This window comes from Dinoponera quadriceps, unplaced genomic scaffold (assembly GCF_001313825.1).
Source record: "Dinoponera quadriceps isolate SergipeBrazil2010 unplaced genomic scaffold, ASM131382v1 scaffold316, whole genome shotgun sequence".
Lineage (NCBI taxonomy): Eukaryota > Metazoa > Arthropoda > Insecta > Hymenoptera > Formicidae > Dinoponera > Dinoponera quadriceps.
The window spans coordinates 1,025,411-1,157,857 of NW_014554530.1; the positions used below are offsets into that span (position 1 = coordinate 1,025,411).

A 132,447-nucleotide genomic window follows, 5' to 3' on the forward strand; every position below is an offset into this window, starting at 1 on the left:
CGCCTGCGCGAATTCTTCAGGAGCAATTATTACGAGAAATCATCGATCATTTTGTTGTTAAAATTCATCGATGATAACGGCGACGGAAGCGTTAAATATTGACGTTGATACAATGAAATTTTATTTTTACACGTCCACTTCCGCGAAATTGTTTGCGCATTCATTATCTCATGCACGGGGGAAGCAAATTTTTCTGGAACGGCAAATTGTTAATGTAGCGACAGCAACAAAATTTGTTTGGATGACGAAAAGATTTCTTTAGACAGCGGAAAGATTTGTTAGGAGCGTTAACTGCTATTTGCCGGACATATATGGACAGCAAAATAATTCGGTTGTGCCGATTAAATTTTATTGCTGTCGCAACGATGTTTGCCGCTACGACAAAATTACTTTTCTAAGTGACATTTTTTTTCTGTTACTATATTAACGAACAATTTGCTGTTTCAGCAAAACCTGTCCGTCTGTTTATGAGTAGTTTAAAGTTGGGAACGTCTTTTCATTTTTTTGCTATCGTCGAAAATTAATTACAAAGTGAGATTTCGCTTTTTCATATTTTTTTATCTTTAAATTAAAACCTCCGAGAAAGTTGGGAAAAATTAAAGTTCTCATGTAGAATTAAACACAACCTAATTTGTATTTGCAATCACACGTTTGTAACTTTTCATTACTATAGTCACGTCAGATTACTATGATTAAATTAACTCTCTCTCTCTCTCTCTCTCTCTCTCTCTCTCTCTCTCTCTCTCTCTCTCTCTACCGTAAAGAGATAAATGTAAATAACAAAACGGTAGTTTTGCCATTGACATCTCATATTTTATCCGTATAAAGATAAGACAGTACAAACAAAGGTTTGCCCGGCGGCGCTCCGCTACGATTCGCACAAACTCCATTTCGTTGGTATGCGGGTGATTATGAATAATGCATGTAACATGTACTTTCTGTATACAAGAGAGCATACCGGTCGATAAATAATTTCAAGCACGAGGGGGATAATGCGTTAAACAAGCTCTGCCTGTTCAAGGATCCGAAACACAATGATGCGATCCCAGAAAGGAATCGCGACAAACTTTGAGCGGATTTGTCAAGAATTGGACACGATCCAACGATTGGAGAAACGATAGAAAGCTGTTTAGCTTCGATTGCGTTGCTTGACAAGATTCCAGTAACAGTGAGCAAAATAAACTTTGTTAAGTTACTTTTGGGTGAGGGAGGCCGCGCGGATTTCGCATTAAACCAAAACTTGGCACGCCACATCTTTATCATACCAACGAATTAAGCTTCATAAGTCATAAGTTACTTGTCGATTTTTGTAAAAATACTGAGCTTTTCGCGGCTTCCGTATATCGTGCGCTTCTTCTTTTTTTTTATTATAAATACCCGCAAATGTTCAAAAGATTAATTCTAGAGACATCCCAGGGGATATTCAAATGTCCTGGAACGTATCTAGGATTTTTTTTGAATGTTTGTGCTTGTACATCGGCACCACAGTGACGCATTCTCCAGCGCGAATTGATCATCTGTATTCCTGCGAGCCAGGATGCATCGCTTAAAATGAAGGTTCATCTCTACATGGTGAGCCATAAACATACAATGGCCAATACCGCGGCTAACGAGGAAATTGATTTAAATAATGCAGTCGCGGTCGCGGCGCCATTCTTGCATAACGATCACTCTAATTACGATGCACAACTCGACTGACGATCCAACGAGATGGTTTCTGCATTCTCGCTGAGGCAGCATTCCAAATTAAACATCATCGCATCATAGGCAGATTTATTCAAGTATATATATAAAAATAGAAATCGAAGTTATCTGAAATGTTCAATTATTATGTCAGAAAATTGCCTTCTTTAATCTTCACGGATAACGTGAATTATAATAATTAATTAATGGACGATCGAACGATAATTCCCCATGTGATACGCTCAGACCAGCACGAGATTTTTTTCTTACAAAATTCTTTACGTCTCACTGATTGAAGGAGAGAAAGAGATTTGAATTCGATCAACTTAATTTATATCCGCCTAATGTAACTTCTCAATTGTCATCTTAGAAAATTATGATTATCGGAACTTTCTTAATTAGACCTCTGTTGGACTAAAACGTCATTCGTTTTACACGAAGTTCTCGGATAACCGTGAGACTCGAATTTCGTGACATTCGGGGAAATCCCAGAGGACGCTCCGCGCTTGGATACCGACCTAGGGAGAGTCGGGCGATCGGCATTACAGTTACAGCAAATCCCACCTAACTCGCTTGATTCTTGCCGGTGGCCAATTTGCTCGAGAGGTAGCCTCTCTCTGCGGGTCTAACTTTAGAAGTATTCTCGAAATAACCACTGAGTGCGTCGGCAGCTCCCTTTCCGCCAGCACGCCGTACAGAGGAAGGACGCGGTGACATTTTTTTCCCCGAATTACATCGCAAGTCTACCGTATACTCGCAGGTAAGTATTTCGATCACCCTCCCCCCGTTACGGCGTAACAGCGCCTCGCCCTCCTCTTTTCCGCGGTGTCTCTCTCGATCGCGATCGACGACACCCGAATAATCAGACGCAAAATCCTCGCGTACGCGGATCTATCGCCTTTCACGGTTATCGTGACGATTTTCGCGAAATAATGATCTACGTTCGCGTGGCTTTCATATTATCTCGGAGATTGAAAGTTTTCCACCGTCGATTTCTGCAGTTGCGATATATTCAAGGGAAGTACTTTTAGTACAGAACGCATAAAAAAGTCATGATTTCTCCAATGTTTCTCATGTGTAATTAGTCGGTTATAAGAAAAATGTATTAAATAAAAATCTCGAGTTGTTTTATTAATCGTTTAATTAGAGTATTCTCGTTATGAATGCATTTCCAATTAAAAGAGTTCTAATAACAATGAGACTTGTTGTGCATTTAAAACAGAAATTTTATTTTACGTCGTAAAAAATAAAGTGATCTTACTTTAATTTATTCGACCTGTTATTATTTTTCTTATGGCTTTGGTATCGAGGTAAAAAATAATAGCGAAAAAAAGATCTACAAGCAGTGTTGTGTGCCTAATAAGAACGGTGGGGGGAGAGAGAGAGAAAGAGAGAGAGAGAGAGAGAGAGAGAGAGAGAGAGAGAGAGAGAGAGAAACGCAGGTGTAAAAATAAATTTGGTGTCCGTGTATAGATAGAACGGTGAACAGATAAATAGATAAATAGATAGACGGTTTATATATATATATATATAGCTTGTTTCACGACGATTTACCGATTCGCGATAAATTGAAAAAATTAAGCAGGAATTGGATCGCATATAACAGCATAAAAGTGCTTAATTTTCACACATGTAGTAAAATATTTGACAAAATTAACTTATCGGTTAAGATCTGATAGTTAATACAATTAATCTTTAAAATTGGTATTTGAAAATTGATTTGATATTCGATAAATATGACTACTAGTGATTACTAACCAGCAAAGTGATTACTAACCATCGATAATGACTTATTTTCCATTAAAATCAAATAATCTTTACATAAATATGTTGCATAACTGAAGAAAACTATTAAATAATTATTCAATATTTTTAGAAACGTTTTAATCTATTATGAGAAATGTGTGATTGTTTAACATCAAAGATTGATTACGCATGAGTAGAGGACGCGTCGATATTATATCGGTCGAGTGTCTTATAAGTAGAACTCTACAAGCATCAAAAGTGTAAATATGTTATTGAAGAAGATTGATTGTGACTTGACACGATTTTGTTTGAACGTTACATCGATCACTCGACAATCATTTTAATTTCATGAAAAACAGAAGACATGACTTGAAAATCGAAGGAAATTTCGTACAATATGACTCATTTAATAAAAATAGAAAATATGTTATATTGTTAACGTTCCATAAAAATATACCTATAATATTTGCGAGATTGTTACATATTCGATATAAACTCTGATAGTTAATTAAAGTTATGATAAATTTTTTATCGTCAAAACAAATGTAGAGTTAGTTTATTAGAATTATTATATAACATTTATTAATTAATGTTAAAAAATGTTTAAAAATCGTTTTCCGTAGAATGCAATAGATTTGTTTTTATCGAAATCGTGAAGTAATTCGTTCTGTAATTAATCGTTGCCTTGCGCATATGCAATAATCTTATATTCAATTAATGTTATTCCCAAAGCGTAATCTCCTAGCGTAATTAATGACAAGCGTGCGTGTACTTATTTTTAATCCCACGTGCCACTTCTAAATGTGGTTACATATATGAGATGCATATTTATCATTAGCTTGTTTAAATTGATCTCGAATCTACGCGAATATGTAGATTAACGCACTGCATTTGAGTTTAAACCGGGGTCGTTTCAAGTGACGATATCGATAGTCGATGCCGGTGTTGTCATTGCGACATGTTTGTTTTCAGTAGCGGTCGAGCCGTTGCATCGGTCGTGTTTAACTATTAAGATACACAGAAGGCACTCGCTGTTAGGGGCTCCCTGTTGTCCTCACATGCCACAATAATGAATGAGAAGAACAACGACAACGTTAAGGTCGAAGGACCTGAAATGGAGAGGAAAGAGAACGAGGTGAGCGTAAGTTTTCTCGTGCACCGGGCCACCATAACCTCTACTTGAATCGTCAACAGGGTCGTCCGATTCATGATCAAGTTCGACTGATAACGCGTCGAAAAATTGATATCACCGCATATTCAATAATCATGACCGTAAAATTATTTCTCTTCCGAACGCTAAACATCTAACCTCTGTGTAAAATCAATCGCTTTGTCCCAGGCTGATTTCCCCTCCTGCTGTAAGAAAAATCTAATAGGATAAATGTGGATAACTATTTGAGATCTCTATGACTTTCAGGGGGAGTGTAGCACCAGGAAACGTACAAAAGAAGATAGATCGAAGAAGAAGGATGACAAGAGACCAGCGGAACAGTATTCGAAAATCCTCAGTCACGTCTCGAGTCCAGAGGACAAGTTAGATGTAATGTGTAAGAAGTATTCACAGGCGGTTGACGAGAATCGAAGGCTGTCACTGGCGCTGAAACATTCGGAAAAGAAAGTGGAGCTGCTCCTGCGCGAGAGGGAACAGCTTCAGATCGAGCGTAGCAAAAGTATCATGACTAGGAAAAGACTGGAGAACCTATGTCGTGAATTACAGAAGCAGAATAAGATAGTGAAGAACGAGAGTCTGCAGAGGGTCAAGGAGCAGGAGGAGATCAGGAAAGACCTGTCGGAGAAGTTTCAAGGCGGCCTGGCGCAGATAACCACTCTGATGAACCAGAACATCGAGAAGAACGCCAAGATGTACGAGGAGAATCTCGAGATAAATAAAAAGTTCAAGGCGGTCTACGAGCAGGTGGAGCAGAAGGAGCAGCAGTTGCTGAAGGTGCATCAGCAGATGAAGTTGGACCTGCAGGTGGCGGACGCCAAGCTGGCCAAGGTGAAGATGGAGGCCACCGCTGAGAAGGAGGCGCTGCTGAAGGAGAAGCAGCAGCTTCTGCTGAAAATGACGGAGTATCAGACCCAGATCAGAGAGCTCCAAGCCACCGAGGTGGGACTGCGCAGCGAGATCAGCATGTACACCGACAAGTACGACGAATTCCAGAACGCGCTCAATCGCAGCAACAAGATCTACGGTGAGTTCAACGTGGAGATGGAGAAGATGACGAAGAAGTTGTACGCGCTGGAGAAGGAGACCAGTCTGTGGAAGCAGCGCTGGGCCAACAGTCACGACGCGTTGTTGGCGATGGCGGCCGACAAGCAGTCGAGAGACGGAGAGATCGCGATGCTCAGCAAGAAGTTGACCCTGCTTCAGGACCTGTGCAAGATGTTCCAGTGCGAGAGGACGAAACTTCTGGCGCAGCTTAAGACGCAGAGCGCCAAGGTGCCGGAGCAGCCGGCCAGCACGCCGGCGCTGGAATCTCAGGAGGTTGTCAAGTACATGAAGCAGATGGACGAGTTACCGAGCCTGGAGAACACTTTCGAGCAGCTGCAGGCCTCGCTTTCCGAAGCGATGAGGAAGAGTTCCGACGGCACGCCGGGAGCAGCCGAGCAGTCGGACGATAAGAGATTGCAAACCGCGCCCGTCGAAAACGCCGCCGGAGACTCGAGCGACGCCTCGAAACTTAACGGGGATACGATCAAGCCGATCTTCTACGACGATTTCGTCGATTACGCGTTAGAGACGCAGGATGCGAATGAAAAGGAATCGTCAACGATAACTGTCAACGAGGAAGCAGAGGGGTCCTCCGGCCGATCGGCCGAGTCCTCGAAACTTGAAGATGCGAACGAAGACAAATTAACGAGCGAAGAGGCTGGCGAAATCACGAACGACAAATCGGACGAAACCCAAAAGGAAACCAACGACGAGGCGGAGGAAATTGGGAAGCTGAACGAAGTTCCCGAGCGAGACCCTGAATTCTCGGGATTGGAATTTGAAGTTCTCGATATTGTGGAGAATATAATTTTACAGGCGGCGGATTTAACGCAAGAAGAGGAAATGGATTTATCACGAGATAGCGCGAATAATCATTTAAACGAGCAACTGGAACGTCAAACCGTCGATAACGCGAGCAGCGGGACTGCAGAGGAGGACGAGAGTATAGAGGTTGCGCGTGAGAATTCAACTGTCGTTTTTAAAGAAACCTTATCGGAGGATTGCGTGCAAAATATTCAGCAAGCTGCAATAGCCGAGAGCAATATTGAGTCCGCCGCGGCCGGAACTACGAGTGGTGGCGAATCCACGACTGAGCCTGCCAGCATGCTAACTGCGAGCAAAACTTCCGAGGTCTCCGAGACTTCTGATGCAGCCGCGGCTGAAGATGCGACTCTGCTGGTCCAAGGAAAGTCCGAAATCGTAGCTGAAACTGCCAGTGAAGTAGTTCAAAGTAGTTCCGAGCCAGCCGACGATACTGTCGACAATCGTCTGACTAAAGATGCACCGTCAGCGGAAGAAGATATTTCGAAACTCGCAACAGAGGCTACTTGTATACCTGCGATCGAGAGCGTCGCTTCGCCGAAGGAAGCGCCGGCGAAAACGTCGGAGAGCGATTGCGTGGAGGAGAAGCTCAGCAAACCGGCACCGATAAAGGTAACGATTCTAAGCTTAAACTGAACGTGAAGAGACAGAGAAAGGAACAGGCGAAGAAAAGATAAAATTGTTCCAATTAACGTTCTTCGACTTTGAGCATGGTGCGACCTAAAATGGATCTACCAATTCTTTATTCGTTCACACACATCATTAAAATAAGCCATAATTCAGCTCGAGTATTGACCTTCCTTTCGTGCACTAAACTTTCAATCTTTATGTTTTCCTTCGTATTTTCCATCTTTGAAAAAAAAAATGCTTCAATAAATTATGCTATTATTTATAAACTTGAAATATTTGTCGATGGATAACCGAATTGGACTCTCGCTTATTGGACGTTTTTCTACTTCACTTTACATCAGGAAGCAATGCTCGCTTTTAATTTGTCGTGTAACAACCTGTGTGTATATTTACGAGTGACAATTTCTTTTTGTTTCAGAAGAGAAGAAGGAAATGAAGACAGGCATCGGCGCAATTTCGTTCCTTGCCACACAATCAGGATGTGACATAGAGACACGAAGAATGTGTATAGCTGAAAATCAATCAAACTAGATCTTTTCTTGTTTCGTAATAGAACATCCAGCGATGAGTAGTGAGAGACGACGCAAAGATACGGAAACATTTAAAGACTTTATTAGGAATTTTTCACGCTTTGCACATGTGCGTAAATATTTAAAGATTCCTACATTAAATCGATGTCATTTACACACCCACTAGTCCTCTAGTACATACACATTGAACACCTAATCTTATTCCTATTAGGAATGAAGTTATTGGAATTGTTTCATTCGCTCCTTCATTCATTGTTTCACTGTTCCTCCCACCTGTATTAGTTTACCCGAATGTATTTCGACATACAAATTTCTGTATATTTTATCAGTCATATAGATATCACGCATATGCTAATGTTACAAGATGGAGAAAGGAAGGAATTTCAACTATTACCAAAACGATAAATTGCTAAATCACTCGCCCAGATTATATATTAATACGCGCGCGAAAGAATTAATGAAATAAAATATAAGAGATTTGATTTTCTTGCGTATACGCGCGGATGTAATAATATTATTTTATTTATATACAATCATACAGAGCTGCGCATGAAGATTTATATGAGATTAACTCTTTTGGATACGTTAATGTAGATATTTGATATGTATAAACACGTGAATACAAAGGAAAAGCGCAACATAATTATATCTTTTGTGAGTAATTGAAGAGAAATAAAGAAACGCGAGTTCGTACGAAACTTAAACCTAACAGAAAACTCGATCATATTTTCTTTGTACAAGCGACCTGTATATTCATTTTTATAAAATATATCCGAAAATTTTTGAAGAGTCATTTCTCTTACTTCACAGGCATCACGAATTACACGAATTATGGAACAAATATATTCTTTCGTTCTTTTTTTAACGCTTTACGAAACATATTTTATCAGATCGATATTCAATAAATGACGATTTTACGGACTCACATCCAGCGAAGATTGATGAACTAATCAAAATCTTACGGGAAATCTCTTATAGGGAAGGTTATTTTATGTGTTTCCATAAATAACTAAGCGTTTAAATCTTGAACCCACTGTTGACCTTCGTGTGGTCAAGTGTTGCGTTATGCGTAGTTGCAAGAATCGAAATAACGCCGAATACACTCTCCGATCTCTTTTTATATTAATTTTTTTTTTTATTTACAATCGGAAGGAATACATTCTTTTAAAGATGTGTTGTGTTGACTATTGTGTGATTATCATATGTTTGAGATGTTTCTTGTGATCTTTTTTAGATGTATTGAGATATATAATATTAACAAAATTTTTATGTCCTAATAGGATACGATTAATGCTCAAACAACAAGGTTTCATTCGATTTCCCGAAGGAAAATCTGAGCATTTCGCGATCGATTTGGCCGTGTTTAAGTGGATGCACGTCGGTCCCGTTATCGTTTCGTCCGAGTGGGTCACCGGCACTTTGCCAGGATTTAACTCCGTGCTGCGCGTACGTCGGACCTGTTCCGTGAACGGGCCGTTCTCGGTGAGACCCCAGGTGGGGTATGCAGGGACGGCTCGTTCTTACGGCGGATTTTCCTCCCTTTCTCTCTTTCTATTTATCATGCACGATATTTTAATTAAAAGTTAGTTGACGAAAATTCACGATACTTTTCATACAACACAAATGTTCAAAAGACATCCAAGAGATGTCCCAGAATATTCGAATATCCCTACGATGTCTCCACGATATCCTTCGAACAGTATGAATTAGCAGATAAACCTACATTTCTTTCCTCATATTCAATTAAAAATACATAAATTTAATGATCGAGTAATCTTTTTTTCACGAAGAAGCGTTATCTAATTAGTTTCTCCGAGTCTCTGCAGCGATATGACTTTTCGAAGCGACAAATCAAGAAATTATCACAGAAGATCCGAGACGAATCTGAGAGAAGTCACATTATATCACGTTGTCGAGTGCATAAAATTCATACGTTTTACCTCGGTATTATTAAGTTAATCGGCAAAATATCAAGTAAATAACGCGTAGCGACGTGCTATGAAATGGAAACAGGTGCGTAAGGCCCTGACCTGTAACCAGCCCTGGAGAGCCAGATGAAGTCTGAAAGTGCCCCGCGTGCTCGCCTTCGTCGAGCATGTCCGTGCTCACTATTAGTATCCGCGGGATCGTGTAACTTGCCGCACGTTTCCCATCGACGATTGTCGATCACTCGCGATCAGGACTCAATCGGTGCGGACAAGTCCGATAGTCGCTCCGATTCATTGCGTTCGCCGCACGATCCGTCGCTTCTGCGGCAACCGGCGAGGATCATCGAGTATATCTCTTTTCTCGAGTCCTTCGTGACAATTAAAACTGGATCGACAAAGATGAAGATCGCCATCACATTGTTCCTCTTCGTGGTTGTCGGTGAGTGACTCGTCTCGTGGCCAAAAGTGACTGACGTGGCTGACGGTTCATCCTGTGTAGAAATTTGCAATTCAAGAACACTCCGGTGTTGATATTTCAGTGAATAATACACATTCGGACGAAATATGTGCAAAGTAGAATCTTTTCGCGAGATTATTCTGTCGAATCTTGAATCGTCAAATCTTGAGAAACTTCAAGTCGATGTTCCTCAGAAACGCGAACTTTTTTATGCTGCTTATTTATATATCTATATTATGATATATAAACTATGTCTTTTATTATAATTTTAACAATATAATTCTGAATTAGCTTCAAACGCTACGCAAAAATTTAGGTTTCGTCTTTGTCGCTGTAAGTTTCATCGACGTGAAAAAATTCTTCATTCAGCTACGTCGCCACTTTTACCGCGAAGGGATGTTAAACGCACAGCTGACGATAGATATCGATGTATGAAATGCATAAAAATGATCAATATGTCGCACTGATATCTATATGTCGGCAAAACGTTTTAACATTGATTACAATTTTGGGTATGCAATTCGCGTCTATCGAGTGATCGCAACGAAATTTACTCAAATATTTATATTTATTTATCAAATTAAAACACAAGGTGTATTCAGTGAGTGTACATCTGTATTATATAATTTCATACGAAAATTAGACCTTGCATCTTTGCACGACAGTTGCGATAAGCGTTGCTTAATCGCTCGATACACAGGAGAATGTAGATCTTCATTAAATATTCCCTTGAATATAAATCGGTTTTCAAACGTGCGCGCATGATTGCGTCTCAACGACTGTAATTGCATTCTTTTATTTAAACGGATCAAAAATGGAATAAATTAAAAATGCATCAGTGGATTTCTGTCTTGATCGTACCGTTTATAATTACAACTTTACCAAAAGATCGCTAAGAAATTGCGCAAAATTTAACGCACAAATATACTAAGAATTACTCAATCCTCGTTTAATTACTTCATTCTACATCGTTGAACAAGTTTTGTCGAAAGAGACCGCGATTCGTGCCGTAAGATCGTATTTGGAAACCGACCGCCGTTCGAAAAAACCGTCGACGTTTTCACCGGGCGGTTGTGGGTTGCTGGGCCTTTCTCTCGTTTTTTATTCTTCCTTTTGTTTTTTTTTTATACTGCGCCTTGTATGAATCGCATAATTTTATTCTGTGCTATCGACTCCGACGTCTTTCTACATCCTCGACTGACTATGCACTTACTCACTGCTGCTCTTCGACGGGATTAATCGGCGATACTTCTTTCTTACTGTACTAATAGCCTCGTTCCCCAGGAGCCGGGCGAGGAAATCTCTCGCTCGGACGACAGTGTCGTCTGCGTTTGTGTAAATATGTGGGTCTTCGTGTCTCCCGACCGGGCGGACATACCCCGCGGAAAATTCGCGTCATACTTACGTTACGACGTGTGCCATGTAAAAAAAAAAGTCATTTTCTGTAATTTCACGGTGCTGTTCGGAATGATCTGAGCGTGACCACGATATAGCGCGGTTACGCATCGTGAAGAGCACAGCCGCGCTTTCTTAAAGGTCGATACTGCAGTACGTTGCACTCTCGATCATCGCGCCACGGGCGAGATCGCGTCGAACGGATCTTAATGATATTAATTCACCGTTGCAAGGATATTTTCTTGAATTGACTTTTGGAGAAACGCGGTAAATTAAGTTGCGACTGAAGAGAAAAAGGAAAAAGGAAAAAGAACACTTCCGGACAACGCGTAGTTAAGTCGCGCGAACGAAAGAATAGGGACCAAATTTTCTGTGAATATTGTATAGCGAGGATTCGGCTTGTTCATAACGCAATTGACTGATTTAAAATATTTGTAAATAATAACGTTAACAATGCGGTAGTTTTTGTACAATATCTTCGGGAAATCTTGTAAGGTACAGATATGTGAGATAACATATATAACCCTTCGTATATATATCTATCTTCCCAGAGATAAGTTCGATACATTCTCTGGCTAAATGCGTGACGTCGCGAAAATTGTGCATCCGCCCAAGCCGTAAAGTAGAACGAGAATGATGGGGATCAGTCGATGTACATATTATATATCTAACAAGTGTACATAATGTAAATAATGATAACGAATCTATAATCATCCGTATCGGACACTCCTTTTTCGTCCCGATTAACTTATTAAGTTTCACCCTTTTTCACATATACATCGCAGAGAGGAGCTTAACACGTTCATTGCCAAGCTGAAAAATGGAATTTCGTGTGGTGGCCGAATGTTTGATTTAGTTTTTATTGTGCTAAAAATAAGTTAATATATTATTTATATGCTTTTATTATTACGTACATAGGATTTATGTACTCTAAATATCTATTACGCGATAACGCGTGATCGGCCGTTTGGTGAGAACTCGCATCATGCGATATCGCGTGATTGGCAATGAACGTGTTAATAACATCGCGCCAGTGTGTAAAGTTCGTTTTGCTGACCGATTATGCCGTCGTTCAAAGAAAAATGCGACAAATTATAATTCGACGAGTTTTCGCGCCAGCTCGTTACCAGCGAGAAAAAAATTTCAGGGAGACGAAATATTCAATTCAAACAATCTCCGAATATTGCGCGAGATTTCATTTGCGCAGCTCTTTGATTTTTCCGTTGATTTTATTCGCGTGAATATAGTTATCTTGCTTATCGGCTTTAATTATTGTTAAAATTATCCGGGAAAGTTGGTGAGTTCTTTAAGGAAATCGACGAAGAAAATACTCAATCACCGTGCAACATAATATCCCATTGGTATCGCAGTATCAAATGTTTCGAAAGAAGTTCACGTAACAGAACGTTCCTTACGCGATGTACGCGCGTAACAAAACACATAACGCGCGGTCGGCCGGTTGTCGGAAATTGCTGAGTTGTATGAAAATATTGTCATTGATTCGCTCAGTGATGCAGGATAGAAAGTGCGAAAATATCGTGCACGCGCGCCGCGGAATGTAAAATGGCAAAGAAAAAGATGTAGGGCGTCCGCGTCGAGACGAAAGTACGCAATTTCGATCGCTGTACGGGGATTATCGCGATTGAAAGCGATCTCAGAGAAAGGGGTCGACTTCGCTCTTTTACTAACTGTAATATATCATTGATATATCGTTCTTGAAAAAGTAAAAAGAAGACGGAGGAAGAGAAAGAGAGAGCAAAAGAGACCGGTAGATCCGTCTGTCGAGACATTTGTGCGAAAGACCGAGCTGCATGTACATTTTTTTTTTTCACGTGACGCAAAGTTGACTTAGACTAGATATAACGCATCGCAAAATTAAAAGCGCGCGAACTTTCACCGTAATTATCGGATGAAGTTATTTTATATTATGTTTATATATATATATATATACTTATTTATTTATTTCTTTATTTATGCACGTACTATGTGATATCGGGACGAATCGTCGAAAGAAGACTACAGGTTCCTCACTCGTAAAATTTTGACGCAGAAGCGATATGTTGTACGAAAAAAGGAAAGTTGGGTTAAATTTATCAGACGGTAACAAAAACCAAACACGTTCTAATTGAAGGAAGGAGAATTTCTGGTTCTTATGATCTAAATTCGGTTCTTATAATCAAAAATTCTGTTTTCTTCCGACCGAAACACATTTGATTTGTTCATCGTCTGGTAAATTCAACCAAACTTTTTTTTTCCGTATGGTTTCTTCGATAATTAGATTATATCGGTCAATTATTTATGTGCTATCGATTCACTGTCGCTTTCTGGAATATAGTGCCGCTGACTGGATAAATAGTGAAGAAACATCTATTTAAAACGACACCGAGTTCCAAACTGCCACTGTTGCGAGTGAAGCGACAATGATGTACGATCGACGCGAGATACAGTCAATGCCTGTTCGAGCACATAAACTTCTTGATAAGATGAATAGAAATAATTTACTCGTATGATGTAACACTTCGCATCGTGAGAGTTTCAGGATACGTGAAAACAGTGTGATTGTCCGACGATTTTCATTTATCGCAAATGTCCATCATTGGCGTTTCTAACGAATTAAGTACAAATTATCTAAGATGTTCGAGCTATTTATATAAGCGACGTTCCATTTCAATCTATAGTCCCGTTCAAAATCGATCGATCACTGTCCATTTCCCATCCGGTTTTACGCAGCCGATCTCCCGTTTAGAATTCATTAAGTGGCGCGTGACACAAAAATAGGGGAATGTACCGTTTCGCGGATGCAATTTCGACGGACGACGTGGTATCGCGTCGAATTCAGGTTTCCTCGAAAGAATAACCCGTCGTTTCGGCCGATAATTCTTTTTGCAAGATTCGTTAAATGTGTATTTAGGAAATTAGGCCATGGGGTCTGTAAATGTTTCATCTACACGCATACTTTCTATTTAACGACGTCTAACAATGTCGTACGCGCCGATTGCGTTTCAGACACTCGTTATATTCACGTACGCATTCGTTAGAGACATTTATATAATTTGCAAGAAGTACATGTTTCTCATCGCTCTCAGGGAAAGATATCACAAGAAAGAAGTTACGCATCGAGGCAGTGGTAAAGGCAACGAAAAAATAAAGCTTTCCGAAGGATGAATCGTTCCACTTTCCTTCGGTAAATCAACAATTCCAGCTTGATTAACGGCCGCGAGCGGTAAATTACCATATACGTTTTAATGAAATCGAGGACTCCGAGGACGTTCCACAGCCCGGGAACGATCGGTGTTCAAGTGCGCGTGGAAAAGTTAGTGTTACTTTCTATACGTTGATCGCCGGTGAATTTCCTCTCGCTCCGTTATCCGTAAACGGGCCGTTTTGATAACGGAGTAAGGATAATGGAGCGACAATGTCAGCCAACGATGGCAGTCAAGGTGAAGGTCAGTTGTGGGAAAGTAGTGGCGCACGATTCGCTCGTCTACGACCATTGTTACGTTGCGTCGGCCGCGAGGACCTTGTCTAAAGTGAGAAAAGTGAATTTCGCTCGTAGGACCCTCGGTAACTGCGGAGGACCGCGTCTGGGTTACATCAGTCGAGAAGAGCGGACAGTGAAAGTACATCGATCGAGATTTTTCTGTATCGTCCAAAAGTCGTTTCCATTTTGACAATTTAATTAAAATTTACGTTAAATGACGCTTCCGCCTTGGCCTAACGAACGATCTACCGAAAGTACCGATCGCTTAATTGGGAGATTCTTTATCTGTGGGATAAATAATTTATCCGTCTGATGTTTCTTCATCCGATAGATCGCTGATGAAAACATGATCGATATGAAAATTACCATATTACGCGAAAGACCCCGCACACATTTTATAGAAAAAAAGTGGCCTTGGTCAAACGGGCTGAAATTGATTTAACATTATACTTTGAGTGGTGCTGATGAAAAAGTCACCTGTAACAAAAATGTCTGAAATCAATCGTTTAAAAGATATGGTGATTTAAAGTTAGTGTTTTTGGAGTGCTCAACTCTTGAACCGTACATTTTATTTTTCGATGGAATTTCTTGAAATGTGGTATCTAAGTATTTTCAAGATTACGAATCTAAAGTCAGAACTTTATATCCATCGAATCAGCCACTCGCATTAATATCTTGAACAAGAAGTTCGTAGTGTATAAAATTAATATATAAAAATATTTCTCCTCACATATTTCGAGGGGGTTGGGAGAATTATTTTTTATATATTCCATTATATATCTCGCGACACGAATACACAAGTTGAATAATTACAAATGCTTTTGATCGCCCGAACGTTACGGCGGATAGTGCGAGCAATGCGATCGGATATTTATATACACAGCGACCAATTGACGTGACACAGTGAAATTCTGCCGGTTCGATTTCTTTCACATTTCACCGTCATGAGTGACGCACACGCGATGCGTTATTACCGGCGGCATTTCGAAAAAGGAATAAAAAGAAAAAAACAGTTCGCCTCGTCATCGAACCAGAACGACGAAATTTCTACTCGGAGATAATTTCGTACATTACGAAACGTCCGCTCGTTTCGCGAGGTTTTGTGTGTCACACAGTACGGCACGATTGTATAATGAATCTGGAACGGGGAGAGAACCGATCGTTTCGGTTTCTATCCGCCTCTCTTTCTCTTTTTTGACCACGAAATATTCACGGTAATAACAAAGTTCGTCAGCGGAGAACGAAACAGTATTAATAATCCGTTCCCGCCGTAATTATTAATCTCATTTGCGCGCTATACGGCAATTTGTGCCCTCCGCCGTACGCCGTCTGCATAATCCCTCTTTCACGGAGTTTTATTAATCCCCGTCCGGGGCTGCCGCTAATTGAGAAGGGAGAAAAACGATCTCGACTGTCGACCCTCTGTTTCGCGCGAATATACGATTTACGGACGGTTAATTATTATTTCCGCGGTATCCCTTTTTCACAATTGGTCGATAGCCCGGTTGTGTTTGGACGGCGCGACGTATCGCAGCTTTCACAACGGCGCCGAAGTGGCCAGAATCAATCGTTATTGGATATTTCACTCGACCTACCGGTTAAATGTCACAGGGTGAATTAAAGGGAATTCTCGCGTGATTCCGGCAAGAAAGCTGTCCGGGAGCGACGTCGCGCGCTCGACAGGGCGTTTAGTCAGGTTTCAAGTGGGTCACTAGGCTGTGGCCCATTGGCACGCCTCTGATCCGGCGAATCCGTGTTCCTCACGACAAATTCCAGAAGTCCCGGTTCATGAAGTTTGGAACAACCGTACGTACGGGCAGGTCCAATCCGCGCAATTAATACTTATTGATTGTTTCGTCTTAATCCATCGATGCACAAGCACGAATATAAAAATTAGATATCCGTATAAAATATAGAATGCGATATAAAATCAATAAGAGAGGTGAGCGCACACTGAGAAAAAATGTCCGATCATATCGGATAATCCAATTAAAAAGTAACAAACGGATATATCCGATCGGGTCGTATCTTTAATGCGATGAAAATTACATTAAAGGATATACGAGAGCCGACTAATTTTCATCGGTGATTTTATCAGTGATTCATTTCATTTCATCGGACATTTCATCGGATAAGGGTGTCCATTACTTGATCGGATAATAAAAAGAACAATCGAATACGTCATTTAATCGATTTATCCGATGGACATTTTTCTCAGTGCACAGATAAAAAGTACAAACGAGTGGATAAGTATAAATGAGAATGAACTTGTATCTTTTTTATGTGTTTGCGACACGACACAAGATTGCTGAAGATTTTACTACCGATACGCGACTGGAAAGAATATTGACGTCGTGGAAATCGTCGCTGGCAAGGTGTAGTAGAGCTACACAGCAGGAGACCTATTTGATAGACGATTTAGCGACATTTGGCCTACAACCACTTATTGCCATGTTGCTTAGACAAAGAGAAAACGCTTAGACATAAATCGCTATTATTTTCTCGTCGTTACGGCCTTATTGCAACTATTCATCTTTTAACTCTCATTTTCGAGCAAACTTCTCGAAAGGAGGTTGAAAAGTTTTCATTAATATAAATACTCTGATTTGTGCCTTTTATTTAAGGTTTACGTCGCTAATAATCAGCCGTCAAACAAACGATCGTCTAATGATTGCGATATATCTCCGATAATTGATAATTCATTTATAATACATATATTAAATTCTTAATAATATATAAATAAAACATAATGTGAAAACATCTTTTAGTGCCGTGATCATTAAAATAAGTATCATAAGTTAATGAAGAGTAAATCGACTTAGGTATATTGAATTTCGACGGTGAAAATATTAATAAAAGAAAAGGAAACGATTAAAAGAAGAATTTTGGAATTAGAAAGAAATTATACTTAACATCTCATCACATAAATCTCTTTCTACAAGGATTGATATTAATCTTGCATCTTCGGTATTATGTTTCTCCGCACAAAGATACAAACTCGTGAAAGTACAGTTCTTAGAAACGTGACGTCAAAAGACGACGAAAGATCAATAGCACAGAATACTAATTGCTCACGAGTGCCTTGACTGTTCAAGTCTACTGATTTCCAATGAGTTTATGAGCGCGCGCGAGTGCAATTTCAGTTATTTAACATTACATATATATCCATACTTAATCGACATAGATCCTTGGTATCTTTTATTTTTTTACTCACGGCCAACTGGCGAAAAAAAAAAGCGGCGAGTCAAAGGCCGTACGCCGTCTCAGCTGAAAATGCATGTGAGAAAAATCGGAGCTTCCTTGACAGTCATCATTAATGTAACACACACACACACACCACACACACACACACACACACAGAGCTTGAGACGAGTCCGATAGATGTCTGATCGGGCTCACAAGGTGTCGCAACCTCTCGACGTACGCATGACACGAGCATCATCATCCAAATCGCGGATCACGTTGTCCATTTCGGTGGATTCAGTGGATCAAAGGAACGATCCATGGCTCTGTTTCTTCCGGTTCTGCTTGCAGGATGCACGTGGCGGGAGGCGCTAGGCACATGCGTGTTTCAGTCGGATTTCGGATTTATGCTAAACTGCGCTTTCAAAAAGTCGGGCCTCTTCCGAGTGCGAAACCTCGGTGGTGTAAAGGGCTACGTCGGCCTGGGTGAGTTGAATTACGGGCGCGATCGCGCGTTCACAGGTCGACCGATTTCACATCGAAGATCCAGGAGCGAACTGGCGACCGAGGAGTTACAACGAGGATTTACAGCGATTTCGCGCGTGGACCGATCGTGGTGGATAAATCGCTCGCCTTTTTAGACTGGTTCAAGTTATCACGTAAATGTATGTCTCTGGTTAAAATCGTATTTAGGAAACTGTGATGTATCAAAGACAAGTCACGACGTTTTAATTGAAACCGTGTAGAAAATGAAGAAGTGTAAAAGAGTGCGGCCAAAATGTTCCCCGAATCCATTCAGTGAAATAGATGGTTGAAATGGGTGTCAAATGAAAGATCTCGGTGAGCCGAATGGATTTGGGGATCATAGCGCGTACACAATTGGCCGCAGTCTTTGAGGTACTAAATAGTTGAGTTGATTTAATTAAATTTATTAATACACACGGCTTCCTTTATAATTCAGCACATAATTCTCGTAATTAATAGTAAATTAATGACTCTCTCTCTTGGTCGAAATGTTTTCACCTTCACACGTGCTCTCCATTAATACGTTCTTCTCTAGAAATATTAATTATACCTGATTGTTTGTACACATTGTCTGTGGGATTGAACACATTGGACGAATTGTCCGAGTGATTTGCTATAAGAAAATTACATTGTGTGCTTAGTAACGTACTGACCCATTTCTCTTGTACAACTTGTTTATTCGCGATGAAGATTTCCCAAGAGGTCTGTTTTGTCTCGAGAAGAGATCAAGATTACTATCATTTAGTAATGAGTTAATTGAACCGATGCTCTCTCGTTCTTATATATTATATCATATGGGCTTTGCTCGAATATGTACACACACACACACACACACACGCACACGCACTTTTCACAGAATTACAGAACGCTCTGTATATAGTCAGTGCCAGTAGCGATTTCTAAATTATTCGTAACCCGCTTTGTACATAACTTTATGCGCAACTTTTAACATTTGCGCGAGTAATATTTCACGCTTCCACCGATGCGTCCTCGAGAATGCGTGAGCGCGTATGTTCGGTGAAAATTGAGAAATAAGACGATTTGAATAATCTAGAAAGAAATACTAAAGAAAGAAAGAGAGAGAAAGAGGAGAAGACACGCGATGCTGTTCTGCTGCGTTTCTCTCGACAAACGATCAAAATTCACTGCTTTAAGGGAGAACGGAAATATCCTTGTCTGTTAATTTTCATACACAGAAAAATATATACCGCGTTTATGTAAATTATTATTGTATATATACGTACATATTATGTATATATATAGTATGTAATATAGTGTATTACTTTTGTTTCAAATATCTTATATAGTTTATATATCCGCAAATGTATCATAAGTTCATCATAAGCATCAAATTTATTTTAAATATATCTTGAGTGCAACTAAATTTAGCTTCTTGACCGTGAGAATATTAAATTAAAACAAATTTTGGTTTGCTTATTAAAATTAATTGAATCTAACTTTTTTTTCGATAAAATTTATAATATTCTGGAAAAGGAAATCAATTCTTTTTTTCGAATATGTGATAGTGAGATTTCCTTAAATTTGTGATGAGTATATTTTAAGATTATTATAAAAAAAAAGAAAATAATGTTTGTTGAAGACAACTATTATTTAAAAGAAGGGAAGTAACCTGAGAAATCGCTTTTCTTAGCGGTGGAATAATATTTTTCTCTGTGTATATTCTTACATTTCTTTAATATTGCATATTTTTCTCAATTAGTTGTGCATTGTTAAATTAATAAAAAAGTCGGAATTACGTAATCTAAACAATTATTAGCACATGAGCATATACATTGCCTCGACAAGAGGATACGATGATGACGATACGTGTTCGTTTGACCTGTGCTTTGCTTGTAACGTAGCTCTCTTTGATTTCAGTCACGTTAATTTTTTTGTTTCACGCGTTTAAGTGTGCAGTGACGAGACGTTAATGATTTATTTATCACCTTCACCTGGCTCTGTCGTTCATCGGACGTTCATCCAGCATCACATCATAAAACCCCTTCAACGAGGACACAATTTACATTTCACGTGTGCAACGAAAGAGCAAAGATATTGGTGTTGTAAAAACACATAAAGGGGCGTTCGAGTGACGCAACGTCTTTTGCACAATACCTGTTGACTTTAAGGCGGTTCGACGTGTAGTTGCTGTTTTATCGCCTTCTTTTCAAGGAAACAATCATGTTTATACACTATTATGTGTGTATCTGTCAGGAAATTCTATTGACTCATAAAAGCAAGCCAACAGAGTTGATTGAGAGACAAATTTCGTACAAGTGCAAAGAGAGTAGATTTTATACAAAAAAAATCAAGATAGAAGATATAAGAAGAAATGCGTGTGTATGTATATAGATGTTAGAAAAACTGTAAAAAAAACGTGAAACATAAAGACAAAAATAAAACGAGATAGAGTGGAAGTGCAGAGAAGAAAGTCGGTACAACAGGAATGATTCTAAAGCTTGCAATTTCTGTGGACTAACTGGCCCTGTTCGCATTTATACTTCGTACCGCACGTCTCCCGACAAATTTCTAGAAAGCTTCTCCGTTTAAGCTGCCTTCTTCTCTTTGTAGATTAATAGAAACTTAATAGAATTCGCAACTTGTTTCTCCCGCGTTGTATTCACAACAACTCGTCCCCGTAAAGGTGATACAACCAATTAAGACCATATGATTTAAAAGTTTCCTGATTTCCACAGGATTCTCCGTTGGTGACGAGCTGGGCTTCAGCCAGTCGATCTCCAACTTGGAAAGCGCGAAAAGAAGAAGCGTGCAAGCGAACAGAGCTAACGGGCTCGCGTTTAATCCCGCGAATACGGTAAGTAGAAATCGACTAAACGGCCCGGCAAATCTTCACTCGTATCGATCGCCATTTATGCGCTCGCCCGATTATTCGCCCGAATAAAAATTTGTGCAAAGCGTACGATTTTTACGCGTCATGTATAACAACCACGCTTGATTGATTATAATTGTAAAATAAATATCGTAGAAATTGCAGGCAGGATGCGCAAAAAATCGATGAAAATAAATCGAACGATTGAAGCGGCAGATTTATTTTCGTTCAGCGCGCGAGACGTTTCCTGTTATTTCTGCTTTCCTGTCGGGGCTCTTTGAGCCGATACTTGGTCTCAAGACATTCACGCTCGATACTTTCGGACTGAACGGCCTGTATACGGTAATACGTATCGTCGTGTAAATGATAACCGCGCTCAAAACAGTTCATGGAAAGTCCAAGGCAGAAAGGGACCAGCGCGAAACTGTGAAAGCGTTCGCGTTCATTCTTTATAACGTCGATATATCCTTTCTAGAAAGACCACATTGAATGGCCATTCTCCGATGTGCAATCTAATTGCAGCTTTCTGTCTCCTCGTCGCAATCTCGCGAATATGTGTGACGATAACGGAGGATGCTAATGATAGACTCACAATCCATAAAATTGTCGTTAACTTTTCACTTCGTGCCGGCTTCATCGGAGAAATATCAAACAGTAGTCCAATATCTTGTAACCAATATTTCAAGATGTCACTCGTCGGTGAATATATATATATATATATATACGAAATTAAAAAATAAGATTTCTAAAATAAAAAGTGTATATAAAAATATGTATAAAACGTAGTAGGAATACACAATAAATGTTAGCAGCTTCTGCGCCCGTCACAACTTTCATACGGTCAAGGAGAGATGCCTGGGATCAATCCCGTGATCGCGTTCGATCGCGACAAGAATACAGCGTGTTTGCAGCGTGCTCACTTTTACTTTTTACGTTTCTCCGGGAACGGGAAAGAGATTGCGAAGACGTCTGTAAAATGTGGGCGTATTGTTCGCGTCATCTCGGGAGGAATATCTAGATCGAGGCTCGAACAAGATGGATCGGTATTTCACGGTTGCAAGAAAATATAGATTGACTGCCGATAGATATCGGCCTTGTCGTAATTAGTGCATGAATGTTGCTCCGATTGCGTTCACGTTGCGTTGTATTTACACGACGTGTGTCTGTGTGTTACGCTTAACCGGCTAGACGTTTGTACGCAGAGCGAGGAGACGATTTCTAAATGCTGCGATAATTCAAAGATAATTTCTAAATTCAGCCATTCGTGAGCGTGGAAGAAAGCGGAGGGAATTTTCTCCTCAAATGTCGATCCGTCGTTTCCACAGGCGGGCAATCGCGACGACGCGCGTACAACGTCGTCGCTGAATAACCGTCCGATAGTGCCGCCTTTCAAGCCCCTGCCGGTCGGCGCGGCTCGTCCGATGGCTCAGCAACCTGAACGTCAGAAGCTGGTGGTGCAGCAGAACGCGACGACCTTTGCCAAGCAGGTCGCACAAGTGATGCCATTGGTGCAGCAAGAAATCCTGCGCCAACAACAACAACGGGTGCACCAGGAGGTCAAGCTGAAGCAGCAACAGAGGATGCAGCAGGAGGCATTGGCGTTGCAAATGCTGAAGCAGCAACGGCTCCAGCAACAGGAAGCGATGAGGCAGCAGCAGATGCAGAAGCTGCAGCAACAGCAGAAGCCGATCATAGTGATGCAAAACAAAAAGGATCAAGTGGTAATTTTTTTCCTTTTAATTTCGTTTACCTTGATACATTGTCTTGATATTATCTTATAAGAGCGTAATATTCTAAGAATGTTATGTAATATTTGTTAATATCATAGAAATGTCCCATTGATGTTACACTTCACATAATATTCCTGGTATATTATAAAAATGTTCTTAGAATATTAAGAGAAAATAACGATCAGTAATGATTTCTGGAATTCTTTGATCTTTCATGTTTCTAAAACTCAGTTTGTGTGCATACTTTCCAGCAACCCCAAGTGATAACAGTTGCCGGGACGATGCCGAAACTACCCAATCTTGTAGCCGCGATCCCGTCAGGTGTCGAGGTCGATGCCCTCTCGTCGTCGAAGACGGCGACTAATATGGCCTTGCCACCTTTCATCGCAATGCCGCAGTCGTCGGCGAAGATCACGAACAGAATCAGTAATAGCGGCGCTTTATTACAAGACTCTGACAACGAGGTATCGAAAGATGATTACAGCCAGGTGATTACACACTTTATTTAATTCAGTCCCACTCTCGCGAAATTATTATGGTTATTCCTATCATTATCGAGTGTAATTATTGCACCAATACGATTACACAAATTATTTCACTGTCAAATTACACATTTATATTTAATCTATTTTTAATTACACTTCGTTATATTTAATACATTAATAATCTATCTTCTTAATCAATTCTCTCTCTCTCTCTCTCTCTCTCTCTCTCTCTCTCTCTCTCTCTGTTTGTACAATGTACATATACAATGTCTCGAAAACTTGAAAATTGAATGAGCGAAAAAGATATTATTAAAAAGTAAATTGCGATAATGTCTGTCGTCTGCGCCGTGATATAATTAAGATCTCTAACGTTTGACAATTATCTGTTATTATTTTTCTTTTTCCATACAGCTACCTTTGCCGAGCGACGAAATGGCCGCTTCGGTGAACGAGATGACTCTGCTCTCGCTGCAGCAGCCTGCAGGCGAGAACGGTCAATCGTTCGTTCTTCAGCAGAACGAGAAACGACAATCGTTGCCCATCAACGTGCCTTCCTTGGCTCCCATCCACGGTATGGAAACCTCTCTGAAAGCTCTCGCAGACGCGAGCAACATTACTCTGGAGGCGTTGGAGGCGGCGATTCTTCTGAGACAACAGCAAATCCTTAAGAAGCAGCAAGGATCGACGACCACGACCACCACGACGACTACAATGGCGCCTCTTAAAAAGTAAATCTCTCGTCCACATTTCCGATCTTCGCACGCCCGATTAACTTGATTTTTAAGCGAATGGCTCACTAAATTATATAAAAATTCACTTCGCAGGAGAGTAAAATTGAGTAAACGGAAGTAAACGTTTCGTTCTGTTTTCAGCAAGTACAACACCGGAGCTACGAAAGTGATGAACGCACCGCGAGAGTACTATCCCGTGGGATACGACAAAAACTTCGACGACAATTTCGCGAGTCGCGTCGATCTGCCCGACACGAGCTTCTACTGCGGCGATCAAAAGCACTTCCCAGGTCTTTATTCCGACGAGGATCTTGGATGTATGGTGAGCCTATTAGACATTTTATGAATAATTCATGAAAAATTCATTCAACCAACTTTACAGCGAATTCCAATATATGTACATTTAGATATGTCGTAAAATATTTTAACGCGTGGATTGTATAAATTTAGAAAATTCCTTATAAGCGCGTAATATTATTTCATATTTAATATTTCTGGAATATTAATAAATAGATAGTTATATGTTCACCCCTAATAAAAAATAAAATGATTTAATGTTATTGTAATATTATATATTTTTAAAAAAATATTCAACTCTATATATATATATATATATGTATAATTGTAGTTTTTTATTTCAAATATATTGCAATACCAATCATTTTATTATATAAATAAAGTCGAAATAATTTTGTGTAAAAATACGTTTTATATTTAAAAAAATCTTTTAATATTCTAAGAACATTTTTGTAATATGCCAAGAAGTGGACATATAATATCAATAGAATATTCTTATAATATTAAAAAATATTATATAACATTCTTAGAATATTACAAAAATATTATTTTAACACTTAATAATATTCTAGGAATATTACATGCTTATGGAGTACTCTCGATACAAAAAACCTCGATGTAAAAATCTCATTATTTCGAAAGTAATTTCAAAAGTGTAAGATAAAATAAAGCAAGATAATTTGAAACTCGAGATAATTATTATTACTTCTCGTGTGTTGCCAGGTATTCCACATTTGTGCACTGACGGACGACGGCCTGATCATGAAGAGCTTCCTCTGTCCCGAATCGACATTGTTCGATCAAACGATCCTAAAGTGTAACTGGTGGTTCTACGTGGACTGCAAAGCCTCGAAGAGCTTGTACGACAGTAATATACCCATCAGCAAGAGCTACCAGCTGATGAAGGCCTTGGCGTTCTTCTCGGCGTACAAAAATCACGACAATAGTACGAGCAACGCACACGAGGGAAGCGAAGAAGGCAGTTCATGATTTGCGAGCAAATCAAATCAAAAATTTATTAGGATCCTACTCGTTAAACTCAGATATTAGTCTGAGGATCCCGTCTCGTCCCCAAGTGCGACTTCTCATTTAGTTTAAGAACGCGTTGAACGCTCTTGTCACCAATACGACAAGAGACTGTATATATATATATATATATACGATTATCTTTTATATATATATATATATATAATTTATTTTACTTGCAGGCGATGCAGTAAGAAAGTAGACCTTTTTAATTTAGAAACGTTGTAAATAGTACGAATTCTTGGTTCGAATGGTTGTTGAATAATAACACGTGTTACGTTTTCGCGTAAGGAAGTCCTCCCCTCTCGAAATCGGCGCAAGGTGTGACGAAGGAGACACGGAGGCAAACAGAAACGGGGAGATGAAAAAGCGTAACGTTTATTAATGCTCAATATACGGTTATGTGAGAGGAGCTCGGACGCCGGATCGCGCGCGCGCGCGATCAGTCTCTCCGTTAAATTTTCTCTATCGAAAATATCGCACGAGGTCCGGAAGCCTCGTATGGAATTACATTGCAGCATGCGTATATCTACGTTTCTACACACGCAGAATGCGTACGAAGAGGAAAGAAAGATCCGCTGTGTATTAAATTATGAGAAATTAACGGTAAACGGCGAAAATCGGAGGTTTAATCGGCGATATTATTAATCGGAAGTGCTAAGGCGGGTTCTTGCATCAAGGTCATAGTGCGCACGATCGTCGCTGCTTTTCTACTCCAGGTCGTGCTTGCGGGAGCAGGACAGACAGCAAGACTCCTGGTAAAATTGATAAGAGCAGAGCCGAGCCTGCGTGACTAAGTGGCAGTTGGGTATCTTGTCCTTGCAGAGCGGTTTGTCCTCGACACCTGAAACGTATTGTGTAGTAATGACACGGCGAGAGAACGGGCCACTTTTTATCTTGTTGTATCGAGAATCACCTCGCGAAGAATGTCACACACTGTGCAGAATGTTCACGTGATACAAGCAATATAATATCTGTTTGTTAAACCATATTCGTGTCCTACCCCCGTGATTTCATCGAATCCCGCTTCTTACCATTCGTTATTTCAGGCTCGTCCTGGATTTGCAAGACCCTGTGAGAGCTTTCGGGCGCGCGTAAGTCGTCTTTGCAGGGATAATCGTTGCATATTCTCCTAGATGGCGGATGATCCTCCTCCCGGCAGTGAACCTGATGAGATTCCGGCAATTGACCGTCCGGATTCAAACATCGGACCTCGCGTTTTTGGACACCTTTGCCGCAGGATCGCGAACACTGCGGACAGATCGCCACAAGCGGGTCTGCTTCGTTAAATGTTCTCCACGCTGGCCTGTAAATTTTCTCTCGAAGCGGTGGGACGATAGTAGATAAACGATACTTACCGACGTCCAATCCGACACGAACCAAGTGGACACGCAAGGACGCTCTCTGCACGGTTTCCTGATTTCCGGTTTGTTCGCAGGACAGTTCATATCTAGGACGACACGGAGAGAGCCTCGAAGAGTCGTCACGCATACCACATCTCTGACTTGCTCGCCCAAATCACAGCTCGAGGAACACTAAAGAATATAAGAGAAATGTAAAATTTCTCGCACACACATTTTTCCTAGTAAAAAAAGATTTTATATTTAGCGTTGAAATCGGTCCTTGTTAAGATTATTCTGTTAAATTCTTAACATATCTGCGTGTTAATTTAACATATTATGTTTATGTTATTTCTCGTATTATCTCGGCATGTTATCTCAAGATTTTGTGTTGAATCGATATTCAATGTAAATCAATGTAAATGTTAAAATATCACATTTAATATTTCAGTCAATTAACATATTACGAATATTAATTTCATGTTAATGTTTGACATAATATTTGCGTTACTTTTCAACATATTCATTTTGTGTTAAATTAAGACAAAAATTTGTGTGGACCATTAGAGACACGTGAAATGTGTTAAATTTAACATAAAAGTTTTCACCGTGTTTTATCAAAGATCGTTAAAGCCTTAATTTGTAACATGGAGATTTCAAATAGAAATTGTAAATTTTATATATAATATGACTCTTCTTTTCAAGAGTTCGTATTAGACGATTAAATTTAAAACGGACCTCCGCCCAAGGTCCCGTGAACCATTGACCGCTGCACGTCCTGTTACTCGAACAGTCTCTGGAAGTCTCAGGTCGACTCGATTCATCGCAATGCTCCTGATCGGAGTTTGTCTCGCATAGAACTCTTCTGGTCTGAACTCCAACCCCACATTCCGCTGAACACTGAAACGATTAATTCATGCGGTTGAAGTTTCGAGCGATCTTCGAGCGAAAATTAAAAAACTTTTCCGTTTAAGAAATGGGTCGATTTCATTCCGTTTGGCCAAGGCTTCGCAGATGGAAATTCGATCCATCATGTTTCTTTGTGTTAATTGGTGTGGCACCCAAGCATCGAGCTTCTTTTTGAATCTAGCTTTGTGCAAATGGTTTAAAACTGTTTTATGATCGATCTTTAGCTCTCCTGGGCGATGCTACGACTGCTAACATGCCGGTCGATTATTTCTGTGATTTTATCGACATTTTCGACGACGGGCCTACCTGTGCATCTTTAACATCAAAAATACCTGAACGGAATCGACGAAATCAAAATTGCACGTAATTGGCTGTTACAGTATCGGCACCATAAACACCAATCACAATTACAGCCGCCTGGCTTGCATTTTCGCCTTTATCAAAGAAAAACTATAAAATGTACCGAATTTTCTCTTTGTTGACTTCCATTTTTAACACCCTGTAACTCACAACTGAATGGACCAAACAAAAAACAACAAAAGAATTTTTTTAGTGCGAAATGTCACCTTTCCAACGAGCATAAATCTGAAATTGTTTGATCGATACTTTACGAGATATCGATCACTACAGCCACCTACCGAAAAAATAATGGATTTCTTTTTCCCCAACCTAATATATATGCGCTTCAGTCAAGATAGATGATAGTACCCGTGAAAGGGTACAAAACAAGGAGTAGCATCGCGCCTACCTTGTCAGACCATTCGGTGAACAACCACTGCGGGCTCTGCAGCTTCGCGGAGACAATGTTCAGCGGCGTCGATTTCGCCAGGCACGGTCCTAAGTCGCAGGTTTCGTATGCTTCAGGCTTCTTCGAGAGCTCGCAGGGCGCGCCTAGAGTGACGCAAGTTACGACCCTCGACCTCTTTCCCACGCCGCAGGACGTGGAGCACTTTTAGGAAACGGGATCGGCAACGAAATATCGCAGATAACGTCTCTCGTTTTTCACGCATGCATAATTGAGATGGTTATGTTCATAGCAAATCCCCATAGGAGATCGAGCAAAACCTCCTCGGCTTTCCGAAAAATATCGCCTCGAGGGCTAAATTATCGTTCTGCATCGCGATTTATCAGACACCGAGACTCATGCAACAGACGTCGGCTACTTTGCCGCTTACGTAACGGCGTAAACGATACGATTCGTTCCGCCGAGATATACGGCTGCGTAAAATCACCTGCGACCAGACGCCCACTGTCCATCGCGGTGCCGGCGGCGATGACGTCTCCTCGCGGCACGCCGGCATCTCGCACACTTCGCTCGTCGGCAGATCCTTCGGTTCCGTGCAGGCGTCGTCGGCGAGCCGCGTCGTCAGCGACGGTTTCACCTCTTGTACGCACTCGAATTCCCGCGTGCGGACTCCTGTGCCGCAGGAAGCGGAGCACTCGCTCCACGGCCCTTCGCGCCACCTTTGAGTCCGCACACGGTCATTTTTACGGGGGAGGGGGAGGGCAAAGGGTGTCGCAGTTTCGGGTGGTTAATCATCGTTCTACGATGACACACCGGTGTCAGGTCTGTGAGAATCACGCTTTGTTTCCGCACGGCGAACGGTCTGACCAGTAAGCACCGTTTCTACTACCACCGGTAGTTTCTTATTATCCACGGAGAAAGATAATTTTGCTGTTGTAGCGAAACGATAGTTTCGAGACGCTTCATCATGCTTAGAATTTAGCAACATAATGATACAGCTATATATTCAGATAAGCTGAACTTTAACTATACATCTCGAATGCGGTGATCACACAAATGTGATCTTTATTTTTATTTTGAGCAATTTCATTTGTTGAAACTTCAATCAATTATTTGTGTTAAAATTAGAATATGTTAGAATATTCTCAATGTTTATAATAAGAAGTCCGTGAGAGTTAATAAGGAATGAATTATAGAAATGATACTTATAGAAATAGAATATTGTAAAAAACTTGTATACGTTTCAAGATTAAGAGCGCGCTTTAAAAATATTGCTGTCATATGTCGAAGGCATTCGTTCCCATGTATTCCCAGTAAGCAAGAAATCATTAACGCAACGTTATTACAGCATGTAACGTTTTAAAATATGTAATTCTTAATGTTTTACACAACGTCACTGTTAACGATATTTGACCGAAAAGGTTAGAAATAATGTTTCTACACTGCGATTTTAATATTTAAGAACATAATATTACCAAGTAACAGTTTAAAAACATTTGTAAAATATATCAAAATGTTTATAAAATCCATATAAAATCAATGTTTCAAAGGATTGATTTAACGTTTCTCGCTTACTGGGATTGTATATTACGAACTCGAAAGAATCCGAAAAAATTATTTATCCGATAAGACTACTTATGCTACATACTTATTACAATCGAATTACCTGGGCGGACACGGCCTTATATTGCATCTAAGGCGAATCTCCCGCGGCTTCTCCAGCGCGTGGCACCTCTTCTCCGGTACCTGCTGCTGCGTGTGCTCTTTGATACACGCGTGTCTGAGCACCTGAACACCTTACGTAATACACAGAAGCCCTTTTGAGGCTCGCTGACTCGCATTTAAATAGCTACAAAATTCCGTAAACTAAGCATCGGCTAAGTTCTCGTTTACCTCCGCCGCACGACTTGTTGCATTCGCTATAGCCGATCGCCCTCCAGGTGAATTTTCTTTTCCTATAACGCCGTGGCAGGTACGGCGCCGTCGTTGCATTTATCGCGGGTCCATTTTCAATCCTAAAATCGAATACCCGCTTGTAATCGCTCGAACAAAGTACAGTGTACTTTCAGTTGGATATCGAATTAATACATGCTTATAGTTACGATAAAAGATACTATGCTTTTATGAAGTGTTCCAATTATCTCAAATAACTAACATATCTTTATTGATTGAGAATTATCTTTACCTTCTATTTTGCAAGCCTGATTCAACGTCTTTATTGGGGACTGCAAATAAACAACTCTTCATAAATCTGCAGTTACACATTGTAGAAATATTAAATAATGCCATATTTTAGTTATTAGCTGTTATATTTAAAGAGAAAAGAAGTAATTCAATTTTATGCATGTACATAAAAATTTTACTCGCTTTATTTAAAATGAGCTTAATGATAGACACCGAAATGAAATAATAAAGAAAGAAGAAACGTTCGTTGTTGGAAATTTTCGAGAATCACTTGAAATCGCGAAGTCATTCATATCGTCATCCTGCGAATAATACCTGCGTTATGCGCGAGATGACTGTTTCGCTGTAAATTTGCGTTTCCGGGGATCACGTATCGGTAAACAATCCCGGGGTTCGGCTCCTGGTACAATACCTATAAGATATAATGAGATAATAATAGAAAGAGAATTTTAAGCGTTAGTCATCCGGAAGTAGGAATATATGCAGTTCAACTTCACTCTAGATGTACTGCCTACGCAATGTATCTCGATGTGTCATGGAAAATCAGCGGTGAAAGGGTTAAGTGGAACTCGGTTGAACCCATTAACGCCCACGATTGTCCGCGCACAACAATATTCCATATCACTATTCGCAAGTCGCCATTGTTACGATCATGTTACAACAATATCCACCATGTGATCGGCGGAGACGTGAAATATCACGTGACTATATAACACGATTAAAATCGTATACACGGAGAAAACAAATTTGCTAGAACAAATTTGCTAGGTAAATGGTTTATTAATATAGTGACAGCGCAACAAATTAGGACGACAGGAAAATTTGTTAAGAATATTAACTGCTATATCTCTTGGATATATGGACAGCAAAGTAATTTGGTTGCGCCAGTTAAATTTTCTTGCTGTCGCAACCGACCTTTTTGCTACGACAGCGGAATTATATTTTCCATGTAACAAATTTTTTTGCTCTCACTATATTAACAAACAATTTGCTGTTCTGGCAAATCTTGTTCTCTCCGTACACGTGGGACGTTTAAATATGTGTATTCGCTGTTAATTAAATTATATATTTGTCACGCATACATATGTAATGTATACAGCGCACACATACGCGTAAATAGTTAAAGTGCCTTCGTGTAAACGCCGAACGATGGCATAAAAGTCACTTCGCGTGATTTATGAATATTCTATTGCATTACTCACCATAACGTCTATCGGTTCTTGCAACGGACCCACGGCGGAAAAGCTCTCTAAATTATGAGGACTTTGACGAAGATAGGCGAACGTTGTTCCAGCTGCCTTGTATTCGCCGGACCAGTTGATATTGTAATTCCCGTTCAACAAGTAACTGCCATCTTGCAGTCTGATAGCTACAAATTCGTTCATTTCAACGCATCGCGTTTCTACATCAGGATTAAAACCGTGTTAATTCCGGAGATGCGTCTTTAATTTACTTAACGGGTCATGAAATGTATTAGCGATTTTCTTCCAGGGAAACCGGCAAAGTAAGCAACGTTCGCGCATTACGTTAGGATGTATTTTTAGCGCGGTAACCCCCGCTAACAAAATGTAGACGCAGCTACTTTGTGAATCTTAAGAACGTCGCGAAGAACGTGTCTGAACAGAGTTGAATACGAAAACATCGCGATGACCGCGTTTACTCGCAAATGAACTACTAATGCTGCTATTCATAGAGCAGCGATGGTCTTCGACATGTCGATTGACACGGATCACGCCAAAGCTGGCAATCACCGTCGTTTAAGCGAGGCTTACTCGCACAATGGCGGCCGTTTATGAGCGAGTTTACGGTCGCGCGCGATTTATGTAATCCACGTGGCCGGTGCATCTAATTTAGCGGGACAGCGGGCCCCGTCCCACTTACGACGCCGCGGCTGATTAGATTACGTCGCCTTACCGGACACACTTCACAATCATCGTGATAACTTCATCTCAGTGATGGCCAAGAGACATTCCGTCAAACTCAATTCCCGACGTTGGAAATATAAAAATGTCGCATTTCTTCGTGTTATTTCAGATATTTCACTTTATATCTCGCGGGAGAGAGATAAGAGGACGTTTATTTTCACACATGCCAACATTTCTAGAGAATTTTAATTGATCGAAAATTAATTATGCGTATACAGGAAAAAAATTCAAGTAAATAATTACTCCAATATCCCTCAGAAAATGTTTACTTAGATTAAGTAAATTTTATCTGATTCTACTTTAAATAGAAAATGTAATTTTTTATTAATTTTATTTCAAGTTTAATAATTTTCCCACGTCTGCATTTCATTTTCTTCCGTATTTGCAAGGATAACATATGTAATTTCGCACGGAATAATTTCCCGTTCATTCCTTACGCATCATGTATCTCTAAGCTGATTAGGTGTGGATAATGGAAGGCGCGATCGTGTCGGCGGTAATGAAGGTTCCGACAGTATTGTTAACGATCGCGTCTAATCGCGCCGTTGGCGATACATCCGCTTATCGGCGGCGCGATCGTTGCATGGGAGACGCGTTGATTATGATCTGTTGTTTGCATCCTGTGAAAGGCAGTCATTATGTCGTTCTGATCGGGCGAATGAATGAGATGCAGCCGATGTTGAAAGCGACAATGTGGTAACGAAATCGTGGCCCGATTTCTAATCAAATTCACAATTTTACATAACTGTCGAATTTATGAAGAAACAAGAGACTTGCTGGTTGATATCTCATCGCTTCGGGCACGCCCGAAGAAAGAGTGTGTGTGAGATGTGAAGTAACGAATCAATTGGTTTTCGTGAATTCGCGAATCGTAACGACGTCTATTCGTTTCACAATAGGCAGTTATTATCCTCCTGCGGGATTTTTTCTCGAATACCACTTAGGCGCTCGAGGTGCGGTTAGGTGCGCCGGCAATTAACAGAACGATTAACCTCTCCGACATAGTCGGAAAGTTCGCACTCATTCTCGATAATCCCCCGCGGACTTTTTGCGCATTGTCGGTTTTTGCGATGATAAACCTAAGCAGCGACTCGATAATTCGCCCGGAGCCGAGCGGTATAGCGAGATTTTCAATCAACCTCGAGTGAGCGTCCGGTGATTTTCGCTTTCGTAAGAGAAATGCCTGTCGCAAATTAATTTTTGCATGTAATCATCGGCGGGCCGGCGATGATCTTAATCGCCGGGCGCGGTCACTATTTAACGACCACGCCGCGCAACCGCAAACAGTGCGTAAAACGGTGAGAAATCGCGGTAGGTGGAAATGCATTCCTCGGCAACCGGTTGCCCGCGTTTTCCACGAAATCCCCGATCATATGTCGCGGCTAAATTATTCTGCCTGGCGCCAATCGCTCGATTAATGTTTGCATTGATAATATCTGTACACCAGCGGGGGAGGGGGGGGGGGGGGAAAGTCACGATGCAACGTTCAATTTACATTGCAAAACACACAAAGTTGCAGCATGCGCCGGCATCAATTTATATCCTGTAATAAAGCAATTACCGTCAACATACTCTTCCTTCTTGTTTCGCTCTTTTACACGAACGTCATGTTTGTGTGTTTTGCAACGTCGCGGTTAAAAAAAAAAATTGTTGGAGGTGTTGAGATATCGATGACGCGAACGCCAGTCATGATGTGCCGTGAAGGAGAAATCTTATTTAACACTTAGACTCACCAGCTAGCTTCGAGCCCACGAGGCCTAAGATCGCAACGCGCCATATATACAGTCAGAATACAAAACAAACCAGGTGTCCAATGAAAGGATGATGTACCCCTCCATATATTATCTGATGTAAATATACTCTTGAGAAACTGATATAATGACAAACGACAATTGTGCATGAATTGCTTCCCGTACATGATGTAAAATACATCACGCAAATTTCATTATTTTATAATAAACAAGTAATTCAACAATTACGTCACACCACAAGGAGGGGAAGTTATTATCTGACGGTCTGTGATAGCAGGACGATGGGGAGTAAAGACCGTTACATTGAATGACATAATTTGTACGTGCGTGGTTATCCACTTGATTTACATTCGTGACACATTTGGTTACATCTGGTGAAAATTTTTAAGTTCTGATACGGTATCGTGTTTATAATTAAAAAGTTAATTTTTGAATATTAATTTTTTAAACATAACTTTTACTCCAATCGAAATTATAAAATAAATTAATTAACTTGATATTATACGCCTGAAATTATTCGTATTTTAGAAAAAGATAATAGCGTGCAGTCTAATAATTATTACCCATAATATAGTTATAAGCTATTTTTTTTAATTCTGTTTTAGCGAGGGAGGGAATAATTCCACGTATCATATAATGTTGGAAGAAGGCAAATATTTTGTGACGAAACTGGTGATAAAGGGGATGAAAAAATATCCAGATTTAGCGTTGCGTAATTGTTGAATAGCCTCTAATGTTATGTTTGTTTTTTATATTAATACAGATCATGTGCAAATGATATTTTATTGTTTTCATTCAATATCTCCACGAATAGTTTATGAAATTACTCCTATTTCAGTTATTAAAACCGTCATTTATATATGGATGACATGGCAGTCTAAGGCCCGGTTTTCCACTTTCTCGCTAACTTGTGACCCAGTCTTATATAACCTGACGTAAAAATTATGTTTCTCAATTCATGGTTAATCGGCAAAGGAAAACCCAGGCCTGAGGGTTAGGTTTGTAACGTGCGTGTGAGAGCGATGCAATGCTGAGCGCGGGAAACAGAGACGCAGAGTCGGGAGGCCGCGGTCATCCGTGACGCATTTTGCCACAAATTCCTGTTTCTTACCGAGATAGTTCTGCGTGTGACGGAGTTCGGTCACGTTCAATGCCAAGGCGCCACGCGGGACCACCGTCACCAGATTGTAGCCCGGCTCCAAAGTCGGCTCCGTGAAAATCCCGTCTATGAGATGTCCGCTGCCAAATCTCGCAGCGCACTGAAACAGTTGCCCCACATCTATACGTCAACAAGATGACCAGACCAGAGGAATTATTCGCATGCTAAGTCGCGCACGTGTCCGCACGTGAATTAAATTTCAGAATATCCCAGGATCAGGAGAGTTCACGTCGGGCGGACGCGAATGATGGTTCTCGGCCGCGCTTCTACTTTCGTCAAAGTGGGAAATCGAGAACGCGAATCACGGCCGCGCTGATGCAAATCTGCGATGAAATGAATTAATAGGAAACGACACACCCGCTTTGCAGCCGACGCACAGGCGATGCGCTCGTATGCTCGATAAGAATCTCGATTTCCGTGTACCGGACGTGACGCGGTGCGAAAGCCGCAAAAATGTCGAAATGAGAATTCACTAGAAATCGCGAAATATTCTTCGTTCTTTCGAACAACGACGAGATCCTTATCTGCCGTATCTCGCGATTTTTAACGGTCGTAATTTAATCGCGACTTTTTATTATCAACAGGCTCCGTCGTGACTCAGGCTAGACAAGGTGACAGAGCGGAGGTGGAAGCCGGCCGGGACGGTGGAAAATCGTCGTCTAAATTTACGCCGTGACAGCTGTAATTTCGCATTACCCCTTCTGCTGTCCCACCACGCGAACCGGCATTTTACGTTCGCGCGGTGGCTGCACCCACTGTTTCGTCAATGCATAAAAATAAAATGAACGGGAGTCATGCGTCTGGAAATTAGTGCGTACGTATACGTGTAACATTTTTTTAATCATTTTCTTAGAGATAAATATATTTTAACAGTAAACATCGATCGGGAACAACGACTAACGTACATATATATATATATATATATATATATATATATATTCATAATAGTGGACAGGAACTTTTCAAATTTTAATTAAAAAACTACCGTAAAAACATCTTGGGTATAAGTCTAACAAAACTGAATAATAAATAAGGGAAATAAAAGATACATATTATAAAAATACATATGAAAAGATAACAAATATAGAAATATGTATATATAAAATAATATATAAAAATATATAAAAGTAGAGAATAAATAGAGATGTAATACAATAAAGATATTAAAACGAAATTGAGACAACAGTCCTCTTTTTTTGTGACTACACGAGTTGTAAGATTTATTGGGAGTCTATGGAACGTCCGCGCATCCTATGAACACGGACACGAAAATAGTTCGAAGGCAAGATCTACCGTATCAGGCCGATGGAATGTTTTCGCTTCGCGGCCAGATCATCAAGGTTAATTAAGCGATCAAACGGTGGCTGGAGATGCAAGATGCGCGACCCAAATCGCGATCAAAGCATTATCACGTCTCGCGTGCCACGTGGCCCCGACCGGTCGCAACTCTACGTGAGCCCTGTCTAATCTACACGCGAGCTTCCTCTATTGCCGGTATCTGCGGCAATAAATCATTTCTACTCCCACGCGTCATAATTAATCTTCTTTATTAATCCCGAGATCTCTCTCGCCGCTATCTGGCGCTTATCAGGAGATTCCGCGCTCGCTCTTCGGCAGAAATTTCTGAAGTAGAAGAAGAAGTCCGGAGAATCGATGATCGCAACCTTGCGACATCCCGAAGCGACGTCCGACGAAAGAGCGACGGAGAGCCTCGTTCGAGGCTGGCCGTTCGTTTTCAACCGGGTCTAATCGGCGAACTGCACATCAAGCCGCGCCCAAACCGACACTCCTCTCTTCAATTGGATTAACTCGGGATGAATGTCGACTTGCGTGCCGTTTGTATACGCGCGAGATCGCGCGATGTTAATTGTATGAATATCGCATGAGTGAATTTATAAATCGGCGGCGAACAATGTGCGCGCAGTGGCGTAGAGAGTGCGTTTCAATTCGATCACGAATAGAAATGGAATTCAATTGTTTCTTTCGTTTATTAAGGCCGAGCGAAAGTGCTGATGCACTTTCAATGTGGTAATAAGTTAAAATGCGAATGTTAGATCACACGGAAGGAAGAAATTAGCTCTCACAAGATTATCCCTGAAAATTAGCTGTCCATGTGATACAACTATAAGAGTGCGGCCGAAATGTGCCCCAAATTCATTCGGTGAAATAGATGGTTGAAATGGGTATCAAATCAAAGATCTCGATGAGCTGAAAAGAAATCCTTTATAAATAAAATGATATTAATAATACTTTAATAAAACCATTTCATACCACAGACCATAGCACATACACAATTGGCTGCATTCTTTAATCAGCAGACCTGGTTTTTATCTGTAGGAGCTAATTCTCATGACTATAGTTGTACATGAAAAAAATAATATCAGCCGAAAACCAGATCCGGTGATTAAATTTAAGTCACATGGACAGCTAGTTTTTAGCGGGAGCTAATTCCTCCTTTTCCGTGCGTATTATGCAAAATCGTGCTTTCAAATTGAAGCGCACGATCCGTCAGAAATCGGCATTGAAATCTCGAAATTGACCGTGGATATCGAAATTTACGACCGGCGGCGATTGTTTCCGTTTCAGAGGAACCGGGGTCACGTTAAAAGTGTTGTTTCCGAAGTGAAACAGCCTCAACGTCCTAGTGAGCTAATATCAAAATTTATTGGTTCGCATCGTGCGTCGTAAATAATAACGAATGAGCCATAATTCTGTCGAGCCCGCGTATGTGCAGCTCCTCGTTGCGGCCACACCAGGTGTTTACAATGCGATAAAATAACGCGCCCGCGCGCGCGTATGTACATTCCGCGCAACGCCGGTGAAACGTATGATTAAGAGAGGACCCATCTTTTTCGTCCCCCTCCTGCGGAAATTATGCCGCGTTGTATCGTTCCTCTTACCTAATTAACCGTCTCGCGTAACTCGCTTAGCTCGTTAATTTAACGTTTCATTAATTCGCAACGCGAAATGTTACAACTCTCTCTCTCTCTCTCTCTCTCTCCCTCTCTCTCTGTATTAATATCTTGATATCTCATTTTTATTTATGATTAAAAAAGCATGAAAACAATGTCGACATATTTTAACGTAAAATTTTCAACGAAACGAGGGGAATCTTCGTGTCCTTTCGAGAAACGTTCAATTGCCGCGCGAACGTCGTCCTCTTCGTCGGCTTAATTGGCCCCGGGATGAAGTGTGTCCTGTTGTGCAGGAATAATAAAAATTCTGCCGGCGGGAAACGCAACGTCGCGTCGCGCGATCTCTATCTGCTCGTACACACTCCGAGGTGTAATAATTTCTCTCTTCGTGAACGAGCGGCGAACGAAGGATCGACTTTTTTGTTCCCAACGCTAACGAGTCTGCCTCCAATTGACCGGGCGCGTGTGTCCACGGGGCGAGTAGAGGATCGAATGCACTTCGTCAGGTCCCTAAGCGCTGGCTCAGGCCGGATTATGCGTAATGTCGCCGACGTCGGGAAGTTGAATGAACCTGGGGAACGCGCGCGCGTATCCCCTTTTTACGATAATCAAGATCGACGGCGTCGGGCCGATCGCCTCACGGCGATACGCAACATCGGATCCTCTCCTCCCGCTTATTTTCGGTGCGTTATTTTCGTGGCCACTCAAGCCGTTAAATCCCCATCGCCCTAAATGCGGCACATAATGACGAACCTGCTGCTGCGTTTTATACATCGTGCCGCTCTTTTTATAGATCCGCTATTGGGTCAGACGCTAAAACTTTTCCGTCTTTTTCTTCTCTCTCTCTCTCTCTCTTTTTGTAATGTGCCGCCTCCCCACGAGTCGAAATTTTGAATTCTATATTAAGTCTTCAAGCGGAGAATACGGAAGTAAGTTCTCATTTGTAGCATCGAAAGAACACAATAGGCGCTCTTTTAATGCTGCAAACGGGAGTTGAGTTCCACGTTCAGTCTTTAAGGCTGTGTTCGTATATTCACCGCCATATTGAACATTTATAATGTATGTAACATGAATGTACAGATTCTCAGTATTGGCGGTAAATATGCGACCACCATCCAGGTGGAGAAAACGGCGGTAATTATAACATCACGTCATCTATAACATCAAAAGAGCACAATAGAAGACTCACTTTTATCGATAGAAGTCTCTCGAAAAGTTAGAAGTCTCTCGAAAAGCTTAGAAGCCATCTGATTGACTGAGAATTTAAGGCCGCATTTAAGACACATTTACCAACAAAAGTGAATTCCGAACATGGACCTTTACGTAGAACTAGACTTGATGTAGAAAATTAAAACGTATAAAATGTTGAATCAGGCCGCACTATCATCTAACGTGCGTTACTACTGCGTGTCCCTTTTTAAGACGAAACAGATGATTTTATTCTCTTCTATTTTCGCGATATACTTCTGCAGATACCACGCGAGTCGCTTTCTCGATGAGAAACTTCGGACGATTAAACCTCGTCGTTTGCTCGTCCCTCCTGTGAAATTAGCGTAAGCTGCAAACCATGGAAGACGTGTTTGAGCGTCTAACGTGCAAAATCTGTCGACAAAAAGGAAGCGGCGTTCACGGCGAGAACGCGCTAGAACGACGACGTCGTGGCGCGTCTTCTCTGTGGCCGGGTAAATTCGGTTCCGCTCTCGATCCGACGAGAAATCTCACGAGCCATTAAACGAAACGGATATACGGAAAATAAAGACGTCGTCGCGGTTTTGAGGGAGGAGAGAGCGGCGTACGTTGGGGACGCGCAAACTTCTGGCGCCACGCTCCAACAATAATGAAGACGAATGGCCGCCACATAAAGATGTCAAATACATTCAAGCAAGTGAAAGCTGCAATCTCTCTCTCCCTCTTTCTGGCCGGACGTAAAAATTATAACAGCTGTCTTGAGGAAAGAAATAAAAAAAACTTGAGCAACCCGTGAACTTCACTCGGCGTGCTGCAATGTTCGTGTCTACGCGTAACATATGCATTCAACCTTTGACTTTCGTTTCGCGCCCACGATGTCACGAAGGATTCAGGGTGACGGTGTAAAAACGTGTAAAAACGTAATCTCTCGTCGAAAGTTTGCGCCAGAGTTACGCGCCGAAATGAAATAAGAATAAATAAGGTCGACCGTTAACATTTACTTCTCAATACGAGACTCTCGACAAGGCGAGAACGAAATTTGCGATTTAGAAAAATACTTCTGTACGCGAGAAAAAAATTTCCCCCCCCCCCCTCCCCCCGTTTGTACCATATCGCCGCACGTGTCGTTGGTGTGTCGCGCTCTGGAGAGAAATATTTGCGGAGAAATCATGGAATTTTCACGGCGCCGCTTGAGAAGAAAGAAAAAAGAAGACGGACTCGGCGGTTAGAATTCGCGATCCGATTTCGAATCACGTGGCAGGAAGTTGCACATTCTGATCCGATTATATTATTCCGCCATTCTAAAAATACGCACCGCCGGCAACACTTAGCCGCAGGAATGCCGCGTCGAGCGAGAGACTTCCTACTCAACTCATTCGGCGTGGTTGGTGCTCGTAATCCACCGTTACGAATACCGAAAACTCGAATCCCGTGTATTGGATTACCCGGCAGTATGATTCATTTCGTCGTCCGCGCGCCGCTCGTTCATGCGGCGGAAGGACGATCCTCGAGCGTCCTTAAATTATCCGTAATTAGGCGCCAGTAGCTCGTTCGCTCTTTCTCTCCCCCCTTTTAATTTATGCTAATAAAACAGCGTCGATCCGGCCGAAGCAATCGAGGTGATATTATAACATTACTGTACAAGGCTGATCGTTTGTTCCAATTAACATCCCACGATATCCTCACGCATTCTTGCGAAGCAAATCGATAATTTAGATCGCCTTTTTCTTCTCACGTAATTGCGCTCTTCGCTCCTCGGATATGTTTGTTATTGACACAAACGGGTTAATGTTAATGCGCGTTATTAGTACCACCGCGCCTTGATCTGAATCTAATGTTAGAAAGACCGGAAGTCCGCTTATGCAAAGGACAATATACAGACGATGACTATAACGAACGAATTTTCTTAATGTGCGATATTAAAACGCAATCTTATACAGAGTATAAGATTTATTAATCGATCGGAGAGTATTTGTGGTGGAAAAAATGAGCGAAAGAAATTCCTGTGAATATCGTGTTTACGAGGCATTGTTATGATTAAAAATCGAATTAATCCCGACGCTCCTTCGGTGTTACCTTATCTCTATCCAATTAATATTCTATTTTATTCGCGTCGTGTGGGCAAATTCGCGCTTGACAGTTTCCCGGAAATTTATATTCTGACCGCCACGGTCTAGCAACATCAACTACGCGTCGGTGCATTAACCTCCGTCTAAAATATATACGCGCATTTTCGGAGAATTTCCGCCGCCGTATGTAGATAAAGCGACGCCCTCGAAGGAGACTCTTATCGTAGTGGGACGAAGATTCTGTCGTCGTGTAACACATTTTTATTACCTCGTAGAGACCGTAGAGTAGTCGACGAGGGAATCTCTCTCTATTTCTCTTTCCTTTCCTCTGATCGAAAGAGCATCGGAATCGTTCGATTTGATCGGTGTTTCGACGAATACGTCCGGAATAAATCCTTAAATTCATCTACGTAAATTCTCTGCAGAGAGATTAAATTACTATTGTAATATTTCCAACAAAACTGATCGAAGTTGATCATCGACAGATGATAGTGGAAGTACAAAATTCACCTTCCCCAAAACGAAATCCTGTTCGGAATAAAATCTGGTGCATGATTTTTAAGCTTGCCCTACAATGTGCTCTTTGCGTCTTATTTCTTGTTCTCTATCTCTTTCTTCTGTAAGAACTTCTATTTATCCATAGAGAAGAGACAGAGAACAAGAAGCAAGAAACAAAGAGCACATTCAGATCACTTAGATCAGGTTTTAAAAATAAAAATTTGCATATAGGGTGTAAAAGTAACACAGGGCTGTTTTTATTTTAATATCGAGGTGAACGAAGAAATTTAGCGACTTTCATTAAATTTGCACAGATAAAAAATGCCTACATTCGTTCCTGTGTCCGATGAAAGTTTAACATACGGGCTTATGCAAAGAGAATATATAATTCTTCGGAAGGCTGAAAAGACACTGGCAAAAACTGTTACGCAATAACAAGTTGACTCTCTGTTTGACGCCGATTTCCCTTGATAATTTCCAAGCTTAACTAAAGTTAGAATAACCGCGGATACGGTAAAGAAATACGATTTATGACGCATATATTCGTTGGTTCATTTCATCGGCTGCCTGTTGGCCGTATATTTAACTTGTTATTTACAGTCGGTTACGTCTAGCGTGTGAATTAAAGAAATGCGACGATATCACAAGCGCTCACTGGTGACCTCCGTTACAGTAAGCACTTTCGTTAACAATATGCGCAAAAAGTTGAGACATCATCAGTCGCGCAGCAATTGGCAACAATTGTTTCGCCTCTACCTGAGCCGAAATTTTGGCCCTGTGTTAAATCTTTAGTTCTACAACATAGTAAGAGCTAAGATAGATAGATCAATTTCAATTCTAATGATATAATATAACCCCTACTTTGATGATGATCTTAAATTTCCGTTTTCGTTATTTGAGTGTTAAAATAGGATAACGAAGGTGAAGTTACAATTTAATCTGTAGAATTGAAAAAGAGAAGTACCCAAGAGAAGTTAAAAAGTATCAATATCGTCAAAGTAGGTTTTTATTAATATATAATCTTCCGTCTAGGAAGGTGCAAATTATCCTTAAGAGCGTCAGAGTAACATCAAAATTTCGACTCGGGCGAGCTTCTAATTTCGTGCGAATTTCATCGTCGGCATACCGGTGCGAAAATTGGTACCTTTTGGTCGCGCCTCGGGGAAAATTACGAGTTCGACCTTAGCGGTTCGGAGCGGTCGATGCTCGTGACATGTGCCGGAACATATTTACGAACAATTTCGCCCACGTTTGATAAATGGCTGCGAGTTTGACATTGAGGTTGCAGCCGGCCAGTCGGTCGGTCGGTCTGTCGGCCAGTCGTCTTAATGGCGCGGTAAATCACGCGTCAATATGCGAGTCGTTGCTTATGCCTTACCGTTAAAGATAGCAGCAAAAAGGGAAGGACGAGAGGATGCATCTTGACGGAGGATTTTCGCTCTCTCGGCCTCACTGTCGACGCATCTCGTTGCAGCTTCCGGTGAGCGCCGGTCTCCCCGCGTTTCGTCCGAGCCTACGTCATTTTTCACCGCGTCAAATCGCCGCGCGTTGCGACAAATTGCAGTCGACTTGTCCCGTCGATTAGATGTCTCCTCGATCAGCAGTCAACGTTGAACCGTGAATGAGCCGCTTCTTCATTGGCCTCTGCAAACTCCTGTTTAAGTATAAAAAAATATTCCCATGTAGCATGAAGCGTCAAATCCTCCCATTACCAGGTGCGGATATTCAGATCGTTATATTGTACTTGATATTTTTAATAATTTAAAAAATCCAAATTTTTTAACTATTTACTTTTTAATGAAGATTATTCTTTTTTTTTCATTAAAAGTTTTTTGCGTACAATTATAACAATTAGTTTCTCGTAATTAAATGAAACTTTTATTTAAATGATAGTATCGCAATTATTCGTTAAAAATCTATCCATTTCTTAAAACTTAATATTTGAAGAGACGGATATATATACATATATATATATTTTTTTTTTTTCTCGTAACGAATAAGCCGCCGCGACAGTTTCATTACAGTACTTTCGTACTTTCACGCGCAATCATCATGGAATTCACGATTTTATCGGGCAGTATCCAGGTTATTCACACGATATTTCATGAACATCAACGATAAGAACATTACTATAGTAGCATTCCAGAGATAAAGCATTGCAAACACGAACGACGGGAATCGCGAGGAATGCAATTACATCATCGTCCCCATCATCGTTTCCCGACGATCCGTGATTTTCTGCGAGAGTTTGATCGAACCCCTCAGACAAATTGTACACTTTACATAAATATTGCCGCCCGACGCGCGCAAAACGTCTATCGAACGTGATGAGTTTATTACCTACAGCACGCCCCTTCCAGTCAAACGTACTTTTCCTACACTATCTTCGAACAGCATCCTGTACGTCAAAATCAAACTGAAAGAGAAATCCGTCCTGATTTCATTAGAATCAGACCGAAATGCGTACACGCTGTATAAACTTTCTTTCGGCATAAATCTATGTACGAAGAAAATACACGCGTCTAGCCGCGAGTGTCAACGTCCTCCTCCGCTATCTCCGCAAATCCCAACCGCTTCGCTATTTTTAAATCTCGCCTTGTATTTTCTCCCCGACCGCAGCGTGCATCATTCGTGACGCGAATGTCAATGAAGCCACGATTTGTAAAGAAGAGAGGCGGTCACGATTTACAATAAGATATCGAAAAATGAGATAAGTAATAAATAAAAGATAAGTAGGATAAATCAGAAATAAAAGATATGAGATATCGATACCTCCACATATGCAGATTTCGCACAAGTTTTGGCGCGAGTTAAGATTTTTATGTTTGCGAAAATAGAAATTCGTCCTATATTCCCGTAACAACACCGTCAAATATCTACGTAGTTATTAAAGTTTGATTGAAAATAGAATAATCTGTATTTTATAATGATTCTTGAAATTATTCTTCAAATAGCATACGTACGCGCGATTATTGATCGTTCGAACACGATTAGAACCTACTTAGATAACTCACCTACGAGAAAATGCAAATATCGCGTCACGAGTGCCCCGGTAAAAGCGACGTAGATTAATAAGGTACAAGTGACACATTATGTTAATTTGATATTAAAGTTTCGCTTGCCATTTATTTAATTAATAGCCCGCCACTTAATTATCGTTATTACCCGTTTGAACTTAAACGATGTTTGACATTCAGATGAAATGTTATGGCGTGACGCTAGAGAGGCTATCCGAGGCGAAGGAAATTGGATATTAGAGAAGTCATCGGCTGGCGCGCGTGTGAGCGCACATGCACGTATAATGCTTTCATGCTCCAGTTGCTAGTGAGCGTTAGACAAGAACCTATATTACCCGTACGTCGACCTGTCGAAGGTGGAGTAGCCCGGAGCTAGAATTATCGGCAAATTACGCGACGCATAGATTTCACCGTCCTTTGCATTTCGTTGTTCATGTCTGTGCTCCAAAATTCCAAATCGGCAGGAATTAAAATCAAAATTTGAAATTTCGAATTTCAGATTCAGAATCAGGCTCTACAAGCAAATATATGTATTATTTATGTATTTTTATTTAAAATTTATGCTCTAACATCCTTGATACCATTGGTCGAATTATCGTATCATGATTAGATTCTGAGAGGTTTTTAATATTCCCTATTTAATTCCTTGCTCCTTATTTCCTTCATAGTGCCTATAAGCTCTTAAGCTTTCCTCGCGCAAACCCGCTTCCGTCTTAAAGCAAAACGGGCTCTCTCGCGTAAAAATCACTCGGTCGATTACGGAAAGCTTCAGTTGCTGCGCGGATCGCGCCACAAATCACGGCGCGAGTGATTTCGATCGCTCACCTGGGTGGAAATCCTGTCTCGTGCGTAAGTCTCACGATCACGCGCGAATGTCGCCAGATAAATTGCACCGACAAAGAGAGCGCAAAGTCGCGTCGCTAATTATGCGAGCGCGGGCTTGCATAATCGAGCACGATAAATTCACCGCGCAGTCGCGCGTTTAAAGCACGCCGCTTGAATAAGTCGCGCCGGGGAATTTGCAGAAATGGAACTCCCAGAGAGCCGAGAGAGAGAGAGAGAGAGAGAGAGAGAGATAGAGAGAGACACGCGAAACGCGATAATCTCAATGCATCGGCGATCACTTAATGCCGTCCCGCGACACTTCGCGGTGACAAACATATTCATAAAGTCGAAAAAAGATTGCCGAGATCCGACAGAGTGAAACGCTGCGTCGTGACGCGCACGTTATTTACACGTACGAAACGCGCGTGTGATGAATGCAAATTAACCGGCATGATATATGATCGCTCAAAACGCATACGAATTGCTCATTAGGCTTACAATTATCGCGCATGTCGAATGCGCCCGCAAATCATAGACACGCGCGCATAATTATTCGGGGAATAATTTTATTAACTTTCCGCGCATGGCATATATATATATTACAAATCGAGAGAGCGGTTATCATCATAAACGGCAAATTTCGCGCGATCAGCGTCGCGCGGTGCACGCACGTCGGCATCTCACGGCGGTCCCGCGGCGGTCGCAATCAATTTCGCGAAAGACCACACCAACGCGTTTCGTTAACCTCCCCGCTATGTGTTCACGCCTTATAATTTGCCTGGCGAGGAACTTTAATCAAGATTCGTAAATGATCTGGGCGAGTCGCTATCAGCATTCAGCGTTCCACGAGCCTAATCGTCCTATTTTTTTTTTTTTTATAAGTGTAAGTATCAATGAGAAACTTCCGCTTTTGTGAACAGGAACGGACGTTGATCCTTACAGTTTCTCCCTTCGCATCGTGCAATATTTGTCTTTACGATTAGACGCACCTTAATGTTTTTTTGCAATTCATTGACTTCCGAACACCGGCTTTATAATACGGCTCATCGTATCGATCGAATTACGTTAAGGAACCATTATTTTATCAAAGGTACTTTTCATTTCACTTCGGCTGTTTGCAATGACCTTGAACAAGTACGAACCAGTTGCATTGTTAATAATAACGAGAACAGATGGTGAGCGTGTGCGTCAATTGAAATTTACCTTTATTTTTCTTTATTTGCGACTTGAAACTTTAAATTCCTCGCTTGCTGACGGAAAAGTAAATTTTCGTGTGAAGAATATTGATATTGTTTACAAAAATTATGGGTAAAACGAGTGATTCGACACTTCAGAAAGTTGCAGAAGTAAAAGCGTTGACACCCAAAAATTGTTCTAATCGAGTAAACGTAAAATTAATAGCTTTTCTTCCGCTCCCAACTTGTATTCTATTAAAAAATCACAAAATGTAATTATAAAACGAAGATCGGACAGATTAATTCTCGCGGCTCGCGACGACATGCGCCGTTTACGAGAGAGAGAGAGAGAGAGAGCTTTCGGGCACGCACACGAAATACTACGCGCCGACATTCATCGCGCGTGTGCGTACATGCGAAAGGGACCGGCGGATCGGGAAAGGATTCGCCGCGTTTCCAAGCGCGCGCGTGTGTGTGTTTTTTCGATCAGCTGTTTATTAGGCGCGTTACTTTATTGCTTTAGTGAAAACACCGCCGAGGGAGAGACGATGGTACATCGGAAGGAATCCTCTTAGGCAAGTCGCAGTGTACCCGTTTATTTTTACGATTATCGAACTGCCAGTATCGCGGCGGCACTATTAATACGCGTTCGTAAAAGGCCGAACCCGCGAACAAGCGAGTAATTTCCGAGCCGACGAGAGAGAGAGAGAGAGAGAGAGAGAGCGACAAACGCGCGCGCGACACAGGTAGCGTAATCACAGCTCGGCGAATTGATCATACGTATCTTTTTCCCTTCCTTTTCGCCGCGGCTTACCGTCGTTAACCGTCGCTTTAGCGATTATATAGACTGTGATAATTGTCGAGAAACGAAACCAGACGCTATTACTTCGCTTCGGTCGCCCCGCTCCTCGGATCGGATGCAATCGATGATTTTGTTTAACCGATTGCCGTATGTAATGTTTACAACGCGCGTTCATCATTGCGAAAGTCGCAAGCGCGGCTTCTTAACGACCGGCGCGCTCCGGTCGGCTTATTTATACAGAGGGTGTATCTGAACTCCACCGACGAACTCACAGGACGGCTTCTGTTGGAAAATAAGTAAAAGGGTCTTGGCAGAACATATATCATAAGCAAAAGGGTCTTGGCAGAACATATGTCCGAGCGAAAACTTACTTTCCGAGATGACAGAAGATGACGACGATGAGAGAAAATATGTCGCGATAAGCGGTAACTTAAGTAAGCGTGAAATTATTAACACAACGTTGTTACAATGGAAGGGAGAAAGAAGCTACTAATTTTATGTTTACTTGATTAAATTTCACTGACAATCAACGCTTTCACCTTGTGAGATGTCAAATCATTTGTTTCACCCATAATTTTTGTAAATAATATTAACATTTTTCACACAAAATTCATTTTTTTGTTAGTAAGCAAGGAATTTGAAGTTCCACAAATAAACAGAAATTCAATTAAATATCAATTGATACACATCCAAAACACGTCTCGTTATTATAAACAATGCAACTAGCGCGGGTTCATACTTGTTCAAGTAACAGCCAAGTGAAACGACGCCATAAAAAGAACTTTTTATAGAATAATGGTTCCTTAATAATTCGATCGACAAACGAACCGTATTATAATGCTGGTCCCAATGAATTGTAAAAAATTAAGGTGCGTCTAATAATATGGCCAGGGGGATTGTAAAAGTGTTGTTGAATCAATAAAATATTTCCAATATAGTGTAATTTGAATAAATCTTCTTCAATGGCAAATATTATTAAAACTACTTATGTATTATTTCAATAATGACAGTATTAGTTTCAGTGATATCGTTACTGAATCAAGATTTACTCGAAATTACGCGTGCTATAATTCTAATTTAACAGCATTTTTGTCCATCTATTTACTGAAACTCTTTATTTACTTTTTCATATAGAATCTATACTGTAAGATTGCCGGTGGAGTTCAGATATATCTTATATTTATGCAAAGTTCCGTTGACAACATTGTCGTTAATATCACCATCGTTAAATCTCTCGTCACGCCCGAGTTACATTTTAGCGAATGGAATTGCGGTGTAGTCACGCTGACGCAAATAACGACGCGTTGAAGAATGTATGTAACTTTAAGAGCGTTTCGTTTTGTTGACTTCGAGTTTACAGTTTGGAAATGGGAAACCTTTCATGCTGCGGCATGCAATTAAAAAAGAGGATCACGCCCACGATCGCGGTCGTTGCAACCACTTGACTAACCTGTTGCATCGAGTTCTGCACGTGCAACCGTGGACCGAACAGACACGGCGGCCAAAATCAACTCGCACATCGATCACAGCCGATACGCCGCCTGCTGTTCGCGAATCTGCCGAGCGAGCTGCGCTTCCGTCGTGTCGAGGAGGCCCATTTCGATTAATTAACCGCACTTTAATTACACAATTATCTCATGAGCGAGCGGAGAGGGTTCGCGACAAATTTATCGCTCGGCCGACCGCTCGATGTTCACCGGCCGGAGTCAACGATATTAAAACAGCGCCGCACTTTGACGTTGCTGTCGCGAATTTATTCGGGGACTCGTGGTGTCTCGTCTCGCCGGATTTCGTTCTGCGCGCGCGTTAAACGAACATTTTCAACGCGTTCGGAGCGTAGCGAGAGAGAGGTGCATGTTGGAGGAAAGACCGAGAACCGAGTTCCTCTGTCAGAGGTGTCGTTTCGTACTGACGGCTCCCGTCGGCGGAGGACCGACTTTATACGTCCGCGTAGAGTCGCGGATCGAGCTTTGGGCGCCTCGTATGCGCGTCACCTGGCAACGAAGTAGTATGAAGACGTTATTTTAACAGCGACGTTAATTCACCTTTCATCGTCGTTCAGGACTTGCGAGGCCGCAAGTTCAAGGGGAAATTAACGGGGAGATATTTATTAAACCTGTTCGCGTGACCAACTCAAACGGCAATCTTGTCAATTCCATAATGAAAGATTCAGTTTGTTTATAATCACGCATACGCGGGTGATGAATATTTCGTTTCACATGGGACCTGTCGATCGAATATACATTTTTCCATCGATGAAAGGACATTACTTATATTACTTTCTAGAAAATATTTGATTATAAATACTTTGCCGAGTAAACTTCGACCAGCTGATTATTAGGCGCGTTACTTTATTGCTTTAGTGAAAACACCGCCGTGGGAGAAACGATGGTACATCGGAAGGAATCCTCTTAGGCAAGTCGCAGTGTACCCGTTTATGTTAACCTGTTAACCGTAACTGAGAAATAAGATAATTTCAAGATTAAGATTATAATAATAATTTTAATTTATAATAATTGGAAAATTATTTTATTACAGAAAATATAAAATCTTTTTTTTTTTTACAGAAATCATATACAATCATCATAATTTGTTTATAATTTTTGCTTTCGAACATGGAATGAATAGAAAGATTAACTTTTAATATTCATTAACGAGATCGAAAGTATCATAATAGTAATAGTACGCGAATAAAAGTATCAAAAGCCAACTCCAGAAAAATACAGCTTAAATCGATTTGATTACGTGAAGCATACGTGCGAATTTTGAATCGCCTAGTACAATATATAATATGTAAATTCGATAAAGTCGAGAGGTTTCAACGATGGATTAAAGTTTAACAGGTTGAATCTAGAGGTGAACCAGGAGGAGATACACGCTTTATAAAATTATGCGGCATTATAATTAGCTAAGTAGCATAATGCAAATTTTTTCCCGAAATTCTTCTCCTGAAAGACATCAGCTGATCAGCGATGACGAAACCACACGTGAAAACATAACCAATGAAGGTGGAACCTGGTCGATCTCAGCTCTAGAAGAGAGCAAAAGGAGAACATGCTGCATCGTGCAACCCAGTCGTGAGTCAGATCTCGCTTATCTCGTTGCTGCGGAACATCAATATCAACTAGCCGTGATCGACCATTTGTACGCTTCGCTCTTCTCTGCATTGTTATTGAAAAAGCAGCACATAATTATCTGCTCTTTTCATATGAATATTCGCAGACCGCGTGGATCATCTGTCGAAGTGTCCCCAACTCTAGATAGTTAAATCCAACAATAAATATCTTGCGTAAGATTCAAGCAATGATAAAAAAATCGATGACGAAATTATTATGTTTTACCGTTTATTAAAATATAAATAAATTTATAAAGTGTCTTTTTAGTGATTTCTAACATTTTTCAATATGTAAATATTTCACCAAGTATTAATGCGATATTTTCACTTAAAATCAGATTTTCGCAAAATTCCAATTATTTTGACGGTTTTGAATCAATTCCTAAACTAACTAGTAATATTACAGTGAAATGTGCGTTCGTTCCTGTCGTTTTGTCGATTCGCTAAAATACCGTTCTTTCCGAAGCGTACTTTCCGAAATGAAGACTGGAAAACGCTGGGAAATGATTTTCAACTGTTGAAGGAAATCAATCGTGGAGACCCATTGCTCTTAGCAGTTTTAAGAGGAAGCGGTGACGGCTGCTGTTAACGCTGCTGATAATCGAGGCAGGATGACTTTCGTCGGAATAGTTTAACATCTCGTTCATAACTTATACGCGCGGGACAGCTTGTGATTAGCGGCCGCCCCGGTGGCGATCTAATACGTTTCCACGAGCAAATTATCGAGTGGCGCTACGTAGATAGAATTAGCCCCGTGTCGGTCTGGCTGATATCGCTAAATTGCCGCGTTCCTACGAGGCGTCCGGAGTGCATCTCGCTCGTTGTATCGTCGTCGTGCATCAGCTCCTCCGTTCTGCTCGTCGCGCTCCCGCGAGGTGTATAAATATATCGAGTCATCCTCTCGATCGCACAGTCAAAGTATGAGAAATAATTTTCGCGCGATAACATACCATCTCCTTCTGCGAAACGACGCCGGCAAAGTGCAAATAGATGCAAGGAGATTTTGAGCGAAAGCAGAACTCGATACCTTCAGCTGTGCTGAAAATCTCATTAATGATACATATACGTTACGTAATATTAGAGTCTCTAGATAAATATTGCCGATTGGCATGCTAAATATATATTTATCAATAATCTGCGATATCAGCTATCCTCCTTCTTTCTGTAAAGGTTACGTTTGTGTCATCTTTGTTGAGTTTCTTATTATTTCTCATACGAATCAAGTTAAATATGCACACTACGCTCCATTATTTAGCTTCACTAATATACTCATACTTAATACTTACATCTCAATACTCTTCTATTTTGAACAGTTTTTTTTACTGATATTAATACATATTACACAATTACACAAATATATTATCTCACGTTATTTTATTATTTTATATGTATGTTCCATAACATTACGTTAAAACACATTAATGATACATATTTCCGACAAGCATTTATATTTTGTTTTAATTATTAAAATCCGCGTTTTAAAAGTGCATATTTAAATTTTAAAATATTCTATATAAATATTAATCAAATAATAAGTTAATCACTATATAGAGATAAAAGGAAGCAATAAAAATTTAAGCGCATCCAAGTAAATAAATAATAAAAAATATAAGTAAAAAAAAAAAAATATATATATATATATCTTGGAAATATTTCTAGAGATATTCAAATAGAAATAAGCCGAGGGAGAAAGTCAGTGCGAGTAAATTTATTGATAATAATGCTCACGACAGAAATATCCTTTAAAGTTGTGCGATTATAGCCATTACAGCATGTAATGACGATAATTAACGCAATTTAAATATACATCGGTATTCCGTCACGCGCATTTAAATGCCGCGCAATGTTTCGATGTAATACGATGATTATAACGTAGCAAGTGGAGCTAATTGCACGACTCGCTAGCTACCTGCTTTTTTGCCGGCACCGCTCGCGATGTCATTGACTCGATGACACCATTCATCAGGATCATTAACGTTGCGTCATAATTGCTCGATTCAGGCGATAAAGATCGATGGCAACGTCGAACAACGTGCCCGCGACCATAAACCGTCGCTATGCAAACACGAGCTTTCGTCGGTTCGATATCGCCGATACGGTGGCTCGCGAGTCAACACCACCGTCTTCGATACCCTAAGAAGAAAAAGAAGAAAAAGAAGAAGAAGAAGAAGAAGGAAAGAGCAATTCGGGGGTTCGTATTTTACGCTTGAAGTCGCACTTTTCGCGTGAAGTGGCATTTTTTCGAAGTGATCTTCATAATGCAAAGGATTCCTAGGGTAATCTTTAAATAAATATCGCCGATTGGCATCTAAATACATATTTATTAATAATCTGCAATATCAGCTATCCTTTTTTTCTTTCTGTAAACGTTTTTGTCATTTTTGTAAAGTTTGCGCTCTCTCCTTTGTACATTGTCTTTCCTATTATTTCTCACATATACCAAGTTAAATACACACATTACGCTCTATTCATTAATATATTCACACTATCTTAATATTCTTCTATTTGAACAAATTCTTTACTAATAACAAACATCATCTATTGTAATTATTGCTGTATTATTATTTTTGTCAATATCCTACTATTTACTTTATTCTGGTATAGTCATTCCTATAGTCTTTCTCTATAGTCTTTCCAATTTTGACAATCAACCATACTTGTGTAAAAATTTTTATAAACTTAAAGGGTTCCAACCTTTACAAGAGTAGAAATAAACTCTATTTTACTTTCTCTCTCCTTCTCTTTCTCGAGTTTGTGTAACTTTGACAAATACGTCATCCCGATCCGGCCGCGGTGGAGCTTCAATTTTTGCGAGATCCCCCCGAGTGGAGACTGTTATTTATTAAAGCGCGGAAATAAGCGCGCAATTCATTCGCGCTAATGGGATCTGGTACGTGCACGCAGAACTTATCGACAAAATACGCTTCGCTGCCGCGCAATGAGCAACGGTTTAATATTAGGCGGTGATCTGCGCGTCCGTGCACTCCGTGCGTTACGCAATTCGCGCGAGGAGCTGAATTTCTTTACTTTTTTTCGCACGCGATTATCGCGCATTGACCGGAAAAGCGAAAATTTCGCAACCGACGGCGTGACGTCTTCCTTTTCGCGGGATAGAAACGCGCGTACTCCGAATTCTGATTACGACGCATCGGTCGGATGCACTTGTATGTAAATCAGCGCGAAATAATGATGCCGTAAATCAAACGGCGTACCTGGTGGATCGATTGTTTCGAAAAATTTCGCCCACATTAGCGCCGGCCTCTCTCAATTCGCGAGTCTAGGCGCTGCGCCTATATTTACGACGTACACGGTCTAAAGGGTTAATGCATCGGGACGCCGGGTGGTGTTGCAATCTCGCCGAAGGCTGCGGCGGTAACGGGCGCGACTGCACACGGTGCGAAGATATTTCGTTAACGCGCGTTACATTAGTCGGGAAATTACAGAAGTAAAGTGCGATATCCGTGTCGGCTAATTAACGCCGCCTCTCGTCTGACCTGTAACAAGCGCGGATTAACATTGACGCTAACATATATATATGCATATAATTACTCGGCTGAATATTTACGTTTACGCGCGCGTTCATGAGTGTTTTGCGAGAGTTCGGAGCGCGTGACTGTATATCTTATTAGTTTAATTACTGACTCGTTTTAGACGTCTAAGAGTTTTGAATAAAAACTTAAAATTTCAATTATTTTTTTCTTTATATATTTAGAAAGAATGTATGCAGAGTATGGAAGAAAAGACTTTTGAGTTTAATAATATTGCTCCAATTGAAACAAAATGTCTTTTGGAGATTTGGAGCAAACAAACGAATATTTAATTCAACAAATAGGATTGTTCAGTCCCTCAAACAATAAATATAACATATTTCCTTTGTATGTTCGTTCGAACATCGCAATGCTTGCCACAAGCAATAAATTATTTGAAAGAAATAACGCTATGTTAGAAAAATGTCGAAGAACTTTTCTGTGTTTCAGTGGAACAATATTTAATATACAATGTATGTACAATATTTAATATACAATTTAATATATAATATACAATGAAATAAATTTTTCTGATTGAAAACAAAATATTATTTCCTCCAAATAATACCGTTTTTCTCATCGAACAACATGATTTACTCTAGCGGAGCAACATTTTCATTCAAACAGAACGATATTTCATATTAAATCATGTTGTTTATATTAAGCAAACCCAAGTCAAACGAACACGTATATCAAATTCAAAGAAACCGTATATAATTCTTTTCTTCCGGCAAAATTCGAGTTTACATTTTATAGTCGTTTTTACGTTTCTACGACAATTGATCGAATGACTTACGGCAAAGAAACGGCGATTAATTTTGACGAGTGTTAGATATAAATAGTGCGCGCGAGATCTCCCGGTGGCGGTATCTGCGATAATTCGCGTATCGAGGCTCGACTCGCGCGATACGTCTTCATTCGCCGATCATTGGCAGTGGCAGAATAAGGTCTCGGCGGCAGCGGTATGCGGCCGTGGGAATCGCCGAACGGGTGGATCTATGCGGGTGCTCACGATGCATAATCGCCGCTCGGCATCGCGGAACACCGGAGTCGTCTACTTTCCGCGTTTCAATCGCTCAAAGATCTCGCTTTTTCCTCCCCCTCCGCTGGCCCGGGAGATTGCCTTCCAATAAACACCGACGGTTAGCCGTCGGGGATTCATGGGAATCATGCCTCGTGCGGTAATTTCACGTTATCGCTAATGCGGCGATACGCCGGTGGTTAGCGTGCTATCTCGCTAGTTCGTCCCTTTCCAGATTCTTAAATACCGCTACCGAACCTGTTCTCCTATCGTTTGCGCGACGTACGCTTCTATCGGCGGGAGACGGGAAACCGCCGGATGCCGAGTGCGGCGGCGGACGATCGGGAATGTATAGACTGCATTCTTTCGGGGAGAATCGAACGGAGGCAAATCCCTCTTTCTAATCGATACGAAAGGGTTATTTGGGAAATTTATGCGACCGAGTCTACCAGAACACGTGGCCCGCGTCTTCATTGCTCTTCTCTTCCACTCAATTGATTGATCCTGCACAGAGAAAAATTCATTATCGTGTGTATTCAAAAAGAGAATCTATTCTCTTTTCAAGAATATTATAAATTTTATTAAAGAAAAGGTTGATTCGAATATTAGTTTGAATAAGCAAACCGAAGTTTGTCTTAATTTAATATTTTTTATTTAAGTACATAATCTCTTAGGTCACCGATTATAATTAATAAAGTCTACTTACTTTTGATTTGAAAAAATAAAATTGTAGAGAGTTTGAACTTAAAAATGAGCTTATGAGTGGAACTGATTGAGTTAATGAACTTGATTAATGAACTGTACTGATAACAACATAAGCTGAAAACTTGATGAGCTTACAAATGATATATTTTCAAGTGAGCTGAACCTATAATGTGAGCTAAATAAGCTGAGGATTAAGCTGTAAATTTCGCATTTTGCAGGCAGGTGATGAGAAATCTTCATGCGAGTTCTCGTCACTTTATTTGGAAAGAAGAAAAATGTTTCTCATGACACGAGAATAGTAATCAACGATTATCAGTCAAAATAGTATAAAAATTTAGTCTACCCGACTCGTCCGCTTATCATATTCCGAACGTTACCTAATCGAAGAAAAGCGGACGTAATAAAATAAGCCGTGCGCAGTGCGTAATTGCTGTCTCTTTACAGTAAAATATAGACTACCAGACATGCGCGCGCTTAAAAAAAAAAAACCGAAGAAAAGATCATATCCCTTCTAGATATAAAAGTATGGAATGATCTAAAATGTAAATTTAACGCAACACAAGAGACACACGGTTGACACGAGCGACTGTGCACGGCGAAATAAAACGAGCAATGTGAAAATAACGCGGCGGGAGAAACACGATCTGTCGAGCCGCATGAATTAATCCCTCGCGCGGATCTATTATTAATTCACGAACTCCCTCATAAAGATTCGGCTCCGGGAACTTACCGCGGGACCCGCCCGGTGAATTATGCAGTCGGTGCCACCGGCGCCGATATTTAAAGACGGCAATCACGGACAGATTTACGCATAATTCCAGCGTGTAATTCCGCGCTTTTAACGAGGTAGCGTGCTCGGCCGTGCGTCACTCTTAATCCGCCGTGCTGTCCGCATAATGCTGTCTAATCGCGATCCAGTTCGCCGATCGGTACGACGCTAATGTAGCCCTCTAATAAGCATTTTTAATGAGGCGCGCATGCTCGAGCGCTTTCCGCGGTTCTCCTAAAATATCGCGGGACCCCGATATTATCGCGATCGCGCAATTAACGGACGGCGGTAAAACCGCGCGCTCCGCACACACTTCGCTAATGTCAGACGGAGTGAGCATATTTGCCTTTCCAGGAAAAATAGGATCTCGTCTAAACTAGGTCACTGGTGGAATTGCGCGGTGATGCACTGCTGTAGGGGGGATCGTTCAATTGCCGGTGATATTTCACGCCAATATTCAAGTTGATTTTTATGTTTATCGGAATTTAGGTCGCGGCTAGCTCTTTCGGGGTCGTTACGACAAAAGGAGAGAATGCAGCTGTAAACTGGAAAAAAATATTGTTGTATGAACAATATCGGAAGGATAAAAATTAAGTAACAATTCAAGACTTATATATTCTAACAGACGCGATCATTGCTTATATATATGTAATGTTTATGTGTATTTTATTTATAGATATTTTTCTATATTATTATTTTATTTTTTTTTTAATATTCCAAGAACGTTTTCATAACATGCCAAGAATATTATGCGAAGGCATATAACATCCCTATAATGTTAAAAAATATTACATAACATTCTCAGCGTAAGAATATTATTTTAATATTGAATTATATTCATATAATATTTTAGGAATATTACGCGTTTATAAGAATCTTATTTCAGCGTATACATGTTGAGAATACAGGTTATCTTAAAAGAAGAATATTCTTTTTTTCTTTCGTAGTCTGGAACGAATTTTCTTGATTTAATAACATTAAAACTAATATGTCATATTATTGTTTGGATAACTCGAACATTAGTTTCAATTATCGTGTCATTGAATCAAAGAGATTTATCCCGATGATGCCGTGTACAACAGCATTATTACAGCCGTGTGTACATTCATATAACCCCGGAAATGATTTGGAAAATTATTCTCGCGAAGGAAACCGACGTTTACATTTTCCACAATGCGACCCTCTACCGCTGGAGGGCGCTGCCCGAGAACCGTGAGGTCTCGCTCTTATACTCTCTTCTCTTTTTTTTAATTTCTTACCGAAGCACCGCCCCGGGTGACAAATGAATTGCGTCATTGCGTCATCGACGATACGACGAAATTGGCGGCGGAACCTTTCGCGGGCAGCGCAATTTCCGCTCCGGGAGATAATATCAGCCCTTCCGAACCAATGCTCACGAACGATCAATGGATCAAGATCTGTGTTATTTGGAAAATTACTCGCGCGCGCGCGGCCTGGATCCGGTCCGTATCTTACAATGACGGCGTATTGTTACGGCGCGTCGAATACGGAAGCCTTCCGGGCCGCACGGAGCTTTCCGTCGCGAGAGCGCGCTTGATTTTCGCCCTGACCGGTCTCTCCCGATTACCGGACAATTATCTCGTTAGTCGCGTGCCTCGCTGATATCCCACCGTAATAATGGAAGGTAATTGCGATATTCGCGTAACGGTATTGCAAATATTCGCGCGCACCATGTAACGTTGTGAGACTGTGAACTTTAGATAGTTCGCGGATCGTGAGATACAATATCTGATATAAGCGAGATCCTGATACACTCGAGAAGTTCTTCGAGTGTGCGTTAGGAAAAGTTCAAAGAAGCTGTAAATTTTTATTCCTGATTATTAACGTATTAAACGACTTCACCTTTTCTTCGTTGAATGAAAACATTCGTTTAATTTGTATTAACCGACGTGTGTGTTATAAAGTGTATTATGGAGTCACGAATGGCGTACAAATAAGGACGATGTTTAAGCACGTTTACAAGGAATAATATACATTATTAGCTACACGCAGGTAAATATGAACTGCGTTCAAGTAAGTATTACTTATTTCAAGTATTTCATAAGTTTATATATCCGTAAGTATATTATAAATTCATCATAAGCATCAAATTTATTCAAAATATAATATATATTCTGAATTGTAATAAGCTTAATACTTCTATCAAGAAGATTAAATTAAAACACTAGAAGTAAAACTTCGGTTTACTTATATTCCAATTAACCAAATTTAACATTTCTATGACGAAGTTTGTAATATTCTTGAAAAGAGAACAATTTCTTCTTTTGAGTAAATAATAACGAGATAATATTTGTGATTATAGTGTATTTTAATGCTATTCAGTCAAGAAAATATCCTTTGTTCAAGATACTTTTAAAAGAAGAAAATTAAACTGATCGCTTTGAAATAATTGTTTTTCTTCATATAATAAAGAATTTTTAACATATTCACCTGGTTAAAGTTACACAATTAAACTAATTGCTTTTTTTTTCACGATACAATAATGTTTTTCTCTGCTAGGATTTAATTTGACTTTAGATGTCATTGCACAAGCGGGACCACACGTCACGATGTTCTTAACGAATATGAAGAGTGATAAAAAAATAAATAGAGAGCGCAGCAAGCATGCTCAGAAATCGTGACTACGTTAAAAATTTATCACCTTGTTCACGTTGAACGGCAAAGACGATAACTTTAATCCTGTAAATTATTTGACGTTTTTAGCGATGAAATCCTCAACCATCTTGATCTCTCCTTGAAGTTTCACCACTGCTTCGTCAATCAGCTGTTGCTCGAGCTTTGTAACCTTCCCGTAGCCGAGATTCTCTTTGATACCGTGCGGCCCGAGCAATAATTCGTTGCTGAAGAAACCTGATTTGGTTACCGTCGACTCCACGTAAGCGGAAATGATCACATGTGGCTCGTCGTGAACGGCGCGGCATAAATGATGAACAAAGTGTAACGCCGCTGTCGCCATTGAAAACGTAGCCCCGACGGATTCCGTTTTTGTCTCAACAGAGCAAATATAAGATGCGTCTGAATATCCTTGTGCCAATTATGTAACTCTAAACACTTTTATTCCGAATATGCACAGCGAAAAAAATTTATGTTAATAATAGTTTATTGCAATTTTCATGTCACTTTAACACGGAAATGTGTTAAAAAATACACAATATAATGTTAAATTAGCATAATTTATCAACTTATTTTAACAATACTTACTTTTTAATATATTCGTTAAAGTAACACAAAATTTCAGTGAACCATTTTCAACAAAAACTTTTTTATTATGTAAAGTGTTTTTTCACACAAGAGGAAATTGTATTTTAAATAAATTCTCAGATTTACTTTAAAATAACTTTGAGCTAGGAATTTTTAGCTACAAAAGATTCGAAACATTCAATATTAAAAAGTGCAAAAATACGACGAGTAAACGCTAAGAAGAAAGTTTGTAGTCATCAAAAAAATGTGTTTACGTCGTGGTAAGAGTCTATTCTCGTATCTGTTGCTCGTAATTATTCGCAATCGAAATAATGTTTATCTTACAGGATGAACGATTTTGCTCGCAGCCTTCCTCACAAGATTGATCAAAGTCATGGTTTCCTCCGCCGTCAAGGAGACGTTCGGTCTTGCTTTGGAGAACAAAGGTACCGTGGTGGCCTCCGAGTGACCACCCACGACAGGCACGTAGACCTTTTCCGGTTCCTGACCAGTGGCCTCGGCGTAGAAATGCTCCGCTCTCATCTGGTCGATCTGACAGATGCCGAAGAGCTTTTCAGGCCGATAAGCCCCGCGTTTCTTTAAGACTCCCGCTGCAACTGGCACCAACGAGTCCACAGGATTTGTTACTATGGCTATCAGAGCATCGGGACATATGCCCGCGCAGATGTTAATCACGTCTCTGCAGATCACGGCATTAACCTGCGACGGGCGACATAAGTGTACTTGAACGAAGTCTTCGTGGGAGGTCATGTTGTCTTAAATTAGACTTGGTATTTCCTCGAACTCCCAAATTAACTCTACGGAGGGGGCAATCATTGTATCTCATAAGGAAAACCATAGAGATAATCTTATATAACACATCGACAAATTAAAACTGTTTTTATCACAGATATAATTTAAAGATAACTCATTTTCTGTCTCTTCCTGTCCTTATCCTTAAAAGTGCCGATCATTCCCTATAAGAGCGTAATATTATTTAATTGTAAGTAATATTTCTGGAATATTAATAGATGGTCATATGTCCACTCCTAATAATATAAAAAAAACAATATTATTTAATGTTATATATTGTTTTAATATTCAACTCTATGTACATATATAATATATATAATTGTAGTTTTTTTATTTCAAATGTATCGCAATACCAATCGTTTTATTATATAAATAAAGTCGAAATATATATGTATGTTTTATTTATTTTTTATATTATTATTATTTTGTTTTTTTAATATTCTTAGAACATTTTTATAATATGCCAAAAATATTATGTGGATATATAACATCAATAAAACATCCCTATAATATTAACCCTTTGCACTCGAGGGCTCCGGAGCGGAGCCATTTAAAATTTGTCTTCAAACTTGAAACAAACTATTAACAACTATTAACAACTATTAACAAATTAACAAAATTAAAAAAACAATAACATACAACAATGACTTTTCTTTTAATGCGCATATCATTTACTTATATGTGAATATGATCTTTCCACTGAAATTGCTTCGAGTTGCTGGTAATATGAATGAAAAAAAACTTCGAGTGCAAAGGGTTAAAAAAATATTACATAACATTCTTCGAATATGATTTTCATATCGAATAATATGCATATAATACTCTAGGAATATTATGTTCTTATAGGGTTTTTAAGTAAGTATCGATTAAGTCTCCGTTAATTTCATTTAATATTCGCAAGGCTATATTGTGTGTAATAACGTGCAAAAATTGTTATGCGACACAAATCTTATGAAATTCATAATTTTTAGATGTTTATAACAGTGATAATTAGATATCTATACTTCAAAATTATTGTAATCACCATGAACAAATGGCTTCTAAGCATGCCGGGCTTCCTGGGAACTCCGGCGGTCAATACAACTATATCGACACCTTGCAGGCCCAAAGGCAGCCTCTCAGTGCCCTTGAAACCTCGAACGGGCAACCTCGTCGGTATATGATTCAACTCTTCTACGACTCCCTCGGGATCACTCCGATTACAAAGTCGTAACTCCGTAAGACCAGCCGGATACATCTTCAGCAAGTGTGCTAAGGACTTACCGACTCTGCCGATACCGACGATGGCGACACAACATCTTCTGATATACCTCAGCTCATCATGCTCTCTGTTACGGTAATTGTTCATGTATATGAATCGATTGAATGTTATCCATCTTTGCCCTCCGATCCTCTTCGTAAAGAGGACCCGTTTGATAGAATTGCACATTCCACAATGGGGAGGAAAGTGAGTTGATGTAGGAATTATTTTAACGTTCCTGCTGTAATATATTTATATACTCAAATATGTATCACGAACAAATATACATTTTTTTTTCGTAAGATACGTTAGTGATATTATTGTCATTAGTATCATTGAATCATTATTGGGTTGAAAATTTTGCGATTGGTAAGCATCGAGAATAAGAAATTGAACTTTTACAATAAATCCTAAATTAATGTTCTTTCCACAAAATGCAAAATGATGGAAAATAAAAGTAAATTCAGTTATATATCAGATTTTCAAGGAATAAGAATAAATGTTATTGAATTTAAACGGGGGTTAACGGACATGCAATGGAATTACCATATTCTCTTCTTGAGCGAGACAGGTTATCAACGACTGAGAAAGCAGGTGATTGCTTTAGCAGCGACAGAAGTCACTATCAGGCAAGTTTATAATTTCGCTGCAGACGATAATAGAAATTTTAACGTAATAAAAGAAGGAACATTATTGATTTATTATGTAATCTTCTACGCGAGATGTATCATAACGTTCCTATGTTCGTGATATTTTCCGGATCAATAACGATCTGACACTCTTCCTTAGCGTTACATTTAATTCAAAGCTTCAACTTCAAGATGCTTAGTATGTCACATAATAAGTGCATAACTGTATTATATTCGTCGCGTATAAAATATAATATCATTTGTGATACTTTTTCTCTAACAAAATACCCGCAAAGAAATGGGCAACCTTATAAGACCCGTTGACTCTTCGATCTCTGCCCCTCCAAGAGGCGACGGAGTCGATATTACGCCAGTTAAGGAATCAGGATTGCCGATTATCTTTCTTATTGGAGGCCCAGGAGCGGGAAAAAGTTCGTTGAGCCTTCATTTACGAATTTTTCTCACAAATAGGAACTATAAAATTGCAAATTAACACAATTAACCTGCTTCATCTTCGGTAACCTAAATTTAATTGACGATCTGAACATTATGACATAATCGCTGGCATAAATTCTTCTGACGATCGCAAATATTCTAAAGACAAAACTGTCCACTGAATTTGCATATTTCTATAGTTCGCATATTTCTCTTGAATTATGTGGTTTGATGTAACGAAAAATTGAAACTACCGAAGTGATTAAGTCTGACATTATTTTGAAGGGAGAATCTTCCCTCTCTGGAACATAGGGGTCATTTTATTTATTTTCGTTCTGTAGGGACACAAAGCGTGCAGATAGCACAGCGCTACGGCTTCCTCGGCATCGTGACCAGCGACTTGCTACGAGACGAAATGATCGCTGGCACACAGCAAGCCGTCACTTTGGCGCGTTTCATGTCGGAGAGCCGATTGGTGCCTTCGGATATCCTGGTGGAGCTCATCAAGACGAGAATGCTGAGTGGCTTAGATACCGCGCGCGGTTTCCTGCTGAGCGGATTCCCCAGAGAGAAGGAGCAGAGCAAGCTCTTCGACAGGCATATTCGGCCGCCGGATCTCGTCCTGTATCTGTGCGTCAGGAACTCAGTGATGACGGACAGGGTCCTAGCGAGGATCATCACCGCCACCGAGCGGCAGGACCGCAACCTTGATGAGATCAAGAGACGCATCAAGGTCTTCGTTAAGATGAACAAACCGATCCTCAGGCGTTACAGCAAAAAGTTGTGCGTAATCGACGGCGAGAAAGAGGAGTCGGTTGTCTTCGAGGATATCTGTCGCGCGATCGATGACGTCCTGAGGAACGTCCCGAGTACATCCTCGGCGAAGCAGATCAAGTAGAGGCTGTTCGTATACGCGACAATTGTAACGGACGGTAAAAGATCCTGTGATGAAAACGGCCCGCTGAAACCTTATGTTACTTCAACATAGGGGATATGTTGAAATATACACAAATATAATGTTAAATTAATACATTCAACTTGACAAGGCATGTTGGCAAGGCGAATGTGTTGATTTAACATTACATTATATTTGTGTACTTTCCGACATCTGTATACTTTTCAACACACCGCCGGTGTTAAAATAACACAAAATTTCAATGGATCGTTTTTAATATTTTTTTTTACCGCGCGCATTTGCGATACTCGGTCAACATCGGTATTCTGCGGTATGAATTGTGCGGTAACGTGTGATTTCACGATCACTTTCCGATAATTTTATGATCATCGGATTACAAAAATACATTTCACCGTGTTCCTTCTTATATACGCACAGTATTAAAATAATTATTATACACGGAATATAAGTAATTTATTTGTTATTGTGATAATCGACATTGTCTGAAATATTGCAAACAGAATGCGGGAGGAGAAAAGTAATTTTGATTCGTTGCTTTTATATTATTTGTAATTATTTAACATCTACTTACAAGTGGTTGTCAATAACATATATTTCGTCTCTATAAATTTACCTAGATTAAATTTCGATTTATCTACGCCCGGATAACCGAAGTTGTGTTGTTACCAACCAAGAAGGTCCGCCGTGTGCGCTCGTATTCATCACCGATAAGTTATCGTTCTCCGATACATGCGAGAGAGCGTAAGATGTTCAAAGCAATGCAGTGATGGATAATATATATTATGTATAAATAAATTAAATGACAAAAATTCCCACGCGTGAAAACTTGACTACGTTTATTTATATTCGTATTATTTTTTTATACGTAACATAAAATTTTTATACATCGTCCCTTCCCTTTATAAACAATATTATTAAATTATAGTTGTAATTTCCAATATATTATATACACTTCCAGATTGTCGAGATAATTTTAAATGAAATCCCACTCGACGGGAACCTACAAAGACATGTTTTTTTTTCTATTACTTCTTTAAAATAAGTAAATAAATTAATTAGAAATTCATCTTCTTCAGATAAAAAGCGCCTCGTTGTTAATTATAATTATTATACCGAAGGTCATGTGATTTTTTTATTAAGCATAACTCTCGGGGCATAATTTTGCATTACGTGGGTCGCGGTAGCATTTGTGCTAAAACGGGTTCTTTTTCTGAGAACTTGTATGGCGCACGACACACACCTCTACCACACATGCATGAAAATCACGATCATCTAAGGAACATTGCACAAAAGACGCGCTAAGAAAGCACAGGCGTGTAAATTTGCGGGGTGACGCTTGAGATGTGTACGCCGATCGGAGCATTCCCTTTGAGGTATTCACCGAGGGAGGAAGAGCAAGCCTTCCTCTTCGTTGCTCGTTCTACTTTCTACCGTGGCATTAAACGAGGCAAACGAGAGTTTGATGGATGTCTCGCAAATACTCGGTTTCTAAGAAATTGATCGCGCGCTCCTCGAGAACTTCAATTCTTCGGTAAGGATTACGCAGGATGCACGATTACGCGTCCCACGTCTCGAAGATGCCGCGAGAATTTACAGCAATTTTAAAGCTCAAACTATTATATTCAAATCTGAATGACGTAAAACCACCACGGTAGGATCGATTTGAAACCGGTATAAGTATTTAGCGCGATTTTGACAGATCGGAGAGCGAAATCCAGTTTTACATTTCAGCTGCTTATTGCGACGAATGGAAAATAAAGTCATAGATAAACTGACAAGATAAGAAAACGGGAAACTAATTAAAAGTGTTGTACGTTGCCTGGTAGTTATAAACTTTCCAATCGCGTCAAGGTAATGTTAAAGGTACCGAGAATCCTCGGTCACAGAAATTCAAATATTCGACGACGGCATACCTAGAAACCCGGGGCAAGGCGCAAAAATGAGAACCAGCTCGAGCCACACGCACGGAGAAAACAAATTTTGCTAGAACACCAGATGTTTGTCAATGACAGCAAGAAAAATTTGTTTAGATAGCAAAAAATTTGTTTGGACAGCAGAAAGATTTGTCAAAAGTATTAATTGCTATTTGCTGAATATATGGACAATTCTTACTCTCAACAAATCTTGGCGATGTCCTAACAAATTTTCCGCTCTCTGAACCAATTTTTTTCTAACAAACTTTGTTAATATAGTGGCAAAAAAAAAATTTGTCGCACGGCAAAAATAATTTTGCTGTTGTAGCGAAACGTCGTTGCGACAGCGATAAAATTTAGCCGGCATAACGAAATGATTTTGCCGTCCATATATCCAGCAAACAGCAACTGATACTCTTGACAAATCTTTCCGCCGTCCGGACAAATTTGTCTCGCTCTGTCACAATATTAACAAATAATTCGCTCTTCTAGCAAATTCGTTTTCTCCGTGTTACACGACAGATAAATAAATCACGACAGTTTTCGAGTTCGCACGATAACGCGCGACGTCGCAACTCGTGCGCGCCCTCGGCGACGCGCCCTCAAAAGAGCGATGTAATTTTAAGCGTAACACTTTATCGTAAACACATAATTTTATACGATATAAATTGTTCTTTTACACGTATCCGAATGATTGATCACCGTGCCATTCCTACCTCCGCGCACGGCATCGCCGTCGTTCTATAACGCCGAGCGCATTCCCGCGTACCAGCACGCGCACCCCCGCTTCATCCCCGACTTTCCACGCGGCTTTGTACCCCGGCCGTGTGGGTGTCCACGCGCGCACACGTCGCTGTGTGCGTCGTACACCCCTGCGGCGCGGGTGGTTGGCTGCGTTTATGAGGCCGCGGGCCCGAAATTGAAAGGCATCTGGGTGAACTGAGGGGCTGGGTGTGCAGCAGTCACCGACAAGCGAAAGACCGTATCAGAGGGTAATCCTATTGGTGGACGCCGGCGTCGCGACGTCCCGGCGTTATTGGTCCGTCCGCGATCCGCGGGCGTGGCGACGTCGGTCTGGAGGGGCTGTCGCAACCCTGGCAACGATTACCAGAAGGCAAGCGCACCGACGGCAGGAATCCAGCATGGCGGCGACCCCGCTACCACCACCACCACCACCACCACCGTCGCCGCAACGACGTCGAGCGCTCGCACGGATCCCGCTCGATTTGTCCGGGGGAACACTTCAGGAGTCGAAAGTTCGATCGGCCGATTAATCGCTCCGTTAGCGGCTCCTTTTGAGCGTTGATTCTTCGACGCCGACGGGGAGAATTCTACCTTTTTCAGTTTCACATAATTCCCTCAAATCGAACGAGCGATTACGTCGATTCCAACGATGCGATTTTAATAACTTCCGTTTTGACTCGTCGTAATCATGTCGTCGATAATTATCTACCGGTCGACTTTCCCAGTCACCCTCCGAGTAATCGGGCGCAGATCGCCGAGACGATCCAAGCTGAACGAATTTCTGTCGTTCGATCGGCCTTCAGTTAGCTCCTCCGATTAATTCGGAGGAGGGATAAAAAGAGCGCATCGTCACTTTTTATCCGGGCGAACCGGCTCAGCAAAGAGAGAGCCTCGCCGTCGCGTAGCCAACGATCAACAATTGCACGAAGCTCAGGTAGGCGCTACCCCCGGTAGGGGTAGTTCGGTCCAGGCCGCCCAGGGTGGGAGACGTCATCGTAGGGTCGGAGGGGTCGGCGCAAGCGCGTCGTCGCGACGACGGGCGTCGCGGCGAGGCGCCGCATCAAACGTGGAGGCTATAGGTTAAATCCTCCCGCTCCTCGTTTTTGTCGTTTTTCCGGCGTTGCCTCCTGATCCCGCCTTCAAAAGTGCCGACGGACCAATCGGCGTTGCTCGCCCGCTACCTGCGACGGCGGCAACCGCCACGACGACGACGGCGGCAGCAGCGGTGGCGGCGGCGGCGACGACGACGACGTCATCCGCAGGTAACGGCGACTCGCCGTCGAGATCCCGGATCGGGACGCCGCAGACGTCATACGCCAATCCGACATCGACGACGTTCCGCCTGCGCGTCGATCTCGAAAGCGGAACGTCGGTCCTGATAACGCGAAAGTGGTATATCCTCTTCCTCGCAATCAGTCAGTCTCTCTCGCTCGCAGCAACGAGCGGCGTCCTCTTTCTTGCGTTAAGGATCGCGCGATCTGGTCTCTCCACATCTTCGGCTTCCACCGAGGTGGTGTTCGCCGATATTGGGGTGAAGAACCAGGTTACGGATCGTAGATCGAGCCGGCGCTTGGAGGACTACTTGGTGATCGTGCGTCGTGAAGGGTGGAGGAGTCGGTGATCGCGGGAGAAGTGACGTACGTGCCACAGTGCGGCTACGCCGGGAACTGGAATTATCCTAGGTGAGTTCTCGATCGCCTCCGGTGGTCAATCGAATAGTTACGTCATTCTTATTGAAGTTATAATATACCAGTCGCAGAAAGAGAGACTATCTTGGAAATCCAAAATTGCTTGAAATCGGTTTTCTTCCTTCGACAAGCTAAATTCAATCCGAGGTGTACGTCAATGTACGAATTATCGGGATGAACCTTCCCAGGTGGAAGCTGTGTTGGTATTTAAATTAGAACTATATTCATTTTTTTCATTTGTTCAAGTCGCTTGTAATTAACTTTCGCGATAATTAAATTGGACCGAATTACAGAGCTGCTTTATATTATATAATAATTGGAACGGATCCTTACGAGAGACGTCCTCCGTTCTTAAAGATAGTTTGCGCCTACTTAGACGTTCTATAGATTAATAAAAACCTACTTTTTAACTTCTCTTTTCAACATTTAATTCTGCAGATTGAATTTTAACGCCACCTTCGTCATTCTATTTTAACGCTAAAACAGAAGACATCATCAAGTAGGGGTTATATTGCGTTATTAGAATTGAAATTGAACCTATTTTATCATCTTACCTTCTACTATGTTGTAGAATTAAAGGTTTAACATAATTCCGACTGCATTGAAATTGTCGCAGCCGCGCGACGCGCCTATTCAATGGATCGCCCATGAATTTGCGATTAAAGGAAAGGCCTGAGTAAGTGTGTACCGGTTTCAGCACGTTCGACGTCGCCCTGATAACGAATGATCGAGGAGGCACAATGAACGGGGCAGCTACGGTCACGGCCACCGAAGATCATCAGCACCAGCATCAGCAGGCGCAGAATGAAACGAATTCGGAACATCCGCGGAGCCCTACCAGTCCGTTGAGCGTCAGGCACGGTGAGTAAAAGCCGTCTCGCGGTGAGAAAAGTCACAGACCCGTAAGAAACGATACGAGCGTTCGCGGGACACACGTCGAAGAAGTATCCGAAATTTTCGCACCATTGCCGCTCGCTGAAATCTCATCCGGATTTTTGCCTACGGAAGAGACCGGTGAAGCAAGTGACGCGAAAGAAGTCATCGAGTGCAAAATTCTCGCGGATTTACGACGCGACGTTTCCCGATATTTTACAAACGCGTGCCTGTTTCATTTCTCTCGACGTGAGAAAGAAGTTTAACGCTTTAAACAGCTTCAAATCGCACCTTGGAGGTAACTACTTATAGGGAATTTTATTTTGGTCGCGCTGAATAAAATCGAGCGATGCTTAAGATCTCTCTCTCTCTCTCTCTCTCTCTCTCTCGAAATAATGAAGTTATAAAAACGTGGATGCATCGAAACGAGATCTGTGAAGTCGGAGGGAATTACAGCCGTCAGAAAGAGAAAATTGCGACGTGAATGAAGTAAAACGCAAGTAATTAACGTTTGTGCGCTCTCGTGGGAGAACGCGGGATTAATCCCAGCCAGGTGGACATTAACTACCTTACGTCCGACGCCGTCTCGCGACATTTTTCTCGCGTGGCAACGTCACGCATAATGTAACGCGTAATGTAATGCGTGAGCCTGCGTCAACGCGCAACTCCTTTCCCCGCCCGGCACGGCAGGTCAGCCGAGATTTGATTATTCTAATGGCATAATGTCGTTGCCTGCGTGCCACCCTCTTTTTCCACTTATCTCGCCCCACGTCTGCGACTCGTATAAAAGTCCGTCGCGGAGGTGGATTTACGTCCGTCCCGTCCGTTCTTCTCTATTCGGTGCCGACGGACGGGAACGACTCTTCGTGTTCCTCCTTCGAGCCTTCTCGATATCGCCCTCCGAGAAATGTGCGTCACGATATAAGGTCGTCACACTTTCAGTTCTCGTTGCTGCGTTGGCTGGAACATCGCCGAGGAAATCAAAACGCATCGTTCGAACGTGACGTGTTCAGCACGTGCCGGTGAACTTTTCCGCGCTGAGCTTCAGCGTTCAGCCTGTTCGATTGTTGTTAAGATGGAAAGTATTAGGGGTGTCCAAAAGTAATGCCGCTTTTTTTAAGATTGAATAAATATTACCACCTTGTTCGTGGGCGTGATTTGTTATTACATATAACCTATATACTAATTAGATTTATTGACATTTAGTGTACTTATTGGGAAATTTCAAAAGAATTTGAGTGTACCGTTAAGAATGGGAGACCAAAGTGTGGATATCAGACATTTGATGCTTTACGAGTTTCGAAAGAATAACAATGCCACTAGTGCCATTAATCCTATTTATCCTAGTGCCTTGGATATCAGAACGTGTCAGCGTTGCTTGAAAAAATGTTTAAACGGTGATTTCGATCTTTCGAACGGACCAAAATCTGGAAGATCTATTAAATTTGATCTGGTGGTGGCTTATTAATCGAAACATTAATTTTGTCGGAGCATGCCAATGATGAAATTTGTTTGAGTGCAATAAAATTGATTAAACTTGAAGAAGTCTTTTTCTCAGTATATAAGTATTAAAAAGCGACATTATTTATACGGTTATCCCTGATATTGATGAAATATATTTTGACAATTATTATGAGACACGTGTTATTTGACAGGTGAAATTTGGCTCGTAACAGGACAACGTGGGCGGTCCACACGGAGATTAGTCCGGCAGAAAATGCGTTCAACAGTTAACGTCTGTCTGTCTCATCGATCGGCGATTTTTACGAGTCACGGATATAGTTCGATCGTCGCTCTTATCGTTCTTCAACTTCGAATCGCGAATATTTATCCAGTCTTATTTGCCTTGCACGCACCCGGCGGATGCGCCGAATTCTGCTCGCCGGCTTTCTCAGTCATCAATAAATTTTTTTCGTTTATCGACTCGCGCGTGTTGTGACTTAAAACTTTGGCCGCACGGCTTCGAGCTTGAGACAAGCGGAAAGCATGTGTAGCTTCTGCTGTTTTCTTCCTTCGCACGATTGTCGCGGCATTCATTGCGCCCAACCTGTGTACTCACGGTTTGCACAAATACTCCAAAAATAGCTGCGTTTAATACTAATCTTGCCATTATTAAACGTCATTGTTCCTGTCGCTAACTGATTAAAAACACCGAACTTCTCGTGCGGCGGTATTTCGGTTTTAAAACAAAACGTAATCGCGAAATATTTTTATAAGTATTACAAGACACATGTTATTTAATAAATATAGCAACATAAAAACGTGAATGGCTCACGCTGAATAAATGACGAGCCGTCCAAAATTAACCCGGCGCGAAACGTGTGTCAATTGATGATGACGCGAAAGCGAGGTTTGTTTATTTCATTTAATCGCCGTTTTTTATCTTACCTTTTACACGCGCGCGCAAGATATAAATATATATATACATATATATATACATATATAAAAAATAACTTTTTCCCTTCCCCGTGAGACTTGTATTTCTAACAGAGGCTCTTCCATGTGAGTCCTCCAATGCGATAACCGTTATAGTTCCCGCGTCGTTAACGTCCTCCAAGGTATCGTTCTCAATTATAGGTTTAACATTTCTTCCGGAGGAAAGGCAAGAGGAGTGCAAAAAGCGCTCTTTCGACGTACGTGCACACGACGACGTTAACAATCGGCCGAAATTAGCAACGAGAGAGAGAGAGAGAGAGAACGGCTGCACTTTTTTTTATCTTTCCGACTAGCGCAAGCCCTGGTCCCCCCTCCCCCTCCGTTCGCAGCGCGAGCCCCTCTCACTTTTCCCGATGATCCCATAATACGAGGGCGCAGGTGGCACCTTGCCATCCGCCAGCATTGATATGCTAATGAAATTTGACGCCCCTGCTTTTGCGTGCGCGCGCTACTCTCGGCGCGGGTGGCTTATATCGGGTGTGTATTTTGTATCGGACCGTCATTTTTCTCCTCTCGTTTAACCCGGCCCGGCCGACAGATTGCACCGCGACAAGATTTGATTATCCTAATGCCGTAATTTGCGAACGCGTGTGCGTGCGTGCGTACGTGCGTGCACATTCTTGGGCGACGTCTTCTTCGACACCGCTCGACTCGAAGATTGAACGATTGCTCCCCGGTTGACAGGAACACTGTGAAATTTCGTAGATACATTTTAAGATCAAATCAAAATCAACCCTCGACGGAATAATTTCGAGAGAGAAGTATCGTCGTCAGGCAAATCGCGTCAGTTGTCGGATTCATATCTTCAAAAAGGATAATTTGTTTGATACGCAAAAAAGCGCCAGATTCGAGCGAATAATTACTTCGATATTCCTTAGCAAATTCTTACAAGTAAAAACTTGCCAAGGGGTATTTTTACAAGTAAAAATTTCCTAAAGAATGTTGAAGTCATTCAGAAAAATGGTTTTGCAGTCATAGCAAAGATTATCTGGATATGAGAAATTAGCTAAGATGGATAAATGCCTGGCGAAACGCTTCAATGTGACATGTGTGTTGTATATCTAATAGGCGGCAGAAACAGAATTTTTATCTGAACTATTTGTCCAATTCAGCTGCAAGAAAATCTCTCTGTGGAGTCCATCCGGATCCAAGCCAGTCACATTTCTTATTAAAAATTAGTAATAGAAATTAGATTTTCTTATCGCTAAAATGCTGCTGCTGCAAAATTATACGCACCACAGACTATTTTCTAGCAGATACAAAAAATAGCCATGCACTTTATCTGTGACACTTAGAATTCCAGCCGGACCAGCAAAACATTTCCCTTAGCGGTAAATATACTCGAAACCAGTACTTTTTTCTACACTAATAAACATCCGCACTATTGTAATCCGCAGTGATTCGATTAGTTATCGTCAGATAAATCCGTTTTGAAGATAAAATCAACGCGTCGGGACACGCTTGCTAGTAATCGACAAGATTAGGAGGGGTGTATGTTAACGAGATCGAAAAGCCGGTACTCTTATACAAAGTCACGTGAGTTGAATTAATCAGATTGGCACGGTCCCGTTCCGTGATGTGATAACGATCGGGAGATGTGATTTGACAATCGGATTGTGTTTCTCGAGCGACGAGCGTGTTCTCGCGCAGACGAGCGGTGCGAAACTCGAATTTTCGGTAGACCCGCGACATGGAAGAAGAGGAAAATTTCGGCAACAGCGGGGTGTATCCTCTTCTCCCGGCGATGAAATTACCGCTCGATAGCTTCTGACACCTCCCCCACGGCAACCCCAACGATTCCTCCTTCGCGTCCCTGAAGGCTTACGAGGTGGATCGCGGGGACAAACAGTATTTACATCGGGAAATGAGTTTGGAAAAAGCTCAGGAAGTAAGAACGCTCGGATATAAATATTTATGTCAAATGAATAAAGGGAGAGCGCCGACGATCCCGCCGTGGTACGACGACCGTCGCGCGATGGGTCGTCGTACCGCGCGCAAATCTACCCCGACCTTCTCCTGACTCGCGTTGTTTTCTACGACGGGAACAAATACAGGACGTGAATTCAATCGCCGTAGGAGAGTACAAATCTCGCACGAGCGTATCTAAGGCGCGTATTAATAATCGTTACTTGAAACTCGCCACTTAAGTGAAATACTCGTCTATGAGTTTAGATGGAAGTTTTTCGAATCGCGATTGCAAATACGTATATCATGCACGAACGAATTGGAAAACTGCAAATTCAGATTTCGATTATTAATATGAATGTAAGTTAAAGGCACGAGAAAAAAATATTTTCACCGCGCACACCGATTTGTATCGTTGCGATTAACACGTTAATCGCCGTACGGATTTTCGCGGATCGTTCTATAAAGTGTAGATAAAGTTCAAGTAACGAAAATTACTGTAAATCCGCGTACATATTTCCAGATGCATATATTTCTCAACTAGTTTCTTTCACACCTGATTTAATTAGTGATGCTTCGTGCGTAAATTAACGAAATCGCAATGTCGGTCATTAGCGACACCTTCACGACAGTTCGACCAGTCAATTCTCGGCAAATAACCGCCGTGAGGAAAACCGATGGGAGAGAGGAAACATGAGACAAAGGTTACGTCGGTACGTCGCGCGATCGCTCTCATCGTCCGTGTGTACGCGTGCGAGAAAATGCGCCGACGAAAGGTTCGCCCAGGATCGACCAGGATCTATCGAACGAGGAGATGGCGCGTTATGGCCGTGAACATCTGCGCGATGAACGAAATGCGATTTTGCTTCTACGCTCGACTCTTATTAGTCACACACACCGGCGTCCTCAGCGAGGCGCGAGATCTCGCTCGCGAATCGCATTTGTCGGGGTCGCCCCCGAACTCGATCGAAAACTCGTTCCGGCCTCGTTAATGCCGCGGGGTCAGACAGGATCCGCGCGAGAATTACCATACGGATTGACAACGGGACGATATCGAATCAGGGGAAACGCGCGCGGAACTTTGCGTCGCGCGTTCGATCGTCCGAGTACGGCTGTTAGAAGCTGTTAAAGGTCGCGCGTCTTCGACGATCCGGTGAAAATCGCGCGCTCAAAAATTGCCCTCCTCGTCTCACGAAACGTTCGTCCAGGCGGATGGCTTTCGATGACGGCTCGTCTCTCGATGATGTCTTTCAGTGAAAAATCAATCGGACGGCAACATTGGATTGATCCTGCCTCGAAGTATGTCGTCGTGTTCGTTCCTCAAATCTGAACGCTCTCTCGAGGGTCGAGAGAATCAGCCACGAGAGAGGGCTGTCAGCTCGAGACGATATCGATCGTCGATACGAGCGGCGGCGGCGACACAACGGATCGTTTAAATAAACGCGGCTGCGCGCAATTATTTTATGTGCGACGCGACGCTCGGCCACCCTCCTGTTCCGAAATCAATCAAGAACGGAGCGGGGGGATTCTTCGAGCCGCCAGTTGGCCTGCCGGACGCGAGAGATTTCGGGGATTAACCCGAAAGTAACGGCCAGCTGATCGAATCGGGAAAAATGGCATCTCGATCTTTCGTCGCTATCGATAACGAAGCGATCCTGGGAAATTCGCTTACAGTCAGACAAGACATCCCGGCGTCGAGGCGGTCATCCAATTTCCGCGTGTGCACTTTGTGCTTGCGAAAATTTGCCGACGCGTAATTCACACCGATACGTTACTTATTTTCATTTCATACCAAGTAATTATCGTGTGTTCGATAAATAAGCCAATTTGTCGAGTCGTTAAAACGTCGCGGAAGTTTGCAGCGTTCGCAAAACTCGTCGCCTCTCTCGTAGAAAGTCGCTCGCGCGATCGAATCGCTAGAAATATGTAAATGTCACGAGTATAATTCGCGCCCGGCTCCAAATTGGGGCTCGTTATAATTAAAATTATAATTAATAACTACGGATAAAGCGCGCGCGCGGGTAGTAATTTAACAATCGGGCGATATTTTCAATTAAGTCGCGCAGGGATCAAGCTAATATTATTAACGGATCTCAATTTGCATCTCCGCATTCCACGTGCGTGTGTGTGCAAACGATAAATGCGTTTAACGAAAATACGCGAACGCGCCTTGTTTTCGCTCGGTCCGATATAAGGAAATGTCGATTGGGTGTCGAATTGCAATAAATGGGGAGGATGGCCCGTTTCGGACGAGCGCCGCGGACCCATTCAGAGAACGGTGAGGTAAGGACCAGACGCTGCGTCAACAACGCTTCCCATTGAATCGCGGCCGTCGCTCGCAATTGTGCAAAGTCTGGCTACGAGGAAAATAATTCGTGAATGTTGACAACGCTGGCACGTCAACCGGATAATTCGTTTCGCCGCGTCGCGAATTATCTCGGTGTGATTTCCTTCGGTTTCGGAAGTGCAGTCGGCCGGAAAATTTCTCAACGCTCGTGATCATACGTAGCGATACAACAGCCATACATCAAACGACTTTTTATTCCGGCTTTCCTCGTTATCAGCCGCGCGGGTCATTTACCGATAAAGCGCGCTTAATTAATATAGCGCCTTCCCGATGCTTCCTCGATACCCGGCGCGTTATTTTCAGCCAGACTGGCTTGCTACTTGTTAAAAGACCACGACGTGAAGTTAGAGACATTTCGCGTCTCTACAATAGCGCATTTGTCTGTCTGCGGTGTGGTATTTAATCGACCGGGACAAATTTACACTCAATAATTATCGAATGATTACACGATGATATCGTATTTCCTTCTTGCGCGTCGCCTTCAGCCGAAAACAACGTCTTTCCTTTCACCGCAAAATTCTACGACAAATTTGGAAACGTTTCTCGCGTTATTCCAGTAGCTGAGGACATTCTGAAGAAAAATCAAAAATTTTACGCCCACAATACCAGATTGACAATAATTACACTTGAATAATTGCACTACGATATTTATGCCTCTCACTTTTACCTGCGTCGAAATTTTTAATTCTACATCAGGAGTCTTCAAACGGAGAAAACGGAAATAAGTTCCCGCTTGTGGCATCAAAGGAGTGCAATAAGCGCTTCTTTAAAGCTACAAAGGGAATTTAGTCCGGGGGAAAATTTAATTCTACATTAAGTCTTCGAGTGGAGAAAATAACTTGCCATTTGTAGCATCAAAAGAGCGCAATAGAAAACCTTTGAAGATTTAACGTGGAACTAAATAAACTTAACGGGTTTCCGAGTCGAAATTTACGTTAAGTCTTCAAGCGGAGAAAACGAAAATAAGTTGTCGCTTGTAGCATCAAAGAAGCACAATAAGTGCTTTTTTAATGCTACACAGAGAATTTAGTCCTCCAGAGCCGAAATTTTGATTCGACATTAAGTCTTCAAAAAACTCCCTCATTTGTAGCACCAAAGAAGACCTTTGAACGCTCGATTAGAACTGAAATTAGACTTAAGCTAAGAGTAAAATTTCGGGCACGTCGAACGAACGAGAATGACGGAACGTTTGTATTACAGACTCCGGCGAGAGCAGTGTGATCTCCCCGGGCCTGCCGGAACGTTACAGCCCTTTGGGGGCGACTGGGTCGACATCCAGTCACGATCCTTACGCCTCCCGTTCGGTCCAGGAATGCCCGGTGCCACTTTGCAGAGGGATGCCGACGGACTTCCCCCTCGCCCGTTCGCCGTACCTGACCGCGCTCGGGAACGGGCATCCCCATTTGCTGGGTCAGGTGCAGCATCAACAGCAGCAACAGCAGCAGCAACAGCAACCGCAGCAGCCGCAGCACGGTAGCAAGCCGCCGCGCAGCTTGGGGTTGATATGCGTGGTCTGCGGCGATACAAGCTCCGGCAAGCATTACGGAATACTCGCCTGCAACGGCTGCAGCGGCTTCTTCAAGCGAAGTGTCAGGCGAAAGCTGATTTACAGGTGAGTTTAGGGGGTGACACGAATATATCGGTCATCCTACGAGTGACATCTTCGTTCTCTGCGTGTAAGATGGAAGAAGACGTGGCAAAGATCCAGATGATGAATATATTATGAATCAAATTTCAACATTTTTTTCTTTTCATTGAAATTTCGGCTTACAAGTGAATGATTATTTATGGGACGACCGTCTCGGACGCGTGCATGTAAAGGTTGAATATTTAGAAGCTCCTGGTTGGCTTTGCTCGGCAATTTATTTCAGATTAAATATGATCGCTGGGATTGCACACCGTGCACACTGAGAAAAGGACTTCTTCAAGTTTAATCGATTTTATTGCATCCAAACAAATTTCATCATCGGCATGCTCCGAAGAAACGAATGTTTCGATTGATAAGCACGATTGTTGTAGACTTTCCTACGAATACGTAGGAAGATAATTTTCTTATAAAGAAATTACTTGTTCCATTTCACAAATCTATTGCAACCAAATAATATTTTACTTGGTTCAAAAGTATTATTTCAAATAATAGCGTTCTTTCTGAGTTAAGTAACAGAGCTTTCTTGAATGAGACAATCAAATTTTTATCCAAACAAATAATATTTCATACAAGTATATGTTATTTCTGTGAAACAAATTTCAGTGAAAAAATTAGAAACACTAAATCTAAAGAAAGCTTTTTCTCTGTGGGATGAACGAAACGCAGGTTAAAGTAACTTCTTGTTGGACAACGACGGCCCATCTGACGATCGCTCTTCCTTCGATTCTTTCGACCCTCGATGTCAAATCACGATATCTGACAGATCACGGTGTAATAAAGATAATGCGGGATTTCCGACGCAAGGAAGAGAATCCGCCGTGAGGTATCATATGCCGCGACCGGTTAACAATATTCGGCTACGGTCAAACGTCCCTCATACGCGATAGTTCATCGGTGCACTCGTTAACAGTGCCGGCAACTCAATCCCGCGACGCGGGATTGCAAAAAGTTGTAACGCCGAGTATCGGCAGCGCGCACCGCCCGACGCTTTGCATTTCGGTCACGCGCGCACCGAGCCTGTTCATTTTTCAAAGAGCACGTCCGCGGACCACAGAGGGTTAATAGTTTGCGTATCGAGTGTTACGCGTAGCGCACGCGCCTGCGAATCGAGCCGACTCGCGCCCGAGAGGGATCCGATGGAGATGGATGGCCGTTCCCGGGGGACGGTAATAGTTCCTCGAACGAGCACCGCCACCGGCTTTGCCACCGACTCACCGGCGGATACCCGGCTCTCCCGATGGGCGGCTTCGACATTATGCCGTTGTGGCCCTGGCATTTAGGATGAGCCCACTCGACTTGGCCCACATGGCTCCGCTCGACGACGCTTAACTCGATATTAACCCCGAATGATACCCACCCTCTCGAATTTGCGAAGCCGCCGTAAAATCAGAGGGATAATCTCGAGATTCTTTTTTTTTAACGCGACGTGATACGACAATAATTTTAATACTTTAACGCGAGATCTCCGCAGTTTTCGGGCTATTTCGCTCGTGACGACGATTTTGTGATCGAACTTGTTTTCGCGACCTCGCGATCGTCGGCGTGTTTGCTTCAGCATCGACGATCCCCGAGCGGCTCTTTGTTTTCGCAAAAGAAAAAGGGAAAGAGCCGCGGACGCTTATTTGCACAACCCGACCGGATCTGTATTTGTATTTTACCGAAATGTTCACCTTATCAAATGTTTGTTAACGGAAGATCCGCGCGAATCAAGCGAATCCGTCTTACACGGCGAGCGTATTGTAATCTACGCTGTAATTTCCGTGTTTATTATTTTTTCACGGGTGTATGTGCGCGTCTCACCCGGAAAGAACACGTCGCGTGTCGCAATCGAAATGCGGGAACTGAAAAAATCTTTCGGGAGGAAAAACGCAGACGGAAAAATAAAGCGATTCAACGTTCAACGGCTTCGAGGTGTGATACAATCGGTGTTTAACGTTTGGATTCGCGTTGTTCTCCTCGGAATAACAAGATGAATCTCCGCGGTGTTGCGCGGTATTTTTCGCAACATTCGCGAAACTTTTCTACCAAGGGATCCGGGGAACTTATATGGGGGGGAATAATTAATATTAAAAATATTCGCGCACGAGATGAAGGGTCGGCTCGATAGGTGACTGCTGTACAATTTTATCCCCTCGCTCGTGATTGAAATTACCGCGCTTAACATCCATGGCTATCATTCACATGAACGGATGTTTAACGTACAAAAAAGTAGCGAGTCTAATGTTTCAACGTTATTTAATGCGTTACATGATATTTAACATATCGCGCCCTTAGGGTAATGGTGGCACCGTATTTTCAATGACGCATCAAAGGAACACTCATCAATTTATCATTTAGTAAAATTACGTTTGTTTCACTGCCTAAATAATAAATGTCAATTTGACACGGGGTAGACACGATATTACAAATACGAAAATATTTTTATTTCTTATCTTTCTTATTAATGCTATTTTTACGCATTAATTGATCTGACCGAGAGTATGGATAATAGAAAAAGGTATATGAGTGTTTAAATATGTACATATATTTCGAATATCACTATAAGTTATGGACTTTATTGTATTTTTAAGACAGAACGGCCGATAATTCTGAAATTTTTATATGACGTCTCTATATTAATATCGCAGTCTCTCATTAAAAGCCTGAGTGTGCTTTAGAAGAAGTTAAAAATAAGGCATTAATCTCAAAAACACTGCTATAAATAGTACAATTTTCTGTTGCAACGTCAATCGTCATCTAATCGCTCCAATTAGATCATACCGAAATTTACGTATAGCGCAAGTTTCAACGAATTGTTGAAAAAAAAAAATTCACTTTACGCTACTAGTACCTTGAACAAATTGTCACGTTCCGCATGACGAAGCGCAGGAGCGAAGGGGAGAACGCGGTCTTTGTTGTTGTTCGAGTAGCGACATTTGCGCGCGCTTACGCCGAGTTCAAGTGCGAGAGCCCCGCGGGAGTCCCCGTGCGAACATTTCGGCCGTTCTTATCCACGCACGATGCACTTAATTGCATCTAACCGATCCGTGAGGATTTGCGCTAATCCGGCGATTGTGGACGGCGCGGCGCGCCGCGTCGTGGCGCATCGCGTCGGGACGCATCTGTCGCATCTCGTTCCCCTTCGCGGGTAATTGGTTATCTGTGCGGAGGCTCTTCAGTCTTTACCGCGTTACAGCTCGACGGGAGAGGAGAACGCGTTCTCTCTCTCTCTCTCTCTCTCTCTCTCGTCGATTTTATTTTCACGAGCGAGCGATATGTCGTCGTCGTTGTCGTCGTCATCGTCTCGCGTTACAAGAGAGACGCTAAATTCCAAGCTCATCTGGCGGAATCATTCGAACGAAATCGAAATCCTCCGGCCGGGGCGGTCGATTCCGCGCGTTCCGGATTCGTCGTCGTTTATCTCGCGCGTTCTCATCTCATTATCAGACAGTTTTCGCTTGATAATGTTCCTCGGGTACGGCGAGCCGCTGAAGTCACGTCGTCGGATGGAAAAAGACGAGACCGGGCAGGCGCATCGTTCATCGTAACCGGACAACTTCCGAAAGAATAAGGTTCGCGATTAGCGAATTCGACTTCGTTGTGAGCGCCGAAATGAAATCGGAACGACTGCGGCTCACAGTAGCGGGGACGACCTCTTACTCTTAAGGGAGAGATTATATCCCACAATTGAGAGATCAAAAGCAGCGACATCTGATATAAATCCTGCATTTTATATTTAAATACCGTATCGTACACGGAGGAAACAAGTTTTTTGCTGAAACAGCAAATTGTTTGTTAATAGAGTGACAGCAAAGAAATTGGTTGGACGGAAGAAAGAAATTTGCCGTTGCAAAAACTCTCTGTTAGCCCGCCGACAAATCTTGACGAGAGATTTTTCGCCGGACGCTCTCTCTCTTGGAGCCGCTATTAGCGCGATTTGAACAAACGTCAGTCACAAGGAGCCGCCGCGCTATCTTGTCCCGAGGCGGTGAAGGGCCCGCTCGGCGTGGTGCCGCCGCGTCCGCGGGGGGTCCGTCGCGCAAATTGATTTGCGTTCACACCCCAGTGGATCCACAGGATGCAAGCCCAGCCCCTCTCTCTCTCTCTCTCTCTCTATCTGTGCCGTATTCACCCTTCAGAACCACATCATACATTTATTTACGCATCTCTCTGTTCTACGAGCGGCCGGCATTGTTCGCCTCATTGAATTACCGGAAGCATGTGCTGCCGGTTATCACGCCCGTCGATCGCCCTACTTCGCGTTGTGTCGGATGCACTGCGGACGCGCTGAATGCACATTGTTTATTGCCGATGTCGTCGGCGGAGCGGCAGCCTCCTTCCGACCCTTTAGCCGACAGGTCTCTCGTAAACGATCTTTCTCACGTAACATGATGTTATGAATGCTAAGAGGAGGATAAATGACACGTATCGCGCCACGGATCGGGAGGAATTATAAATAATTAGTGCAGAAGGAAAGTGGCCTCCTCGTCGTCGTTAATATTAAAAAAGAGAGAGAGAAGAAAAACATGAAGGTGAGAGTTCATAACGCTTGGACTGATCCGCTTCTTCGACTTACGTCACGTTCGCGGAAGGCGGTCGCCTCCTCACCGCGGAAACCGCCTGTGTGAATGGTTGTCGCTTGATTTTATAGTTTGATGCACTTGTATGCTCTGATAAAGAGACCTTAAGAATAAAAAATGTGTACATAGTGTACGATATATATACGCGAAGCGTATTGTGTATTTTATAAAATTTTAAAAATCATCTCTTTCTTTCTACCTGCTGGTTTTAATTTTAGCCGATTAACAGTTATTTCGCCGATTCACCGCGAGGAATTCGTCGAGGAACTCGGCGAGAGATCGATCGATCCTTGACGACGACGTTTCATCAACGATCGTCGCAGCTCCTGTCCCTCGCGGCGAAATTCAGCCGCACTTGTCCGGGGTGCGCATTCGGGAGATGGTGTTAAATTCGATTACTTTCATTGTTGGACTAACCCGGTTATCCCTCGGAGCTGACTAACGTAAAGAGGCGACCGTCACGTACCTTCTTCTTATCCCTCTTAATCTCGTCCAATCCAGCGTCCCCGCCCGGCCTTAAAGGCGTCCTATTTTCCTTCCTTTATTACGCGGCGCATGATATAAAAATCGCTCGAACGGGAGGATCGGAAAATTGCTCGCGCGATGCGCAATCGTCGGACGAGAATCGAATACTTAACACTGACGCGAGCTTCTCCCGCGTTTCTCAGAACATAGTTTGCTGGTTGCGATGTTCATTGCGGCTGATAGTTGTGTCATCGAGTCGTACGTAACACACGAGCGTGTTATACTAACGCGCGTTTTTTCCCCAAGTTTTTCATACACCTGGTTTTTGCATCTAGCGGGAAAGATTATAAAAGCGAATACTGAAAAGCGAGAGGTCGCGTGTAAAACGGGAGGATCGCGTTTGCGGGAGAAGTTTACGCCAAACTCAACATTCCCGGCGTGTGTTCTTTCTCTCACGCACGCACGGTGTGTCTACGATGAATTACATGAGCATGAATTTTGGTACGCAGATGTCAAGCCGGTACTGGGAGGTGCGTCGTCGACAAGGCGCATCGGAATCAATGCCAAGCCTGCCGGCTGAAGAAGTGCATGCAGATGGGGATGAACAAAGATGGTAAGTGGTGGCCAAGTAAAACTCGAGGCGCGAAATCGAAATATTCAGAAACGACCGCAGCGCCGAAGAATCAGACGATCGGGAACGTAGCGCGGAATGAGAGAAAACAAATATCACGAAAGAATGCGGCGAAAATCCATACGGTGAACGTTTTGGCCGCACAAATTGCGAGAAGTCGCGACGTTTACTGATTAATTGGATCTCGTTTCTGATTTCTAAGCGCCGATCGTTCGGTGGACGCGAAGCGCAGCGTTATCCTGCTGCGGGCACGAAATAACGAGCGAAATGACGAATAAGATTGCAAACCGTGCAAACTCGGAAAGGCCGTCCGATAAATTCCGCGTATCGACGTTCGCGCTCTCTCTCCCCGGATAAAATCGCCGATGGTGATTCGGCGTTGTCGCGCGCGATTCAATCGGAAGGATCTGCACGGATACATCGAGTTCGGCAATAAGAAAGTTATCAGGGGGAGGAAGACGGAGACAGGTGCGCGTCTCGTCCGGGTGGTATTAAGAGTTGAATCGGCGGAGGCACTTCCGCTCCGCTCGTGCAGGGCTCGCCCCGCCTTTATCCAGTTATTTATGTCGCGAACATAAAGGGCCCTCCGAATTCCGCCTACCCGGCGCTGATTGATTCCGGCCGTAACCCACAAAAACGGATAATCCGCCAGATCCATAACTCCTATTCGGCGACAATGTCTTTCGGAACTCGCGATGGGATCCGATATCCTCGCGGCGACGGTGATCGACGCGAGGCGATACCTACGCGTCGCGCCCTGATCGATTGATACACTGCTTCCTTCTGTACCGCCGAGAAAAATCCCGGACGAAACTCGATCGAAATTGAGTCCCACCTCGGGCGGAAGTACGGCGTGATCAATCGGAGAAAATGAGGTGGACGCGAGAGATCGCTCCCGCGTCGCAGAGATCAAGCGTGGCCGTCGCATTGAAGATGCGCGCGATCGAATTTTAATTGTCGTCGCGATTTATACAGAGAAAGATAATTCGATGACGGGGCAAATTTTATGCCGTCGCAGCAAAACCTATCATAATGGTTATCATAATGAACGTAACAAAAGCAATCTGTTAAGAATATTAATTGTCCCTCGCTGGATTATTTTGCTGTAAAACCAAGTAACAAATGCAGGAAAACGCTATTTTGTTCGAAACAAATTAACCTGTCCTAAGGACAGATTCATTCTAGATCTTCCAGCTTGGCAAGAAAACGCTTCATGTTCTAGTTATGAATAATTCGCTAATTCGGTCATGTCGACCAAATTTTACTAACGTCGTAACAAACGTGCATTAGCAGCGACGTGGTTTCGCTGCAACACGAGACAGTTCTCCCCGTGAGCAAGCACAAGAGAGAAGCAGCAAGCATTCTTCTTTTTCGCTGAGATAGCGCTAAATTCGAATCAAAGAGGAAGGGGAAATCGAAGATACCCGGCGGATAAATTCTCGCATTTCCTCGGGAGGATGACCGGAATAATTACAACGAGAGCCGCATTAGCGCGCGCGCGCGCGGAAGACACGTTTTCGTGTGACGAAAGGAGGAGGACTCGTGGCGTCCGCCGCGCTTTAATGGACGCGCGATTAGGGCACTTCATTGCCGCCGGCGTGTAACGCCGGGCGCAATTTTTCCCGGCTTCCCTTTTAGCGGCCCGGGCGCGCGGTAATTTCGTAATAATAAAAAGCGTGCCGGCTCGCTTTACCTCCGGCTTGTGCGGCCTGCTGGGCGGCTTAATGGGGGTTCCTCTTGCTTCGTCGGGCCTCCGTTTCTTCTCTCCCCTTTCGCCGCCGCCCCCGTCGCTGCGTCTCTCGCGCCAGAGGAGATAAACGTCCTCGTGCATTTTGTTTCTGTTTAATTTGCATGCACCTCGCTGCGAGAGGCCGGTCTGCTTTTTGTCTCCCCTTTCCTCGACTTCTTTCCCCGCTCGTTTAACCGACGAGCGCCCGTTTGCTCACTGACGCGTACGCCTAGGATTCTCCGCCGTTATTTTTACTTGATCCTTCATTTGAACGAAGCGGTCTTCTTCACGAAGAGCTGAGAATCGGCGTAATTCTCGAGGCATTGTCATTCGCAAATCTCTCGTCGATGATCGAATTAGTGCGGCCGGTTAGTGAGTTTTGCACAGCGCGGTGGAACGTCGTATCCTTCGATAGACCACGAATTCTCAATGCAATGACGAGATGTGTTTAACCCTTTCGCCTCATTGAGAGGAGACTCGTACGTGTGTTCCAGAGAGAAATTTATTGATTTAAGAAATATAATTAAAGAAATCAAATGAATTATTACTAATATTATTACCTGAAGTAACTTGTAATTTTACAAACAAAGTAATCAATAGGGTAATTAATTTATAAACAAGTTACTATTAAACATTTTAATATTCTCAATCGTTACAAAAGTACACAAGGGAGTTAAAGAGGATTTCTTTTGTTTTCCGTGGCCTCTCGATATCGCCTCGAGCGATCGAGAGATCGGTAAGCGAGTAAGTCGCCGATTGTTCACACCGACAATCATTGAAAGCACTCTCTCGCCACCGTTCCCATTGTTACCCGTCCGTATCCGCCCTTGTAGAGATTCCTCGCGCCGGGACGCGCCCGTTGCAGCGGACTGTTTCTCTCATTTGCATCGTGGTCGCTCCGCGGGAGAGCACCCTTTCGCGCGTCATCCTTCATCCTCTCTGTCTCCTCGCTCGCCGGCGACGTCGCGAGCGAAGGGGACGGGTTTCCGCATCGGGCGGTCGGCCGCACGTTGCATACGTTTATTTCCTCCAATTAACCCTTCGGGATTCGCCGAGGGCCACGCGACCGTCGCTAACGACCGCAGTGTTTACGACGACGATGAAGAGAACGAGCGCCGCCGGCCGTTCCGAGGCTGCGTAGCGCTGCGGCGAACCGCACGAGCGTGTACTCCCAATGGCTCGTGCTGACAAAAACGCGCTGACTTTAACCCGCCTAAATCGTTTATTTATCTATACGAGATATTTACAAAGAGGGCCGCGCTACAACCATCCTTGGATACTCGTCCGAAGATACGCTAGGTAATTTAAGGTCTGTCTCAATAAAGAAGAAACACGTTTCTTTGGATTTGATAAAATGTCTTCAGTCGAAGCGAATTTGTCTTTCGGGATGGAGCGAACGAATGAATTGAAAACATTGATTGATTGAGTCGAAACCTTTTTTCCTCGCGAGAGTACTCGTCAGTTGCCCGATAGATGGACTAAAATCATCGAAAATAATGGAAACTAATTCGAATATTAAACTTATACTTGACTTTTTGTAAAGAAAGTTTTTAAATTTCATGAAGAAAAAGGCATCGAATCCATTTCTACATCTAATATATTAAACAAAGCCGACTCGCGAACAAACGCGTATACTAAATCTAAAAGAAACCTTTTTCTCTATATACGTGAGCAAAATTCCGATTTCTTGCCAAGTGAGCCATATTAGAAATCTGATTTATTTGAACCCACTTGCGAAGAAATGAGGCGTGCCATACGACAAGGGTGAGCTCATCGCGATAGACACAGCTGATGTACATTCTACGTTACCGTAATTTTAAAATAAAAATCCTCGAGATAAAATGCATTTATTGACACAGCTTAAAATCTAGCAAAGTTTTGCCGTTTTATATGCATCTCAATGTTCGGCTTGCCTCTCTTTGAAACTTTGGACACTTTAATCTTCAAAATATCTTTTCCATAAGAAATGACAGCCTCGTGTTTGTGCGAAACGCCCGAAGTAAAATGAAATGTTATATAATAAATTTGGAAAATTTCCAGGAAAAAATGCGACTCTTCTCGAACGCGCGTGTGATTACCGGAAAAAAACCATATAAAGAAACCAAAAAGTGTTCGTCTGTATTTTTAATGATATTTAGATTTAATATCGTCCGGGGGAAAAATTTGACGAGTCCTTTTCAAATGTCAGACGGTTTAATTGTAAAACGCAATTACGCGACCTGAATTGAAAACATTCACGCAATCAAAAGAAATTGCGGCAGATTTCTCAAAAGGAAAAAGAAGAAAAAATGCTCAGTATTATACCGCACACGCGCGTAATATAAACAAATTACCCCAACAACTGATCTGCATCTCATTGGGACACCGAAGGAAACGACGGATCCTGCTGATTTTGCGAAAGTCCTAGAGACACGGCCATATTGTATTCATAAATAGGAACCGCCGTCGCGTCGCGGTCGTCATCAGCCTTTTCTCCACTCCGCTCCTGCCGCACCGACCGACAGTAAATGAAACCACCCTCGGGTGGTCGGCTGTGTGTATCGCGCATCGCGCAAACAATAAGCTCCGGGCAGGCTCCTGCGTGCCCGTTATATCCACGCGTGTCAGACGCAGGCCGCCGGCGTGACATAACGTGGCGTTACGTGAGTTTGACGAGAGGGCGGCAGACAACTGTTCCCGTTTCCCCCGGCGGATCCTCCGACTAATATTTCAATAATATTTCAATCATCCGCGAATTCGACGGCGCCGACGAGAACACGGAGCAGCTCCCCCCATTGTTCGCCGCAGCAGCGTCGGACAGCCGTGCCGGCCGTTTCCAATATATATATATCCCTCCGCTTCCGCCCGAGATTCGGTCGTTTTTCCGAAAAAAAATGAAAAGCGGAATTGAAAAAAAAATCAGAACCGAGCGACGCGATGAATATGCATCGTAGGAGCTTTACCGCGCTTTGATTCTTCTCGTTACCGATCAGTCGGAAAAAGCACTCGGTTTTTAGCGAGATACGAGAGAGCCTCATCAACCAACACCGACGCAATTCCTTTATTCGCTTCGTGTCGCGCGATATGCTTGATACAGAGAATCAGAAAAATGGTTTTGCAGTCACAACAGAAATTATCCAGATACGAGAAATTAGTTAAGACGGATAAAGCGAACACTTCAATGTCACGTTGATGTCGAATCAGTGTAAAAACAGAATTTTTATCTGAACCATTTGTCTATGGAGCCCATTCGGATTCAGGTCGGTCAGATTTATTATTAAAAATGAGTAACAGCACCTAAATTTTCTTGTAGCGTATATTGGCTAGAATGCTGCTGGTGTAAATTATAAGTATCACAAATAATTTTCTAGCAGATACAAAAAATAGCGATACATTTTACCTGTGACATTTAGAATTCCAGCTGGGTCGGCAAAACATTTCCCTGAGTGGCGAGAATATGGCGTTCGACATTGCATCGCGAATTATAGTGAAAGATTAGGTGTGGACGAGCGCACGCAGCGTGTCGCGTCGAAAATTGCGCGAATTATGCGGAAACGCACATTCGAAATGTTTCGTGTAAAAAAAACGCGGAAGAGGAGGGATGAGATCGAACAGGAGGGTACGGATACGTCATCACGCGAGAATAATTCACGTGAGCGACGCGAAATATCGCGCTATTTGCGGACAATCGCGATGCAAGTTCTTGTCGTGACTTATCGTCGCTGAGGATTGCTCGGCGAGTGATGAAGGTGCAATGATTCATCGATCCGAGAGCGCAGAAGGAAATTTTCGACCGTTGCACCTGCGTAAACATTCAGCCATTCGCCGCGCAGCGTTAAAAATATCAAATCTACCTCAACCTACCTCAACCTACTTCAATGAGCTTCGATTAGGAATGACTTGCGATCGCGAATAACAAAGATCAAAACGCATCAAAGTGTGTAATCGCTCCTCCACACATGAATTATTAAATTACAGGAAAATACCTGAATTTTTGGTGTAGAAGTCTTAGGATTGTCATCGTGAGACCGTTTTTCAGATCTGTTCGTTTCATTCTGCGTTCGTATTCATTTCATGCAGAAATACGAGTAGTTAGAAATTATAACAGTACACGGAAAAAAATTAAGTATCAATTCAAGACTTATATATTCCAATGGACGCAATCGTTGTTTCATGTATAAGCAAGGATATATTATCTTCTTACAAAAATTTAATATTCTTGAATTTCAATAATATCATATTATTGCAAGATTACGATAGTCCACTACAGATCACAATATGATTCTTCTGAAAGTAATACATCTTGTTGTAACGCTTAAAAAATTGATAAATGTGTTATTTCGAATAACTCTATATTTGAATCAATGTACGGTAATTTTCTTCCAACAATATGAACGTTTTCGCTTCAAAATACGAATCCGGTCTTATATTTAAGACCGTCTTAGGTTAGGTTCATCTTCAGATACTTTGTAGCCAATGAAGCCACCCGTATAGTATCTGAAGATACTCTTAAGATAATCTTAAATATAAAACCTGGCTCTTATAAAAGTTGGAGAAAATCCGGAAGCCGGAGTTGCCGGAAGGATTCTTTTGCTTGCTTAATGTCTGCTCTTACCACTGAGCTATCTAGGTCTCTGCTTCGATATACTCTTTTTTGTCCTCTTATTGCCTCAATTTGGAAATACGACAAAGAAATTGTTGTTATAAAAACTTCCAATAATCTAAATTTAATATTATAAACTGCCTTCTCCAAAAATAAGATATATTCAGATAAAAATAATTTAATTTCAAGTTAAAGAAATTATAATTCTTGATTTGAAGATATCGTTCTTTTCTGTCCAATATTCTTTACTTTCAATTCAAGAAAATTATTCTTGAATAACGGGAATATTATATTTTTAGTGGGACTATATGGAATTTCTTCGTGTAAGCAAGTTTTATCTATTCAACACTATATAATCTTATTTCAACATGTACATGTTGAGAATACGGATCTTTTCAAAATAAGAATATTCTTTTTTTCCGTGTACTTGAGGTCGCATCTTTTGTGATACTGTAAACGGCGTATCCTAAGAGGATCCTGGAATCGTTCTGTAAATTTGTTATTAATCGAAACATTAGTTTCTTTGAAGTACGTCAATGATGCAATTTGTTTGGATGCAATAAAATTTATTACATTTGAAGAAATCTTTTTCTCAGTAGAGAATTAAAAGTCCTCTTGTACAATTACAATACACAATGTCAATATAAGCGAGGACGGTTGATCTTATTCGAGAAAAAAGTTAGCAAATTATACAACTTTTTTTCGTTTTTCGAACAAAGTCAATCGCCTACATTAACGTGTATGTTCTAATTTTGCCAAAGAACTTTTAATTTTGTATAATCAGAAACGAGTGTAATACCAATAAAGAGCCAAAAGGTTCCTCAAATACATTCAGTGAAATAGATGGCTGAAATCACATTAAAGATCTCGATGAGCTGAAAACAAATATATAGTAGGAAGTTGAAGGTCACCAATAAATTCTACAACTGTTAAAATATGAAATGAAATTAAAATTCAATTCGTTTAGCTCAATTCAACAATTTAGAAAAATAAAATTAAAATATTGCTATTCACCGAAAAATGGAGACTGCTTCAGGCTGCTTTATCTCTAAATTATCTCTTCTGTTGTCATGTTGACTTTCAACTTTTGTTCATACATTCCTAAAATTACTTTTCACAAAATGTATAAATTGCATATACTTTATAAATAAAACGATATTAATAACACTTTAATAAATCAAGAACCATTTAGACTTTGGAGCTTTGGGAATTCTGTATTTCCGGAACGAAAAGCCGGATCAACTTGTAACCTGTATATTTGTTTTCAGCTTATCGAGATCTTTAATTTGATACTCATCTATTTCACTGAATGGATTTGGGGACTATAGCTCATACACAATTGGCCGAACTCTTTGCGATAAAATAGGACGACTCCAAGATCCTCTTAACTCTTTATCGAGTCTATCTCGACAAAGCGTTTCGTTCCAGCCGATCCTACAAATTAATTTGGATGTATACATTGATACTGTACTCTCAGTATATAACTATATATTACTATAAAAATATATTACGTTGCGTTAATTAAATGCTGAAATGCTGAAGCAAACGCAGGCTACGCGGATACTGTCGCGAAGCTGACTGAATTTTTACAGATCGGCTGGAAAGAAATGTCGAAGATAATAACTCTCACCGCAAAGAGTTAATAAACATCCTCAAAAATCGCGACATTGCAGCTGTCCAGAATGAACGCCAGCCGAGAAACACTGCCACCATTAGACCAGAAGCACTCGTCGAGATGGACCAAGAACGGGCGTTGCGCGAAGCAGCCGTCGCCGTAGGCGTTTTCGGGTGAGTGATCATCCGTTTTTCGCTTGTACTTCTCACAATCCCTCTTCGCGCTTGGCTTTCGTCCTTCGACTCACCATTCACATTCCTCTCCAATATATTCTCCAGATAAATCGCCAAGAGTTGGAATTCCCACTTCAGAGTTAACAAAACGCACGGAGAAGACAAGTTTTGCTGGAACAGCTAGTTGTTTGCTAATACAGTGGGGAAAATAATTTTGCTGTTGCAGCAGGATGCTAAAATTTAGTTGGCACAGCCAAATTATTTCGCTCTCCATATATCCAGCAAATAGCAATTAATATTCTCAAGCGATCTTTCCGCTGTCACTATATTAACAAACAATTTGCTATTCTAGCAAAATGGTTTTCTCCGTGCGGAAGAACAGAGTGAAGTGTCGAGATTGCGGCGGCGTAAAGTTGTTAATCACGACGACGATCGAGACGTTACCCGTTCGTGCGAATCGATAGTGACGACACCCACGAGCAATCCGAAGCATCCTCTTTCGCTCGTTTTCTCGCGCGCGCGCGCACGCGATTACGTCGAAAGGGCAAGAGTGTTGAATGTTGGCCGCACACTCGTGAACCCGTATCGCAAAAGGCTCTACGAAATTTCAACTTAGACACGGTCGATTAGCAGCTTACGATGACGGGAACGGCGATCGATAGTCACCTGTGCGACGAGTGCAACGACAGGAGCAAGAGGGCCGGCGATGTTGTTGGCACGTTTGATCTTGTGCTGCGCACCAGGCTTAGCTTTCGCCGTTGTGAGCGACACGCCGAGCGTGATCTATCATGAAAAATTACCTTTGACTAGCAGCCCGAGTAGGTCGAGCGTTTTTCAGGTAACCGGCTGCCCAGGTTGGAACTAATGGAAAATCCATAGAGCGCCAAGGGGTGAACGTTAAAAGCGACGACGACCGACGGCGCAGCGCGCCGTCCTCGCGCGAGTTATTACACTCTACGTTCGTTACACGAGCGACGTGTGTACGATTATTAATCCTTTCGCGACGCGAGATTGCCTCTGATCCCCGGGGATCGATCCGACCTGTGGATCTGGCCTCTCATCGGCATTGCCGAGAAAGGCGCGGAGATTCGTGCGGTTGGAAATTAGCAACCCCGTCGTACGCTCTAACCGCCGATCGATGATTAGCATTAGCAGTGCTGAACAATATGAAGAAGATTGAAAAGATATCATACTTGAGCTCGTATTTTCCAGTAATTTCTTCTTACTGAAGTTTCGTTCAATTCATCTGCACGATTGACACACGGTCGGTGTTGTGTATGCTGTATCATCCCCCAAACGGAAAGTCACGCGATATTCAGCTCTATTGGTATAGTTTTAAAGTTTCGGAAAAAACCTCTTTTTTCCTCATTTTCTCGTGGATTTTTTCACAAAAATTCGTTTAGAAAAATTCACATGTGTTCGGTTAAAACCTGCCACGTTTACTTTTTATCGTAAAGAAAGTAAGAAACCAAAAATATTCGCGGGAGAATGTGGAAAAAACGTATTTTTCCGAAGCTTTAAAACTGTCGGAGAGTTCGGGGCAAGTTGGCTAAAAGGTAAGTTAGCTTAAATCGATTATTTCTGCTGTTTCCTAACAGATTACAGAATTAAGCAAGCAGAGATTTCAAACATGTCAAAGATGGTTATGAAATCCCTACGTGCTACACGGAAGAAAAAGTTTTACTGAAACAGTAAATTCTTTGTTAATATAGTGACAGCAAGAAGATTTGTTACACGAAAAAAAATTATTTTGCTGTTGTAGCAAAATGTGATCACGGCAACGATAAATTTCGATCGGCACCACCAAAAATTAATACTCTTAACTTAAATCTTTTTGCTGTCACTATATTAACAAACAATTTGCTGTTCCAGCAAAACTTGGTTTCTCCGTATAGATTCTCTAAGCTGTTAGAGAACGACAGAAATTAATTAATTAGCCAATTAGTATCCCTTTAGCCAACTTGCCTCGGCTTCCCTACTTGTAAGTAATGCATAAGCTGAAAATCGCATGGGTAACACTAGTTATAATAGTAGCAGGATCCTCTAATTATAATAATTTCAACTTTATGTGTACACATGAAAGGCTAAAAATTGTGTAATTGTAAAAAAATTTCATTCTAGGAAATAGTACAGCATACATAATGCTGATTGACTGATTAATTTGCTCGTTAAGAAATTTGACATACATATAGAGAGGAAGAGAGAGAAAAAGAAAGAGAGAAAGAGAGAGGGAGAGAGAAAGAGGGGAATAGAGAGGTTTAGAGCATCGTTGACAACTGAATGCGCGTTGCATCAACACGGGAATTCGCACACACACACACACACACACACACACATAGTTCCGTATTTACGTAATTGGATAATCTATTCTAATAAAACGACCCTCGCGCTCCGGCTATTTGATTTCATGCGATGCTTCGGCGCGGGTCATGACCATTTCTACTAGAATCAGCCGTTCGATTACGTAAATGTGGAAGTTCGAAACTTGTGCCGCCCGGGCCGGGACGTTAAATCGCCGGTGACGGCAAAATCCTAATTACATATCGGTGAGTTTCGTCTGAAGAGAACTTCGCCGTAATTACATGAAATATCATAACGAGCCACGATTCACCTCGTGAATGATGATAATCAGTAATTACGAGAGAAACTTACTCGCGAGTGAGTGATAAATCGAAGAAAGAATCGCCAAGTCGAAATTTTAAATTCCAAATTCTACGTTAAGTCTTCAAGTGGAGAGAACAGAAACAAATTTCGACTTGTTCCCGCAACAAGTGCTTCTCTAATGCTACAGTGGAAATTTAGACCTCTCGGGGGTAAATTAAAAATTCTACATTAAGTCTTTTTAGTAAAGAAAACAGAAGTAAGTTTCTACTTCGAAGGAGCACAGGAAATTTAGTCCTCCGGAGCCTAAATTCTAGTTCGACGTTAAGTCTTCAAGCGGAGGAAACGGCAGAACTTCTCTATTTGTAGCACCAAAAGAGCACAATGGAAGACCTTTGAACGCTCAATGTAGAACTAAATTGGATTTAAACCGGGAAACTAAAACTTCGACTCGGGGTTATTCCCTTCTTCATATCGCGGCGGGAAAAATGTCTGGTCGAACGAAGTCTCTTGTACGTACGGGAATAATAAATAATATTTATTCCATGTACAATAACGCTCTAAGAAAAACGTAGCTATAAACGGGCTGGAACGTTACACGTTCCTCGTCGCGCGATCGATCTTGCCTTTCCGACCGTCAGCCGACCGTCGTCTTCGGGCCGTGGATTACACACTTCGTCGATCACCCAGAAACGCTAACTGATATTCTTAACCCAGTAATTATCCCGATCACCTGCCCCCCCCCCCCCCNGGCAATTTGCCGCGCGTCGTGTGATCCGTCACTTGCATTTTGATCGGAAAGAAATACCCGGACGGGATCGCGTCCCGCGCTTTCACGAGATTCGAATCACCGCCGCGCGGTAATCGCGGATTAACGTGAGACCGGTGTGCTTAAACGACCAGATGAAAAAGGAAGCGCCCTGCCGGCATCGATTTTGCTCCTTTCACCTTGCGAAACGCGGAGTCTCGCCGAGGATCGATTTCGCGAGCGACCCGGTCGAAGGGGATGCGCGCTTCTCAACCCTTCTGCTGTCAACGAAAATCACGAGGTCGGCGGTCACGGAGAAAACAAGTTTCGCTGGAACAGCAAGTTGCTTGTTAACACAGTGATAGTAAACATATTTGTTATACGGAAAAAATAATTTTGTCATTGCGATAAAATTTACCCAAATTATTTTGCTGTCCGTGCTATCTGGCAATTAACATTCTCAACAAATCTTTCCGCTGCAAATTCCTTTTGCCGTCACTATATTAACAAACAATCTGCTATTCTAGCAAAGTCGTTTTCTCCGTGTTACGTTCTCCCACACGGAAAAAAAATTAGTCCTAAGTCAAGAATAGATATTCTCATATTTAAGCAAGGATATTGAATAAATAAATATAAATTCAATCGAAACTAAAATTCTCGCTTATGTAGGCCAATTTGCTCTCCGTACGCCGCGTCGAAAGTCGCGTTCGTCGTCTTCGGTCTGGCAAAATTATTTGCTTTTCCCGAACACTCAGCAGGGAGGTAGAAGGCAAGGACGCTCCCTCGCGCCTCTCTTTTCCGGACGCTTGTGAGCGACGTTCGAGTGTCGAGCCTGCTGCGGCGGAGGAACTGCGTGCGAAGCACCTCTCGCTAATGGAAGGATTAAACGCGGCGTGCGATGCTCTCGCACACGCACGTGTATATATATATACATAGCCGTATACAAGATATACGTGTGTTCGGCCGTCGAAAGGCCACCGCCGCTCGAGATTCCGTCCCGGTCGATCAGCGGCCGACTAGCAGCGGTAGTCGAGCACGGAGTCGCCGTTGACGATGCTCACGAAGATCGCCCGGGCGCGCTCGACGGAGGACGTCAACTTGCCGGCGTGACGCCGAGCATCGGTCTGCTCCTGCTGCGGCGGGCCCTCGCCGACCTTCCTCTCGAGCTGGCTCGCCGGGATCGGCGGAGTCGAGCGCACGTCGCTCTCGGACTTGGCGAACTTCCGGCCGCTGTCGACGACGTAGCGCGACGGCTCGAGCCTCTTGTACACTCTCTTCAGGCTCTCCGACTTGGTCTGCCTGATGACGGACGCGAGGCGCCGCTTGATGTCCGCTCGCGCGGCCTGCTGCGAGTCCTGCGTCCTGGCGGTGAGACTCGCGCCGACGTTCTCGAGCAACTCGAGCAGCCGGTCGAAGGACAGGCAGATCTCGTCGAAGGACCGCTGGCTGACCAGCAGGAAGCCCTTGCTCTCGTTTTCCTTCCTCTGCAGAACGCCCTCGAGCTCGGCCATGTCACTCTGCGCCGAGCGCAGGCTCGTCTCGGCGGCTTCGCGACGCGACCGTTCCTCGAGCAGCAGGAGGTCGGCCCGCTTCGCCTCCTCCAGCAGCCGATCGTGCTCCTCTTGGGCCCTGCTCAATTGCCGGAGGATGCTCCCGATCTCGTCTGGCTCGTCCTCCACGCTCTGCGTGGCGACGTCCACCTTGGTCGAGTCGAGGCTGCCCGCCTTGCCGGAGAGCTCTCGCGAGACGTTCTCGGCTCGATTATCGATCCTCGTCGACTCGTCGCGATTGGTGCGGCTCATCAGCTCCGGCTGCATGCGAGACTGAAGGTCCAGGCGGAGGGAGACCTTGGGCATCAGTCGAACCGACTGTGACTGCTGGGAGGTGACGTCGCGCACCGATTGCCGCCGGGTCTTCGTCGGCAGAACCGGGGCCGTTCTCCTCGGGTGAATCACCTGGGACGGCCTCCTCGACGGATATCTCGAAGGATTACAAACGGCCTGTTCGCCTCTTCGGACGGAAGACACGGTCCGCTGATCTCTCGTCTGCAGCCTCATCCACCTGTACTCGGACTTTCCCTCGGCGTCGTTCTCCTCCAGCCTCCGCATCACCTCCGTAGCGAGGCCTTCGTTCAGGCTCGCGTTCCTCCTGACATCCAGCACGGTCAACGTGTCGTTCTGGCTCAGCAGCTCCAACAGGTCCGGACCGACCTGGTCCGTCAGGCCGCAGTGTTGGAGGTCCAACGCCTTCAGCCAGAGATTGTCGCGTATCGCCTCGATCAGCTCCCTGACCGCGCAGTTGCCCAGCCGCGGGTTGTCGTTCAGGGTCAGCCGGCGGAGACCCCGCATCGACTCGAAGTTCGGCTCGCGGTATCTAAGCGACTGCTTCCAGGTGTCGTGGTACAGAGACAGCTTCTGCCGGGAGAGCGCGGACGCTAACGCCACGCCGGAGCTCGACGTGAGGTCGCAGTGGCTGAGGTTCAGCGACCTCACGCTGCGAGCGTCCGCGAGCGTGCGGCAGATCAGCTCGCAGCCGTCGTCGCCGATGTAGCAACGGCGGAGGGACAGATGGTGCAGGGTCTGCGTGCTCGACAGCCCGACGCAGAGCACCGCGACGCAGTCCGGCGGGAACGGGATACCCTCGAGCTCGAGGTGCGTCAGGCTGTGCGAGTTCCTCACGCATTGGCCGACGCTCTGCGACAGCCACTCCAGCAGGTAGCGCGTCAGGACCACCGGCGCCTTCCCCATCGCTCGCGCCTTGTCCTCCGAATTCACCTCTTCCAACGGCTTGCGACATTGGTACCTTGCGGGGGGGGAATATCGCCCACGGAAAGCAATTAGTACGAGCGAGAATATATGAAACTTGCTTGCCTGATGAAATTCTGTCCGCCAGAAATATTATGTTCGAGAAATTTTCTCGAATTGAGAGGAAAAATATCGGACGAGAGGAATGAAATTCTGAATGAACTGGAAATTCTGTCGGTTGAAAATATCGTTCTTTCGAACCGAGAGGAACGAATCTTTGATTTTTCAGGAAATCACTCTTCCTCCTCGATATTTTTCGTCTCAATTTGTGGAAATTATTCTTGCAAATAACACGCATTATTGATAACTATATATTTTCAATCATTAACAACTCGAAATTTTGTGCGTTATTAGCAAAATGATGCGAGACTTTTTTGTCCACCTCATTCTTTCGTTCTTCACGAAGTTTGAGAATATTCGAGAAATTAATACGTAATTGTACGAAAAGAATTTGTCTCTAAAACTGTCGAGAGAGAAGAAATCGGCGGGCCGGAGTTTCAACCTGCTGTGTATGCTGATCGATCTGAGTGAGCGATCGAGGGAGAGGGAATTCAAGATCGGTCCCCAGTCGTCCATCTTGACGCGATCAGTGGTGAAGTCCAAACTGTGCGGCAGGGTCACACATATCACCGGCAACGGTCGCACTCGTTGCTGCTTGCACAGCTCCATGTAGCAGCTAGCAAAGTTCCTGCCAGCCGGAATCGCCATTTTCTGCGGCGGTGCGGCCGCATCGATCTTCCGTCGGCGTCGCGACGGAACTTTACCCTCAAGCGTCGTAATGATGCCGGTGGTTGTACCTCCGGAATTATGAACAGTCTCGTCCGCTGCCGCATCGGTATAAATCGGCACGTTAGCGGATGCTCTCTCTCCCTTGCTTGAATAGACAGCCTTTCTTTCGCACGATTTGGCAATAGGAATTTGCTCAACATGACGACAAAGTCGAGTTACGAAACGGGGGATTACGTTAAATGAGGTACCTTGGCCGGTTTTTCGGGAGCAGAAGAAGAAGCGATTAAGATCAGTTTCTCGAAAGCTAGTTTCGTCTGGAAAGACGAAACCTTACGAGCTGCGCGCGATGACGTATCTCTACATTTTGTAATTTCGAAAATCTTACACGAATTTCCCGTATCCTGGCAAGAAGGAGGCGCTCCGTGCTTCACCGTCATTCGCGCGAGGAACTATTCCGGTTGAGAAACAAGAATTTACCTCTGCCGTTGTCGCTTCGGCCGAAGAGTAACCGCGAAGTCCACGCGAAACGTCATCTGCGTTATAAGATTTCCGCACGAGAGACCGAGCTGAGAAGATCGGCTTGGTCGGAAAGAACGTCTCTCGGAAACATCGGACGAGGCTTTCCTCTTCGCGCTCCGTTCCCGACCGTTGTAACAGCCTACCCACCCGAAATCAACGTATAAAATATCGCCACGCGAAATACGATGAACCTACAAACAAAACTCGCGCGCGAGCGGACTGAAGGTGTCGTCGCTTGTGATCGTTGCACTTTGATTTATCGCCCGGTCGAGGCTGGATTTTCGGAAATTACAACGCGCGCAATGCGACCGATCTCGCACAAACTTTGAAGCGGGAGGTAGAAATGACGAAGATAAATTACCTTCCTCGCCCTTCTCTTCTCTTCGTATAGTAAAAAAAATATTATGATTTATCGCTCAAAAATCAAAGATTTTTTATATGTGTAAAATATATTCTTAAACTTAAATTTTTCTTCAAATTTTTAGAGATTTGCATTTCACCACATTAAAAAAAGAAAGCAATAATAATAAAATTAAAGTTCTATAATAACAAATCAATTAGAGAGGAGGAAAGTCTATGAAATTGGATCGTCCTTTATGGTAATGGAATTTATTACTTAGGCTCAATCTTTATTTTTATATTCATCGATACGGTTTGCGCAGCATTTATTATTACGTTTGCGGAACTCTACTCTTTGCGAGCCTATTTTTCATATTGAAAATGGTCCCGGAAAAGCCGGGCCGAAACATCTGTAATATAATAATTTTATTATTGAATAAGCACTGTATTGGTGCTTTTATTTGCGCATTTTTTTTACTAGCGTTCGGCTCTCATAAGTCTTTCTTCTCCCCGATGGATTTCCAAAAAAAGTTGCTCGACACCACAAATTGAAATTAAATTTGAGCGCATTTAACAGCACGAGCTTCTAAGTAATTACATTATTATTAGTCTCTTATATTCATTGTCAGACTTTTTAATTTTTACCCACGGCTTGTTCCGCAGACCACCGGTGTCTTTGGCCATGGCGAGATATACCACGCCGTTACCTCTGCCGACAGTCGCACCTACGACAAATTCCGCGAACAATACGACGCCACCCCGGCAGGATAACGAAGACGGTACGCGTTCTCAACGCTTAACATAATCGTTATGTTTAACAAACATCATTAACACCTTTACGGATGACTTTTGTAATAATAAAATAATAATAAGGACTTTCATCGAAATAATCGTGGTATACTTGCGAAAAGGTGTATGTGTGATATGTTTGTATGAGAAGAATTTCTCGCGTTTAAGCAGGAAACGCGTCGGAGGACAGCATAGACGTAACGAACGAGGAGCCGTTGACACCTCAACGGAGCGGGTGCGCGCAGCTTCCGCCGGTGCTCCCGTCGTTATATTCACCCGCGAGTGCTGAGACGGTCTACGAAACCAGCGCGAGACTACTTTTCATGGCCGTCAAATGGGCAAAGAACCTTCCCTCTTTCGCTAGTCTACCATTTCGAGACCAGGTAACATATCACAATATCATGAATGTTTCTACCAATGTCGATTATACCTTTTAACTTGAGTTTAAACACTCTTCCGACAAAAATTTCACAGCCAAATATTTAAGACCGTCTTAAGTTCACCCTCAGATTTGTTTTGTAACCAATGAAATGAACCATACGGCATCTGAAGGTAATCTTAAATATTAGATCTTAGATATTAGATATGACTGTGAATACCTACCTTAAACTCCCCGAGTCGAAATTTCAGTCCCGCATTAAGTTTAGTTTAGTTCTACATTATGTCTTGAAAATTCTTCTATTATGTTTCTTCGATGCTACAAATGAGAAGTTATTGTCGTTTTCTCCACTTAATGTAGAACTAAAATTTAGATTCTGAAAGTTATTTCCGTATTCTTCACTTCTTGAAGAATTAACGCAGGATTGAAAATTTCGTCTCGGGTCAGGTTAAAATTTAATCGACACTGAGAAAAACTAGTACCTGTTTATTTTATAGTCAAATATATCAATTGAACATGTATTCAGGTATTTAGCACGCGATTTTAGCGTACACTTGTCCGATATTTAACATTGATAAATCGGCGATTGCGACAGTAACAGTCGTCGGAAATTAATCAGACAAGCAAACGATATATATATTATATATATATCAACGACCAAATCAATTGATGAAAGATTAGTTCTCCCGCAAATCAGACGAAGACTTTATCGTCACTCCGTTATTTTTGTCCCAGCGGGATTATCGGGCAGTGGGATGGAAGCGTTGAAATATTTCTTTAATTAAAACAACACGCTAATAAAATAACGAGACATCCCAGGCGTCAACGGAATACCTAATTACGCTCGATCGATCGTGTTTATCGCGCAGGTAATATTACTTGAGGAAGCCTGGTCGGAGCTGTTTCTCCTGAACGCAGTTCAATGGTGCCTGCCGCTCGAGTCGTCGCCTCTCTTCAGCGCCGCCGAGCTGACGGCTCTGACCCTCTCGCCTCATCCGCATCCGCACTCGGGGATGCATCTGCAAACCACCACGGGAAAGCCGAGCCAAGTGGCGGCGGATGTCAGGCACTTGCACGACACCCTGCAGAGATACAAGGCGGTCATGGTAGATCCCGCGGAATTCGCCTGTATGAAGGCCATCGTCCTCTTCCGCCCAGGTTAGCGATCTTTCGTCTCCACACGATGAAAAATTCCGTGTTAAATTTCACATATTTCACATATTCCAAACACAAATCTTTCTGTTGATTCGACACGAAGTGAACGTGTTGAAAAGCAACATAAATGTTATATATAAGATTAACACAAAATTAATTGCTGTTTCTAATTTTTACTCAAATTCTATTCGAAATAGCGTGAAAATTTGTACAATCAGTCACTAAAAAGGTGCAATACCTTTTTTTTCGATGAGTTTCGCAACGTATCTCGCATCCAATAGGAAGATGTATCTCCTGATAATTATTACAAAACAAATTCTCCTATTGGACACGAGATGCGTTCCGAAACTTATTAAACAAAAAGTCTTTTCGTGACTGACCATACGCAAAAAATTCTCCTTATTTTACTATATTCGTAAACCGATTGAATTCAAACGATGTTACGGGAGAGTGTTTTGCTTAACTGGATGATACACAATTTCACGGGCTGAGCTGCTGGAGAACGAATTTTCTCGTTACAGAAACTCGCGGCCTGAAGGACTCCAGCCAGATCGAGAATCTGCAGGATCAGGCGCAAGTGATGCTGGGACAGCACGCGCGCGCTCAACAGCCAGCCAGTCCGGCCCGCTTCGGCAGACTGTTGTTGCTGCTGCCGTTGCTAAGAGCCGTTCCAGCGGCGAGAGTGGAGTTGATCTACTTCCACAGGACCATCGGCAATACGCCGATGGAGAAGGTCCTTTGCGACATGTACAAAAACTAAGGCCACCTCGGCAAAGAGTTACGAAGTGGCGCGATGAAAAGCGACCGCGCGGTCGAGCAATCCGCGGGATCCGAAGAATCTCGAGACGAAAGTAGGATTCGTAGGAGACACGATCGGTCATCGAAAGTGGAGTTGAAGCAAAGGCCGAGGCGAGAGAGAGAGAGAGAAAGAGAGAGATATTCCCCGAATGCAAAGATCAAGGATATCTCGAGCTTCGTTCCGACACGATCAGGCCTAAGGACGAAGTCCTGTGTCCCTTCGGCAAATTCGCGAGAACTCCGATCGGCGGGTATTCCTACTACCGGTACAAACGCGAGGCACACAGAGGCGGGGGATAGCGTCGCAAACGAATTCAACGGCAACTAAAGTCGACCGAGGGACACGTCAATCGCGGCGTAAATATACACACATAGATATACATGTATTTATTTATTATAGACATATTTATCGAGCGTTAGGCCCGGCACGTTGATAGAACGTCACCCGCTTTCGCCGAGAACGATCGGATGGATCGACGCGGAGAAGTGGAGGGACGTTTCGTTTTCTCCTTTCTTGTCTTTTGTACCTTGTTTTACGTTCGTCGTAAAGTTACCGAATTAGAGAGGAAAGTGACGGAGGGCAAGGAGAGACACCCCGTAGCTTGGTGAATGAACGTCGGAAATGCGGGACTAAATTATCCTTCGAATGTATTCCTGTGAATTCGGTATGTGAAATATTTTCTCTTTTTCTCCTTTTTTTCTCAGCGAGCAAATTAATTCGGATAGATAAATATGTGCACACGGACAAATTTATGCGTGCGAGAGATGCGATTGGTAAACCGTGGCGATATACTTGTCGCCATCGGGATTAAGTCGCGTGTACAAATAACCGAGGCGACAACACGAATACGTGAAATTTAATTTAGCGTATGAAATTGACCGGCACAAAAGTATCTTCGTTCACGAAGATGCGGGGGTTGCTTTCTCGGCGCTGTAAATGAACGCTCGTCCGCACTTTCTCTGTATATTTCGTGTTGTGATACGTGATACTATTCGCTGTAAAAGTCTACGTACTCTCAGTCGGTGATATGTATTGTAACGAATACTTGTAATAAAAGTAAATCTGATTAACTCCGGTTATCTCCGTTAATTCATTGTCCCGTGCAGTTCTAATTTGATTTGCGATTATTATCGTTTTAGGTTGCGCTCATTATTAGTAAACAGCGGGTAAGTATAAGTAGTTGAAAATAACAAAAAGTTATCTGACGATCGAAAATGACGAAACGACGAAGCTGATGAAATATATCGTGAAAATTGCTGATCGTATCTGTATACTATCGATAAAAAGGAAAGAAAATGATTTTGCGGAAAACTGTTAAGAAACATATTAAAAAACGAGTTAATAATTAATATGCTAGAAAAGGACGCCGCATAAAGACCCGAATAAAGAAGTATCGAAATACAATTAGCGACGGCACCGCGTGAAAATATGGTCGTGAATAAAAAGCAGGAAGAAAATATTTTGCGAAAACGGGGCAGACGACTGTTACAAAACGTGATCAAAAATGAATTAATAATTAATTGCTAGAGGAAATCACACGAACACCTCGCAAAGTTCATAGATCGCCGGCGTATTTGACAAGGAGGGGTGAGAATCCACCCTGCGGTCCCCTCGAAACGCGATTTGACTTCGGTCGCAAGCTACGTATACACACACATCCGCAACCCCGTCACGGTGGTTGTTGCATAAACGTACATATTTATTTATCACCGCATAATCCCTGACTTCCCCTCCCAACGAGGGTTTTGCCACATGGCAGTTTGACGGTCCCCGGCGGAGTTACCCCCCTCGCCGCCGCTTATAAATTACATCGGGGCTCGAGCGAGGTTTAAGGGCCTGCTTAAGTTGTCAAAGCAATCGGGGAGTTAAACGCCCCGGCGTCGGGGGTGAGCGTCCTTAATGCCTTTTCGAGCGGATCTACGAAACGCGCGGAGTCAGGCGGCGAACCGCGGAGAATAATTGGGGGAAATACTCCGTCTGTATGGAGAAAACGTGGCGGAATTTTGGAAAGATGGGAAAAAAATCTCGAACGAGCTTCTTCACTTACATTTTTCCTTGATCGTAATATGAAATATATTTGGCTGGAGGAGCTCTTTTACATACCTGACGATCTGCGTCGTCGCAGAGATAATTTTTACAACCTGTGACCTTAAATATCATCAGTAGAAACGAGGAAGCTGCACAAGTTATGGGTGATTCCACGGGCTCATCAAGATCGGAAGAAGCCGTCTCGACGACGCCTCGGTAGATTAATCCTCTCGCAGCCTTCCGACACGAGGAATACATCGCGTGACCGAGGATTAAAAGAACAGTTATCGCATTCGACGCGCTTGTCGTCGAAGTGGGACGAATCAACGCTTCCTGAGAGACACCTGTATCAAGCCCCCCTTCCGTCGTAAGTCCCGCGCGCAGAGAGCCGGTAACGAATTTCGATATCCATCCTCCGACGAGGAAAGGGCGAGCGTAGGCATGGCGGCGCGCGGGGATGGATAGTATTGACTCGCTTCCGCGGATGTGCGGGGGCGGAGTTTTCGACCTGTCTCCCCCGCGTATATCCGCCCGCGGCCCCGGAAAGCAGGGGAGCCGGGGTCGAGCCGGGCTCGATCCGGTCGTTGGGAAGGGTGGTGAGACTGACTCTCGCGGGGCTGTCAACCCACCCCCCACCCACGCGGCGACAAAACTCCCGCTGAAGGGTGACCCAGCAATGGCGGCGGGACTTGTTGTATTTCGCTTTCGAGGTGAGCTCTCTCCATTCCCTTCTACCTTCTCGATTCCGGAAGGGAGGGGGGTGGTACGAGTAACACAGGGGGATGCGGGGGCGACCGGGGGAATAGAGAGAGAGGGTGGAGGACTATATCGCTCGGAAGCAGCAACCTCCATTTATTTTATTACATTATCATACCAACTAGGCGCTCGATAAGTGGGGCTTTAAAGCGACGGTTCTCAAATCGTTCCGTGCGCGACTCTTGCGACGATGTTCGCGATCCCGAGGATGTGCTGCATCCTTTCGTCTGGAAATCTCTTTAACTCTTTATCGCGACTAACCTGTTAGAGCGGTTTTACTCGTCGGCACGAGAGAGATGACCGTTGCGCTAGAACTTCGCGGGGACTGAGTACCGGCGGCCGGTTAAAGTAACTATTAGCTTTCAGCGTGCGTTAATTTACAGCCGAAACAGTTTCATCGTTCACCTTGGAAGATAGTGCGTTCGCAACTGCGTTAATTCGCTGCATGTACAGGTGTTAGACGCGACGGTAACAAAGAGAGATCTCGACGAGAATCAATCGCAAGCAGGTGACGGACGTATCGTCGATCGACGGTTCTTGATCGACGATACCGTCTCACTTTGGGAGAAACGTTAAGCTTCGAGCTCGTAAGAAAAAGGAATCTAACGTCGGAAATTTTCGGCAGCGATCGTCGCAAGTCTCCATTGAACATTTCCGCCGCAACGTGTCGCGCTTCAACCGATTAGCCTGTCATTAACTCCGAGCCATTGATTCAATTAACGCAGCAGCCAATCCGAAATTTTTACCGCTCGCGCTTTTTCCGCGTCGGACGGCTTGACACGGGAAATTGGGCGAGTTGCCGACGATCCGCGCGCATGTGTTGCGACAATACGCGATCGCGCGCGCTCGGAACCGCGGCTTTAATTATATCATAAACGGAATTTGATGCAGCGCATTTTGTTTGAGCATTAAATCGCGCATCGGTCCGCGCGAGCCGCTCGTTAAGTAGAATTAAAACCGGCGGCGGCGACACGCGCAGAGCAGAGGCGCCGCGCGATTTAACGACCATCGATTATCAACGCGAGTTTAAATTGAGCGCGAATACAATTATCCCGGCGCGGATTTTACAATCTCGTTAGACATATCCTTTTCACTGGGCACGCGACCGATTTAATTTCGCGCAAACACTCGCCGTCGGATAATATCACCACTCCTTCGCGCCAGCGATCCTCCCGGCAACAATGTTCCGTGTTAATAATTTCGTCGGTAAATAAATGCTCTTTCGGGAAATCCGAAATTTTCCCGCCCTTTGACGAAGATGAAGTTATCATCGTGTCGTTAAACGAACGATGTAAAATATCACTTTCACAAGACAGCTTAGTCTCTCTCTCTCTCTCTCTCTCTCCCTCCGCGCGATTTTGCTCCCGATAGTTTGGGAAGGAATTGTTAAAAAAAATCGATGCGAATTTTTTTCTTTTTAAGGAAGAAGAATTCAAGGGGAAAATGAAGAAGGTCGATTTGGTCGAATCCTCTTCCCGTTTGTGGTTATTCAAGATGAAGTGGCCGCCCTCCTGGTCGAGAACGAGCGCGACCGTAATCCCGGGGAGTACGTGAGACGGAAGTCTGATTTCTTAAACAGAAATCCAGAACTCGCGGGTGCCCGGGTGAAAAATTCGCGGGGATTTCGCCGGAGTAGTTACCCTGTAAACGACGATGGAGTGTACGACTGATGAAATATACGCGCGCTCCGCGGCAGTGCGACCTAAAAAATTGTTAACCCTCCATTGAATATTGGTAAAATCAAATGACGCTTCGCGGGAAAAGGAGTCGTCGATACGCAAATTCGACATATTTTTCTCTCCCGTAAATCACGGGGGCGTCCTTTACGTGAGAATTTGCGCAAGATGGGCCTCTTTATAAATGTCGATTTGGTTACTCAGATATTGAACGACGAAAGAGTGAAATAACGAAGCACCAGAGGAGTTCTTGATTTTTTTACGCTTCGTTAATAACACCTTCGTCTCCTTTTTACTTTTATGCGTATGAAAATATACCGAATTCTCAATGATATCATCACTTCAAAAGCTCTTTTAAACCCATCAAAAGCTGTCGTTTAATATCTATTAAAAGGGAGGAGAGACACGGCGACGAGATTCCTGAGAGAGAAGGTTCGTCGAGAATGAACCTGCGGTGGTCAGGAGAGACTGTCGGACCACTTTCACCCCCGCGCCCTCCATCTCTCATCCTCCCTCTTTCCTAAAATCAATAGGTACGTCGCCGCCCGTCACGCTGTGCATTGTGCAACATAATTGCTCAACGATTAAACAATATACATTATAAGCCGCGCGGAAATGCAATCGTTAATGCATCCGGTCGTGTGTTATCGAGGCGGTCGGTATTAAACCGCAAGCTCTGCCAATTAATGATTAAGTCCTCCGGCAGCGTCGCAAAAATCTGTTTGGCAATCGTGACAATTCGTAGTGGAACGTATTGTAGTTAAACAATTAACTGTATGAAGCGTGAAAAACGTAATATGTGTGCGTATCTCACTTGTTGAAAATCCGTGGTTCTCATTTCCGAAAGGAACTCGTTACTCGTCGATTTTGCCGCACCACCGAATCTTAATCCGTTCGATTAAAATTTAAGAACGAGTAGCTTGTCAAGCAACCCTCTCCTCCTCGTCGTCGTCGTCGCGGCGGCATCGTTACAATTATCTATCCAATTATTTTCCTTTCCGCTCAGGCAACGTTTGCACGTCGCGTGCCGATGGCTTGTCATCCGTAAAGCCGCGCGACTCGTTCAGTGAACCGGCGACCGGAGCCTTTGTCTCTTTCGCGAATTAATTTCAAGGACGAGGACCTTTTATGCGGGACGAGCCGAGAGCCCAATTTATGCTTAAACAAGGAGCATCTTCGCATAACTTAGCGTTGCGTGAAACACGACGTCAAAGGGAGGAAGTTCCTCCCCTGGAGGGCTCCCCGTGGACTTATCGAGCTTCAAAGATGAAAAGAAGAGGCTTGTCGATCTGCTACGCGAACAAATACGCTAACCTTTGTGGTTTCTCGAAATAAACGTGCGGAAAGTAATCCAGAATGATTCATAAAATTAATCTGTCGATCCTCCTCCGATCTCTGATGTCTCTTAATTTCATAACTGTTTTTTTTTTATTATTCCACCTCGATCTCTTTTCTATATACACAAGCAGGATATTTTTGACTACTCACGATCTATATTAATTTCTCGAAAGCATACTTTGAAAAAAATATTTTATAATAGATGATTATTTATTAATAGAGTAACACAAAGAGCGCGCGGTAATTAGCAAAAAACAAGATTTTCATGTCGATTAATAACGCGTGGCTGAGAGATAATTCAGTGGATACTTCAGCTACTGGAAAATAATATAAAACATTTAATGCGTGGTTTCTTCCCACGCGGTCTCCGTACAATGTATTCGCACTTGGATCGATATTTCGTCGGTAACGACGGAATCACGGAAAACCGATGAGCCTCCTCCGGAAAAGTAACGTCCCATATTACTCAATTTCGCGAGGGAGGCACCGACTCGAGAGAGTCTATCGTACTTTGATAAACTGAAATCACACTCGCGAAGGGGAATCGAATGTGTGAGAGAGATGTGCCACGGAGAATTAGAAACTTTATATTATAGATATTGATAATTGAAGCGCTTGGCATTCATGCGAATACTGTCGACGAAACAATAATTCTGGAAACTTCCGTTCCGGCTATCAAATAAACTCGATGGATCTGAAGGTAAAAAAAAAAAAAACACTTACATAACAAACTTCAGTAAACCATCAAGCGATATTTACGAAGTGTCTAGGCAGGAAATTCCCAAATTATTGAATTTTAATGATGCATCCTAGGACTTAATTATCGTGAAAATCATAATACGAAAATATTAAAGTCACAACAGTTTCCGACCGATAAACGATCAAAGTTGGCCAATGATAACGCGTAAATTTCGCGACCTGCAACTACGCGAGCACATGTACCGACTTGTCGTCCATTATTGATTTTCGCGACTCAGCTAATATTGGTTGCTTTTACAATTTAGCTAATTTTGTCTTTTCTTCTCCATATGGGGACTTTTAACTTCAATTAAGTTCCTGGATGCGTTATTGAAGTATCATACGATAGTCTTGGCATAGACATTTTGTGTACGTAATTTTTACACAAATAGAGGATCGTCCTTTATCATCCTAACTAGTATACTATGTGACGATGTTATCCAAGGTTGGCATACAATCTTCATGCTACCAACCGCTGATTTCTCGTATACTACGCGTTGCTAAGTTTAGAATTTTCTCACGACGATAACGTCAATGGCTGATAAATTATTAAATACGGGTCAGATAGCGGCAAGAGTGAGTGAAATTTTGTCATCAACTGATAATAACAAAAGAACTCCCAAAAATGATGTGATATGAATAAAAATCTCAATAATGTGGGTGTGTAAGAATATATAATGTTGAATATTTCAATATTTGTTTCAATATTTATAAAAATTTACGTACTATATGATATCGATTTTATCCCAATAAATTTCATTTCACAATATAGCTCAGTTGAAACATCTAATTCCATACAAATTTATTACACAACTTAAAAAGCAATCGGGAATTATATAAGATGATTCTATAAAATTATGCTACAAGAAGTATTATGCTACAAGAAGTATTTCATTTAATTGTGTTTTACATTTAATTATATTAATTACGCTTGATTCAAATCTATGCCAAAGTTGTCTTCCAATTCTCCTTTTTCTGAACTACAAACAAATAATTGGATAGAGTAAAACTAACTTCGAACTACAAACTTTAAACTACAAACATATGATTGGCTAAAGTAAAACTAATTTAAATTCCGGAGGTTCTTAATGCACACCGGAGACGTCAATATTATTCGTTACCGTTTTAATGCAGAGATCTTCAAATTACGATAAACGCCACTCGCGTCGTTAATGTTACCGTCGCACATTCGCAATCCGATTTATGAGTTGAGTAAATGTCGTTACGTGACTAAAGTTCATAATGGAGTGGTAAATATTTTACATCACATTAAGGACATTAACCTCGAAGCATCTCAACGTAATACACCGTATATGTGAGTTTGTTGTGTATGTATGTGTAAGAGAAAGAGAGAGAGAGAGAGAGAGAGCACTTTAAGTCATCTAAAGTTATGCTCTGCTTAATTTCTCTGCTTTTTCGTCGCTGTTCGCGCGTAATATTTGTACACGGAATAATTCGAGCTGCCGCTTAGAAAATCGTGGCGCCCGAAAATTACGGCCAGCCCTGCTTGTCGTCGGCGAAGATGTTGTTTCCCTTTCCCCTTCTCCGTGTCCCACCTACGCCATTTCCACTCGGTTTTCTCACATATACATACGCGTGTGCGAGCGCGCGCGCACAGCCTCACAGACCTCACTCCTCCTGGTCCTCACCCCCTTACCACCCCTACAGGCTGCTGCTGCGGTCGCTGAATGGCCGAAAGTGGGGGAGCCCCTTTTAGCTGCCCACGCAATCAATAGCAAGGCCTGCCGCTTCTACTGAATGGACTTGGCCGCATCCCCCCGCGTCAACCCCCTCCTCCATATTGATTACTACGCCGGGGGTGGGTCGGCGCGAGGGAGTGCGGGGTGCCGCTCTATCGACCGGGCCAGCTGTATTACTGTTCATTCATAAATTTTCGGTTTTCACTCATGATGCTGCTGCCGCGGTCTGACTTCGCGTTTGCTGCCGAGTAAACTCCACGTGAGTAACACCAACTCGCAAACATTAATTAATCAATATCAGCCAGAATTCAACTATGACTTTTGGCCACACCATTTTAGTGGATTAACCGGCATTTTTTGTCTTTTTCTTACTGGAACCCGAACTCCAGAAAGAAGGCGGAATCAATTGAACGTCAGTTAGCTACTACTCCTTTAAGGTGACTCTGTTATTTTCCAAATTTCTTAGAAAGAGCGACGTCGCTGTGTTAACTGAGATATAACTTTTGTAAGAATGAGCGAAATCGTTGTTATTAATAAATACTAACGCCGATCAAGCAATTAATTAGAACTTGCACAGCGTCAGTTAATTGAACTTCTAGGGGTTTTCCCTAGTTTTATTTCCAGACAAGGAGGGAATATAGATTGTATAATTTCGACTTTTACCACGCCTCACTGAGTCGTCGCATGTCGGTAAAAGTGGCCTGTTAAAATGATCGTCCGTTAGATGAGATTCCGACGTCTATGTTTCATCGTGGCGTTTGTAGGGCGCCCGTCACTTCGTCGCTGAAAGGGTATAGTAACGGGCGAGTGAATGGGATCGGAGAGTGACTCGCATTCTAAATTACAAACTCGTACTCCGAGACGTTTCACGATAGTTTCACCCAGGCTCTATTAGCTCTACCGATCTCTTTTTTCCCTCTTTCTCTCTCTCTCTCTCACTCTCTCTCTCTCTCTCTCTCTCTCATAATTTCAATCAGCACGCATTTACTCACCGGAGAGTCGGGATTTTTACCATTAATTCAATTCACCGTTTCATTTCATTCATCGAGTATTATTGCACGTTGCCGTGAGCTTTCAAAGAAAGCTCCTTCGTTGTCCCTCTCTCTCTCTCTCTCTCTCTTTTTCTCTGTTCTTTGGATACTTTCAAGGAATCCAACTCGTGGAGTCTCTTTCTCGAGAACCCGAGAGACACACGACGGTCTTTTAATCCGGGTCGGCAAATTACACGGTGCTAACTTCGAAATGACCGGCGTTTAATCTGTCTCTGGGAGCTCTACATCGTTTACGAAAGGCTTAAGGGAAATTTTACGTCGAGACGCCCGATTCCTCTATCTTTTTCCAGAGAAACGTAAAGATTTTCGCGAACGGTAATTCGTATAATTTTCAAATACGTCCAAAACGCAGTGCGCAAACTCAACGGATGCGAGTCATAAACATACACAGTGAACAATTTAACACATCTTAAAACGGTCCATTCAAATCTTTATGTTAATTTAACACAAAATAGATATGTTGAAAGTAATACAAATATTATATCAAAACTGAAAACAAAATTAATACGTTAATCGACAGAACACAAAATGTTGAGATAACATAAATAGAATACGTTAAACTCACATATGTGTATGTTCAAAATTTAACACAAGCATTTGAACAAGAATCGATTTTAACACGAAATGATTTTTACTGTGTAGTACGATAGAATACGATGTTAATCGAGCGTTTAATTTTCCAGGCTTAAGGTACACCACCAAGTGGGCATGCCATACTTTTTTCCATTCTCTAACGACACGTTCGTAAATTCATTGCCCGCTTCGAAGCAAGCGAAGCCACATCTCATCTAAGTGGTAACGAAATTACTCTGCGACCCTTAACAACAAATCGCGGATCTGCGTCACATGGCTTACGGGGGCAGGTCTCTCGAGGCACCGTATTAACCTTATTCGCGCGAAATTCTACATGTCGGTGCGTTGATCCTCCGTTCAGAATTATTGACACCGTACTAATCCACGAGATCGGACCACGGATTGCTGTGGATATCACGTCGCACGTGGACCCGGAGAGTGGTTGTAAAAGATGTTGTAGTTTAGCGAAGAGAGATTTACGGGGCCGTAAGGCATGACAAAGCACAGGGATGAAGGTGTATCTTCGCGAGGAAAGACACTCGAGTTGAGAGAATCCCCTGTCCGTTGAAAGGAGGAGAAAGGTCGGGATATAAAGTTGGTTAATAGGTATTTTTAATAGACACATTTATACGAGCGGAATAAAAGAGGACGGGGAAAAAAGAGACGTAAAAATTCCACGTAGAAAGATTTCCTACTTTCAATGAATACGATTCTCGCGATGAGACCCGCGCAATTAATTGGAATTCGATTGAAAGCAAATCAACACCTTTCGTGTAAAATGCGCTGACTTTTTATGAAAATCAACCAAATTCTCATCGCTTACATAGCTCTCTCTCTCTCTCTTTCTCTATCTCTCTCTTCCATTCTATTGTCGTCGTTTAATTCTTATACAACATCCGATTCGAATATCCTTTATCCTTACTTTCTTCTTAAAAACTTTATTATTTTATTTTTGTCACATCACAGGAGACGTATCGTAAAATATTTGAGCGGGAGATGACGTAATAGCCCGAGGGGGTATGATTTCGCGCAGGATATTATTAGATTATACAATATCGGTATAATGGCGGCAGCGCGTAGGCCAAAACGTAGTTCGTTCTCTGCGAACTAGAATCTAATTACGCGACGTATCGCTATCACTTAAAAGGACAATCACGAGATTCCCGGGAAAATTATACTCATATTTCTCCTAGACTCATGCGCGCGTTCACGGAGAGTATCATGGGCGTGAATGAATTTCATTTATTAAGACAATTCGAGGCATCCCGGTGGATTTTTTATTCATTTTTCGGTCCGGCGACATAGATTTCCCGGAGGTAGGGACTATTATCGCGCCGGTAATTATTTTCCGAGTGATTGTCGGAGATTCCAAAAGAGGAAGCAGGAAGACCATTCCCGGGCTATTTCAGGGTAGAATAAATTCGAGCGCGATCGAGCGCAAATGATTTTATTAAATTAATTGCATTTTGAAGAAGTATGCGGAGGAGAAGATACATACATACATATATATATATATATATATATATGTTACATAGGTGATTCTCACAAGGTGATCCTCAAGTGTTCTAGAAGATTTTAAGAGGTGATACCTCGCATTAATTCAAAAAGACGAAAACTTCATATCACCATATGCCCGAAACGACTAAATTTCAAAGACACAAGGTCTCAAAGTTGAAAGAGAAAATGATTTTCTACACGGTTTATTTTATCGAAAATAATAAAAAAAACTTGTTTTTTGTGCTGATATACATATTTATATATCTGACATTTATCGCGAAAAATTTCAAACTTAAAAAATCAGTAGCGTACCAGTTTTATTGTAAAAGAAAGGTACTTGTTTATCTTTGAATTTGCCGCTGATTAAATGGAAAAGTAATATATGGTCCTAAAAAGTGAACCTTCATGTTCTTGAAACATATATAAAGTTTCATCAAAATAAGCCAAGCGATTTTTGAAATTTTTGGACAAAACGGAAATTTTCCTTCAACTTTAACACCTTGTATCTGTGAAATCAAGTCGCCTCGGACATATGATCATATGAAGTTTTTGTCTTGAATTAACGCGAGGAATCGTTCATTAAAATCCTTTAGAACACTCAAGGACCATCCTATATATACGGCGACCGCGAATTTACGAAGCCCAAACCATTGAAGATGCAGCCAACGCCCTCCGTTAAATCCGTCTAACAAGAAATTAACATCGAAGAAGTGCGGCAGTCCTCTGTCGAAAGCGAGGAAATAGTTGCAGGATACTCGCATAATATTGCGCGTCCGTAGTTTTGCCGTGAAGTAACGTACGTCAAGTATGCCCAACATTACCAAAAGTCGAAAGGTTATCGCGCATTCTTGGAGATGCATGCGGCGCTCATTGAGGTGAACTGTGACTTCCGGCGTAGCTTAAAGGACCTCCGACGGTCGTTTGCTGAGCCAGTGTGTTGCATAAATACGAATAGCTTATCGCGCTCGTTGGATTTCCTCTAACGTTATTTTATGTAAATTATAGCAATCCGAGCACCGCCGGAGCTTTCAGATCGGTTTGCTATTTTTAGCAAACTCTCCGCGACTAACCGAATTAATTTGTATGGCCGAAGGTAATTAGGGACGAAATATTCAGAGGAGACTTGGAGTACGCAATTGAATAATATCGTTAATAAACGACGAAAGAGACGAGGTAAAGCGTTTAGAGGATAAGAGGATAAGGAGAAGAGCGTCAAAAAGTTATCAATATAAATATATACACGGAAAATATAATAAGTCATATCAACCATACACACATCTATCACGCAAAGATAATCAGGGTGACGCATCTATGTTGCTTAAAACTAAATATTTCTAGTTATGTGGACTATATCTTTTGTTTCCGTGTAGATATAACTATATTTTGTAGGTTCATTTTAAATATTTCAATTGTTTTTGATGGTAAGAAAAAATGTTTAAGGAAAAAGTTGCACCGTTCGAGGGGCAATTATGATGACAAAAATAGTTTTCTTTAAAATTATTTTATTTTAGAGATTTGAAGGATAGGATAGTTTTTTTCTTTTTAGATAAAACTAAATGTTTTTGTTTGCCCGATTTTGGCTATAAAATCGAAAGGAGTTCAATGACTTATGACAACATGACTTTTAAATCATCATGGAATATGGAAAATTACGCATATTTGGAGAAAACAAGAATTCAAACGTTTGTGCTCTTCAAGAGAAAAATTGATTTAAAAAGACATTCAAAATAATGTCCTCCGACTTCAATGCATTTTTGAATACGATACATAGATGATACCCTTGCCCTTTCTATCATTTCTGAATTTATACTCGCGCATGCATTCAAAATGCGCTCTCTCATGTTCTCCTGTGTAGTTGGCACATCGTTGTAAACAATGTTTTTAAACATTCCCCACGAAAAAGTCCAGAAAATTTAAGTCAAGAGAAAGCGCAAACGATATCCTCCTTTTTTCCATCCAGCGTTCCAGAAATATTTCCACGTTCAAGATCATTTAACGATCACGGGTCGCTGAACTCCTCTCGATGTTGGCTATAAAATCACACAAACGAAAACATATAGGTCTGTAAAAAACACAAAAAAAATTATCTTGACCTTCCAATCTTTGGAAAAAATTCCTTTGAAAAGAACTTCTTTTATCATCATAATTGTCCCCTCGAACGATGCAACATTTTCTTCAGACACTTTTTCGTATCATCAAAAACAAATGAAATATTTAAAATGCTCGATTTAAGAGGACCACCCTGTATAAGTATACAAATATAAATATATGAGTATAATTCGCGTTACGCAAACGAGAAGTCGATATCAAAGGCGAGAAGAGACGCAGTCCCCGTGTACAGTTGAAATCTTTTTCTGATAAATGCCACCGTCGCTCTTTTATTTGTCGAACCGATCGAGGCGATGGCGTTTTTAGAGCTGCCTTTTTAATTTCCACCTCGCCAAACCTCCACGTCGGTACGGCGCAGACTTCTATTTTGATAAATGCTCGTAGAATGGGAAGCCGCGCAAACACCAGCCAGGCAGCGGCGGGAATATCGTGCAGTATCGCGACTTTTTAACTCGGTAAAGTATTGCACCAATTACGTGCCCTTAATTCACGCCGGAAAACCCTCTACATCTTGCTCAGGAATTCTATACTCTCGGTATTGCGAGATCATGTGAACAAGAGAAGCCGACGTTCTCGGGGAAATTACAAGAGAAATATCGTAATAACGGAAATATCCAATTTCACGTTAGAATCGAACGACCGAAACTTTGTCGCAGTTTCAATGGGATAACACACTGCGTAAGACGTCTACAGAATCAAACTGTTGATGTATGTCGGCTTATTACCAAGATATAACTTATATAGATTATCTATGTACACGCTCCTCCGCGTCAGAGAGTCATCCTCTCGAGTAGATTCGATCGATTTCCGGCTTACGCTTCGATGTCGTCACCCACGTCCCGAAATAATATCAACCGTTAATCGCGAATATACCAAATTCTGCGCGACGTGTAAATTAATACGATTCGTTGAGTCGTGTGTTATTAACCGCTTCGCGAATATTTAGCCCGCGTGTTGAATTTCGCCGCGTCCGATGCGACTGATTTGCGCGGGGATGTAGGACACACGCAGACAGTCACGCACGCACGTCGAGCTTTAGCAATGACGAACGTACGAGAGAAGCTCTGGATAGGTGATGCGTTGCGTGTCATCGAATTCTAAAATGCGAATTTTCGACCGACCGACTTGCTCGTTACCTCATGCAAATACAAGCGAGGCTCGTTGAGGCGCAACGACCGTTAAATTAAGTATTCATTAAAACGCTCATCGTCGAACCTGAGCTTCGAGAGCCGAATAATTGACGCGAGAGGAGCATGTAAATCGCAGTTTGTCGTCCATCGGAGGTCGATGATTCGATTGAAAATCTGCGCTTTGCGCGAAAATAGCCGGGAAAATGAAATAAACTCGAGGCGCGTATTTGCGAGAAGCGTCCGACACCGAGCGGCATAATTCCAGTGATTTATCACGTCACCGAACTTTTCGATTCCATCGACTCTACCGTAATTAGGGCATACGCGTTTCAGTTTTCTCTCCTTTCTTTATACGCACGTAAAAGCAAGCAGTGTGTATCTCAGTTTGTAAAAAGCGCGTCAGCAGAAATTACCGGGGGGAATTAAGTCAATCGCGCGAGAAAATAATATTCAAGTCGAATTTCGAAAAGGTGGGCGCAAGTGATTTTAAAGATTTTCAAGTCGACACCGCGCCGACATTCCGAGCTCGAGAGTTTCGAACATTCGCGCAATCGGACAGCCTACGTAAATTCCGCTAAATATGATATCACACGGCCCTTGGTGTGTTTAAGAGGCTGAATTAATAGCGCGCGGAAGATACATGCACGTGAACTTTGCGAAAACTATGCACACCATGTTAGCCGAAAGTGCGCGTATACCACGAAGCACTTGAATGGACCGTTCTTGCCCCGATACGCCCCCGTCGTTTCCACCCTCGCCTACTACCTCCCCCCACGCACGTCTACACGCTACCTCTCGATCTCTCCCTTTCCGTTTACCCGCCCGACTACGTCCGCGTACACGGTGTCCCAAAACCTGCTCGCGTAGGCGAATAAATCTTTTTCTATTTAACCGTCGAGCACCTCTCTCATATGTTATATACCGTCGGATACACAAATGCGACAGATATTAAAGAGTCCTACGCGAAGGCAAAGAAAGCTGCAAATATGTAACATGTGTGTTACCCACGTGGAAAATGGTTATATCTCGTATGCTCGTCCTTCCGTATCGGGGAATTAAATCGAATATTTGGAGAAAAATCGGGAGCAATAAATGGACGAGGTAGCGAGGAAATTAAAGTGCAAACAGTTCCAAAAATTAAACGTGTAATCCGAGCGTTCGGCTTGTAAAAATATTTGAAAAATAAAGGTTCGAAATTGATGTTAAAAGATAAATACGCGAAAACACGGCAGAGAAATGGCGTTTCCACGTAGCGCGGCTGTGAATTTCAGCCACATAAATATATTTGAATCGTCTTATATAAATGGCTGCAAGTATCTATATAGAGCGGTTTATATATATAGCTTTCTCTCAGTGAAGACGTAGTAAGCTCTTACACCTGCTAGAATACAAACGCGAGAGGGAGAATGCGGGATTGAATCGGCCAATCACGAAGCGACAATCTGTTGGTCCCCGCTTCAATCATGAAAAAAGCTCGCCAACTTTCGATCTTTGCAAGCTGCCGTCGCATTAAAAGCTCCCCTTCCCGATTGATTCGTTCTCGCTGATAGAGGAAAGATTGAACTTTGCAAAAGGATTTTGCGAGAAGTTCCTTCACAAAGATTTAGCGGCGGATTTATCAACTTCCTTGCAACAGATTCTACAACATTTGAAACACATTTAGCGCGGCGACAAGAATTATCGGTGACCTCGATGTATCGAGATTTTACGCTTTAACGAAGTGACGCGTTGTCGAAATCGTACTTCACATTTTCCAATGTCCCGTGAACACAACACAATCAATCTCGCGATTGCAATTTACCTCCCATTCCCAAGATTTTGCATGCTAATGCTTCGAGGCTGTACAGCTTCCCCTAAACTTCACGTGACTGTATTTTTCACCCGCGACGCAATTACCGAGGAGTTACCACCGAGGATATCGGGGCGATCGTGCGCGGATTCCTCGAGATCGAAATTACTAGCCGCGGAATTGAACGCGACGGACCGTCGAGGATTGAATCGCCGGCGAAAAACGAATTCGCCGGCGGTTCTGTAAACAAATTCTCGCCGCTCGCGAATTAACTCTCTCACGCTCTCACATGGAATTCGATCATCCACGATCGATAAGTTCGATCCGATCCACCGGACTATTTCGAGGAGACTTTCAGGATGGCACAATGTGCGTCACTACAGCGTGACACCTATTGTTGACACGACACACATACATTGTCCTGCTATAATAGCTATCAGGCTCGAAGCACAAAGCACCATTTTACAAGAGAGAGAGAGAGAGAGAGAGAGTGACTCGTATTTCGAGCCTCAAGGAAAAATTGTCGACAGAGCGAGAAACTTTTCTGATTCATTTGCCGCGTGGCCGGTAATTACTCACTGTTCGACGTCGCGATCGACGCGTCGTTCGATGCCCCTTTCTTCCGCGGCGCAAAGGGTAGCTAAAATTATCATCTCGCCTGACGGACGGACGGAACATCGACACTTCCGGGGGTTAAGCCGATGTCACGATACGGTGGGTGCGATTTGCGTTTTACATCGTCGTGCGGATAACGTTCAGATTAACAGGATTAATGTTAATCGAGTAAACTTTACGGTACTCTATGGAGCGCTACGAGAATCGGTATAATCATTAGTTATCAAAGTTTATTTATTTATTTACACAGGAAGTATCCCTTTGGTACGGTAGGTTGAAGGATTTATATATCTAGATAGCAGGTGTACAAATTAATTCGGTACCTTTGCGTTTAACGTCCTGTAACTCAGGTTCGAATTTAAATTTCTCTGTCCGTCCTGTGGCGAGTCGAAAGTGCCAACCTTAAGCTTTAAGAAACACTATAATAATTGACAGCCTTGCCGATATAACCTCAGAAAGCAAAAGCAATTATCACGATGTTGTTCAGAAAGAAGCATCTGAGGTATTGCATCCTTTTGCACTCCAGTTGAATAAAAATGCTGCTTAGTCTACCGAAATGATTTGTTCCGCTTTGGGTGAAGGTGCTGTGACCAATAAAACTCGTAAAAAGACCTTCTACCGACAATGAAACTGAGCAGGTGATTCTGCTGCACGATAACGCGCGATCACACAAGTTCCGCAAAAGGGATCTCATCTATACATTAGGCTGAGAAATTTTCCCTCATGCGGCTTATTCGCCAGATCCGTCGGATTACCACCACCTATTTTGGTCGCTCCAACATCATCCGGCCGATACGCATTTTAAAACAGTCTACGAGGCTCGAAAAAGCATCGGTGACTTTATCGAGTCAAAACCGCCAAGTTTTTCCCCGCGAGAGCATTCATCAGCCACCCGATAGACGGAGTAAAGTCATGGAAAATTATAGAAATTATTTCGAACATTAAACTTGTATTTGACCTTTTGTATGTAAATTTTGAGCTTCATGAAAAGGGGCATCGAATACGCCTGATTACTTTGTAGCTGTTGGTAAATACGTAGTGATAAAAGAAAAAGTAAAGTGACGATCATGCGATCAAAATAAAGTTATCTTCTCGACTTTAAAGATGAATTAGATACCCCGAGTGGTAGTAGTAGTTCAACAACGAAGATCTGCAAGTTTTACTCCGAGACGCGAGACTGAAGGCTCTGATCTCGCGCTTTATAGTTATGCGCAACGCACGTGCTTGTATTCTTCCTGCAAACGCGTCCAGCTCTGTATCTCGCTCCGAATAATGTATCGTTTAACTCGTTCTTTTTTATCGCGCATACGGTAAAGAAAAGTTCCAACGGTAATCGTGATCCGACGCTCATCCTGCACATGACAAATCGCCGCCCACGGATTGGCATTAGATCTTTCTCGTTCAGCGGCGGACAACGTCGCGCGGAGCTTTTCATTCCCGCCGCTTTACAGCTGTAATCTGCGCGTGTCCGCGCGCGTGAAATAATTGGCGACACAATCTTGTGATTCGCGTCGCTCTAATTTTCCCGCTGACGTGCGTTTACACTTTCATTTCAATATTAATAGATATCCGGCGTTGTCGCACGCGTCCCACCTTCACTCACCGCAACAACTAATGTTCCACAGTTCTACGTTCGCGCAGCGTCGCGTATGTAGACGCGTGTAGGCGTCGCGTATACTGACGAACGTAATCGACAATGCGACAATTGATTAATATCGGGGAAACGGTTCTTGAAAAATTCGGACCGAATTGAGCTTTCGATCTGCTGTTCACTCGTCTTGAAATTAACGGTCGAGAGTGAACGGCGCCACGTCAACGATAAGTCCAGCGCTTATCGCGGCGCATTGTCGAGCAAGTAGATCCGTGTATGCATCTCGAAGCAAATGGCAATACTAAATGAAAAGAGAATTAAATCAAGATTACTCCTTGTTTGGTAATACCGAGGTATTATTTATTATTATTGTTTTTGATAATACCAGATATTATATTTCTCAACATAGTATTAGAGCCAAACAATTGCTTACGAGTGTACTTAGCAATTGATAAAGGGATATCGGGGGATTTTAATTGATAAAAATATTATTGGGACAACGACCGGTTCAAAGCTTTCGCTGCGTTTGTTTGTCCGATAGATGTTCATTCGCAATATATGATGGACAATTTCATCCCGGCTAGAATTGTTACCAGGTATACCTAATATTGCACAAGATGCTAACTGGGTGAGCGCAAGGTCCTTGTTACGGTAAATCTGATCATGTAGAGATCAAAATAAGGAAGACCTTTGTAAATCTATAATGATTAGGTACATATTAAGATCTTAGCGTATTATTTTATAAAGATTTATAAGTCCTTTTCGGGGTCTTACTCGCTTTATGATTTTTGCATTGGCGGTTTCTAATACGGATCTTTTGTAGCAAACCTAGTGTATAGCAAGTTTGATTAATAAACATTATTTATATAATTCTTTCCATCAAAATATCTGCTGCTTTTGCATTGTTAAAGTAAACAATCGTCTAATTCTAATAATATCCCTTCTTTGATTTTCATTTTGTAGATATTTTTCACTAGTTTAGCAATCCCCGTTCTTTATAAATCCGAATCTAATCATAATCCTTTCCTTGAGGTGAAACGTGATAGAGATTCAATAATACAACCTAATAAGAATATATTACAATGAATCCTGACTAAGATTCTGATGTTACATCTTAGGACGCGATAGTATAACTTTGGATGAACCTGACAACCAGTTTAAAGTCAACGCGATCGAAATTTTTCTAATCGGGATCCTTCCGACTAGATAATAACAATGATAAATATTAATATTTAAATAGCGCTAGACCATCCGTGCTACGCTCCTCGTAGCCCTCCGATTCTTCCTTTCCTTGGGGAAAAAATTAATCGAGACGAGACGTGCGTCGAGAAGGACAAAATGAGGGCGCCCACCAGCAGCGAGGACAAATCCCCGGATACCCGGACGACGCTTTTTCGGGGACACGTACTTGCAGTCGATATAGCTTAAAGACGCAAAGTTTCAGCTCGCCTGTGCAACAAGTATCCGGGAGTCAAAATCGTTATAGCTCGCGGTGGCTTGTCACACTGCCCCCGTTTTATCCCTTTAATCCTCAAATCGCAACCGTGAATGAATTTTGCAGCTTTCGCTTTCGTAAGGTGTAATAATATAAGCCGTCTACTCCGACGTGTACTTCAAGTATTCAATTCAATTAGTAGCGGCGCTGTCTCGAGCGTACCCCTCCTTCTCCCTTTCTTCTTTTTGCTTTTTCTTCCTTTTCTTTTCGCTCGGCTCGATTCTATCCGCAGGCGGACAAAATTGACACCCGACTTGCGATCGCGAGATTAAGTAACCGTCGATTCAACCACTCGCTTCTTTCCTGCTACTTTTTATCCGTCCTTTCGTTCACGGTGAGATTAGGGCGGAAATCCCAGCCCTCCGAAGCGGCGACTAAAATGGGAAAAGTTCACGGAGCACTTTACCACCACCGTCGCTGCCTGTCTGTCCGTCTCATTGGCGTTTTTCGCTCGGAAGTTCGCGAGCCCGGCCGCCTACCAGCACTCAGCCAACGAGAAGTTCCTTAATATAATTAAGGAGAGCCGCGAGGATAAAACGAACGTACATAATAAGTGCACAAGTCCGATCCAACTCTCCACCTCTCTCGCTCTTTGCGTCTCGCATGGAACTTGAATTATCTCGCAAATTGTGCCGGGAGAATTTTCGATAAGTGAGTTTGCCGTTGTTACCGTTGTTCGCGCGCCCCGACTTTCCTCTACGTCATTTTGACGTGGACGCGCGCGCAGCCGCGACAAAAATAGGCGAATGAATTGAACGGAATTTGCTTCGGAATTTATAACTCTGGTCCGGTATTAATTAAATATTTACTTCTGCGTGCGCTTAATTTGTTATACTCGATTAATACGTCGCAATTGTACACGCTGTATCATTCCCTAGACGGAAAATCACACGATTTTCAGCCTTATACGCGATACCAATAAGTGAATGAAAATTGCAGGCAAATAATTGTAATGGCAGAGTTATAATGACTCTATTTATAACGATCTCATGTGTACACGTATAAGACTGAAAATCGTAATAATTAGCTATAATCGCAATAATTAGGCTAATAATCGTATAATTTTCGATCTGGGAAATGATATAGAAAAAAAGTGCTAGATTCAAGTAAATAATTACTCCAATATTTCTTGGCAAACCTTTACTTTTTAGATTAAATAATGTTTATCTGATTCAAACAAAACATTGTCCAAAAGTAAAATATAATCCGAATAAAATCCAGATGAAAATTCGAATAAAAATTTGCTAAGGAACATCGGAATAATTATTAACTTGAATCAGGCACTTCTTTCCATGTACATGACACCGATTATACAAAGAATAGTGCAAGGACAGATGATAAACGACGATTGCTAAGTAGTTCGTTCCGAATTAATCAATCGCGGCACAGGATGACTTTAATGAGAACAAAACCGGCGAGGAGTGACGAGACGGATAATCCCGGCATTGCACGACCGTTTCACTTCCGGTGCATCCTACGTGGGACGCGATTTACGTAAATCAACAAGAGAACGTTACATCCTAAAGTAAAGCTGAAAACATTACGTTCTGTAACAGGAAAACCCGTTGATCACCGTGCCGACAATCTCGCCCGCAATTTTTCCAACGACCAGGGATACGACGTGGGCGAAAAAATATTAAGTTCGCCTCTATATGACGATTCGCCTTTGACATTTCACATGATGCAGTGCTTCCCTAGACCTTGGCAGGAACTCGTGTAACGGCCGCCCCGTTTATATTCCCTTAGAGCGTTTACGTCGTTCTCTGAAATATTTCGCCCGAGGTCCTTCCGATTTTCCGTCGAGCAACGAGTAAAATGTGTCTCGCCGCGAGATCACGACTCCGTCGTTTCTTTAAAGCCCAGGAGGAAATGGGGAAAGGACGAGGGGGGAAATCGCTCGTGACTGAACGCAGCGATGCACAGTGTAGGGTGACAAAGTGCGGAATCGCATTTCGGATATTCCCAGAGATTGACTTTTACGTGGATGTGAGAAATTAATTCCCATAACTCTCTTGCTTCTCGCATTCATCCTCTCGCCCGTATTTCCTGATATCTTTGTTCGATCGTTATCAAAAAAATTCCGACCTCTCTCGCCCGCTTTCAAGCACTTCTTCGTGAGGATGACCTATATGCGTTCGGCTGAAATTTTCTGGAAGGAATTTCCTCTTTACACTCGCTCCTTCCATGCTCTCGGGCGAGAATTAAAGAAGATATATTCGTTTCGTCCAAGCAAGCCACGAGAAAAGTGAAATTCATATAGACGCGTAATTCGCTTCGCATCTCTAAAGCAATACCACGGTGTACCCGTGACGCGATGTTGCGTCTCAGAAACATCAAGAGCAACAGAATGATCGCACATCGGTTCCGCAATATCCGAACGCGGGCTCCACGTCCGACGACTACGTCACTGACGAGAGGGGTGCAGTCTCCCGGACGTACATTCGTCGGCAGGATGGCTTTCAGGGGAGATTCAGCAGCAGGGGTGGCGGAACGAGGGGCGTCCTGCGCGAAGGTGGAGACCGAATCTCCCGAAAAAGAAACGGAAGAGTCACAGGATGCGAGACGGAGAAACGAGCGAAGGGGGATGAGAATGAGGGAGTTAGCAGGAGAAAGAGAGAAAACGAGCAGAGGAGATGACGAGGGTGGCGGAAGGGGTGAGAGTGGAAAAAGTGGGGGAGGAGGGTAAGGCGAGGAGGGGAAGAAAATGGACGGCGGCAGAGGGGGGGAAGGGAGAGGAAATGGGCCGAATGAGAGCGTGAACGGAGCGAGAGAGCGAAGTCCCAAGAGCATCCCCGTATCGCGAAGGAACAGGGACCCCGGCGGCGTGGTGGCAGGGCCGGCGACGGGGGTTGGCGGAGGGAGACGCGTTCGCGGGGGTGGGTTTCGTACGGCCAAGGCAGTGGAGCCGCGGACAGTCGCTTCGACGCTACCACCTCTCTCAGTTGCTCCTGGGTTTCCGGACTCTGCGGACAGGCAGGTTAGTGAATCCAATTCTCGTTCATTCACCAGCGCGACATCGTTCTCTCCCTCGCTCCCCTTCCGTGACTCTCTCTTTTTTCCTCTCTCTCTCTCTCTCTTGCTCGCTCACCCTTTCGCCGGCGACCTCTCGCCACCCTTGCACACCACCACCGCGTTTACACTCGCGCTTCACGTGTCACACCGGCGGGCGCGACTTTTTCCTTGCTTTCCACGAGACGATGGGGGGTACGTATCGGGCCGGGCTGGTGCGTATCAGGGGTAGTTCCACACGGTCAGGTCGTGGGCTGAACTGGCAAGGCGAGGCTCGGAACTTCGAACTGATGCGCGCGTAACGCGCGCGCTCGTCGCTGATTGATGAAAATTAGGCGTACGCGCCGCTGACTCGCCGTGACGCACAACCTGTTATGCCAGCGTTGCGGAGGAGGCGATATAATGATGACGTCGGGGGAAGGGATCTGAACTAGCTCGGAGGAATGTAATTGTGTCTAATGAGAGTGCCGGAATTAGAGCGGGAGAATTAGAGCAGAGGCGGGACGCGAGGGAACGCGAGCGGAGCGATGGATGCGATTTTTGTTCGGACGGACTAGGTCACCGATTAGGGCGAGGACGGGCGATTGTCGAGGAGATCGAGAGATCCTGGCACTTCACGTTAGCGCCGCTGTAACCGATCAGTGAAAGGCGCGATTTTCCTGCGCGTCGAGGAGGATGAAAGTAACGGATGTTTCGATCAATCGGTTTCCTCCGTTCGAAGGCACAACGCGGAAGAAGCTACACGGGGAAAATACAGTGGTGAAAATCACCGCAAAATTTCGCAATACCAGAATTATAACTGAAATGATTACGCGCGATATAATCTTTAGCGATTTGCTTTACTGTACACGTTGCTGGAGATTACAACACACGTAATCATTTCAGTCGTGAGTTGAAAAGATTTAAATTAAAAAGTTTCGCGACGAGTTTCACCACAATATTTATTTTCTCCGTGTGTGACTTTGCAGAATCGAATTCGAAAATCGCCGGAAAGAAGATTACGTCCCGCTCGTTTCGACACACGGTTCTGCAAAGTTCACAATCCGCTCGCGCTAATCTCCACGGCCGCTTAATGTCAAGAGCAACCTTGAACGAGAATAGAACATTTTATGATTAACACCGTGGCGGCGATTACTACTACGCTCATACGTGAATGGCCATAAAATTCTCGGCCGCCCCATTCGGCGCCGCGGAAAAGTAGGTCAGTCCCGAAATTGGAAGCCGTCGATCGGCGAAAAACATTCGGCACTATTTTTTTTTTTCTTCTTTCTTTACGAACGCGCATCCCACGCACGCATGATCGACGAATGTCACAGCAGAGAGGAGCGTTATTTTGTTCGTCGCTCGAGTCCCGACTCGGAAAAAGTCGACTCGCTCTCCGGGGAGGCTCGCCGTTCTTATTCCCTTTCGGGGGAGAAAAGCGCGGAAACGCGATCCGATTAGGCTCCCCTCGCACGACCTGTCGATAGGTTTTGCATCCTAATTACGCGCGGCCATTAATCACAGCTTGACTTCGCTAAACGCGCGCTGACACGACGTCGATGTAATGAATAAACACGGGCTAATGATGCGCTTCGTGACGCGCGACAACACGCGGGACGCCGGAAGGATTTCGCGAACGAACTGCTCGCGCGTCCGGTTTCGCTCGATCGCAGAATTCGCGCGAACGGGGCATGATCGAGGGATAAATGCAAGATATATTTCTGGTGAGATAATAAGAGATAATTCGCGTCGCGAAGGGGCGAAGTGCGTTGCGTAATAATATGCCGCCAATCGCACGTTGCCACGCGGTCTCGTGTGTACGATATTGGTAATTGAATGTGTCATAATTATCTTCGCTCTGCAATCAATGAGCTCGATAACACTGTTTTCGTTTCACCTCCGTTCGATATAACCGTTCCACGATAAACGGAAAGAATCGCCGGATATATATATCGCCAGAAGCGAATTTCCCATTCCGATTTAGCATTCGCGTTTTCTCCGGAGGAAAATAAGAAGTTTTCATTCACCGCGCGCATGTTGTGTGCCGCAAGTTCGCGCGAAACACGCGCGCGGGAGGAGACTCTCGTTGAGAACGGCGAGAGAAGACAAAATGTTTCGAAGACGAGACGAGGGAATCGTTTTAAACATTGTTAAATTCACGTCACGAAGTAACGTCACCGTTTTGAGAGTACGCGTGCAATTTTCATCGCGCAAATCCTCCGTCGCACATTCGCGAGTCAACAATAATCCAGGCTTGCCGCTCGTACCTGTCGGATTCGAATCTCACTTGTTGCAACCTTTTCGTTTCGACCAGCGCGAAGAGAGCTTCCGGGGAAGACTGCGTGTCATTTCTCGCCCTCTTTGCGCTCCCCCCTCGGCTCAGCTAGTTTTTCCATTTCTCCGTCGAGGCTCGAATGATTTATGAAGCTGCGGAAGAGATAATTTCTACAGGATCGCGGCGAGCACCACCACCGGACGAGACGACGCGCTCGAAACAGATGGAGAAGATATCGTTGCGATGGTTTGCGCAACGAGGATCCTTCGATCCTCAAATTGGGCCGTCCAGCCGATTATTACCCTCGCCGGCGATAAGAACCGCCGGGCGGTTTTCGTTCGAGCCAATCTCGAGCGAAATTGACTTTATTCGCTGAACGTAAACGAGAGAATCAATATTATCGGAAGGTCATCGGTCAACGATAATACGGGAAAAACGAAAAGAGAAACCAAGAGCGAAAAAAGATATTATTTCGTCTGATAATTCCAGCGACGTCGGGGAATTCGATTCGCGATTTTACGCTGCACAATGCGGAAAACGTTATTCCGCGTTGTGAGATTTCAGCGAAACACGCGCGAACGGGTGGAATATTTTTTCGTACGATAACGCAAATGTTACGAGATACAGTGTGACGGCTGGACGATGGAAATGTTGACCACAGGTATATCTATTTTCGTCTCACGGGGGAAATATGTTCCGGCAATTAAAGCTTACTCGTGCATCGACGTCAAATCAATTCGAAATTTCTCGGCAACGTTCAATAATAATGAAAAAAAATAATAATATGCGCAAAGAACGACGCGAATTTTTCTTCCAGTGAGAACTTGCGAAAAGTGAGAAAATGAAAAAGCAATCACGTGGAATCGAGGAGAGCCGCGAGAAATAGCGGATCGAAAGTAATTTTTAATTAACAATCTCTCTCTCTCTCTCTCTCTCACACACACGTACATTGAGAAAAGAGTTTGATAACAATTACCAAGATTTGGTTAAATAATTTCAACTAAGAGCCAGTTTCACAGTTTCCGATTAACTTAACCCGCTGATTGTTCCATTGGAATTGATCAATCGCATTTGTCGTTAAGCGGAATTGGCCAGAAAAAACTAAATCGGAATTGATATTAAATTAATCGGTCGGTTAAATTAAGCGGAGGTTGCGCAACTGGCCCTAAATTGTTTAGTTACTGCCACTAAATCATTTAGTACATGTACTGTACTGTAGTACTGTGTATAGTATATATGGTACATATAGTATATATATTAGTATATATATTAAATGATTTAATTACAGTAACCAACACAGTATATATGATACAAAATGATTTAATTGCGGTAACCAATTTAGTTGAAACTATTTAACCATTTCATGATATATTATCGCTCAAATAACAATTTTTCTTTGAATCTGTATTTATCTGGCTTATTCGATATTGTACACTAAAGGGTTTGTCCCGTCAATAAAGACTATTATTATCATTATTAACCAAACCTTGATCATTATTGCGAAATCTCTTTTCAGCGTACGCTCGCGCGGTGTCTCGTCAATGATCACTCGACCTATTTGGAATGTCAGTCACGGATTTAATCAGAAAGAACTGTTACGCTCGCATTAAAAAATAATCTCGCGGACCGCCACTCGCGTCCCCTGCGATTTCCGAACGATTTCGCGCGAGCGAGTCATTAGAAAGAGAGAGAACCACCGGTTATTCCTCTCGTACTCTTTATCCGCGCATGTTACGCGCGACATTAATCGTTATCGCGTCGATTTTCCTTTCTGAATGAAAAAGTGGCGCGAATACATAAAATCTCCTCGGGCCGAAATCGTGAGGCTTGCCCGACGAATCTTGCTGTATCGCTGATGGCGCGCGCAGGAACGCGGGGGCGTGCGAGATTTACGATCGAATCGTATATTCACAGCGTTTACCGTTATCTCTTTTATATTGACGCGCTGTTTAGCACATTCATCATCCACGGGGCCGCCGATGTCATGTCGTACGAGTCTTTTTATTGCGCGATGGCGTGCAGATACGGCGAAAGGGCCGGCCACGCGCTTCCAGATAAAACCGGGCATCATAAACTGTTGAGTTGCTCCATGCCGCATCCGCTTTAATCTTCTCGGGCTCTCTCTCTCTCTTTCTCTCTCGAGCCGAGAGAGAGAGAGAGAGAGAGAGAGAAATAGAGATTCTCTTCCTAATCGCGCGCGAAATTCTACTGTCTCCCTCGTGCCTGTCGTTCGCTCGCGAGACGCGTCCGCGAGTCATATTCGCGAGTCGGCTCGCAAAACGCACTCGTAAAACGCACCAGTTGGAAAATCGTAAACCTTCGCTGAGGTTTTGAGCCGTTACAACAGGGCTTGTTAAAAATGTCTCATCTTTTCGCTGAAAGTAGCGGTGAATTATACATTGTATATTACACTGCACGCTACGTTGAAGGGATTAAGTAGAATTACCGCTTACGGTTTATCTGCAGGTACCGCGTCATAAGAGAGAGAGAGAGAGAGAGACCACGACTATAAATCTTCGCGGAAACGTGAAGTGTCAAAGTCGAGTGTCGCAGGTGTTGTTTCAGAGCGCGCGCCTTTGTCTTTTTCTTCGCACGTCGCTAATCCGGGAAACACCCGGGATGACTTAATGAAAGGAAAAAAACCGCAATACCTCTGCAGCCGGTATGGCGGATTTCTCATTTGACTATCCTTTTAATTAATGATACGCCCCGTGCTATTAAAGTTAGAGAAACGTCTGTTTGTACGTCGAGATGGAAATCCCTTTTGATTTCTCGGATGAGTGATGCACCTTTATGCAACGGCGTTTCACAGAAGTGAATTTATCCGCGCTTTGAAAGGAGCTAACATACGAAAGCAACAATTTCGAGATCCCGAATTTCTTTGGACGAGGACCGCTCGATAGACTGCTACGCTTTTTATTTCTCCCTCTGACCCAGATATCGCGCTTATAGTAAAATCGTTGTTCAGTGTTTGCTTTTCTCTTCTTATACCGACAACATTTGCTTTGTAATGCTGCGAGAACGCTGTTCTTTTATCGCAGCTTTTAGTTATGTATACTGTGCGTACGGTATAAAGAATTATAAAAAAAAAAGAAGGAGAAGAAGAAAGCATGTCGCACCTATTATACTTGAAATAATCTCAATTTATAGGCACAAATATTTTACTATCAAAATACAGTTTGAAAACGTGCGATTGGAAATTCGTCAGATGCAAAATAACGCGCGTGATCGATTGAATTGTGGGAGAATATAATTCGGGGAATCTGTATTTTTATGAGGATTAAAACAAGCTTTCCGCCGCACACGTAAATGCCAATCGATCTCTTAATCCGTCGTTCATTTGCAACCAGTACGTGGTAGAAATACTAATTGAATGACATGTGCGTATGTATAAACAAATGGAAAAATTGTTATTTCGTCTGCGAAATTTCCAACTAGATTTCGTGCTACAAAAGTTTCCGACCTGCCCGCCACATTTACAATTGTCCTCATAGAAATTTCTCAAGATCTTTCCAACGATCTTTACAGCGTAAATTCCAATTAGGATGTCCGTAAATTTGTACCGAAATAGATTATCACATTATGATATTGATATTTGAAAATTGTATTCTCATGCCAAACACAAACTCTTTGTCTAAAATCTGAATAAAAACATTGTGGAAATTCCCGTGTGTATTTCAGTAAATAAAATCAATACTTTTCTACCGCAGCGCAAAACACATCTCTTTCGGTATTATTTTGTTTCATTTCATCATTTATTACATTTAATCATTACTACTAAAGTAAAATATCATTAATAAAATAAAAAAATAGAAATTACATATGTTTGTCACGATCATTTTTAATTATATTATATAGACTGAATAAGACTACTAATGAAGTGTCGCATTTTTATACGCCAAAAGTTATGAGAAAAGAAATTTTTATAGGCAATTAAATATGAAATTTTCTTTGCTTTAAGCGTAATGTATATATCGCACACGGTTTTTAATTTACAAAGTAAATTTAAAAACTAGAAAAAATTTTCGAAGAAATGATTTGCAGAGGATCCATCTGGGTATCCCACTTAGAAAATCACATAAATAATCGTCTTTGAGACGTTATATTTCCGACCCGAATCATAAGTTCTTTCAGGCAAAATCCATAATTTTTTCCGGGGAACTCGGACCGAATTAGATCCCGGGAGGGGCAGCGGTCAACTTAGAACCGGCGCGAACGAAACGAATGCTGGATATTGTAAATTGCCGTGGAGGGTATGTGTGTCACGTTTGCGACAAACGGCGAGTGTCATTGTAGCAACAAGGAGAATAAGACAGATTGCGTTTAGCGCTCATTAGACGGGGAGGGGGCGGGGGAG

At 42.6% G+C, this 132,447-nt stretch overlaps 7 protein-coding genes and 1 pseudogene across 8 annotated transcripts in view; 5 read left to right on the forward strand and 3 right to left on the reverse strand.

Annotated features, from left to right (window-relative positions):
- Positions 1–2,317: 2,317 nt before the first annotated feature.
- Positions 2,318–8,413, forward strand: LOC106751902 (gamma-taxilin). Its single transcript, XM_014633157.1, has 4 exons — positions 2,318–2,443; positions 4,402–4,564; positions 4,847–7,078; positions 7,515–8,413. The coding sequence occupies exons 2-4, from the start codon at positions 4,499–4,501 to the stop codon at positions 7,530–7,532; spliced, it is 2,316 nt and encodes a 771-aa protein (XP_014488643.1). The 5' UTR covers positions 2,318–2,443; positions 4,402–4,498; the 3' UTR covers positions 7,533–8,413.
- A 101-nt stretch (positions 8,414–8,514) lies between these two features.
- On the forward strand, positions 8,515–25,679 carry LOC106751904. Its single transcript, XM_014633159.1, has 8 exons — positions 8,515–9,993; positions 18,422–18,556; positions 21,292–21,410; positions 22,751–23,146; positions 23,407–23,643; positions 24,052–24,368; positions 24,513–24,693; positions 25,392–25,679. The coding sequence occupies exons 1-8, from the start codon at positions 9,681–9,683 to the stop codon at positions 25,656–25,658; spliced, it is 1,965 nt and encodes a 654-aa protein (XP_014488645.1). The 5' UTR covers positions 8,515–9,680; the 3' UTR covers positions 25,659–25,679.
- A 407-nt stretch (positions 25,680–26,086) lies between these two features.
- On the reverse strand, positions 26,087–50,094 carry LOC106751903 (thrombospondin type-1 domain-containing protein 4-like). Its single transcript, XM_014633158.1, has 14 exons — positions 49,647–50,094; positions 43,756–44,031; positions 35,660–35,807; positions 32,075–32,241; positions 31,188–31,284; positions 30,874–30,913; positions 30,582–30,703; positions 30,355–30,484; positions 29,176–29,407; positions 28,692–28,892; positions 27,773–27,934; positions 27,053–27,229; positions 26,729–26,945; positions 26,087–26,538 (listed from the first exon to the last, which is right to left on the reverse strand). Exons 2-14 carry the CDS (start codon positions 43,795–43,797, stop codon positions 26,405–26,407), a joined length of 1,869 nt encoding a protein of 622 aa, XP_014488644.1. The 5' UTR covers positions 43,798–44,031; positions 49,647–50,094; the 3' UTR covers positions 26,087–26,404.
- Positions 50,095–55,403: 5,309 nt separating this feature from the next.
- On the reverse strand, positions 55,404–61,326 carry LOC106751893 (malate dehydrogenase, mitochondrial-like). Its single transcript, XM_014633144.1, has 3 exons — positions 60,880–61,326; positions 59,996–60,343; positions 55,404–56,363 (listed from the first exon to the last, which is right to left on the reverse strand). Exons 1-2 carry the CDS (start codon positions 61,303–61,305, stop codon positions 60,041–60,043), a joined length of 729 nt encoding a protein of 242 aa, XP_014488630.1. The 5' UTR covers positions 61,306–61,326; the 3' UTR covers positions 55,404–56,363; positions 59,996–60,040.
- A 125-nt stretch (positions 61,327–61,451) lies between these two features.
- Positions 61,452–62,695, reverse strand: LOC106751832 (malate dehydrogenase, mitochondrial-like). Its single transcript, XM_014633025.1, has 2 exons — positions 62,372–62,695; positions 61,452–61,511 (listed from the first exon to the last, which is right to left on the reverse strand). Exons 1-2 carry the CDS (start codon positions 62,693–62,695, stop codon positions 61,452–61,454), a joined length of 384 nt encoding a protein of 127 aa, XP_014488511.1.
- Positions 62,696–63,514: 819 nt separating this feature from the next.
- Positions 63,515–64,549, forward strand: LOC106751833 (annotated as a pseudogene).
- Positions 64,550–68,517: 3,968 nt separating this feature from the next.
- LOC106751891 (photoreceptor-specific nuclear receptor-like) lies at positions 68,518–103,801 on the forward strand. Of its 2 annotated transcripts, XM_014633141.1 has the most exons (10): positions 68,518–68,906; positions 69,610–69,773; positions 77,674–78,085; positions 83,655–83,758; positions 90,387–90,410; positions 91,761–91,875; positions 100,279–100,394; positions 100,576–100,787; positions 101,653–101,941; positions 102,460–103,801. In XM_014633141.1, the coding sequence occupies exons 2-10, from the start codon at positions 69,653–69,655 to the stop codon at positions 102,696–102,698; spliced, it is 1,632 nt and encodes a 543-aa protein (XP_014488627.1). In that variant the 5' UTR covers positions 68,518–68,906; positions 69,610–69,652; the 3' UTR covers positions 102,699–103,801. The 2 variants fall into 2 exon arrangements, with proteins under 2 accessions (XP_014488627.1, XP_014488628.1); XM_014633142.1 differs by lacking the exon at positions 90,387–90,410.
- Positions 103,802–125,759: 21,958 nt separating this feature from the next.
- LOC106751892 overlaps positions 125,760–132,447 on the forward strand; it is a 25,092-nt gene continuing 18,404 nt past the window's right edge. Inside the window, exon 1 of the mRNA XM_014633143.1 lies at positions 125,760–125,801. The gene's annotated coding sequence lies outside the window, so the exon portion shown is untranslated. The remainder of the gene's footprint in view (positions 125,802–132,447) is intronic.

Excerpts from the sequence above, each read along its gene's own strand:
- LOC106751904 (XM_014633159.1), top strand. The coding sequence starts at position 9,681 with ATGAAGTCTGAAAGTGCCCCGCGTGCTCGCCTTCGTCGAGCATGTCCG. Across the intron at positions 9,994-18,421 it reads GTTCCTCTTCGTGGTTGTCG|GATGCACGTGGCGGGAGGCG; the intron begins GTGAGTGACTCG and ends TTCTGCTTGCAG. Across the intron at positions 23,147-23,406 it reads AAAACAAAAAGGATCAAGTG|CAACCCCAAGTGATAACAGT; the intron begins GTAATTTTTTTC and ends CATACTTTCCAG.
- LOC106751893 (XM_014633144.1), bottom strand. The coding sequence starts at position 61,305 with ATGACCTCCCACGAAGACTTCGTTCAAGTACACTTATGTCGCCCGTCG. Across the intron at positions 60,344-60,879 it reads CGAGCAAAATCGTTCATCCT|ACAAAAACGGAATCCGTCGG; the intron begins GTAAGATAAACA and ends TGCTCTGTTGAG.
- LOC106751902 (XM_014633157.1), top strand. The coding sequence starts at position 4,499 with ATGAATGAGAAGAACAACGACAACGTTAAGGTCGAAGGACCTGAAATG. Across the intron at positions 4,565-4,846 it reads TGGAGAGGAAAGAGAACGAG|GGGGAGTGTAGCACCAGGAA; the intron begins GTGAGCGTAAGT and ends TATGACTTTCAG.
- LOC106751832 (XM_014633025.1), bottom strand. The coding sequence starts at position 62,695 with ATGAACAATTACCGTAACAGAGAGCATGATGAGCTGAGGTATATCAGA. Across the intron at positions 61,512-62,371 it reads TTAGAAGCCATTTGTTCATG|GGAATGATCGGCACTTTTAA; the intron begins GTGATTACAATA and ends ACGCTCTTATAG.
- LOC106751891 (XM_014633141.1), top strand. The coding sequence starts at position 69,653 with ATGAACGGGGCAGCTACGGTCACGGCCACCGAAGATCATCAGCACCAG. Across the intron at positions 83,759-90,386 it reads GATGGGGATGAACAAAGATG|TGGGACTATATGGAATTTCT; the intron begins GTAAGTGGTGGC and ends TTATATTTTTAG. Across the intron at positions 101,942-102,459 it reads CATCGTCCTCTTCCGCCCAG|AAACTCGCGGCCTGAAGGAC; the intron begins GTTAGCGATCTT and ends TTCTCGTTACAG.
- LOC106751903 (XM_014633158.1), bottom strand. The coding sequence starts at position 43,797 with ATGCATCCTCTCGTCCTTCCCTTTTTGCTGCTATCTTTAACG. Across the intron at positions 30,704-30,873 it reads TCAGGCTTGCAAAATAGAAG|GATTGAAAATGGACCCGCGA; the intron begins GTAAAGATAATT and ends ATTCGATTTTAG. Across the intron at positions 26,946-27,052 it reads TCGTGTCGGATTGGACGTCG|TGTTCGCGATCCTGCGGCAA; the intron begins GTAAGTATCGTT and ends ATCTGTCCGCAG.